The 143148-nt window shown below is 48.6% G+C and overlaps 4 protein-coding genes across 5 annotated transcripts; all 4 read right to left on the bottom strand.

The window, feature by feature from the left end:
• Positions 1–34199: 34199 nt before the first annotated feature.
• Positions 34200–58157, bottom strand: apex2 (APEX nuclease (apurinic/apyrimidinic endonuclease) 2). Of its 2 annotated transcripts, XM_080182933.1 has the most exons (7): positions 57967–58157; positions 54165–54248; positions 53219–53396; positions 49057–49203; positions 44078–44147; positions 42037–43144; positions 34200–34352 (listed from the first exon to the last, which is right to left on the bottom strand). In XM_080182933.1, exons 1-6 carry the CDS (start codon positions 58121–58123, stop codon positions 42062–42064), a joined length of 1719 nt encoding a protein of 572 aa, XP_080039059.1. In that variant the 5' UTR covers positions 58124–58157; the 3' UTR covers positions 34200–34352; positions 42037–42061. The 2 variants fall into 2 exon arrangements, with proteins under 2 accessions (XP_080039059.1, XP_080039058.1); XM_080182932.1 differs by lacking the exon at positions 34200–34352 and having other exon boundaries at positions 41801–43144.
• Positions 58158–60605: 2448 nt separating this feature from the next.
• ccdc22 (CCC complex scaffolding subunit CCDC22) lies at positions 60606–93879 on the bottom strand. Its single transcript, XM_080182938.1, has 17 exons — positions 93660–93879; positions 91425–91602; positions 89783–89915; positions 86175–86281; positions 84201–84282; positions 83382–83551; positions 81328–81534; positions 80008–80076; positions 77505–77624; positions 76849–76968; positions 74053–74169; positions 73249–73350; positions 71781–71888; positions 71048–71143; positions 67967–68026; positions 66266–66340; positions 60606–61065 (listed from the first exon to the last, which is right to left on the bottom strand). Exons 1-17 carry the CDS (start codon positions 93707–93709, stop codon positions 60952–60954), a joined length of 1908 nt encoding a protein of 635 aa, XP_080039064.1. The 5' UTR covers positions 93710–93879; the 3' UTR covers positions 60606–60951.
• A 4527-nt stretch (positions 93880–98406) lies between these two features.
• LOC145338582 (interleukin-17 receptor D-like) lies at positions 98407–117540 on the bottom strand. The gene is made up of 13 exons (XM_080182934.1): positions 117456–117540; positions 115321–115405; positions 114161–114319; positions 112985–113100; positions 111197–111314; positions 108107–108139; positions 106969–107013; positions 104621–104781; positions 103336–103407; positions 101922–101979; positions 101502–101624; positions 99552–99721; positions 98407–99038 (listed from the first exon to the last, which is right to left on the bottom strand). Exons 1-13 carry the CDS (start codon positions 117507–117509, stop codon positions 98454–98456), a joined length of 1779 nt encoding a protein of 592 aa, XP_080039060.1. The 5' UTR covers positions 117510–117540; the 3' UTR covers positions 98407–98453.
• Positions 117541–130087: 12547 nt separating this feature from the next.
• On the bottom strand, positions 130088–142968 carry LOC145338583 (forkhead box protein P1-like). The gene is made up of 11 exons (XM_080182935.1): positions 142954–142968; positions 142497–142632; positions 141758–141926; positions 140881–140973; positions 137596–137683; positions 136611–136685; positions 135405–135567; positions 134673–134749; positions 132884–132985; positions 132658–132779; positions 130088–130272 (listed from the first exon to the last, which is right to left on the bottom strand). The coding sequence occupies exons 1-11, from the start codon at positions 142966–142968 to the stop codon at positions 130218–130220; spliced, it is 1095 nt and encodes a 364-aa protein (XP_080039061.1). The 3' UTR covers positions 130088–130217.
• Positions 142969–143148: the final 180 nt, after the last annotated feature.

Raw genomic sequence — 143148 nt, forward strand, 5'->3', positions numbered from 1 at the left:
ATTAACTTAGGGACAAATTAAAAGAGGCCAGCCCCTCAAAAAGGAAGAGGCGGCGGGGGGAACAGCCCAAACAGAAACCAAAGTCCAAAGAAAACTTAAAACATTAAATCAAAGTGTGATTATCAGGGTCTATAACACACCCCAGCCCCTGCAGTATCCAGCGGGGCTAATAAAGGTAACTAGTACATATGCCTTCTTAACCATCTAATCATTAGAACATCACCACACGATTGGAAAGTAATAGACAATATCGTTATTCTTAAAGCAGAAAATGCAGCAATTCCAAACAACAATCGTCCTGTCACAATACCAACAGTACAAAAATGAATAAAGGAACTAAATCCAATGGTTAAAAAATAACATTAAGTCACGCAGATTATAATAAAGCAGAATTAGCACATATTCCAAAATTAAAATCATTCTTGACAAATTGTTTCGAAAATTGTAAAAAAAACTCTAGATGTTGTTATCATCAAACACTTTGATTTTCTAAGTGCCTTCACAATGTTAAGACTTAAACAAACACGTGAGTAATCTCAGAGCAAGTGCAGTTAAAGGATAAGCAGAAGCTTGGCTGCAAAGGGAGAAAACAGGAAGAAAGTCCAATGGGAATGAACAGGGTGGAGGAATGCAACTAAATACCGCAGCAAATTAATGGCAAGTTAATAAGTTGGAAATTGGGTATTCCAGTTGGAAATAAATAGCTCAGTGTCAGGTGTTGCATTTTGATCAGAAAAATGTTCCCCACTCACTCCTCACAAAACAAGTGTCTGATTGGTTTCGAGGAGGTTTGGAGTTCAGATTCACAAATCGTTGGAAGCTGAAACACTGTTTAAAGAGAACCCTAACATTCAGGATAAAAACATTGAAGTTCGTTTCGAGATTAAGAGAACTGTGGACGGATCACAACATTTTCGGGGGGGGGTAAAGATCACAGAATACAGTACACTGGTTATTGGGTTATTTAAAGGCTGATGCCTGTTTCTTTTCAACATACACAGAGTTTTAGAGAAATTTTACATCATACTCTGACAAACAAACATCCTTAAAACAAAGCAAAACTCCTGCTGATTGCAAGAAAAGATAGAGACAGCTATTTGGAATGGACATCTCACTCACAAATGTTATATAGAAACAACTTATTTCATTATTTGTTTTTCCCCCACGCACAATACAATTCTTCATGGACAGAAATAGAGGTATTCTCAGATTAGATACTCCATACTGGTGTAATAACCAAAATCAGTCCAATTCTCACTGATAAATGCATCGTGTAACACTTGCTCACTGGCAACAAGTATTCCACTCTGGTTAGCGATCCACACTCAAAGTTTTCTTATTCCAACTCAATATTACTTCACAGCGATCGCCTTCACTGGGGTCCAATCCAGTAATACAGGAGACTTGACCAACTGTAATGTCTTCATTACATTGAGCCCGTGAGATACTTACAGCAGGTTTAATGTCAGTCGCTGGAAATGATTAACACTGTAGAAATATTCCAAGAAATTTGATTGAAATGAAATGCACTGGTCACTTAGTATCAGTATTACAGTAATCAGTCTGGGACATTTTCAGTCAGAGTTTAAAATGAGAGGGACACTCACGCAGAGATTGACATAACTTCAGAGGATATAGTCACTTACCAGGAACACCAATAATGCCAATGATTGTGTAGAATATTTTCTCAGGCAGTTGAGTTGGAAGATGCATTTTCTCTGTGAGGTGAGGGCTCCCTTCGTGCCTCTTGCAGTCTCCCCGTCTTAAACTCTGTAGTAATATATTGCAACACCCTCCAATTTATACACTGCAGAATCGCCTCAGGGATTTTGGGGGTTGCAAAATCATTCGAAAGTTTTTAAAAAAAAATTTATAAAAAAACAGATTACGACATTGATTCCAGTGATGACAAATAATTATTTTTGGATTGAGTTACTTTTTCCCCAACACCGATCTCATTTATCAACTAATAAGAAAACAACAGACGCTGTCCACTCGAACACGATTAGCCCCATGTCCAGACGTCAGTTTGTTGCAGAGATATCAGTCACTGGGCTGTGACTATTCAGTAACTAAGTCCCCGTTGTGAGTGGGTTCCTCTCTGGATGGGTCTACTGCAATCTGAGATGTAGCTGACTCTTTAACTCTGGACATTCAACTTTAATGGATTATGAACATAGAACATAGAACACGACAGCGCAGTACAGGCCCTTCGGCCCTCGATGTTGTGCCGACCAGTTCCCACTTAAAATGATTCCACCCCTTAAACTAATGCAGCTCCTCAAAGTGAGGAAATATTTTGGAACACCTCAGAAAAATCAGACTCTGCAGTGGATACAAACCTGAGAGAGGAGAGAAATATATTCAACCGTGACAACTGAGTCACAAGCTCCGGCTGGTACTGGCACCCTTCTGATGTACACCCTCATATTGGTGGAGAAACGGGTTGAGTTGTGGAGTGAGTGAGAGGAAGGGCGAGAGAGAGAGAGAGACTCATAGACAGAGGCAAAGACAGAGAGAGCAAACTTGTGAGATGGACTGAAACTGGCTGGTGTGAGAGCTGAAGAATGACTATTGGGGGCAGAGAGAGAGGAAAAAAGAGTACAATTGAAAGAAGGATGGAGCGAGAGAGTGTGGGTTTGAGGATAAGGAAGCTGATGGTGTGTGATTAATGGCTTATCTTATTGAGATGTCAACTCAGCAATATATAACCTTGTCTGGGTGTACAGGTACACAGGTCACTGAAAGTGGCAATGCAGGTGGTGAAGGTAGTCAGGAAGGCATATGGCATGCTTGCCTTCATCGGCCGAGGCACTGAGTTTAAAAATTGGCAAGTCATGTTGCAGCTTTATAGAACCTTAGTGAGGCCGCACTTAGAATATAATGTTCAATTCTGGTCACAACACTACCAGAAGGATGTGGAGGCTTTGGAGAGGGGACAGAAAAGATTTACCAGGATGTTGCCCTGGTATGGAGGGCATTAGCTATGAGGAGAGGTTGGAGAAACTTGGTTTGTTCTCACTGGAGGTTGAGGGGAGACCTGATAGAAGTCTACAAGATTTTGGGGGACAGAGTGGATAGTCAGAAGCTTTTCCCCAGGGTGGAAGAGTCAATGACTGGGGGGGGCAGGGGTTTAAGGTGCGAGGGGCAAGGTTTAAAGGAGATGGACGAGGCAGATTTTTTACACAGAGGGTGGTGGGTGCCTGGAACTTGTTGCCAGGAGAAGTAGTGGAAGTGGATACAATAGTGAGTTTTAAGGGGCGTCTGGACAAATCCATGAATAGGATGGGAATAGAGGGATATGGTCCCCGGAAGGGGAGGGGGTTTTAGTTCAGTCGGGGGCAGCATGGTCGGTGCAGGCTTGGAGGGGCCGAAGGGCCTGTTCCTGTGCTGGAATTTTCTTTGTCCCCCTTTCTTTGTGTTACGGTCACAGTGAATACATCCACTGCCTCCCGTTCCGGCTTACCCATTTTTTGGGAAGATACGAAGAAGTTGGTGAGGAAGAGGGAGAAGAGGGTCCAACAGGAACGAGGCAACTGCTGTGAGAGAGGGACAAGTAGAATGAGAGCTTGACGTGTACAGTCGGGGGTCTGAGTTTGAGGAACACAAAAAGGGGGGAGCAAGTGTGAGATGCAAATGAAATGAGAGAGATACAGGGATGGGCTGAGAAACTGGAAGCGGGATTGTGTGAGTGAGTGAGAGAGAGAGAGAGACAAAGAGAAAGATGTATTGAGGGAGAAACTTTGATTGTATGAGAGAGAAACAGATGGGGTGAAATAGAGCGATGGGGTGAGATATGGAGAGAGCATGATGTCTACTGTAAGATAGCCTGAGAGAAGGTGGGCGGCGTGGGAGTGAGTCGGACAGCAGAAGGATGGAGGCACTGAATGTTTGAGAGGGATTGTGTGAAATAGCGCACAAAAGATTGAATGTGAGAGTGAGTGTGTGAGAGATATTGTGGGTGCGATGGAGTAGGAGAGCGTGTCATTGTGTTATTGTGTAAGGCAGAGTGAGTGAGAGAGAGCGAGGAGGAGAAAATATGAATTTCTTTGCCTGTGTGTGTCTTGGACACATATACACAAAAGTTATTTTGAAGTCAAAATAATTGTGATTGAAACTGAGTGAATGTCTCGGTGAATCTGTGTCCTTGTGAGAAAGAGGGAGAGAAAGAGAGAGAGCGAGAAAGAAAGAGAAAACAAAAGAAAGAGAGAAAGAAAGAAAGAGAGAGAGAGAGAAAGTAAAGGAAGAAAGGAAGGAAGAAAACAAGAAAAAAAGAGAGAAAGGAAAACATGATAGAAAGCAAAGCAGGACATAAAGAAAGCTACAATATGATAATAATGTTGGGAGGATGATAGAAAATGTCTCCAACAGATTCATAGAATCTCGACAGTACAGAAGGAGGCCATTCAGCCCATCGAGTCTGTATCGGCCCCAGTCCCACCTCGACCCTTTTCCCATGACTGCTCAAATTTACCCTGCTAATCCCCCCGGCACTCGGGTTAATTTAGGAAGCCCAATCAACCTAACCTGTGCATCAATGGACTGTGGGAGGAAACCGGAGCACCCGGAGGAAACCCACACGGACACGGGGAGAATGAACACATTCCACATGGACAGTGACCCGAGGCCAGAATTAAAACCCAGGTCACTTGCGATGTGATACAGCATTACCACCCACTGTGCCACCCAGTGCTGGATGAACACAGCTTGTTCCCACTTCAATAAGGGGAGCTCATCTCTTTCTGTGGCGTAGCGGATGTGTATGGAGACTCAGAGTACACATGGTGGTCGGGGTCTGAGGGGGAGGACTAAACCAAGCATGAGGCTGGAGAATGGAACGTCTCCAACTTGTCCTCTTGCAGATATGGCCACACTGCTGTGCATGGGATCCTGCTGTGCATCAGTGACCTGCATGCTTTCCTCACTAATAACCACACAATTTGAGAATCACCCCAGCTGAGGGATTGTGAAGCATTCAGGCGGGGGGAGGTGGGCTGGTGTTGGGGGTGGCAGTGGCTGAAACTAAAACTTGGCCTCGGTAAATGCTATTTTTGAATGCCAGACTCATGAGTGTGTTTTTGGATGGAGTGCTGCGACTTGGGGCGGTTGGTAAGCAGGGAGGTTGGGGTCCACACCTCTATCACTCCAGCTTCTTCTCTCTCTCTCTCCAACATTTGTTTATTTTATAATAAATGTAAAGAAATTCCCAATGTGTGTTTGTGAGGAGTGGGTGAGAGGGACAAGGAGTGGGGAATTATGGCTCTCTTTTGGGGTTGTGGGGTTAGGGAGGGTCATCCTCTAACAATACTGTGGAACGAAACATATTCTTAACCCCAGAGGATCAGTTCAGATTCTGTGACGAGGAGACAATTCAAAGCTGTTGTGTTTTAAAAGATATTTCCCCTCTTTGTCTGTCCATCAATTCACAATCCAACATATAGGCTTTAAATTTGGCTGCTACCAGATTGCAGTGTCCGTCTGTGAGTGAGTGGCGGGGGTGTCTTATCCTCATGGGGCAGTGTTTGGGGTGTTGCTGTGCACTGATATTACTACAACATGAATGTCTTCACATTCCTGAGGTCTCAACGTAAGTGCTTGATAAACGTGAACCACGGATCCACGTCACTTCATGACTTCAGATGGTCAGGCAGAATCTTATCAGAGAGAGCAGGTCAACCCAGATTCACACTAAGACAGGCAGAGAACACGGAACATCATAGATTACCAAGATTAGCAGAGAGTGAGAGAAACGGAGATGGAGGACAGACAGGGAGAGAGCTCGGAGCTCATTAGAGAGAAAGACAATAATGAGAAACAGAGAGAGCGGTGGGGGAAACAGGGAATAGGCGTAGGGCAAAGGAACTGATAAGAACATCAGAAATAGGAGCAGGAGTAGGCCATCTAGCCCTTCGAGCCTGCCCTGCCATTCAATAAGATCATGGCTGATCTAAAGTGGATCAGTTCCACTTTCCTGCTTTCTCCCCATAACCCTTAATTCCCCTGTCTATCAGAAACCTATCTACCCGTGACTTAAATATATTTAGCGAGGCAGCCTCCACCACTTCAACGGGCAGAGAATTCCAGAGATTCACCACCCTTTGAGTGAAGAAGTTCCTCCTCAACTCTGACCTAAACTGCACCCCCCCACCCCCTTATCTTGAGGCTGTGCCCTCTAGTCCTGCTGTCCTTTCTAAGCAGGAAGAATCTCTCTACCTCTACCCTATCCATCCCTTTCATTATCCTATATGTCTCTATAAGATCCCCCCTCATCCTTCTAAACTCCAACGAGTACAGACCCAGTCTATTTAGTCTCTCTTCATAGTCCAACCCCCTCATCTCCGGTATCAGCCTGGTGAACCTCCTCTGTACTCCCTCTCCAATAACAATCCTGTTCATCCACATTTACAAATCACATCACCTTTTCCAGAAACACAATCGGGACTCTGGGAGTGAAAACAAGCTTCCACCCAGGCTCAGGAATTCCAATTCTGGTTCCACCCTCCTGAGTACTTTACAATGCCACATAAACAGTACCATCACTGATTAACCCCCCCTCCAGCCCACTATCCCATTCAGTGCTTCCCTTGCCCATCCTACCCTCACCTCAGGATGCAGTGAAGCTAACAATCCCACAGTTCTAGAATATAAAAGTAGGGAGGTCTTGCTGCAACTGTACAGGGCACTGGTGAGGCCGCAGCTGGAGTAGTGTGCAGTTTTGGTCGCCGCACTTGCGCAAGGCTATTTTGGCCTTGGAGGGAGTGCAGAGGAGGTTCACTAGGCTGATACCAGAGATGAGGGGGTTGGACTATGAAGAGAGACTGAATAGACTGGGTCTGTACTCAGGTTTCTGATAGACAAGGGAATTAAGGGTTATGGGGAGAAAGCGGGAAAGTGGAACTGATCCACTTCAGATCAGCCATGATCTTATTGAATGGCGGGGCAGGCTCGAGGGGCTAGATGGCCTACTCCTGCTCCTATTTCTTATGTTCAACCTGAGGTGACCTTTTTCTTTGTCCCACTGAAGGACTAATCTCAGGGGGACTTTTACATCTGTTTAACTCCTGAACATTGTTGAGGCATTGATTGTACAAACAGCACCAATCCTTGTGGAGTGGGTGGACAGCGATAGATCTCAATGAATAAAAGCCAGTTACTGTGGATGCTGGAATCTGAAATCTCAGCAGATCAGGCAGTATCTGTAAGGACAGAAAAGAGCTGATGTTTTGAGTCCAGATGACTCTTTGGAATCAACAGATGGTCTCTGTTTAGAGGGAGCAGGAATTAGAGAGTTGTGAGGCGCGTTGGTTGTGTTTCGTTTATTGAATCATCAGAGATCAGAGCTGCAAGATGTCTAGACATTTACAGACATAACAATGCTGTGGGGAGGAAAAACTGAGTGTGCAGTTCAGATAAATGCAATGTATCTTTACCAAGTATAGAATCATAGAATGAGGCCCTTCGGCCCATCGAGTCTGCACTGAACACAATCTCACCCAGGCCCTACCCCCATATCATTACATATTATTACCAGCTTATCCCACTAACCTACAGACACTAAGGGGCAATTTCTTAGCATGGCCAATCAACCTAACCTGCACATCTTTGGACTGTGGGAGGAAACCGGAGCACCCGGAGGAAACCCACGCAGGCACGAGGAGAATGTGCAAACTCCACACAGACAGTGACCCGAGCCAGGAATCGAACCCAGGACCCTGGAGCTGTGAGGCAGCAGTGCTAACCCACTGTGCCACCGTACCACCCATCTCTGCAGACAGAAAGAGAGGTAATGAGAGTGCAGTTCAGATACAATGTACCTTTACAAAACATTTCTGCATCGAAAGTGAGAGAATTGGAGAGCAGTTCAGATAACTGCAATGTTCCTTATACACACATCTCTGCAGAGAGGGAAAGACAATCAGAGAGCAGTTCAGATCTGTGCAATGTTCCTTTACAAAACATTTCTGCAGAGATAGAGAGAACAGTTCAGGTAACTCAACCCACAATCGGAGCTCTCTGATTGGTTGAGATGACTGTCCTTCATTGATTGAAGTATTTCGATTGGTTGAGCTGGCTTTTTTCTGAATAGAAGCTGCTGCCTGATTGGCTCCAGCAACGGTTCATTTCAAAGATGAATTGGGTTGATTGGTTGAGGTGTTTGTCAGTCAGCCTACTGATTGGCCAAAGCAGCTTTCAGCCATTGAGCTGTGCTCTTGGATTGGTTCAGGAGGCTGTTGATGCCCTGATTGGCTGACCCGGATGTTGGTCAGAAGCAGCAGTCTCTGATTGGCTGACCCACTGTCAGTCAAAATGCCACTTGTTTGGGGGACCCGGCTGTCAGTCCTCGTGTGGCGTTTGTGATTGGCTGAGGGGGTCAGTTAGCAATTCCAGTCTCCGAAAGGCAGTCAGTCAGTTTTGTTTCTTCATTAATTTAATAATTGATGTAACGAGATAATTCACCATGATTTTGATCTGCTCCCTGAACTTGGATTGAGTTACCATGTAAATAAAAGCGTTTGTGCAGCAATTTAAATCCCGCAGTATAAACCCGACTTGTTGACATATATATTCAGGAATAGTGGCAGCAATCAATCCTCTCACTCTCGCATAGAAGAAAAAGATAAGAGACACTGACCAGAGGAGAATGAATGCTCCGGATATGCTGAAGAGTAAAATCATTGACTTCTTCCTGCTCTCCATCTCAGAGTCTCTGCGATTCTCTCCCCTACTCTGAGCCCTCAGTAACCTCCGGACTCGACTGGTCACTAAAATGTGACTGACTGTCAGAGCATTGAGCAACAGGATTAAACCAAATGGGAGCAACGGGTTTATCACCCGATGAAGCCAGGAAAATGCAACCCAGCTAGGATCACTGAAAATGCTTGCCTTTGTTTTCCAGCTCCACTGTACATTGCCGATTACCACACTAGGTTGCTTTGTAAAGTAGAAGGGGATGTTTTTCGCGCAGAGCAGCATGCCACTTGTTGCCAGAACCACAGCCGCAGTTTTCCCAGTGCAATATTTTGTTTTCAGTTCCTGAGAGCACCTGGCCACGAATCGATCGAAGGAGAAAATGACGGTGAACCAGACAGAACAGTCTGAGGCTGCAGGCAGCAGGACAGCGTGAACACGACACACAGGAGTGAGCCACAGGACATTCCGGGGAAAATAGTAAATGTTTATCCTGTTGAGAATGGGGGGCGATGAAAATGAACATTAGATCTGCCGCTGCCATGGCCACCAGATAGCGAGTGGTGCAGGTGGAGAGGTCACACTTTCCCCGACTCAGGATCACAATCGCCAGTAAATTAACTGCCAGAGAAGAAAGGGATAAGAATGGGGAAACTGGTGAGTAAACATTTTCCATGTCTGAACCGGCAGTAAGGAGAACATAGAACATAGAACATAGAACATTACAGCGCGGAACAGGCCCTTCGGCCCACAATGTTGCGCCGACCAGTCTTATTTTTAAAAAAAACATTGACCCACTAATCTAAACCAATCCCTTTTCGTCCATAAACCTATCCACCAATCTCTTAAACGCCCCCAAACTAGGCGCATTTACAACTGCAGCAGGCAGGGCATTCCAGTCCCTCACCACCCTCTGGGTAAAGAACCTGCCCCTGACATCCGTCCTGTAGCTACCCCCCCCTTAATTTAAAGCCATGCCCCCTCGTGCTAGATTTCTCCATCCGAGGAAACAGGCTATCACCATCCACCCTATCTAAACCTCTAATCATCTTATATGTTTCTATAAGATCCCCTCTTAGCCGCCTTCTTTCCAGTGAAAACAACCCCAAATCCCTCAGTCTCTCCTCATAGGACCTCCCCTGCATACCAGGCAACATCCTGGTAAACCTCCTCTGCACCCTCTCCAAAGCCTCCACATCCTTCCTGTAATGTGGGGACCAGAACTGCACGCAGTACTCCAAGTGCGGCCGCACCAGAGGATCGATCCAATGGACAGGGGTTCCCGGGGTGGCCGTGTTGTTGGAGGAGTTGGGTTACAGGTTAACGGTGCAGGTTGGAAAGCGGCCAATGTCACATCGCTAGTTAAGCAGGGACTGGGGGGACGGATCGCTGCAAATTACACATCGCTCACTTTAATGGGGAGGCACTCTTCAAATTCTGATCAAACAAATAATTCTGAGAGTTCGGAGTTCATCTAATGCGACAGGGACAGGTCAGGGGGAGGGGGCAAAAGGGAAAGAGGGGGTGACACAGAGACAGAATGAAGTGGAGGGTCAAAACTGAGGAAGGAAGCCGTTCTGGGTAAGAGTGATAGTGTAGTCACCGGCTGCAGATCCATTCACACCCTCTAAAGAGAGCCTGACCTGCGCAGAGATATCCTTGGAGAGTGACTTTAAAAAAATGTCCCAAATTAGTTGCCACTTTCCAAACTTAAAGTGGGGAGGGGGGGGAGTAGCATTTGGAGACTGAGAGGAGGACAGGAGGGGGCAGGCTGGAAGAAGGTGCAGTTATGCTGGTAAAGTGACCTTCAAGGAACATATTGGAATATGCACTTGGAGCATTGTGGCTGGCGTCCAGTTACTAATAGATACAGGGTGTTGAGTTAGCTGAAATGGGAGGGAGTGCCTAGATTCTATGGACTAATTAAATGCCATTATGCCAGAGGGTCAGGTGGGATTTTGTAAAGTATACGACAGGTATCATTACTGATTTACGTGCATTGAAGATGATCGATTTAAAGCTAATGAAAGGTGTGAGTAATTGATGAGAAATCTATAGTTGATCTGTTTTGAATTGTATACATCAAAATTCATTGGAGAGATCTCCATCTCAGGACTTTCCCTGACCATTTGATGATTTCTCCTGGTCAAAAACTGTCTTCAAACTGGCTTTGTGAGTCTAGCGTTGTGTGAAACTTCTGATGGCACCAACAGAGGGAGAGAGAAAGAGGGAAAAGGAGGGTGAGAGGGATAGGGAGAAAAGCCAGAGAGCAGGGAGAGGTGAGAAGAGACATTGGCATTGGGTGAGGGGGGGTTCAAGGGTTTGTCCGCTGTACAGTCACAACCCAGTTCCCCAGTCTCTGGAGAAAGAACCTCCCTGACATTCTTGCAGACGGTTGGATTTCATAGAATCATAGAACCCTACAGTGCAGAAAGAGGCCCTTCGGCCCATCGAGTCTGCACTGACCACAATCCCACCCAGGCCCAACCCCCATATTATACCCACTAATCCCTCTAATCTACGCATCCCTGGACACTAAGAGGCAATTTTCTTAGCCTGGCCAATCAACCTAACCTGCACATCTTTGGACTGTGGGAGGAAACCGGAGCACCCGGAGGAAACCCACGCAGACACGGGGAGAATGTGCAAACTCCACACAGACAGTGACCCGAGCCGGGAATCGAACCCGGGTCCCTGGAGCTGTGAAGCAGCCGTGCTAACCCACTGTGCTACCGTGCCGCCCATTTGTAAACAGTAACTGAGGGTGAATTCGTGTTATTGAGTTTTCATCAATTCATACCTACACTTTTGTCTTAAACCTGGCATTGCAGTGGGTGTGGGGGAGGGAGGGGGTGGAGAGGGGGGAGGAATCTTGCTGTGTAGGTGACTAGCAGGATTTCTGATATGAACCAAGAACTTTCTTCCTCAAAACGCCACTAAATCTGTTCCTTTACCTTCGATCTGTCCACCGTGGATATCGAACCCTCTGCTAAGGGGAAAAGGTTTCTTCTTAACCATCCTATCTCTGCCTCTCATCATTTGGTGAACCAGCACACTCAGTGTTCATTATTCTAAGGAAAACAACCCCAGTCTAACCAGACCCCCTACACAGCAGAAACACTCAAGCCGAGTCAACATCCTGATACACCTCCTTTGTTTCCCTCCCAGGGCAAACACATCCTCCTCAAAATGTGGCCACCAGAACTCCTCATAAGAACATAAGAAATAGGAGCAGGAGTAGGCCATCTAGCCCTTCGAGCCTGCCCCGCCATTCAATAAGATCATGGCTGATCTGAAGTGGATCAGTTCCACATTCCCGCTTTCTTCCCATAACCCTTAATTCCCTTGTCTGTCAAAAACCTATCAACCCGCGTCTTAAATATATTTAGCGAGGCAGCCTCTACCACTTCAACGGGCAGAGAATTCCAGAGATTCACCACCCTTTGAGTGAAGAAGTTCCCCCTCAACTCTGATCTAAACTGCCCCCCCCCCCTTATCTTGAGGCTGTGCCCTCTAGTCCTGCTATCCTTTCTGAGCGGGAAGAATCTCTCTATCACTACCCTATCCATCCCCTTCATTATCTTATACGTCTCTATAAGATCCCCCCTCATCCTTCTAAACTCTAACGAGTACAGACCCAGTCTATTTAGTCTCTCTTTATAAGCTAACCCCCTCATCTCCGGTATCAGCCTGGTGAACCTTCTCTGTACTCCCTCCAAGGCCAATATATCCTTTCGCAAACAAGGGGAACAAAACTGCTCACAGAACGGGGTTCCACTCCCTGAATGTTTAACAAGTGTGTGACTGTAATATGAACATTATGTACGTCTGCACAAGATTCCCAGGGAGTGTGCACGACAGCTTCATCCTCAGGAGCTCTGACATCCTGGAGGCACTTGGGGAGCAGCAGGGGGTGGGGGTGGGGGTTGCTCGTGAGTGATATTGGTTACTCAGTTTGGGCATGGCTGGTGACTGAGGCAGAGACCTGCTACAATGAGGTCCGTGTAGATATTGAACTGGGGCACTGGGATTCCGGTGCCGGGACCCCTCTGGTGGGACCCTACAAAACACCCCTCTGATCTCTACCCACATTGTGGTTGTGTGTTGAGCCTCGCACAGCCTGGCTCTGCAGAGAGGTGACCCCGTGGAGGAGGCGGTCGCTGTGGAGGAGGCTGGCTAGCAGAGGAGGAGGAAGGAGAGGAAAACCGCGCCTCGGAACATCACCCAGGCGCTGGAGGGTCGGCAACTCAAATGAGGCTTGGGAGGGTGGGTGGGGAGGCCCTGATCACCGGCCGGTTCAGTCAGAAGGGGCTCGTGTCTGGGGGTTCCATCCCCACTGCCAAAGTCCCTCTATCTCCTGTAACATTGTCACAGCAGAGTGGTCTGCCTGTGTCAGCAAGGTTTTTTGGCAGGCAGGAGGGTGATGGCGGCTGGCTAAGCACCATTGTGATGATGCCCTGGCACAAACTAGCCTGACTCCTACCTGAGCCCTGCACGCACGCTCGTCCCCGTGTCGGGGCTCACGTCTGTGTGGAGGGGAAGGGATCTGAAAGGTCCCGTACAGGGCCCTGGGGGGGAAGCCAGGGAATTGCTGGTGGGTTCCAGGGAACCCATGGCTTCCTTTTCTGAGTGACGCAGGGTTAAGGGGCCTCCCCAGCTCACACCAACATGAAGCATCACCCCCTCCCCCAGGCCACCATCAAGGGAAGGGGATTCACATTCGAGACAAATTAGTCACAGGCAGATGATGGAAAAACGTGTAACAATTGCAATGTATTTAAATAAGAATTTCTAACATAAAAACACGTGAACAGAAAGTGTTAACCTGCTTAAAGACCTTTCTAACTCGAGCAGCCCTTTACCCGCGCCATCTCAGTGCAAATATAACTTCCTAGCCTTACGCGGCCCACCGCCACACCTCAGTGACTGCCTGGGATGTGAGTCGGAAGCTGACGCCAAAATGGTGCCACCATCGGAGGTTCCCTCGGACCTATCCTCCAAGGAGCCGTCCGGAACAGGATAGGCCGGATCTGCGGTGGGGCCTGTAGTCCTGGGGAATCCGCTCCTGTCCCTGCAACACAGGACACAAGGTTAAAGTGCGAGGGGGGGAGGGGAATCCGGGGTGTAAAACATGTGATTCAGAGAACATGGATAAGGAACAAATCACAAGGGAAGTTACACCAAAGGAACAGGCCCTTTGGCCCTACAGCAACCAGGCTGCCCATCTGATTTGTAAACCCCTTACCCTTCCGGGGACCATATCCCTCTCGTCCCATCCCATTCACGTGCTGTACTTACTGTTGAGAACAGTATGGATGTTGAGAAATAAATAGTGATGTCTTGAGGATATTACAGAGGAGGAGGTGCTGGAAGTCTTAAAAGCGCATCAAGGTAGATAAATCCCCGGGACCTGACCAAGTGTATCCCAGGATGTTGTGGGAGGCTAGGGAGGAAAACGCAGGTCCCCCGGCAGAGATATTTGAATCACCGACAGCTGAGGTGCCTGAAGATCGGAGGGTGGTAAATGTTGTGCCTTTGTCTAAGAAGGGAAAAGCCTGGGAACGACAGGCCGGTGAGCCTCAGATCTGTAATGGGTAAGTTGCTGGAAGGTATTCCAAGGGACAGGATCTACAGGCATTTAGAGATACAAGGACTGATTAGCGACTTTGTGAGTGGAAAATTATGTTTCACGAATTTGACTGTTTTTTGAAGGGGTGACCAAGAAGGTAGATGAGGACAGTTCAGTCGATGTTGTCTACATGGAAATTAGCAAGGCCTTTGACAGGGTACCGCATGGTAGGTTGTTGCATGATGCTAAATCTCATGGGATCCCGGGTGAGGGAGCCAATTGGATACAAAATTGGCTGGACGACAGATAACAGAGGGAGTGTGTTTTTCAAACTGGAGGCCTGTGACCAGCGGTGTGCCTCAGGGATCAGTGCTGGGTCCACTGTTACTTGACATCTATATTACTGATTTGGATGAGAATTTGGGAGGCATTATTAGAAAGTTTGCAGATGACACCAAGGTAGGTGGCATAGTGGATAGTGAAGAAGGTCATCAAGGATTGCATCAGGATCTTGATCACTTAGACCAGTGGAGTGATGAATGGCTGATGGAGTATAATATGGATAAATGCAAGGTGATGCATTTTTGTAGATTGAACCAGGACAGGACTCACTCAGTTAATGGTAGGGCGCTGGGGAGAGCTATAGAACAAAGAGATCTCGGGGTACAGGTTCATAGCTCCTTGAAAGTGGAGTCACAGGTGGACAGAGTGGTGAAGAAGGCATTCGGCATGCTTGGTTTCATCGGTCAGAACATTGAATACAGGAGTTGGGACGTCTTGTTAAAGTTGTACAAGACATTGGTAAGACCACACTTGGAATACTGTGTACAGTTCTGGTCACCCTATTATAGAAAGGATATTATTAAACTAGAAAGAGTGCAGAAAAGATTTACTAGGATGGGACCAGGACCTATTTGTTTGAGTTATAAGGACTGGTTGGATAGACTGGGACTTTTATTCTCTGAAGCGTAGGGGTGTAGGAGCATTAGGGGTTATCTGCTATCTGTCCATAAAATATTGACAGCAAAGATAGGGTATATAGTTAACATCTTTTCCCAAAGTATAAGGAGTTGAAAAATATAGCTTTAAGGTGAAATGGGAGACATACGAAAGGATCCAGAGGGGCAAGATTTGCACACATATGGTAATAACTGTCTGGAACGAGCTGCCAGAGGTGGCAGTAGAGACAGGTACAATTTTATCTTTTGAAAAGCCTTTAGACAGTTACATGGCTAAGATGGGTATAGAGGGATGTGGGCCAAATGCGGGCAATTGGGAATCGCTTTGTGGTCACAACTGAACGGCATGGATATGTTGGGCTGAACCTCTACAACTCTATGACTTCTAACGTTTTGGGGCAGCAATGTAGCGCAGTGGTTAGCACGCTGCGTCACAGCTCCAGGGACCTGGGTTCGATTCCCAGCTTGGGTCACTGTGTAGAGTTTGCACATTCTCCCCGTGTCTGCGTGGGTTTCCTCGGGGTGCTCCAGTTTCCTCCCACAATCCAAAGCTGTGCGGGTTAGGTTGATTGGCACCGGGACCTATTTGGGTCACTGTGTAGAGTTTGCACATTCTCCCCACGTCTGCGTGGGTTTCCTCGGGGTGCTCCAGTTTCCTCCCACAATCCAAAGATGTGCAGGTTAGGTTGATTGGCACCGGGACCTATTTGTTTGAGTTATAAGGACTGGTTGGATAGACTTAGTGTCCTAAGATTCATAGATTAGTAGGATTAGTGGGTAAAATATGTGGGGATAGGGCTGGGTGGGATTGTGGTCAGTGCAGACTTGATGGGCCGAATGGCCTCTTTCTGTATTGTAGGAATTCTATGAATTTATCGTCCCCTCTCCAAATTTCTTCCCCATTCTGTCTCTTGCCCTGCCAGCTTTTCTGTGTTTTCTTTTCCCGATTCCTTCCTCTGCCCACCTCTCTTTCCATTCTGCTCTCGCTCACTACACACCTTCCCTCTTACTTCCCTTATCCATCTCCCGCCAGCCCCTTACTATCTCTTTGCAGCTTTCTTCCCCCACCTCCAGACTGGACTTTCATTCTGCCTCAATCGATACCTCTCTCTTTCAAACACACATACATTCTACACGTAGCTCTTCTGTATCACCTTCTCTGTACTCCCTCCAAGGCCAATATATCCTTTTGCAAAAACGGCAACCAAAACTGCACACAGTACTCCAATTGCGGCCTCACCAGTGCCCTGTACAGTTGCAGCAAGACCTCCCTACTTTTATATTTGTGGTATTACCCCGTGGTAGTATTACTAGACTATTAATCCAGTAACTAAGCTCACATTCTGGGGAGCCAGCTTCAAAACCCACCATAGCAACTGCTAGAATTGGAACTCAATAACAATATTGGGAGTTGAGAATCTGCTGAGGACCATGAAACCATTGTCGATTGCCAGAAAAACTCATCTGGGTCACTAATGTCCTTTAGGGGAAGGAAATCTGCCATCCTTACCCGGTCTGGCCTACCTGTGACTCCAGAGCCACAGCAATGTGGGTGACTCTCAACTGCCCTCTGAAGAGAACCAGGGGATGGGTAATAAATGCTGACCCAGCCAGTGGGCACCAAGCCACAAAGGAATAAAAAAAATCGTGGCCTGCCGAAGCTCGTTACTTGGTCAGACAGAAAATGATCCCAGAATGTATTTCAATCCAGATTCATCCTGACATAGAGAAACAGAAAGAAATCTCACTACACCAGTTTAAAGTCCACACAGGTTTATTTGTAGCAAAAGCCACAAGCTTTCGGGCCAGCCTGTCCCTTCGTCAGGTGGCTGGGAGTTGTGAATTCTCTAGCTCACTCTCTCCGTCACATACTTATCCCACAACTCCCAGCCACCTGACAACGGGACAAGGCTGGCCCGAAAGCTTGGGGCTTTTGCTACAAATAAACCTGTTTGGACTTTAAACTGGTGTTGCGAGATTTCTTTCTGTTTTACCCCAGTCCATCGCTGGCATCGCCACACCATAGAGAAATGGAGCAGAGATCAGGATTGGCTATCGAGAGCAGGAGAGGCACGAGCAGAGATGGGGTGTTGGATGGATATAAACCTGGGCAAAAAGCGAAAGAGTGTTGGGGAGGGGTGACTTGTAGAAATGTTCATTATCGTTGCTGATAATGAACGTAAAACAACACAAATGGTGGAGTAAGCAGGTAGAGCGGGTGGGCAGAGAGAGCAGTGAGTTGGAGGCTGGGAGACAGGGAGATTATCAGTGTTGGTGTTGTTTTTATAATGAGTCAGTAAAACGGGTGCAGTTCGTGAGGAATACACTGAGAGAAATACACAGGCTATGATAAAGGACAGGAGGTCTGTAATACTTATTCACTGGCCAACCTCTGGAGCATTACCTTATTCCCCATCTCCTCTTCTTCAACCTCATCAGATTACTTTGATGTGTTCAAGGTATTTAGCAGTGGGACAGCCAGGTTTTAACAATGGAGATGATGTGAAAATGGGTGTTTCTCCCACTCCAGTGAGATTGCGAATTTCAGTGAGTGAGAGGAACCTTGGGATCTTGCTGTGTATATTTTATTCCACAGTGTTTTGCATGTTTTATTCAATGTCCACCTTTTTTCCCTCTCTCTCTCCGAAGGAGAACTGATTTCGAAGCTTTGACAAGGCAAACAGAGAGATTCTTTTTGCAGCGAGAGGTTCTCAGACAAGAGTTACAACCTGAGTAAGAAATATTAATAAAACTCAATGTGTGTTTGTCATTCATTTTCCTCCACAGATAATACATTTGTGGGGGTTTTAAACAGAGGGCCTTTCAGAGCTCTGCTGTTTACAAGGAATGAAGAACATAAGAAATAGGAGCAGGAGTCGGCCATCTAGCCCTTCGAGCCTGCCCCGCCATTCAATAAGATCATGGCTGATCTGAAGTGGATCAGTTCCACTTTCCTGCTTTCTCCCCATAACCCTTAATTCCCCTGTCTGTCAGAAACCTATCTACCCGTGACTTAAATATATTTAGCGAGGCAGCCTCCACCACTTCAATGGGCAGAGAATTCCAGATTGACCACCCTTTGAGTGAAGAAGTACCTCCTCAACTCCGATCTAAACTGCCTCCCCCCTTATCTTGAGGCTGTGCCCTCTAGTCCTGCTGTCCTTTCTAAGCGGGAAGAATCTCTCTACCTCTACCCTATCCATCCCCTTCATTATCTTATACATCTCCTAGGCAGACCTAGGTACAGGGTGGAGTTGGGGATGAGGGACGATATTTGAAAGGAGGGGAAGTCCATAATGCAGGGGTCTGTTCAGAGCAGGTTTTGGATAGGGAGAGGGAATAATGGACCAGATCTGTAGCCTGTGATGTTCTGCAGGGATCAGTGCTGAGACCTCTGTTGTTTCAGTATTTCTAAACGATCTGGAGGAAAATATCTGGTTAATAAGTTTGCGAATGACACGAAGATGAATGGAGTTGCTGATAGTATTGTCAGGGTACAGATAGATTGGAGACTTGGGCACAGAAATGACAGATGGAGTTTAATCCAGGCAAATGCGAGGTGATGCATTTTGGAGATTCAAATTGAGTTATGAATTAGACTCTAAGTTACATGACCCTTAGGAAGATTAACATAGCGATCTGGGCGCGCAGGTCTACAGTTCCCCAAAATTGGCAATATAGATGGCCATGGTGATTAAGAAGCATATGGGGTGCCTGTCTTCCTCAATTGGGGTGCTGAGTGCAGGAATTTGGAACAGACTACGCGACCTGTTTACGATGTACGTAGATGATTTGGAGTTGGGGACCAAGTGTACTGTGTCTAAATTCATAGATGACACTAAGATGGGTGGAAGAGCAAAGTGTGCAGAGTACTTTGAAAGTATACAGAGGGATATAGATAATCTAAGTGAGTGGGCAAGGGTCTGGCAGATGGAGTACAATGTTGGTAAATGTGAGGTCATCCATTTTGGTTGGAATAACAGCAAAATGGACTATTATTAAGTGGTAAAAAATTGCAGCATGCTGCTGTGCAGAGGGACCTGGGTGTCCTTGTGCAGGAATCTCAAGGAGTTGGTTTGCAGCAGGTAATTAAGAAGGTAAATGGAATTTTGTCCTTCATTGCTAGAGGGATGGAGTTGAAAAACAGCGAGGTTATGTTGCAGCTGTATAAGGTGCTGGTGAGGCCACACCTGGAGTACTGTGTACAGTTTTGGTCTCTTTACTTGAGAAAGGATATACTGGCACTGGAGGGGGTGCAGGGGAGATTCACTAGGTTGAATCTGGAGTTGAGAGGGTTGGATTATGAGGAGAGACTGAGTAGACTGGGCCTATACTCACTGGAATTCAGAAGAATGAGCAAAGATCTTATAGAAACATATAAGATTATGAAGGGAATCGATAAGATAGAAGCAGGGAAGTTGTTTCCACTGGTGGGTGAAACTAGAATTAGGGGGCACAGCCTCAAAATAAGGAGAAGCAGATTTAGGACTAAGTTGGGGAGGAACCTCTTTACACAAAGGGTTGTGAATCTGTGGAATTCCCTGCCCAGTTGAGGTTACCTCATTGAATGTTTTTAAGGCAAGGATAGATAGATTTTTGAACAGTAAAGGAATTAAGGGTTATGGTGAGTGGGTGGATAGTGGAGCTGAGTCCACGAAAAGATCAGCCATGATCTTATTGAATGGCGGAGCAGGCTCGAGGGGCCAGATGGCCGAGTCCTGCTCCTAGTTCTTATGTGTCTATAAGGATGACAGTTATGTTGTGGGGGGTGCAGCGATATCTGCAGGGACCATCGCTGCCACTTTTCACTCCCGGGCCACTTTGTCCAGGGGGATATGACAAGGGCGCGTTTTTCCATTTATTTTCACTGCTCATGCGCTGTTGAAGGCTCCAATCAGAACAGCAGAGTTTGGGGTACGATAAGCACCCCCCGCCCCCCCACAGTGCGATTCAGACCCACGATTCTTTTTCAGGCAGTGCGTACGGGGGCGCCTGAGAACAGTTTTCCAAATCAGATCTGAATTGTGCCCAGATTCAACACTTAGAATCAAAATGGTAAAATTGGGCCCCGTGAGCTCTGTTCAGACAATCTGTGCTACCTGATTGGCTGGGCTGCCTGTCCTTCAGCGACTGGAGCATTCCGATTGGATGAGCTGACTGTTTCTCTGTGGAAGCTGTTCCCTGATTGGATCCGGCAGCGGGGTGTTCTGAAGGCCGAGTACGTCATTGGTTGAGGCGGCTGTCTGTCACCGATACCAGCCTCCTGATTGGCTGAAGCTTTTGCCAGTCAGCAAGCTGAGGTTCCGGATTGGTTTTTGGGGGGGGGGGGGGGGGGAAACAGCCCATTAGCTGCTGGTGTTCTGATTGGCTGACACGGCTGTCAGTCAGGAACCCCAGTCTCTGACTGGCTAATCTGCTGTCAGTCAAAGTAAGGAGACCATTGATTGGCAGTCACAGCTGTCAGTCAGCGTGAGTCGTTGCTGATTGGCTGAGGTGATTGTTTCGCAGTCCAATCCCTGATTGGCTGAGGTGGTCAGTTAGCAATCACAGTCTCTGATTGGTTGAGGCAGTCATTCAACAATTGTATGTCTGAGGCAGTCAGTTGGTGATCCTGGTCTCTGATTGGCTGAGTTGATCATTCAGCGATCTCAGTCGCTGATTGGTTAACGGTCAGTTTTGTTTCTTCATTAGCTGAATAAACGATATAACTGGATATTTCAGTGCGATTTTGATCTGCTCCCTGAATTTGGATTGAGTCACTGCGTAAATGAATGTGTTTATGCAGCAATTTAAATCCTGCAGCATAAATCCAACTCCTTGAAATGTATATTCTGAAGGGGTGACGTGAATTAGTCCTTTCACTTTCGAATAGAAAAAAAATACAACAAACACTGACCAGAGGAGAATGAAAGCTCCGGATATGCTGAAGAGTAAAATCATTGACTTCTTTCTGCCCTCCATCTCGGGGTCTCTGTTATTCTCTCCCATACTCTGAGCCCTCAGTCCCTTCCGGACTTGACTGGTCACTAAGATGTGCCTGACTGTCAGAGCGTTGATCAACAGGATTAAAGCAAATGGGAGCATTGGGGTTAAAATCTGGTCTAACCAGTTAAATCCAACCCACCTGGCATCAGTCCAAAAGCTTGTCTTTGTATAACAGCCCCACTGGACATTGTCGATTATCTCTCGAGGTTCCTTTGTAAAGTACCAGGGAATGTTCTTTAAATAGAACAGGATGCCCGTTGTTGTCAGAATCACAGTCGCGGTTTTCTCTGTGCAATACTTAGTTTTCAGTTTCTGGCAGCGAATGGCCACAAATCGATCAAAGGTGAAAGCGACGGTGAACCAGACAGAACAGTCTCTGGTTGCAGGCAGTAGAACAAAATTAGCACTACACACAGGGGTGAGGGAGAGGAAACTCTTAGGGAAGTAATAATAATTTACAATGTTTAGAATGGGGTTAATGATGATGAATAGGAGATCCGCCACCGCCATGGCCACCAGGTAGCGAGTGGTACAGCTGGAGAGGCCACACTTTCCCCGGCTCAGGATCACAATCCCCAGTAAATTAACTGTCAGAGAAAAAGGGATTAGTGCCAGGAAATTAGTAAGTAAAGACTGAATCAGCAGTGAGGAGAGAATTGTTTGTCATAATTGTTTGTATAAGATGATGAATGGGATGGATAGGATAGAGGTGGAAAGACTCTTCCCGCTCAAAAAAGACAATAGGACTAGGGGGCACAGCCTCAAGATAAAAGGGGGGCGGTTTAGAACGGAGTTGAGGAGGAACTTCTTCACTCAAAGGGTGGTGAATCTCTGGAATTCTCTGCCCGTTGAAGTTGTGGAGGCTGCCTCGCTAAATATTTTTAAGAAGAGGGTTGATGGGTTTTTGATAAGAGAGGGGATTAAGGGTTATGGGGAGAGGGCGGGAAAGTGGAACTGAGCCACGACAGATCAGCCATGATCTTATTGAATGGCGGGGCAGGCTCGAAGGGCTGGATGGCCTACTCCTGCTCCTATTTCTTATGTTCTTATGTTCTTATTTCTTATCTACATCAATGATCTGGATGATAATGTGGTAAATTGGATCAGCAAATTTGCCGATGATACAAAGATTGGAGGAGTAGTGGACAGTGAGGAAGGTTCTCAAAACTTGCAGAGGGATTTGGACCAGCTAGAAAAATGGGCTGAAAAATGGCAGATGGAGTTTAATGCAGACACGTGTGAGGTATTGCACTTTGGAAGGACAAACCAAGGTAGAACATACAGGGTAAATGGTAGGACACTGAAGAGTGCAGTAGAACAGAGGGAACTGGGAATACAGGTACAGAATTCCCTAAAAGTGGTGTCACAGGTAGATAGAGTCATAAAGAGTGCTTTTGGTCTTTATAAATAAAAGTATTGAGTATAAGAGTTGGAATGTTATGGTGAGGTTGTATAAGACATTGGTGAGGCTGAATTTAGAGTATTGTGTACAGTTTTGGTCACCTAATTACAGGAAGGATATTAATAAGATTGAAAGAGTGCAGAGAAGGTTCACAAGGATGTTGCTGGGACTTGAGAAGCTAAGTTACAGAGAGAGATTGAATAGGTTAGGACTTTATTCCCTGGAGTGTAGAAGAATGAGGGGAGATTTGATAGAGGTGTATAAGATTTTGATGGGTATAGATAGAGTGAATGCAAGCAGGCTTTTTCCACTGAGGCTAGGAGAGAAAAAAACCAGAGGGCATGGGTTAAGGGTGAAGGGGGAAAAGTTTAAAGGGAATATTAGGGGGGTGGTTTCACACAGAGAGTGGTGGGAGTGTGGAATGAGCTGCCGGATAAAGTGGTAAATGCGGGGTCACTTTTAAGAAAATCCTGGACAGTTACATGGATGAGAGGGGTGGGGAGGGATATGGTCCGGGTGCAGGTCAGTGGGATTAGGCAGAAAAATGGTTGGGCACAGACAAGAAGGGCCAAAAGGCCTCTTTCTGTGCTGTAATGTTCTATGGTTCAGCATCAATCCCATGGACAGGGGTTCCCGAGGTGAGAGTGTTGTTGCAGGAGGTTTGTTCATGGTGACCATTGCAGCCTGGAGAGTAGCCAGTGTAACACGGCTGGGACTTGGGGACAGAGTTCCACATCTCTCACTTTGATGGAGGCAGGATGATCATTCCGATATTACTGAGAGCTCACATTTCTAATCGGATCTGTTTTGCAGAATTAACTCAGACTGGACAGGTTTCTCAGTTAGACCCAAACTGGACAGAAATATACCGGAGATTAGCAGTAGAATCTGTCATCCCTCCCTCTACCCAATTACCAGAGCCCACCCCGGGTTGAACACTTGTCCCTGGACTTGACAGCTGATGGAATCATAGAGCCCTACAGTGCAGAAAGAGGCCCTTCGGCCCATCAACTCTGCACCAACCACAATCCCACCCAGGCCCTACCCCCATATCCCTACATATTACACCCACTAATCCCTCTAACCTACACATCCCTGGATACTAAGGGGCAATTTCTTAGTACGGCCAATCAACCCAACCCGCACATCTTTGGACTGTCGGAGGAAACCCACGCAGACATGAGGAGAATGTGCAAACTCCACACAGACAGTGACCCGAGCCGGGAATCGAACCCAGGACCCTGGAGCTGTGAACCCACTGTGCCACCCTGGAGTTGGATGTTCACCTCAGGATTATTCTATTTAGCTTTGTCTCTCCAATCGCCTCCCCAGTTTGTCTCTCCCCCTAGTTTTCTGTTTCTATATCCCAGATTCCTTGCTCAGCCTGTCTCTCTTTCCACTCTTCCTCTGCTCCCTGTATTTCCCCTTCTTCCCCCTTTCCAGCTTCCTTCCACTATCTCCAGATTTCTCTCCCATTCCGACCCATTCGATATCTCTCTGTCTCACATGAACACACTTCCTCCCAATATTTGTCTATCTCTCTCTCTAAATTTCTCTCAATTCCCCCCAAGCTTTCTTTTGGGTAGCTCTGTCCCTTTAATCAATAAATCTTTCCCAAAGCAGCAACGTTATTGTAAATGGGGAGAGATAAATATTCCATTGCTTCTTTCAACATAGAGCACATGAGACAGAGAGGGGGAAATAAACAGATACAAGGACAGAGAGTACACATTAGAGAGAGAGATAGAGAAAAGGGGCGCATGGACAAAGAGCTAGATAGGAAACATCCGCTTTACACTGGGCGAGAGGGGCAGGGGTAGAGGGAGATTGAAGGAACTGGAGGGTCAAAACAGAAGTGATCAGGGAGGGTGAGCTGAGCTGGAAAGAGATGGGACGTGGGAGTTTCCAGTGTATAGTCACTGGCTGCAGCCCCCCCTCACATCCTCTCAGAGAGTCTGACATGAGGAGAGAGTTCCTGATACGTTCAAAAATGCCCTAAAAGAATCAACAGCCCCTTCCCAAAATGAACAAGGGAACCAACTGAGGTGAACACCCAACTCCAGGGTGGCACAGTGGGTTAGCACCGCTGCTTCACAGCTCCAGGGTCCTGGGTTCGATTCCCGGCTCGGGTCACTGTCTGTGTGGAGTTTGCACATTCTTCCCGTGTCCGTGTGGGTTTCTTCTGACAGTCCAAAGATGTGCGGGTTGGGTTGATTGGCCAGGCTAAGAAATTGCCCCTTAGTGTCCAGGGATGCGTAGGTTAGAGGGATTAGTGGGTATAATATGTAGGGATATGGGGGTAGGGCCTGGGTGGGATTGTGGTCGGTACAGACTCGATGGGCCGAAGGGCCTCTTTCTGCACTGTAGGGCTCTATGATTTCCCTAACCAACTTCTGCAGAATGACAGGGGAACAAGGGGTGGCTGATAGTTTAGTTCAGATTTTGTAGATCGGTCTCTCTCTTTCTCCATCCAAATCTCTAGTGATTTGAGCGTGCAAGAGAACGAGGAAAACCAACGGCGGTGGCAGAGGGAGAGGGGGACGGGCGGGGAGCTGGCTTCTTCTGGGACCCTGCTGGATATGTCCACTGGGCCTGCAATGCAACAGTGACAACACTTGAATAAAATCCATAGACTGTAAAGCACCCCTGAGGTGTTTGATTTAAGAGTCTGTGATTTGGAACACAGTCAAAGTTAATTCACCCTCTCTGTGGAAAGTGAGGGTGGGAGGGGTAGCCCCCAACACTTTGCTGCTTGTGTGATCTTAGTCTGTTCGCAGTGTGTGACAGTAACATTGCACACTAAGATCGAGAGACAGGAAGAGTGTGGGAGCCAAATGGAGAAAGAAAGAGAGAGGGGGAGAGGTAGAAACAGCTGGGGGTGTTAGGATAGACGCAGAGGGACAGACAAAGGCTGTTAGTCTGGTGTGGGGAGGTGGCTTAAATGGGGGATTCTATATTTTAATTTTGTAAGTCCTGGAAGGGAGGATTTCACTATCTGATTCCCACCACCCTCTCTCTCTCTGTCTATATAAACATTATCCACATTAAAAATAAAACACCCCACAATGCTGAGAGCACCTTGTGGGATCTTCCTGTTGAATTTATTTTAGAAAAGGTTGCCTCATTGTGAAGGGGGGGGTTTTTCACCTTCCGGCAGGACCGAACGTAAGACTTGTGACAATGCACAGACGCTGTCTGGTAGGAGGGCAGGGCTGTTTGTTGGGTCCAGTGGGGAAGGGGTTCACAGCAGTTGGGAGGGCGGGAGTCAGTCTGCGTCCCATCTGACTAACTTCACAGAGCAACTGCTGTGGGATCTTGCCGTGCAGGCACTGACCTGGGTTCCTTTGCCTGTAACAGTATCCACACTGGGAGACGGAAATTAAGAATCGCCGGCCTTGGAAAACCAGGAGGATTTCTGGTGGTTGGGGCGGGGGGACCGGTTCTGTCTCTGTCACTCCAGATTGTTTTTCTCTCTCTCTCTCTCTCTCCATCCATAAATTGCATCATGCAATAGATATAAAATAAAATCCCAATGAGATTCGCTGTGAATTTGATGGGGTGTAGGTGAGAGGGGAGGGTAGTGGTGACGGAGGGTGGGGAACTCCCTTTTCCCTCTGGCTAAATGAGCATTTTATGCAGCTCCATACTCCTACCTTGTATACCTCGGCTAATACAGGCAACTACAAGATATGCCTTCTCAACCATCTGATCATCAGAAGTCAACCACAGGATTGGAAAGCAAGAGACATCTTTTGTTATTCTTATGTTTAAAACAGAAAATAAAACAATTCCAAAGAGCAATCATCTCGTTGCAACCTCAACAGTTAAAAAAAAATCTACAAGAGAAAAATAATCCAGTAACACATTCACTGATAAACAGCACATTACTCCAGAATTAAGACCATTCTTAACCGATTTCACTGAATTGTTTAGCAATTATCTGGAACGATAGATGGGATGAATATGATCGATGTCAGATGCTTTAAGTTTCGAGATGTCTTCAGGCAGTTAAGACTAAACAGACACACGAGCAACCTCAGAGTTAGAGGACAAGCAGCAGAATGGACGGCAAGCTGGCTACAAAGACAGAACGTAGAGATGCCGGCATTGGACTGGGGTAAACACAGTGAGAAGTTTCTCTGCTCAGAACCCTCCACACTCCTGATGAAGGAACGCCGTTTCCGAAAGCTTGTGGGATTACGATCAAATAAGCTGGTTGGACTCTAACCTGGTCTTGTGAGACTTCCTACTACAGAGACAGAACACAGGCAGTAGGATACAAAGGGATTTACTCCGATTGGTGGAAGGTGAGAAGATTTCTTTTCCACAAAGACTGGTACTGGGGTCACTTCACCACGTACAGCAGCAGCGTGGAATCGGCAAGCAAAATGATGATTTCAAAACTTACAGACAAATCCGAACAGAGAATGGGAATGAACACAGTGGAACAATTCCACTAAATACAATAACACATTAATGATAAACATTCAAATTGGGTATTCGAACTGGAAACTGATCTCACAACAGCCCACTGTCAGGTTCTGCATTTTGATCAGATCGATAGGGTTCCCAATCACAAGTATCTGATGGTTTCCGAGGAGTTTAGGGGGGTCACACTCACAAATCGCTTGAAGCAGCAGTGCAGCGTAAAAAGAACCATAACAGTTTGGGAAAAAAAATTGGAGTTCATTTCTAGATTAATAGAAATGTGAACAATTCACAAAATGCTTGAAAACAATCAGAGGATACTGCACGTTCGTTGTTAGGTTGCCAGGAATTAGCTGATGCCTTTTTTTTTCCTTTTCAACACGAAACAAGAGCTATTGAGAAATACACTGAAAAACATTGTTAAAACAAAACCAATCTATTTCTATTTCCAAACTATTCCAAGGTTAAAAGACAGAGACAGTTCCCTGAATAGATGGATACTTTGATCAGATATTCTGCTCTGGTGAAAATAAAAACACAATGAATGCAATTCTACACTGACAAATACATTGTGCAATATTTGTTGTCAGATATTCCACTCCGCTCACTGATCCACACTCAATGTTTGATTCCATTCTTACTAAAGACTTTCACTCAGGTCCAACCTGATAACACGAAAGATTTCATGAACTATAATAAATTCTTTGACAGAGGTTCGACAGTTAAGGGAAAGGATTAAAACAATAGAGATATTACAAGGCATTTAATTGAAATGAATTTCATTGTTCACCTGGTATCTGTATTACTGTGACAATGAGATCAGCATGGAACATTTGTGTCAGAGTTTAAAGTCAGATTTACACAACCTTAATTCTTAGAGTCACTTACCAGGAACACCAATAATGGAGATGATTGGGTAGAATATTTTCTCAGCTGTCTCAACTGGATAAGACATTTGTCCCTTTGTACTGCTGGCAGTCTCTCGGTCTTAAGATCTGAGGTTACGTATTCCCAAAGCCTTTAATTTATACACTGTAGAATTAACTCAGGGACAGGGAGCTGGCAACACGGTTCGAAGTTTTTGCTTTAAAAACATAAACAAACAGATTACGACATTGAATTCAGCGATGGAAAATATTTATTTTTATATTGAAGTACCACTTTCCAAACACTGGACAGTGTTGAAGACATTGATCAAGTAATAATGAGGAAAGGTGCTTTCACTCAAACACCATCTCTGGATCTCAGGCTTTTTTTCCCAGTGATATCTGTCACTGGACTGTGACATTTCAGTAAATAAGTTTCAGTCTCTCTCCATGTGGGTCTTTGTAAGACCCTTGTCAGACCCCACTTGGAGTACTGTGCGCAGTTCTGGTCGCCTCACTACAGGAAGGATGTGGAGGCTATTGAGAGGGTGCAGAGGAGATTTACAAGGATGTTGCCTGGATTGGGAGGCATGCCTTATGAAGACAGGTTGAGGGAGCTCGGTCTCTTCTCCCTGGAGAGACGAAGGTTGAGAGGTGACCTGATAGAGGTTTATAAAATATGACACAGGGAGAACATGCAAACTCCACATAGACAGTGACCCAAGCTGGGAATTGAACCCAGGTTCCCTGTGCTAACCACTGTGCCACCGCGCCGCTGATGAAGGGAGAGATGGGACAATGGAGGGAGGGGGAGAGACAAGCCCGTTCAAACAAGCTCAATATAGCAAAGTCGAATGCTCACGTGATACTGGAATTGAGTCCTTTAGATGAATTCTGTAGAACTCTTTGTAGACTCATAACAGCTTGAAATCATAACAGTGTCCCAGACCCCAGGCAGACCTTATTAAGCCGGTATCAGCAGATTCTCCCCTTCGGAAAGGCAAGACCTTGTTTTCAGATACTTAGGAGAATTTTCAAATAAAACAGGGAGAGAGAGAAATACTTCTTTTCAGCTTGCTGTCCCTTCTAAAACTCAAACCTGCAGCACAGAACTAAAAATGAAAGAAATCTTATCACCTGACCTGCCAACCAGTTTTTCTCCTAATACAGGGTCATAAAACTAATCTCAGAAAGCACCTGATGCCCCCTTAAGGGGCCATCAACGGACATCCTTCCTTAAAGGTACACTAACGTCACACAGCTATCTTCTTGAGAAGGTGAGAGGGCATGGGATCCAAGGGCCTTTGGCCTTGTGGATTCAGAACTGGCTTGCCTGCAGAAGGCAGAGAGTGGTTGTGGATGGGGCTTTTTCTGAATGGAGGTCAGTCACCAGCGGAGTGCCTCAAGGATCTGTTCTGGGACCCTTGTTGTTTGTCATTTTCATAAATGACCTGGATGAGGAAGTGGAGGGAATGGGTAAGTAAGTTCGCTGATGACACGAAGGTCGGTGGTGTTGTGGATGGTCTGGAAGGATGGCAAAAGTTGCAGCAGGACATAAATAGGATGCAGGACTGGGCGGAGAAGTGGCAGATGGACTTCAACGCGGATAAATGTGTAGTCATCCATTTTGGCAGAACCAACAGGATGAACGAGTACACTATCAAGGGCAGAAGTCTGAGTAGTGTTGAAGAGCAGAAGGATCTAGGGGTCCGGGTCCACAGGACTCTTAAATCGACCTCGCAGGTGGAGGAGGTGGTCAAGAAGGCGTATGGTGTACTGGCCTTCATTAATCGAGGGATTGAGTTTAGGAGTCGGGAGGTAATGCTGCAACTTTATAAGACCCTTGTCAGGCCTCATTTAGAGTATTGTGTGCAGTTCTGGTCGCCTCACTATAGGAAAGATGTAGAAGCTATTGAGAGGGTACAGAGGAGATTTACAAGGATGTTGCCTGGACTGGGAGGCATGCCTTATGAAGTTAGGTTGAGGGAGCTGGGACTCTTTTCCCTGGAGAGACGAAGGTTGAGAGGCGACCTGATAGAAGTTTACAAAATGTTGAGAGGAATAGATAGGGTGGACTCTCAGAGGCTATTTCCCCGGGTTGAAATGGTTGCTACGAGAGGACACAGATTTAAGGTGCAGGGAGGGAAGTTCAGAAGTGATGTTAGGGGTAAGTTTTTCACTCAGAGGGTGGTGAATGAATGGAATCGGCTGCCGTCAGTGGTGGTGGAGGCGAACTCGCTGGGGTCTTTTAAAAGACTTCTGGATGAGTATATGGGGTTTAATGAGATTGAGGGTTATAGATAGGTCTGTAGGTTGGTAGGTGTTGATGTGATCGGCGCAACTCGTGGGCCGAAGGGCCTGTTTGTGCTGTAGTGTTCTATGTTCTATGTTCTCTCTCTCACACACACATCTCCTCTCACCCATCATTCTCCTTTAATAGTGTGTGTGTGACAGAGAGAGAGTTTTCTGTTTTTTTAAAACCTGTTTGTGTAGGCTTGTCACTGACAGATTAAGATGAAAGTGAATGTGCTGGGATCTTGCTTTGCTATTTTGAGTTTTTTGTTAACTGTCCTTGAATTTATCATTTCTAACCAATTTTATCTTATTTTCTCCGGAGTGAGTTTGAATTTTGAAGAGTGGAAGTTGTCAAGGATACAAAGTGGGAAGTGTTTATGACCAGGCTGAGTGAGAGGAGCTTTTTTCCAGAGGGAAGCCTGATTGAGGCCTATTCAACAAGCTTTGCCAGGGTGAGTTGCCTCTCATTATTACCCTGGTCAAGGTTTAAGTTTAATCTCTAAGGGAGAGGGAGTTACAAACTCAAATACTTTTGTATTTGAAAAACAAAGTACAGAAACAGACCCACAGATCTCCAAGCCCAAGCTGATCATGAAACGCTAAATAAATTAAAAAACAAACTTTGGCCTTTACTCAGACTGTGTCCCTCTATTCCCTCCCTATCCCTGTTCCAATCCAGATCCCTCTTAAATGTTGCAAATGTGCCTGCTTCCACCCAATCCTCCGGTAGCGCGTTCCAGGTACCCCCAAATCTCTGAGTGATCCCCACACATGTCCCTTAAACTTTCCCCTCTTACCTTGAACCTGTGCCATCTTGCAATTGATACTTAAACATTGGGAAAAAAACCCTCTGACTATCCACCCTGTCCATGCCTCTCATAATTTTGTAGACCTCTAACAGCCTCCGTCTCTCCAGTGAACACAATCCCTAATTTATCCAACCTCTCCTCATCGCAACATCCTGGTGAACCTTCTTTACACTCTCTCCAAAGCTTCTATGTCCTTCTGGTAGTGTGGTGACCAGAACTGCACACGATACTCCAAGTGCAGCCTGACCAAGGTTTTATATTGCTGCAACATGATTTGCCAATTCTTGTACTCAGTGCCCCAGCTGATGAAGGCAAGCATGCCCTATGCCTTCTTAATCATCATGGCCACTTATAGGGAACTGTGGACCTGCACACCCAGATCCCTCTGTATGTTAATGCTCCTAAGAGTTCTGCCATTTACAGAATAATTCACACGAAAATTTAGTCCTCCAAAATGCACCACCTCGCAGGCGTCTGGATTAAACTCTATCTGCCATTTCTGCGGGGACAGTGTAGAGGGAGTCTCCAATCTATCTACAGCCTGTTGTATCCCCGGCAATATCAGCGACTCCATCCAATCTTCATGCCGTCCAAAAGCTTACTAAACACACCACCCACATTGTCCTCCAGACCATGTATATATCCCACAAACAACAGAGAACCCAGCACTGACCCCATGCAGAACACCATTAGATAGAGTTCTCCTGACAACACACCCTTCCACCACTACTCTCTGTCTTCTATAACCAAACCCGTTCCGTATCCATCAAGCCAACCCAACTCTATCCCACTTGACTTTGGTTTTTGTACCAGTCTGCCATGTGGGACCTTGTCAAACACCCTGTAAAGTCTCTAGAAATCCATCACCCTTCGCTCATCAATTATCTTAATCTTCAAAGAACTCAATCAAGTTGGTGAGACATGGCCTTTCCTGCTCGAGTTCATGCTGCATGTCATTTTCTTCCAAATGTACATACGTTCCACATCTCAGTATCTTCCCCAAGAGCTTCCACACCACTGACGTCAGGTTCCTATATTTTCCTGGATTATCCCGGCTTCATTTCTTAAACGAGGGACAAGATTGGCGATTCTCCGGTCCTCTGGAATAATTTGGACGTTACTGAGAGATTGTGTAACTCAGGGACCCGCCTGGTCTCTTGGTGTATGATTTAGTTTCAACACTTTCCTGTGTTTCGATCATTTTCTTTCCCTTTTCTCTAGAAATTTGAGATTTGAAGACTGCAATCTGACTCAGAATCCTGAGACAATGGGTTTTCCTCTAGGGGAGAAAGGGTGAATTGAGGGCTATTGCTACAGGAATCATCCAGGGGAGATGTCCTCTCATCCGAGTTAATTTAATTTTAATCCCAGTTCCTCAGGTGAATCAATTCCTGCTCAATTAAGGAGCTGTTCCTGGCATTTAAAGTAGCTTTACATTGAATTTTGTGAAAAATAAAAATCTGTCATGTGAAGCCGTCTAAAAGTTCGTTATAATTTCAAAATAACAGGAGTGAGAGACAGAGTTTCCCCTTCAAACACTCCCAGGACAGGTACAGCACGGGGTTAGATACAGAGTAAAGCTCCCTCTACACTGTCCCCCATCAAACACTCCCAGGACAGGTACAGCACAGGGTTAGATACAGAGTAAAGCTCCCTCTACACTGTGCCCATCAAACACTCCCAGGACAGGTATAGCACGGGGTTAGATACAGAGTAAAGCTCCCTCTACACTGTGCCCATCAAACACTCCCAGGACAGGTATAGCACGGGGTTAGATACAGAGTAAAGCTCCCTCTACACTGTCCCCCCATCAAACACTCCCAGGACAGGTACAGCACGGGGTTAGATACAGAGTAAAGCTCCCTCTACACTGTCCCCCATCAAACACTCCCAGGACAGGTACAGCACGGGGTTAGATACAGGGTAAAGCTCCCTCTACACTGTCCCCCATCAAACACTCCCAGGACAGGTACAGCACGGGGTTAGATACAGAGTAAAGCTCCCTCTACACTGTCCCCATCAAACACTCCCAGGACAGATACAGCACGGGGTTAGATACAGAGTAAAGCTCCCTCTACACTGTCCCCCATCAAACACTCCCAGGACAGGTTCAGCACAGGGTTAGATAGTCAGAGATTCTGATAATGGATCTCCCTCTCTCTATTTTAGTAATTCTTTTTGTAATGTTCAAATTGATGCAGGAATATTGGTCAATATCCCACAAGCAGCAACTTGGAACTGCTAAATGGGATTCACAAATGTCGTTACAATTCGGTTTTAGGAAGTTCAGCCACACCTTCGATCTACCCTCTCCGAATTTATTTCCCCAATTCTCTCTTGCTCCATTTTTTGTGCTTTTTCTTCCAAATTCCTTAAATCAGTTGGACTAAAACCTGGTGTTGTCAGACTTTTTACTGTGTCTCCAATTCAGGCACAGCAGGGTCAGGGGAGAGAGGGCAGGAGTGTGTCCCATCTGATTGGATGCTGCTGATGCTGTGGGATCTTCCTGTGCACATACTGGCCTGTGGCCTTTGCCTGCAGTGCAATAATGACTATTCACGTTTTTGAAAAAAACACAACGCGGGCTGTAACTTGGAGTCGAAGGTTTTAAATTAAAAGGTTTTAATTTTGAAAGATAGAAATGAGGGAGTTAATGGACCCTCTCTCATAGAATCCCTACAGTGCAGAAGGCGGCCATTCGGCCCATCGAGTCTGTACCAACCACAATCCCACCCAGGCCCTATTCCTGTCACCCTGCATATTTACCATGCTAATCTCCCTGCCACTAAGATCAATTTAGCACAGCCAATCTATCTAACCACCACATCTTTGGACTGTGGGAGGTCACCAGAGCACCCGGAGGAAACCCACGCAGACACGGGGAGAACATGCATACTTCACACCGATGGTGAACCATGCATGGACTGCAAGGGACTGAGGGGGCATCCAGTCATCCTGCCCTTCACTTTCATAGGAACATGCATGTCCTGAACTCCAATCAACTGGTCTTTTAAGGACTCCAACAAATCAGATATGGATTTACCTTCTAACAACAGCTCGCAATCCCAGGTTGGAGAATCCCAGCCACAGGCAAATTTGGAGAATTCCGGCTTTGGGCAAGGTTGGGGAATCCCAGATGTGGGAGAGGTCAGAGATTCCCAGCCACCGGTGAAGTTTGAGAAATCTGGGTGTGAGAGAGGATGGAGAATTTGGGCTGTGATTATTGTATTAGGATTCCAGCCCTCTGTATTTGAAGCTTTTCATCATGCCGATATATCTTTGTGTTTGCTTGACTTATAAACATTTCCTGAAGATATGAGAGATGATCTGATTGCTTAAATATTTTCAGATCTAACAAACGACGAAAAATAAATGGCATTTGTCACTTGGCTTTAATTAAAAACACACTGTTTAACACAGCCAGTTCTTGTTACAAAAATAAAGACTGTCAATGCTTTGTAAATGCAATCTCTCCACCTCTTCATTCTCATTCCGGCTATTGAGTTATCTTGGGTTCTGGATGTTCCCTGCACATTGGATCACAACTGGTTGACTCAACCCGGGACTTACTAGTCAAAATGCTTTTAATTATACACAATTTGTAAATCTGACTCAGTTTCTGAATCAAAGCTTCTGTTAAGACAAGAGTAAAAACATCGGATAAAAAAGTTCCTCAAATATCAGAACATTAGGTGACTTTTCAGAGACCTTACATTAAATTGTGAATCTTTGATTAAAGTTTGGCATTCCAAGCATCTTCCTTGCTCCCCCACCCATGGATCTATCCTACCCAACATTACTGAAACTCTCTGAGTGTGAGATATTGATTGGAGATCACAGCTTTTCATATTCTATGAATTCTCATTGTATAATTACAATGTTTTATTCCCCCTGAATTGAAACAGCACAGTAATTAGCACTGCTGCCTCGCAGCATCAGGGACTGATTCTGTTGACTGTGTGGCATTTGCATGTTATGCGCGCGTGTGTGTGTGTGTGTGTGTGTGTGTGTGCACGTGTGGGTTTCCTTGGAAATGTTAAAGAGGATTCACGACTAGGGATTTCCTTGTCTCACTCTCTTAATTAAAATCTAGTATGTTTTTCCCTGATCAGTCTCGATTGTAGTTGGGAGCTGATTATACAAATTGTTGCCTTCCAGGAAGACTATTCTCATTAGTTCAAAGTCAGTTCATTGAAAATTCATAGAACATAGAACACTACAGCACAAACAGGCCCTTCGGCCCACAAGTTGTGCCGATCACATCTATACCTACCAAGCCATAGAACTACCTGTAACTTCCAATACCATTAGATCCCATATACTCATCCAGAAGTCTTTTAAAAGACCCCAGCGAGTTCGCCTCCACCACCACCGACGGCAGCTGATTCCACTCACTCACCACCCTCTGAGTGAAAAACTTACCCCTAACACCTCCTCTGTACTTGCTCCCCATCACCTTAAACCTGTGTCCTCTCATAGCGACCATTTCAGCCCTGGGAAATAGCCTCTGAGAATCCACCCTATCTATTCCTCTCAACATTTTATAAACCTCTATCAGGTCGCCTCTCAACCTTCACCTCTCCAGGGAGAAGAGACCTAGCTCCCTATCTTCATAAGGTATGCCTCCCAATCCAGGCAACATCCTTGTAAATCTCCTCTGCACCCTCTCAATAGCTTCCACATCCTTCCTGTAGTGAGGCGACCAGAACTGCTCACAGTACTCCAAGTGGGGTCTGACAAGGGTCCTAATAAAGTACAGTTGAGTTCAGGTACAGTTGATATCCCACATTCAGGAAACTTGCTAGCTGAATTGAACAATGAACTCCAGTTGAAGCATATTTTAACTGTTTAATTTTTCCACCCTAGAATTAAACTAGTTTCTGTGGAGTTTTTTATTAATGCCAATGAACCGTTTTACCTAAACCATAACTCCCAGCGACTTCCGTCTTTCAGCTAAAATGATCAATTTTAAACTTAAAAAATGTATCAGAGAAATTTAGCATGTGCTAAACAACTTGCCCTGTTAGCTTCACAAGTTCATTTTGAAGTCATTAACCCTTACTAGTAATCTTGTTAATGCCTTAACATCTAAACCTTAAGCAGAATGTAAAATAATCACTTTCACTCCCTCTGGAGCAAGAACATCTTTCCTCAGATAAGGAGAATGGCACAAAATCCTCCAGCTGTGGCCTCACCGAGGCCCTGTATAACTGCAGCAACACAACACCAGGTTAAAGTCCAACAGGTTTATTTGGTAGTAAACGCCATTAGCTTTCGGGGTTTGTCCCTTCATCAGGTGAGTCAGTTTGTCCACAAACCCCGAAAGCTGGTGGCGTTTACTACCTGTTGGACTTTAACCTGGTGTTGTGAGACTTCTTACTGTCCAACACTGGCATCTCCACATCATAATTGCAGCAAGATATTCCTACTCCTGTACTCAAATCCTCGTGCTATGAAGGCCAACATATCATTGCCTTTTTTACTGATGCTGCACCTGTATGCTTGTGTACAAGGACACCCAGGTTTTACTGTATATTCCCCTCACCTAATTTACGACCCGTATCAAACCGAAATCTCCACTCACCTGATGAAGGAGCAGTACTCCTGATTCCAAATAACCCGTTGGACTTTAACCTGTTGTGGTGAGACGTCTTACTGTGCCCACTCCAGTCCAATGCCGGCATCTCCACATTATAACTTATGACCTTCCTGTTTGTGGTACCAAAGTGGGTGACCTCACATTTACCCAAATTATATCGCATCTGCCATTCAGTTAGCCACTCACTCACTTGTTTGAAACACACTGACAGATCTCTGCGCCCTCCTCACAGCTCACCCTCTCTCCCAGCTTTGTGTCACCGAGGTGGTGCAAAAGTGGTGGGGGGGGGGGTGGAATAGAGAGCAATAGTGATAGGGGATTTTATTGTAAGGGGAATAACTAGATGTTTTTGTGCTTGTGGAAGTGATAATTTGATGGTTATGTTGCCACACTGGTTGCAGGGAGATAGGATGTCACTTCAGGACATTCTGAAGAAAAAGGGTGAACAAGCAAAGGCTGTCATCCATATTGGTACCAACAACATAGGTCAGAAGAGAGATGAGCAGAATTAAGGGAGCTCGGAAATAAATTGATAGACAGGACCTCAGAAGCTTATAATCTCAGGATTACCCCCAGTGCCACATGTTAGAGCATAGAATCACAGGACCACACCATGAAGAAGAGGACCTTTGATCCATCAAGTCTGCACTGACACACAAGAAACATCTCACCTCCCATCTAGTCCGATTTACCAGCACTTGGCCATAGGTTTGAATGTTATGATATGCCAGGTGTTCATCCAGGATCAATGTGGCACAGTGGTTAGCACTGCTGCCTCACAGTGCCGGGGTCCCAGGTTCGATTCCGGCCTTCAGTCACTGTCTGTGTGGAGTTTGCACATTCTCCCCGTGTCTGCGTGAGTTTCCTCCAGGTGATCCAGTTTCCTCTCACAGTCCAAAGATGTGTCGGTGAGGTGGATTGGCCATGCTAAATTAACCCTAACATCAGGGAGGTTAACAATGTAAATATGAGAACTTACAGGACTAGGGCATGGATGGGATTGTGGTCAGTGCAGACTCAGTGGGCTGAATGGCCTTCTTCTGCACTGTAGGGATTCTGTGAGTGCATGGCTGGAGAGAGGGATAGAGTCTAGGAGTTGGATTTCTGAGGCATTAAGACAGAGTCCAGGGAAAATGGGACCTGTATAAGCTATACTGGTTGCACCTCAGAGGACTGGGGCCAATATCTTAGAATCCCTATGGTGTAAAAGGAGGCCATTTGGCCCATTGAGCTTGCATCAACCACAATCCCACCAAGGGTTATCCCCATAACTCCACTATTTACCCTGCTTGTTCCGACATTAAGGGCTAATTTACCATGACCAATACCTAACCTGCACATCTTTGGACTGTGGGAAGAAACCGGAACACCTGGAGGAAACCCACACAGACATGGGAAGAACATGCAGACTCCACAAGAGAGTGACCCGAGCCAGGAATTGAACCCAGGCACCTGGCACAGAGAGGCAGCAGGGCTAACCACTGTGCCACCCATATCCTTGCAGGGGTATTTTCCAGTGCTACTGGGGAGGGTTTAAACGAGAGTGACAAGGGGAGACACAAGAGAGGGAAACAAAGATAGAAATGAAGGATATCAAAGTTGAAAGCAGAGTTGGAAGGCAGAGGAAGCAAGAGCTCAAAGCGAATAGGGTCAAATAGCGTACAAAAAACACGTGTAAAAACATTAACAAGTTCAAAGGCACTGTAACTGAACGCACAATATTGATTATAAGGTAGATGAATTAACAGGTGTATGATTTTAATTAGAGAGACATGGCGAAATCTGGGAACTAAGTAAAAACATAAGAAATAGGAGCAGGAGTAGGCCATCTAGCCCTTCGAACCTGCCCCGCCATTCAACAAGATCATGGCTGATCTGAAGTGGATCAGTTCCACTTTCCCGCCTTCTCCCTATAACCCTTAATTCCCCTGTCTTGGATATTAAATAATTGGATATTAAATATCCAATTATTTAATATTAAGGATTCTTCAGACAGAAATGAAATTGGGGTGGAGTGGCGTTGTTAGTTAAGGGCAATGAGAGAGGGTATTGACACAGAAAAGGCAGACATACAATCAATCTGGGAGCAGCCAAGAAGCAACAAGGGGTGCAAAGCATTCGTGTTCTAGAGGGGGTACAGACGGGATTCATCAGGATGTTAGCTGGGATGGAGCATCTCAGCTGTAAGGAGAGACTGGATAGGCTTGGATTGTTTTCTCTAGAGCAGAGAAGGCTGAGGGGGGACATGATTGAGGTGTCTGTGAATCTTAAGGGCATAGACAAGGTGGAGTAGGAAGCAGCTTGGTTGAGGGATCAGTGATGGGGCGCACAGGTTGAGTGTGAGGGGTTGGAAAGTGACAGGGGATTTGAGAAAAAGTACTTACTCAAAGTGGTGGGAATCTGGGATGCACTGCCTGGGAAGATAGTGGAAACTGAAAACCTGACAACCTTTAACAAATATTTGAATGACCACCTGAAAAATCATAACATTCAAGGATATGGGACAGGTGTCGGAAAGTGGGATTTAGTGTCGCCATTGCAGACTCAATGGGCCAAAGGATCTTTTCTGCGCTGTGTGGCTCTATTACTATATAAATTGTCTAACAGCAGTGCCAAGGTAGGCAATGGCATTAAACAGGAAATTCGAGATGCATGTAACCTGTGCGTGACAGTAAAAAAAAGTGACATGAATCTGAATATGGACTGGGCAAACCACATTAGCAACAATATTGTGGCGGTGAATTCCTGAAATGAGAGAGAGATGACCAGTATTCGAAGAACCTGCTCGGGTACATGTTATCCCAGATTTTGTACTGTGCCGTAAAAAGGAGATTAGGGAACAGTGATCATAACATGACAGAACTATCATGCAGATGGAAATATCATTAAAGGTGTGACAATGAGGGTAAGAAGCATGAGTTGGCTAAAATAAATTGGGGAACTTCATTTAAAAAACATGTCAATGGATAGGCAATGGTTAATATTTAAGGAACCAATGTGAGCATTGCAACAGTTATACTTTCTGGCACAGAACGTAAGGGATAAAGCCGCCCAATTATGGGGATAAAATAAACTATGGAAAATACTACATCCAAAAAACAATGAATTGAAATTGCTTGAAAAAATTGGCAAGTCTAAGAGTTGGGAGCAGTTTGGGAATCAGCAAAGCAGCAGCAAGCAACTGATCAATAGGAGAAAATATTGCCAGCAAACTTGAAAGAACATAAAACTGGCCTATAAAAGCTTCCATAAGTACATAAAAAGATTAGTGAAGACAAATGTAGGTCTCTTATAGTCTGGAACAGGACAATTTATTATAAAGAACAAGGAAATGGCAGAGCAATTAAACAACTATTGTCGTTCTGTCTTCACAGAGGAAGACACAACTTCCCAATGAATCAAAGGTCTGTTGAAAAGGAATTGAGGAAATTAATATTGATAATTTTTCAAAAAGTTCCAGGACTGAAAGCTGATAAATCCCCAGGACCTGATAATCTACATAAGATTATGTTATGGGAGTGAATTAGGCCATTCAGCCCATCAAATCTGCTCCACCATTCAATCATGGCTGATAAGTTTCCCAACCCCATTCTCCCACTTTTTTCCCATAACCTCTGATCCCCTTATCAATCAAGGACCTGTCTCTCTCTTTAATCATGACACTGGTTAGCACTGCTGCCTCACAGTGCCAGGGACCTGGGTTCAATTCAGCCTTGGGTCACTGTCTGTGTGCAGTTTGCACATTCTGCCCGTGTCTGCGTGGGTTTCCTGCGGGCGCTCCGGTTTCCTCCCACAGTGCGGGTTAGATCGACTGGCCATGCTAAATTGTCCATTACTGTCGGGGAGATTAGCAATTATGTGGCATTACGGGGAGAGGGACTGGGTGGGATCGTGGTCAGTGCAGACTCAACAGCCAAATGGCCTCCTCCTGCACAGTAGGGATTCAATGACCTGGCCTCCACAGCCTTCTGTGCCAATGAATTCCACAGATTCACCACCCTCTGGCTGAGGAAGTTCCTCAATTCAGCTCTAAAGGGCTGTCCCTTTACTCCGAGGCTGTGCCCTCGGATCCTAGTCCCTCCTACTAATGGAAACATCTTCCCCACGTCCACTCTATCCAGGCCTTTCAGTATTCAGTAAGTTTCAAAGGGATATTCTCAGGGTTCTAAAGAAGGTGGCCATGGAAATCATGGATACATTAGTTGTCATCTTCCCAATTTGAGTAGGTTCTGGAGTATTCCCAGCTTTGACCCAAGTAATAAGAACAGAAGATCTTATGGCCAATTCATACAGCTCTGCCTTCAATTACAATCACCTTAGGGTCCATTTTCCCCAAAATACTCTCAGTATGCGGTAACTGCTGCAAAGATTCTATATATTTCCATTCCTGCTTAAAAATATTCAACAATGAAGCTTTGTTAACTTTCTGACTGCAACACTGCCAGTTGTAATGTTTGCCTGATTCAGGGTTCACTGCTGCAATGCTGCCCATTGCACTGCTCCCATACACACCGATGCCTAACTGGATGTGCTCACAATGCAGTGTGTCTCACTGCAGCTTTCTCTGTTGCAATGCTGACACACACGCCTCATGTTCCATTTAAACGGCCGTACCTGCTACTGAACTTCACTTTTATTATTTTCTTATGAAAAATTAATATAAAAATACAAACACAGATTGAAAATGTTTCAACATGAGGATAAAGGATAGTGAGCACCTCACCTCATCAGCAACACCCCCTCCCCCTCCTAATGTAGGGGGGGATTTCCCCTCCATCCTCTCTACTAACTCCCTCTCCATTGTGCCAAACTCTCTCTCCACCACTCCCTCCCTCTGCCAGCCCTCCTTCCCTCCACCACTCCCTCCCTCTGCCAGCCCTCCTTCCCTCCAACACTCCCTCCCTCTGCCAGACCTCCTTCCCTCCACCACTCCCTCCCTCTGCCAGCCCTCCTTCCCTCCACCACTCCCTCCCTCTGCCAGCCCTCCTTCCCTCCACCACTCCCTCCCTCTGCCAGCCCTCCTTCCCTCCACCACTCCCTCCCTCTGCCAGCCCTCCTTTCCTCCACCACTCCCTCCCTCTGCCAGCCCTCCTTTCCTCCACCACTCCCTCCCTCTGCCAGCCCTCCTTCCCTCCACCACTCCCTCCCTCCGCCAGTCCGCCCTACCTACACCACTCCCTCCCTCCGCCAGTCCGCCCTACCTACACCACTCCCTCTGTCATTTGTCCCTACTGCTCCCAACACCCTGCCCCTTACTTCCCAGACTCAATCCCTCCATCTGCCATCCCTCCTCCACTCCACATTGCCTCCCTCTATTCCCCACTCCCTCCCTGCACTGTGCCAGATCCCGTACCTCCCTACTCCTGCCCTCACACTCAGTTCCAGACCCTCTAGTCTGCCAGACTCCCTCCCTCCCTCCTGGAGATTGGCACTGACTTTGGATGGCTGCTGTTGATTTCAGTTAGGTTGCTTTGGCCCAGCGGAAGAAGTTGCAGCGTGACGCTGGGTTGGACTGGGGTCCTTCAGGGCGTGGGCAGATGTAGAACTGCCTGCCCTGGTTAGAGCCAGCCTTCCTGACTGTACGCAGAAGGCACAGCTCCTGGTGTCCCGAGCAGCGCGGAGGAGGGGGCAAGCCTTTCAACAGTGACTTCCAAAACACAGCTTGTGATTCACTTTTCTGTTCCTTGGCCCCAGTGTCCTGTTTAACCTCCTTGGCCCCAGTGTCCTGTTTAACCTCCTTGGCCCCAGTGTCCTGTTTAACCTCCTTGGCCCCAGTGTCCTGTTTAACCTCCTTGTCCTGGGCTGGCTGGAAACTATCAGCCATCAAATTCACTTGGTTTGAGAGCCTCTGGTCATCGTGCGTCTCCAATGCTGGGCTTGTGTTCGCGGGGGCTGGTTTGAAAAAGCGCAGGAGACTCCCCGACAGGCGAGGGTCCCCCTTCCCTCTCGTCCCCCTTCCTCTCATTAAACATCTCCCGGTCCGCCTGCCAGCCACCTTCCCCTCCTTTGTGCGAGGATCTGCCTGCGGCTGCGAACTCCGCTCAGTTTCTGGATTATTCCGGGGCTCTGGGACCATTTGGCTGTCCTGAACATTTACCAGGAATTGGGAAAGTTTTTGCTGGAGGCCAGCAAATTCTGGCATGTACTTGGTACAAAGCGGGGGGCATTTGTCAGCAGGAACGCAGTGGGCTTTTAGGACTGCTCTGACTGGACAATGGTCTGACCCTTCAATCTCTGGCATCAGGACACAGTCCTGCAGTGTGGATTCTGCCAAGGATTTGTTCGCGAAGATGTAATCAATCCTTGTGCCGTAGTTGGTCTTGCGAGCCCCGGTGTTGGTCCGCCAGCAGGTGTACGCCTCTCTCTCCGACGGATGGAAGAGTCGGAATGCATCCACAAAGAGTCCATTGCCGCTTCCCTCCTTCACTCCCAGTCCTGGCGCAGGATCGGAAACCTCATTCGCCTGATCCAATCGCGAGAGCTCAGGGGGGCAGGAAAGGAACCCATTCAGCCACACACGATCGGGATGCTTGTCAAAACAGTCCTGGGGGTAACAAGCATCATGTTATGGGGAGAGTTACAGAACAAAGAGACCTCGGGGTACGGGTTCATAGCTCCTTGAAAGTGGAGTCACAGGTGGACAGAGTGGTGAAGAAGGCAGTCGGCATGCTTGGTTTCATTGGTCAGAACATTGAATACAGGAGTTGGGACGTCTTATTGAAATTGTACAAGACATTGGTAAGGCCACGCTTGGAATATTGTATACAGTTCTGGTCACCCTGTTATAGAAAGGATATTATTAAACTAGAACGAGTGCAGAAAAGATTTACTAGGATGCTACCGGGACTTAATGGATTGAGTTATAAGGAGAGGCTGGATAGACTGGGACTTTTTTCTCTGGAGCGTAGGAGTCTGAGGGGTGACCTTATAGAGCTCTATAAAATAATGAGGGGCAGAGATCAGCTAGATAGTCAAATCTTTTCCCAAAGGTAGGGGAGTCTAAAACTAGAGGGCATAGGTTTAAGGTGAGAGGGGAGAGATACAAAAGGGTCCAGAGGGGCAAATTTTTTCACACACAGGGTGGTGAGTGTCTGGAACAAGCTGCCAGAGTATTAGTAGAGGCAGGTACAATTTTGTCTTTTAAAAAGCGTTTAGACAGTTGCATGGGTACGCTGGGTAACAGAGGGATATGGGCCAAATGCGGGCAATTGGGACTAGCTTAGGGGTTTAAAACAAACTGTGCAGCATGGACAAGTTGGGCCGAAGGGCCTGTTTCCACGCTGTAAACCTCTATGACTCTAACCAACAGACCCTGGGAGCAAGAGAAGACGAGGGGACAGGCCCCAAGGACAGGGGGTGGGGAGACAGGAATGCAGGCGCTGGAAAGTCGAGCATGCACCCAGCAGGGATCAGGGAACCACCGACAGCAGAAAGTTCTAGAAGTTGGAGGGTTATCTGATTGTTAAAGGTCATTTACCAGTTCTCCAGGTTGACAGTGATCGATGGGTCTGTGAGCGGTGTTCATGTCTCCCAGTACAATCACATTCCTGATGCAGAAAGAACCAGTTAGCTCACTGTTCAGTGCTGCAGTGTACAAAACCCAAACCCAGAACCAGCAACAATAATTAATCCACAATGAACAATGCTCAGGAACAGGAGAAGGCCATTCAGCCCCCCTCTCTAGCCTGTTAGACAGGAACAGGAGGAGGCCCATTCACACCCCCTCTCTCAAGCCTGTTAGACAGGAACAGGAGGCCCATTCAGCCTCTCTTGAGCCTATTACTCAGGAACAGGAGGAGGCCATTCAGTCCCTCTCTCTCCAGCCTGTTACACAGGAACAGGAGGAAGACCTTCAGCCCCTCTCGAGCCTGTTAGACAGGAACAGGAGGAGGCCATTCACACGCCCTCCCCAGGCCTGTTAGACAGGAACAGGAGGCCATTCAGTCTCTCAGATCTGTACCATCATTGAAAAGGATATGGCTGACCTTTGATTTAACCAGACAGTTTCCTCTAACTTTAACTGTTCATAACCTTTAGCTGAAAAAAATCGATTAGTGACAGGTTGAGAAGGAACAGTGGATTTCACATCATTTGCTATTTGCAGTAATGAGTTCCAAACACCTCCCACCCCTTTGTGTAACAATAACTTTCCTCATCTCACTGCCGAAAGCTCTACCTCTCATTTTTAAACTCTGTTCCATAGATCTACGATATGTGGAGATACAGGCGTTGGACAGGGGTAGGCACAGTAAGAAGTCTCACCTGTCTATACCTGTAAAAACTCACATTCCAAACATTATCCTGCAATTCTGTCTTCACCTATATACGCTGTGGTTGTGAAACCTACCCCACCATTCACCTGAGAAAGGAGCAGTGCTCCGAAAGATCGTGATTCCAAATTAACCTGTTGGACTTCACCCTGGTGTTGTGAGACTTCTTACTGTGCCCACAGATTTACATTCACCCTCTCTCTATCCACCCAATCGGCTTCCCATTAAGCTTTGGAAAATGTCACTCAAATCACCACATACCCTTTCAATTACACAGGAAATAACATGCACTTGTACTCACAATCTAACCCACAGAGTCCAAACGTGATCTCAGTTAATCCCCACTGTACCCTGCCTACACTGCATCCCACCAAGGCCACACAGCTATCCTCCACACTGCTCCCTCCCCAAGGCCACACAGTTATCCTCCACACTGCCCCTTCCCCAAGGCCACACAGCTATCCTCCACACTGCCGCTTCCCCAAGGCCACACAGCTATCCTCCACACTGCCCCTTCCCCAAGACCACACAGCTATCCTCCACACTGCCGCTTCCCCAAGGCCACACAGCTATCCTCCACACTGCCCCTTCCCCAAGACCACACAGCTATCCTCCACACTGCCCCTTCCCCAAGGCCACACAGCTATCCTCCACACTGCCCCTTCCCCAAGGCCACACAGCTATCCTCCACACTGCCCCTTCCCCAAGGCCACACAGCTATCCTCCACACTGCCCCTTCCCCAAGGCCACACAGCTATCCTCCACACTGCCCCTTCCCCAAGGCCACACAGCTATCCTCCACACTGCCCCTTCTCCAAGGCCACACAGCTATCCTCCACACTGCCCCTTCCCCAAGACCACACAGCTATCCTCCACACTGCCCCTTCCCCAAGGCCACACAGCTATCCTCCACACTGCTCCCTCCCCAAGACCACACAGCTATCCTCCACACTGCCCCTTCCCCAAGGCCACACAGCTATCCTCCACACTGCCCCTTCCCCAAGACCACACAGCTATCCTCCACACCGCCCCTTCCCCAAGGCCACACAGCTATCCTCCACACTGCCGCTTCCCCAAGGCCACACAGCTATCCTCCACACTGCCCCTTCCCCAAGACCACACAGCTATCCTCCACACTGCCCCTTCCCCAAGGCCACACAGCTATCCTCCACACTGCCCCTTCCCCAAGGCCACACAGCTATCCTCCACACTGCCCCTTCCCCAAGGCCACACAGCTATCCTCCACACTGCCCCTTCTCCAAGGCCACACAGCTATCCTCCACACTGCCCCTTCCCCAAGACCACACAGCTATCCTCCACACTGCCCCTTCCCCAAGGCCACACAGCTATCCTCCACACTGCTCCCTCCCCAAGACCACACAGCTATCCTCCACACTGCCCCTTCCCCAAGGCCACACAGCTATCCTCCACACTGCCCCTTCCCCAAGGCCACACAGCTATCCTCCACACTGCCCCTTCCCCAAGACCACACAGCTATCCTCCACACTGCTCCCTCCCCAAGGCCACACAGCTATCCTCCGCACTGCTCCCTCCCCAAGGCCACACAGCTATCCTCCACACTGCCCCTTCCCCAAGGCCACACAGCTATCCTCCACACTGCTCCCTCCCCAAGACCACACAGCTATCCTCCACACTGCCCCTTCCCCAAGGCCACACAGCTATCCTCCACACTGCCCCTTCCCCAAGGCCACACAGCTATCCTCCACACTGCCCCTTCCCCAAGACCACACAGCTATCCTCCACACTGCCCCTTCCCCAAGGCCACACAGCTATCCTCCACACTGCCCCTTCCCCAAGACCACACAGCTATCCTCCACACTGCCCCTTCCCCAAGGCCACACAGCTATCCTCCGCACTGCCCCTTCCCCAAGGCCACACAGCTATCCTCCAAACTGCCCCTTCCCCAAGGCCACACAGCTACCCTCAGGATGCCCAGAACCTGCTCACGGTTACTCCAGCGGTCACCCACAGAATCAAAGTACTGTCAAAGCACAGAGGGTGGCTGTTCAGCCCATCATTGTCTGCACCAACCCTCCATGCTAGCTCATGACTTCATGCCATTCCCTTGCACCCCTGCACACTGTTTCTGTTCAAATAATCATTCAATGTCCTCTTGGCCTCGACTGAATCTTACCAGACCAAATCCTGGGAAGACAGGACTGACGTATCAGATCACAGATTCCTAAAATCCCGACAGTGCAGAAGGCCATTTGGCCCATCAAGCCTGCAATGGCAACAACCCCACCCATGCCCTATCCCCAAAACCCCACATATTTACCCTAATAGTCCCTCTAATATATGCATCCATTAAAGGGCAATTTAGTATGACCAATCAACTTAACCCACACATCTTTGGAGTGTGAAAGGAAACTGGAGCACCCGGAGGAAACCCACGCAGACACAGGGAGAACTTGTAAATTCCATACAGACAGTGACCCAAGCCGAGAATTGAACTCAGGTCCCTGGCGCTTTGAGGTAGCAGTACTAACCACTGTGCCATGGTGCCACCCCAGGCTGAGCAGAGATTGAGTCAGTTAAGATTGTATTTGCTGGAGTTTAGAGGAATAACAGGGGGAATCTCATAGAAATCTATTAAATTCAAACAGAGAGTAGATGCAGGAAGAATGTTCCTGATGGTGGGGGAGGCCAGAATCAGGGACCACAGTCTGGGGATACAGGATAGGCCATTTAGGGCAGAGATGAGGAGACATTTCTTCACCCAGAGGGTGGTAACTGTGTGGAATTCACTCCCACAGAAAGCAGTTGAGGCCAAAATGTTGTGTGATTTCAAGAGGTCATAGAACTCCCACTGTATACAATCCCTGCCGCGCCGTGGTTAGCACTACTGTCTCACAGCGCCAGGGACACGTGTTTGATTCCCGGCTTGGGTCACTGTCTGTGCGGTGTCTGCACTTTCTCCCCATGTCCGCGTGGGTTTCCTCCCACAGTCCGAAAGACGTGCTGGTTAGTATCATGAAATCCTTACAGTGCAGAAGGTTGCCATCTGGCCCATTGAGTCTGCACTGACAACAATCCCGCCCAGGCCCTATCCCCTAACCCCACATATTAACCCAGCTAATCCCACATCCCAGAACACTAAGGGGCAATTTAGCACGGCCAATCCCCCTAATCAGCAGGTCTTTCCGACTGTGGAGGAAACAGGAGCACCCGGAGGAAACCCGCAAAGAGAATGTGCAAACTCCACACAGACAGTGACCCGAGCCGGGAATCGAACACGAGTCCCTGGAACTGTGAGGCAGCAGTGCTAACCACTGAGCCACCGTGCTGTCTTAGATGGACTGACTGTACTAAATTCTCCCTCAGTGTACCCGAACAGATGCTGGAGTGTGGTGGCTAGGGGACTTTCACAGTAACTTCATTGCAGTGGTAATGTAAGCTTTACTTGTGACACTAATAAACAATAAACGAGACCCAGGATAATGTGCTGGTGACCCGGGTGTGAATCCCACCACAGCAGATGGTGAAGTCTGAAATAAAAACCTGGAATCAAAAGTCAAGCAACACCATGACACCCACTGTCAATTATTGTAAAAGCCCCCCTGGTTCACAAATCACAGAGGTTTTTTTACAGCACAGAGAGAGGCCTTTCAGCCCATTGTGTCTGTGCCGGCCCTCAAGCCCCTATCTATTCTGACCCCATTCTCCAGCACACACTCGGTTGCAATGTACACTGCGGCATTTCAAGCTCATCTAAATATTGTGAGGGTTCCTGCCTCTCCCACCCTTTCGGACAGCGAGTCTCAGACTCCCAACCCCCGGCTCTGGGTCAAAAACCTTCTCTTCAAATCCCCTCTGAATCTCCTGCTCCTTCCCTTAAATCTCTGCCCCCTGGTTACTGACTCCTCAACCAAGGGGAGAAGTTCCTTCCTATCCACCCTATCAATGCCTGTCGTAATTCTGTACACCTGGATCAGGTTCCCCCCCTCAGCCTTCTCTCTGCTCTCAGGGAAACAGCCCCAGTCTAACCAGCCTCTCTCCATCGCTGAGACGCTCCATCCCAGGCAGCATCCTGGTGAATCTCCTCCGCACCCTCTCCACTGCAATCACATCCTTCCTATAGTGTGGAGACCAGAACCGCACACAGAGCTCTAGGCGTAACCCTAGCCAGCATGTTACACTATCACTGACTCTCGGTCAATCTTACCCTCCTTCCTGCAGCAAAGCCTCCGTCCTGGCCTGCAGCAGCTGGTAGAAGCGAAGTTTGAAATGACTGCGGTCCTCTCTCTCAGGATCTGCACGGGGACAGTACACATTAATCACCGTCAGCGTCTCCTCTTCCTCCTCACACGTTCTAAAATGGAAAAATAAAGCTTGATTTGCTTCAATTTATTATTGTCACATGTATTAGTATCCAGTGAAAAGTGTTGTTTCTTGCACACTATACAAAGCATACCATCCATAGAGAAGGAAAGAAGAGGGTGCAGAATGTAGTGTTACAGTCATAGCTAGGGGTTAGAGAAAGATCAGCTTAGTGTGAGATAGATCCATTCAAAAGTCTGACAGCAGCAGGGAAGAAGCTGTTCTTGAGTCGGTTGGTACGTGACCTCAGACTTTTGTATCTTTTTACCGACGGAAGAAGGTGGAAGAGAGAATGTCCGGGTGCGTGGGATCCTTGATTATGCCGGCTGCTTTGCTGAGGCAGCGGGAAGTGTAGACAGAGTCAATGGATGGGAGGCTGGTTTGAGTGATGGACTGGGTTTTGTTCAAGACCTTTTGTAGCTAATTGTCTTGGGCAGAGCAGGAGCCCAGACCAAGCTGTGATACGACCAAAAAGAATGCTTTCTATGGGGCATCTGTAAAAGTTGGTGAGAGTCGTAGCTGACATGCCAAATTTCCTTAGTCTTCTGAGAAAGTAGAGGCATTGGTGGGGCTTTCTTAACAATAGTGTCGGCGTGGGGGGGACCAGGACAGCACTTCCTCTTATCCCCCCACCAAGTGAAAAACATTATTGGTGGTGGACACAGAATGAGCGGGTAACCATCCAAACATTTTTAACACTCTTCACCATTTAGCGTCATAGAGGTTGACAGCATGGAAACAGGCCCTTTGGCCCAACTTGTCCATGCCACCTTTTTTTAAAACCCCTAAGCCAGTCCCAATTGCCACATTTGGCCCACATCCTCTAAACCCATCTCACCAATACGAAATACTTTTTAGAAGACAAAATTGTACCAGCCTCTACTACTGCCTCTGGCAGCTTGTTCCAGACACTCACCACCCTGTGTGTGAACACAATTGCCCCTCTGGACCCTTTTCATATCGCTCCCCTCTCACCTTAAACCTATGCCCTCTAGTTTTAGACTCCCCAACCTTTGGGAAAAGATACTGAGTATCTAGCTGATCTGCACCCCTCATTATTTTATAGACCTCTATAAGATCACCCCTCAGCCTTCTACACCCCAGAGAAAAAAGTCCCAGTCTATTCAGCCTCTCCTTATAACTCAATCCATCAAGTTCCAGTAGCATCTTAGTAAATTTTTTCTGCACTCTTTCTAGTTTAATAATCCTTTTTATAATAGGGTGACCAGAATGGCACACAGTATTCCAAGTGTGACCTTACCAATGTCTTGTACAACTTCAACAAGACGTCCCAACTCCTGTATTCAATGTTCTGACAGATGAAACCAAGCATGCCAAATGCCTTCTTCACCACTCTGTCCACTTGTGACTCCACTTTCAAGGAGCTATGAACCTGTACCCCTAGATCTTTACGCAGAGAGTTGTGGGGGTATGGAATGCGCTACCAAGTAGGGTGGTGGAGGCGGGAACGTTGGACTCGTTTAAGGTTCAGTTAGATAGGCACATGAGTGAAACGAGGATGGAGGGTTATGGTAGGGGTTATTAAATAAGGGTTAGAACCTCGGGAGACACCGGAAAGGCAGGCTTGTGATTAACGTTTTTGTCTTTTATTCCGCAGGTGGAGGTCCACCTCGTTGTCAAACGAGGGGCATGCACACGGTGGGTCGTGCGTGGGCTACTCTTGGAGGTTCCAGGAGTGGCCTAGTACTTCGTGTCGGTGTGTGTGCTTGATCCTGGACCGGTAGACGGGCGCCGCAACAGCTCGGTGACTAGCACTGCTAGCTGTGCAGATACATGGGTTTGGGCCTGTGTCTGTGGGAGTTTGCGCATTCTCCCTGTGTCTGCGTGGGTTTCCTCCGGGCGCTCCGGTTTCCTCCCACACCCCAAAGATGTGCTCTTAGGCTGATTGGTTTTACCAAATTGACACTATTCTCCCCTGAATCTGGCTAAGTCAGGGGTTCTATTCGTAGACACGCAGGGTAGAATAGGTGTAGGGTGATGCGGCGGCGCGGGCTTGTTGGGCCGAAGGGCCTGTTTCCCGTGCTGGGTTGTTCTTTGTTCTTTGTATCTCTTTGTTCTGTAACACTGCCAAGCACCCTACCATTAACTGAGTAAGTCCTGCCCTAGTTCAATTTACCAAAACGTATCACCTCGCATTTATCTAAATTAAACTCCAGTTGCCATTCATCAGCCCACTGGCCCAGCTGATCAAGATCCTGTTGTAATCCATTTCTGTTGTTAAGAATGAAAACAGAAAATAGTAGATAGTGTTGCAAAGTTGAGTTTGTGAAGTGTGGTCACTTTAGAAGCTGGTTTTGTGTTCAGTGCTTAGAGGTTCAAAATTCAGGTGCATATAGAGTACACAGACTGCAATAATTGTTACAAAATGTAAGCATCAGAGTTATCTTGACTTTTGCAGGCTTTTGAATTCAGCCAGTTTAAAGAAGGCACTCAGCTTACAGGACCCTATCAAATTTGAATGTTGTTGTTGTTGATGATATCAGACCAATCCTGTTGTAGGAGTTGATTAGGTCATCACAGTTATGAAGAGGGGATCAACTGCCTGCCTGCAGTTCAACTGAAGAGCTGTCACCTCTTAACACCGAGAGAGGGAAGGGCAGCTTCCTGCCAGCTTAAAATATCTCTTCAGAGAACTCTCCATCTATCCAATGAAGGGTAAGAAAATCAGAAAGAGCTTACAGTTTACAGAATCAACCAAAATATTCCAAAATTTTTCCAAAGCCACAAAACCTGGTTGTATATTTTTGAGTGACTAAATTCTATTTTTTTTTGTTAATGAATGAACCTTGTATTTATTTGAACAGCATTCCAGAAGTATGTTACTTTAATCGGAACGTTACTTGTTTAAAGTTCCCAGTTAGTTAAAAATAACTTGTTCATTAATCACTTAAAGTGAGTGTCAGGTATTTCTGCTAATGACCTTCTAAAGATTACTGAAGGACAGTTCACGCCTTCCCACACAATTTTACCAGATTATGAAGCGAGGGATTCCTCTTTGGGGGAAATTTGACGTGGCTTCTCAAAAGGCGTTAACCTCTGCATCGTAACAATCGACTCAGCAGGTCTGTGGACAGAAACAGAGTTCACATTTCTGGGCTAAGCGATCCTTTAATTCTGTTTCTCCCTCCACAGATGCTGCCAGACCAGCTAAATTTCTGCAACATTTTTTGTTCGTATTTAAGATCTCCAGCACCTGCAGTATTTTGCTTTTCTCTGTTGCTAAGAATCTTGCTAGATCTCATTAGATCCCAAAACATTGTATTTCTAGCATCTGTAATTCTATACTCTTTTGTTCCTCACTTCATTTCGGTCAATATTGGTTTGCCTGCTAAGCTCAAAGGTTTTCCAGACAGCTGTGTTCTTATCAATCCTACTTTTATCCAATTCCTTAAACTTTACTTGCTCCAAAACTACTTTAATCTTCATCTCAATCGATTCTTAAATCTTCATTTTATTCAGAGATCTTGACATTGTGTTGACCGAAAATTCCTGAATAAATGAGAACAATCAGTAGAAACACAGAATTCCTACAGTGCTGAAGAAGGCTATTCAGCCCATTGAGTCTGCACTGACTCCTCCACCCTATCTCCGTAACCCTGTTCATTTCCCATGTCAATCCACCTAACCTTTACATCTTTGGACACTAAGGGGCAATTTATCATGGCCAATCCACCTAACCTGCACATCTTTGGACACTAACAGACAATTTAGCATGGTCAATCCACCTAACCTGCACATCTTTGGCGTGTGGGAGGAAACCAGAGCACCCAGAGGAAACCCACACAGACACAGGGAGAACATGCAGACTCTGCACAGACAGTCACCCGAGACTGGAATTGAACCTGGGTCCCTGGCACTGTGAGGCAGCAGTGCTAACTGCTGTAATAAAGGTTTCCAACTTCAGGCTTATTCTGGAGTCATGGTAGTTTTCATCCACAATGGCATCATTAGTGATTTGGAAAGTGTGCACACTTACTAACCATTACCTGATGCGATGCTTTGTGATCATAGCTCGACCTTCACCGTCCAAGGCCCTCAACTCCTCATCCAAAAACCCTTCCAGGACACACGAAGCAGGAGCTGCACCCTGATTGGCCAGGATCCCGGATAGACCTTCTTCTGCCTCGAATGGAATAACGCTGTCTTTACAGAAAGTAGCCACACCTGCAGAACACAAACCAATAATGATGCCGGGATTCATTCACAGGGATGTGGACAAGACCCCACATTTATTGCCCATCCCTCATTGCCCTTGGAGGGCAGTCGAGAGTCAACCACATTGCTGTGGCTCTGGAGTCACATGTAGGCCAGACTGGGTAAGGATGGCAGATTTCCTTCCCCAGAGGGAATCTGATGGGTTTTTCCAACAATGGGTCATCAGTAGATTCTAAATTCCAGATTTTTTTTATATTGAATCCAAATTCCACCACCTGCCATGGCGGGATTCGAAACTGAGGCCCCAGAACATTACCCTGGAGGGGGCAGACGAGGGGATGGGACGGAGGGGGGTGACGAGGGGGGTGATGAGGGGATGGGACGGAGGGGTGGGGGTTGGGGGGTGGGAGATGGGGGGATGGGACGGTGGGGTGGGGGAGATGAGGGGATGGGACGGGGGGGTGGGGGAAAGAGGGGGACATGGAGGAGAAGGAGCGAGGTGGGGGAGGGATGGGAGAAGCGGGCGAGGGGAGGTGGGCAGGGGGCTGGGACAGAGGGGGAGGTGGGCAGGGGGCTGGGACAGAGGGGGAGGTGGGCAGGGGGCTGGGACAGAGGGGGAGGTGGGGGGGTGCTGGGACAGAGGGAGAGGTGGGGGGAGCTGGCACAGAGGGAGAGGTGGGGACGGGGGCTGGGACAGAGGGAGAGGTGGGGGGTGGAACATGCTTGGGGGGATTCAATGACTCAACATGGGAGAGCGTACAGCTCAGATGAACTCACCAGAATATCCACTACGTCCCCGGCTGTAGCTGAAATATGAATTGAAACCCTCAACAATTGCAGTCGGTTCATCCAGGAGATCACCTGCTGGGCAGAGAAATAGTCACAGACAGCTGGGAGAGAGCGCGCGAGACAGGGAGCGAGGCCGGGACGGACGGGGAGCGAGACTCAGCCATCGCTCACTCAGTGGTCACTCTCAGTGATCACTCACTCTGGTCAGACAGGTCTCTCAGTCAGGTCTGTCTCACTCTGGTCCATCTCTGTGGTCACTCACTCAGGTCTCTCACTCAGTGGTCATACTGGTCACTTACTCTGGCCAGTCTGGGGTCAGTCAGGTCTCACTCAGTGGTCACTCTCAGTGATCACTCACTCTGGTCAGACAGGTGTCTCAGTCAGGTCTGTCTCATTCTGGTCCATCTCTGTAGTCACTCACTTTGGTCACTCAGGTCTCTCACTCAGTGGTCATACTGGTCACTTACTCTGGCCAGTCTGGGGTCAGTCAGGTCTCTCTCAGTGGTCACTCTCTGGTCAGTCAGGTCTCAGTCAGATCTGTCTCACTCTGGTCCCTTTCTCTCAGTAGTCATTCCTTCTGGACACTCACTTGGTCTCTGTGGTCAGATGTGGGTGGAGATAAGGAATAGTAAGGGAAGAAAGTCACTGGTGGGCATAGTCTATAGGCCCCCAAATAATAACTTTGAGGTGGGGAGGGCTATTAACAAGCAAATAGTGAGTGTGTGCAAAAACGGAACGGCAATAATCATGGGGGGTTTTAACCTGCACATTGGTTGACACAAATCGGACGCGGTGGGCTTGAGGAAGAGTTCGTAGAATGCTGTTGGGGTAGTTTCCTTGAACAGTACGTTACAACACCTACGAGGGAACAAGTTATCTTAGATTTGGTACTGTGTAATGAGACAGGTAGAATTAGGGATCTTCTTGCGAGGGATCCTCTTGGGACGAGTGATCACAATATGGTTGAATTTCTAATACGGATGGAGGGTGAGAAAGTAGGGTCCCAAACCAGTGTCCTCTGCTTGAACAGAGGGGAGCACAATAGGATGAGGGCAGAACTGGCTAATGTGGACTGGGGGCGCAGACTGGTTGGTAGGGCAGCTGAGGAACAGTGGAGGATTTTTTAAGGAGATTTTTTTCAGTACTCAGCAAAAATATATTCCGGTGATAAGGAAGGAATGTAAGAAAAGGGATAACCAGCCGTGGATAACGAAGGAAATAAAGGAAAGTATTAAATTAAAAACCGATGCGTACAGAGTGGCCAAAAATAGTGGGGAATTAGAAGATTGGGAAAGCTTTAAAAAACAACAAAGAACTACGAAGAAAGCGACAAAGAAAGGAACGATAGAATGAAACTAAACTAGCTCAAAATATAAAAAATGATAGTAAAAGTTTTTAACAAATATATAAAAAGAGAGTGGCTAGAGTGAATGTTGGACCCTTGGAGGACGAGAGGGGGGATTTAATAGTGGGAAACGAAGAAATGGCTGAGATTTTAAATAAGTTTTTTGTGTCGGTCTTCACAGTGGAGGACACAAATAGCTTACTGGATATTAACGATCGAGGGTTGATAGGAGGTGAGGTCCTTACTACAATTACTGTTACTAAAGAGGTAGTGCTTGGTAGACTAATGGGACTGAAGGTAGACAAGTCCCCAGGCCCGGATGGAGTGCATCCCAGGGTACTGAAGGAAATGGCAGAAGGAATAGCAGATGCATTAGTTATTTATCAAAATTCGCTGGACTCTGGGGAAGTGCCGGCTGATTGGAAAACAGCTACTGTTACACTGCTGTTTAAAAAAGGAAGTAGAGAAAAGGCAGGTAACTACAGGCCGGTTAGCTTAACATCCATAGTTGGGAAAAATGTTGGAATCTATCATTGAAGGAGAAATAGCAGGACACCTGGAAAAGAGTGGTTCAATCAAGCAGACGCAGCATGGATTCGTGAAGGGAAAGTCGTGTTTGACGAATTTGCTGGATTTTTATGAAGATGTAACTAGTGCGGCAGACAGAGGGGAACCAGTGGATGTGGTGTTTCTAAATTTCTAGAAGGCGTTCAATAAGGTGCCTCACAAAAGGTTGCTGCAGGAGATTAGGGTACGTGGAGTTGGGGTAAAGTGTTGGCGTGGATTGAGGATTGGCTATCTAACAGGAAGCAGAGAGTTGGAATAAATGGGTGCTTTTCTGGTTGGCAGTTGGTGACTAGTGGGGTGCCACAGGGATCGGTGCTGGGGCCTCAACTGTTTTCCATATATATAGACGATCTGGAGGAGGGTACTGAGTGTAGGGTAACAAAGTTTGCTGATGACGCGAAGATGAGTGGGAAAGCGAATTGCGTGGAGGACGTGGAAAGTCTGCAGAGAGATTTGGATAGGCTGAGTGAGTGGGCGTGGACCTGGCAGATGGAGTATAACGTTGGCAAATGTAAGGTTATCCACTTTGGTAGAAATAATAGTAAAATGGAATATTATTTAAATGGTGAAAAATTACAACATGCTACTATGCAGAGGGACCTGGGGATCCTTGTGCATGAATCGCAAAAACCCAGTCTGCAGGTGCAGCAGGTGATCAAGAAGGTGAATGGAATGTTGGCCTTTATAGTGAGGGGGATAAAATATAAAAGCAGGGAGGTCTTGCTGCAACTGTACAGGGCACTGGTGAGGCCACAACTGGAGTACTGTGTGCAATTTTGGCCCCCTTATTTGCGTAAGGATATATCGGCCTTGGAGGGAGTACATAGAAGGTTCACCAGGCTGATACCGGAGATGAGGGGGTTAGCTTATGAGGAGAGATTGAAAAGACTGGAGCTTTACTCATTGGAGTTTGGAAGGCTGAGAAGAGATCTTATAGGGACTTACAAGATAATGAAGGGGATGGATAGGGTAGAGGTAGAGAGATTCTTTACACTTAGAAAGGAAACCAGAACCAGAGGGCACAGCCTCAAAATAAGAGGGGGGGGGGGCAGTTTAGATCAGAGTTGAGGAGGAACTTCTTCTCTGAGGGTGGTGAATCTTTAGAATACTCTGCCCGTTGAAGTGGTGGAGGATACCTCGTTGAATACGTTTAAGTCACGGGTGGATAGATTTCTGATCGATAAGGGAATTAAGGGTTATGGGGAGAAAGCGGGAAAGTGGAACTGATCCACTATCAGATCAGCCATGATCTTATTGAATGGCGGGGCAGGCTCGAAGGGCTAGATGGCCTACTCCTGCTCCTATTTCTTACGTTCTTATTCAGTGCTCACATTCTGGTCTCTCTCAATGGTCGCTCTCTCTCTCTCAGTGGTCGCTCATTCTGGTCACTCAGTGGTCACTCTTTCTGTGGTCATGCTGGTCACTCACTGAGTGGTCACCCACTCTGGTCAGTCAGGGGTCAGTCCAGTCTCTCTCTCTGTGGTCACTCTGCCCTCTCTCAGTGGTCACTCACTCTGGTCAGACAGGTCTCTCAGTCAGGTCTATCTCACTCTGGTCACTCAGGTCTCTTTGTGATCATATGGTGACTCAAGTGGTCACTTATTCTGGTCAGTCAGCGGTCAATCAGGTCTCTCTCAGTGGTCATTCACTCTGGTCACTCTCAGTGGTCACTCTTTCTCAGTGGTCATTCTCTGGTCAGTCAGGTCTGTCTCACTTTGGTCTCTCTCAGTAGTCATTCACTCTGGTCACTCAGTCTGTGGTCACTCTCTGGTCAGTCAGGTCTGTCTCTCTCTGGTCTCAGTGGTCACTCTCTGCCGTCACTCTCCTTCAATGGTCATTCACTCACTCAGTGGCTGGTCACTCTCAGTGGTCACTCACGGGTCACTTTGGTCTCCTGCAGACAGATGATGTCGGCCTGCAGCCGCTGCAGGAGAGGGAGCAGCCGCTTCCCCCGGGCCCGGATCCCATTCACATTCCATGAAACCAGGCACAGGCCGAAGCCGGACCCACTCCCGGAACTCAGCCGGGTCGCCATCACCACCGGGGGAGGGAACCGGGAGAGCGCGCCACCCGCGGCTGGGAGGAGTCAGGAAACAGCGCCACCCGCGGCTTGGAGGAGTCGGGACACCGCGCCACCCGCGGCTGGGAGGAGTCAGGAAACAGCGCCACCCGCGGCTGGGAGGAGTCAGGACACCGCGCCACCCGCGGCTGGGAGGAGTCAGGACACCGCGCCACCCGCGGCTGGGAGGAGGCGGGACGCAGGAAACAGCGCCACATGCGGCTGGGAGGAGTCAGGACACAGCGCCACTCGCGGCTAGGAGGAGTCAGGACACAGCGCCACCCGCGTCTGGGAGGAGTCAGGACACCGCGCCACCCGCGGCTGGGAGGAGTCAGGAAACAGCGCTATGCGCGGCTGGGAGGAGTGGGTCGCTGGTCTCAGTGATTTTATCGAATTGGATTGTTTTATTTTTCAAATAATCTCCACCTGACCCCTACTGTTTGTGGGATCTTTCTGTGCCTTCTGCAAGAGTAAGAAGTCTGATAACACCAGGTTAAAGGCCAACAGGGTTATCTGGTAGCTTAAGCCTCAAGCTTTCCCAGTATCAGGTGATTTACCCCAGTCCAACACAGGCATCTCCACCTCCTTCTGCAATATCAGTGAGGCCCTTCAGCCCATCATGTTTATGTTACCCAACAAACACCTATCCTGATCCCATTCTCCAGCACACTCGTGTACAGCGCCTCTAGGTCAAAAATCTTCTCAAATCCCTCTGAATCTCCTGCTCCTTCCTTCAGCTCTCTGCCAGCGGTGACTGACCCCTCGACTCAGTAGGAAAGTTCCTTCCTATCCACCCTATCAACGTTCCTCATTATTTTAGAGCATAGGAAAACTACAGCACAAACAGACCCTTCAGCCCACAAGTTGTGCCGATGATATCCATACCCACTAGGCTTACCTATAACCCTCAATCCTATTAAATCCCATGTACTCATCCAGAAGTTTCTTGAAAGACCCTATCGAATCTGCCTCCACCATCACCGACAGCAGCCGATTCCACTCACCCACCACCCTTTTGAGTGAAAAACTTACCCCTGACATCTCCTCCCCAGCACCTTAAACCTTTTATACACCTGGATCAGGTCCCCCCTGCTCTGAGGAAAACAACTCCAGTCTAACCAGCCTCTCTCCGTCGCTGAGACGCTCCATCCCAGGCAGCATCCTGGTGAATCTCCTCCGCACCCTCTCCACTGCAATCACATCCTTCCTATAGCGTGGAGACCAGAACTGCACACAGTCCCCCAGCTGTAATCCTAACCAGTGTTTTATACAGCTCCATCACAACCTCCCTGTTCTTCTATCCCTCGATTAACAAAGTATCCCTTATGCCTTCTTAACCACCTTACCCCCTCCGTGCTGCTGCCTTCAGGATCTGAACACACACACACACACACCCCGCCAAGGTCCCTCTGTGCTTCCTGGCGTCCAGTCATTCATTGTTCTGCCTCCCAAAACACTTCCAGGTTAAATTCCATTTGCCACCATTAAAATCATAGAATCCTGCACTGCAGGAGGCGACTGCCATTCGGCCCATTGACACTGCGGCGGGTCTTTTGGGCACTCTCACCTTATCCTCGTAACCCCATACATTTAGAGCTAATCCGACCATAAGACACAGGAGCAGAATTAGACCACTCGGCCCATCAAGTCTGCTCTGCCATTCAATCATGGCTGATATTTTTCTCATCCCCATAACCCCTGATCCCCTTATTCATCAACAACCTCTGTCTTGAAGACACTCAATGACAGCCTTCTGCAGCAAAGAGTTCCACAGATTCCCCACTCTCTGGCTGAAGAAATTCCTTCTCATCTGTTTTAAAGGATCATCCCTTTAGCCTGAGGTTCTGCCCTCTGGTTCTAGTTTTTCCTACTAGTGGAAACATCCTCTCCACATCCACTCTATCCAGGCCTCAAGCTTCAATAAGATCCCTGCCCTGCCCCCCTCATCCTTCTGAACTCCAATGAGTACAGACCCAGAGTTCTCAACCGTTCCAAACTCTTCATTCCAGGGATCATTCTTGTGAACCCCCCCTGGATCCTTTCCACAGCCAGCACATCCTTCCTTAGAAACGGGGCCCACAACTGCTGCAACTACACATCTTTGGACAGTGGGAGGAAACTGGAGGGCTCGGAGGAAACCCACGCAGACACCTCTGTCCCTCTAACCATCACTGTTTGTAATCTAAGGATTTCCTCCCCACTATTTGCCCCACCACCAATTTTCACTCCACCTGTCAACTTACTGATCGTTCCTTCTCTACATTTCAAAAGGATTTCACTCTAGTGAGTGTTTTGAAAGTACTCCACCAGTTGCTACACACGTTGGAAGCTCTTGGGCGAGTGAAAAGTATTGCCAAATAACTCTTCCATTTCAAAATCTCCCTCCCCACTGCAGAGTGGAAAACCTATTTGAAGGACAATTCTCAACCAGCAACACATCGCCAATCACTGACACAGATTGCTGCAATTCATCAAGTTTTATTGTGTGAAATTACAGAAAGTATCATTACAGGAGATTTGCCGTACATAAGAGTACCTGCAGTGTTCGGAGGGTATAGACTCCCGCTGCAATCAGCTCGAGACAGAGTTCCAGCTACACAGCCAATGTGGCTTAAGTGAGATGAGGCCCCCTGGAAGTCTGGGACGGTTTGTAGGGATGGGGGGATTCTACAGGTCCTTGGGTCAAGGGTCAGGAAGATAACCCGTTGGTTTCTCTTGTGCTTATCTAAGCATTTTCCAGCTTCAATTCTCCATCCATTATCCGGTCAATGGGCACCTCCATCTTCTCACATCGCATTCCAGGATTAAGGCTCCTTCAGTTTCGCCCTCAGCACCTCATTGTCCTGTCGAATAGCCTGACTATCGGCCAGGATTTTCTCCAAGTTGGCCAATGTCTTCTTTCCCATCTCAGACTCAATCTGCCAAAACAACACAGGCGTTTGCTCAGGTCACGGGATAGAGTAAGAGTTCACTGGAGTTCACTAGAAAGGAGTTATAAGGAGATAGTCACTCCTAGGAATAAGTCTTGGGTCACTGCCAGGAAGAGGGGCAAAAAGCAGTTGGGGGGACAATCCCCTGGGGCTGTTCCCCTCCAAAATAGGTTCTCGGTCCTGGAGGCTACAGTTGAGGAGAAATCAACTGGGGATAGCCAAAGGGAGCAGGTCTCTGGGGGTGAGCCTATTGGCAAGCCTCAGGTGGTTAGGGGTAAGAGATTGGGCCTTGTGATTGGGGACTCCACGGTTATGGGGACGGATAGGAGAGTTGGAGGTAAGGGTAGGGACTCTGGGCTGGTGTGTTGCCTACCAGGGGCTGGGGTCCAGGATGTATCGGACAGAGTATTCAGGACTCTTAGGGGAGAGGGAGATCAACCCCAAGTTATAGTTCATGTGGGGACACATGACATAGGGAGATTAAGGGAAGGGGATATTAAGCAAAGATTTATGGAGTTGGGGTGGAAACTCAAGGCGAAGTCAGAAAGAGTAGTTATATCTGGACTCTTGCCTGTACCACGGGATAGATTAGAGAGGAATAGGGAGAGGGAAAGTTTGAACTCGTGGCTGAGGGGATGGTGCAGGAGGGAGGGGTTCAGGTACTTGAGCAATTGGGGCTCATTCTGGGGAAGGTGGGACCTCTATAAGAGGGATGGTCTACACCTGAACCAGAGGGGAATCAATATCCTGGGGGGTAAATTTGCAAAAGCGATGCAGGAAGGTTTAAACTGATTCGGAGGGGGGGAGGGATAGTGAGGAAAGGGGGTGAAAGTGAGGGGGGCATAGTTGGGGAATGCAAGGCACGGCATAGTGGGGGTGGGGCGGAGCAGGGTTTGAAATGCGTGTACTTTAATGCGAGGAGTATTCGCAATAAAGTGGATGAACTTGCAGCGTGGATCAGTACCTGGGACTTTGATGTTGTGGCCATTTCTGAGACTTGGATAGAGCAGGGTCAGGAATGGATGTTGCAGGTTCCGGGGTACAAATGCTTTAGTCGGAGTAGAGAAGAAGGTAGAAGGGGGGGTGGGGTAGCATTGCTAGTCAAGGACTGTATCACAGTGTCGGAGAGAAAGTTTGATGAGGACTTGTCAGTTGAGGTAGTATGGGCGGAGATTAGAAATAGGAGAGGAGAGGTCACCCTGTTGGGAGTCTTTTATAGACCTCCTAAAAGTTCTAGAGAGGTTGAGGAAAGGATTGCGGAGACAATCCTGGTTAGGAGTGAAAGTAATAGGGTAATTGTTATGGGGGACTTTAACTTTACGAATATTGATTGGAGTTGCTATAGTTCTAGCTCGCTAGAGGGGTCAGTGTTTGTACAAAGCGTGCAGGAAGGTTTTTTGTCTCAGTATGTAGACAGGCCAACTAGAGGTGAGGCTATATTGGATTTGGTGCTGGGAAATGAGCCAGACCAGGTGCTAGACTTGGAAGTTGGTGTGCATTTTGGTGATAGTGACCACAATTCGGTTACGTTCACCTTAGTGATGGGAAGAGATAGGCGTGAACCTCGGGTCAGCAATTTTAGCTGGGGTAAGGGCGATTATGAGGCTATCAGGAGTGAATTAGGAAGCATGGATTGGATTAGGGGATTGCAGGGACTGGGAACATCTGAAATGTGGAATTTTTTCAAGGAGCAGCTACTGCGAGTCCTTGATAGGTATGTCCCTGTCAGGCATGGTGGATTTGGTAGGGCTAGGGAACCGTGGTGCACTAAAAGAGTTGAGTCGATGGTTAAAAAGAAAAAGGAGGCTTATGTTCGGATGAGATTGGAGGGCTCAGATAGTGCACTAGAAAGCTTTAGATTGGCTAGGAGGGAGTTGAAGAGTGAGTTGAGAAGGGCTAAAAGAGGACATGAGAAGACTTTGGCCGATAGGATTAAGGAGAATCCTAAGGCGTTCTATAAGTATGTCAAGAACAGAAGGTTGGTCAGGGCAAGATTAGGGCCAGTTACAGACAGCAGGGGGAAGTTGTGTGTGGAACCGGAGGAGATTGGAGAAGTATTGAACCAATATTTCTCTTCGGTGTTCACGCAGGGGGACATGAATATAGCTGAGGAGGACATTGGGTCGCAGGGGTGTAAAATAGAAAGTATTACGGTTGATAAAGAGGATGTGCTGGAAATTCTTGAGGGGCTGAAAATAGATAAGTCCCCTGGTCCGGATGGGATCTACCCTAGGATTCTCTGGGAGGCTAGAGAGGTGATTGCAGAGCCTCTGGCTCAGATCTTCAGGTCGTCATTGGTCTCTGGTGTAGTCCCGGAGGATTGGAGGATAGCGAATGTTGTCCCATTGTTTAAGAAGGGGAACAGAGACTTTGCCGGGAATTATAGACCGGTGAGTCTTACTTCTGTTGTGGGCAAGGTTTTAGAAAAAATTATTAGGGATAGGATTTATAGTTATTTGGAGTGTAATGAATTGATTAGAAATAGTCAGCATGGTTTTGTAGCAGGTAGGTCGTGCCTTACTAACCTTATTGAGTTTTTTGAGAAGGTGACCAAAGAGGTGGATGGGGGTAAGGCAGTTGACGTGGTATACATGGATTTTAGTAAGGCGTTCGATAAGGTTCACCATGGTAGGCTTCTGCAGAAAATGCAGATGTATGGGATTGTGGGTAATCTAGGAAGTTGGATCAGGAATTGGCTATCAGATAGGAGACAGAGGGTGGTGGTGGATGGTAAATATTCATCATGGAGTGCAGTTACGAGTGGTGTGCCTCAGGGATCTGTTTTGGGGCCACTGTTGTTTGTAATTTTTATTAATGATCTGGATGAGGGTATAGTTGGGTGGATTAGTAAATTTGCTGATGACACCAAAGTTGGAGGTGTGGTAGATTGTGAGGAAGGGTGTCATAGTCTGCAGGGAGACTTAGATAGGTTGCAGAGCTGGGCCGAGAGGTGGCGGATGGAATTTAATGCGGAGAAGTGTGAGGTAATTCATTTTGGTAGGAGCAACAGATGTGTCGAGTATAGGGCTAACGGGAGGACTTTGAATAGTGTGGATGAACAGAGGGATCTAGGTGTGTGTGTACATAGATCCCTGAAAGTTGGGAATCAAGTAGATAAGGTTGTCAAGAAGGCGTACGGTGTCTTGGCGTTTATTGGTAGGGGGATTGAATTTAGGAGTCGCAGTGTAATGTTGCAACTGTACACTACTCTAGTGCGGCCGCACTTGGAGTACTGTGTGCAGTTCTGGTCCCCGCATTACAAGAAGGATGTGGAGGCGTTGGAGAGGGTGCAGAGGAGGTTTACTAGGATGTTGCCTGGTATGGTGGGGAGGTCCTATGAGGAGAGACTGAGGGATCTAGGGTTGTTTTCGTTGGGAAGAAGGCGGCTAAGAGGGGATCTTATTGAAACATATAAGATGATTAGGGGTTTAGATAGGGTGGATAGTGATAGCCTTTTTCCTCGGATGGAGAAAGCTAGCACGAGGGGGCATGACTTTAAATTAAGGGGGGGTAGCTACAGGACGGATGTCAGGGGTAGGTTCTTTACCCAGCGGGTGGTGAGGGATTGGAATGCCCTGCCTGCTGCAGTTGTAGATGCGTCTAGTTTGGGGGCGTTTAAGAGATCTCTGGATAGGTTTATGGACGAAAAGGGATTGGTATAGGCTAGTGGGTCATTGTTTTTGTAACTGGTCGGCGCAACTTCGTGGGCCGAAGGGCCTGTTCTGCGCTGTAATGTTCTATGTTCTATGTTCTATGTTCTATACCAGACACTAATTTACTCAGAGAACCCATTGTACGTGCACAAGAAATAGGAGTGGCCATTCAGCCCTTCAAGCCTGCCCCACCATTCAGTACAATTATGGCTGATCTACGCCAGCCTCAGCTCCCTGTGTCAATTCCACATCGCCCTCTATTCCTCCATCTGTCAACTATTTATCCATCTTCATTTTAAATACTTGTAATGATCCAGCCCCCAGCACCCTTTGGGGCAGAGGATTCCAGAGATTCACCACCCTTTGCGAGAAGAAATTTCTACACGCCTCAGTTTTAAATGAGCGGTCCTTTATCTTGTAGCCATGTCCCCTTGTTCAAGACCCTCCCATTAATGAGAACGTCTCAACCGGTCAAACTCCCTCAGGATCTTATATGCCTGAATAAGGTCACTGTCATTCCCTTTACAACCAGTGTATCCTTCCTGTGACAAGGACTCAATATAATGCACAATACTCCAGGTGTGGTCTCACTAAGGCTTCTATTCAACTGCAGCAGCCATATATCCCAGAGGGATATGGGCCAAACACAGGCAACTGGGACTAGCTTAGTGCGATGGAGGTTCATCTTGAGATGGCAGAATTAAACAGAAAATAGGAGCAGGAGGCGGCCATTTGGCCCTTCGAGACTGCTCTGCCATTTATTTTGATCATCCAACTCATTAGCTTGATTTCCCACACGCCCTGGCCTCCCTCCCTCTCCCAGTCCCCCATATCCTTTGATTCCCTTTGCTCCAAGAACTATATCCAACTGTTTCTCGCAGGTGTTGACTAGCTTAGGTGGTAAGAACAGAAGGCAGCATGGACAATTTGGGCTGAAGGACCTGTATCCATGTCGTAAACTTCTGACTCTATTCATATCCTCTTCACAATAACTGCCAACATCTCATGCACCTTCAAATGCAGTGGCGTTAGTGGTACTGTCACTGGGCTAGTGATCCAAAGAACCAGGGTAATGCTCTGGGGACCCGAGTTCCAATCCCATCATGGTAAACGGTGAAATTTAAAATCAATAAAAATCTGGAATTAAAACTCTACGATGACCCTGAAACCATTGTCAGAAGGACCCATCTGGTTCACTAACGTCCTTTAGGGAAATCTGCCGTCCTTACCCAGTCTGGCCTACACGTGACTCCGGAGCCACAGCAACGTGGTTGACTCAACTGCCCTCTGAAATGGCCAAGCAAGACACAGTTCAAGGGGCAACTAGGGATGGGGAATAAATGGTGGCCTTCCCCACAACCCATGAACGAATAATGAATGCGCTCATTTCCGTTACTAACCTTGTGTGCAGAACTTGATCTAAATACTTGGTCTGAAGGCCCAAATACATGGCATCCCTTGTCTAATCTGCTAATTACATCCACAAAATACTCCAAGATCAAAGCGAAAACCTACCACAAACACAAGATTCCCACCTGCTCTTCCAAGTCTCGCACTTCCCTCATGATAGTACCAGTATCCTCGATAGTCTGGATCAACTGGCTGCAATTCTATAAATAAACACAATGAAAATCACTCAGTTCGGCAATCCTGCAGAAACTGCAAAATACAACTACAGTAATATTAAAACTGGTTCTACACTCACTGAACGCATGCTCAGTCTCTCTGCAGTCATTCTAAAATCTCATGAAAGAACAATCGGCCACTCCAGACATACACTGATCCATCCCCCATTACAGGGCAGACACCCCGCTTAACCCCAAACACACTGTCATAGAATCCCAACAATGCAAAAGGAGGCCATTCAGCCCATCGGGTCTGCACACAATCCCACCCAGGCCCTATTGCAGTAATACCAGATATTTACCCCACTAAACCCGCTAACCTATGCGTCCCGGGACACTAAGAGACAATTTAAGAACATAAGAAATAGGAGCAGGAGTAAGCCATCTAGCCCTTCGAGCCTGCCCCGCCATTCAATAAGATCATGGCTGATCTGTCGCTGCTCAGTTCCACTTTCCCGCCCTCTCCCCATAACCCTTAATCCCCTCTCTTATCAAAAACCCATCAACCCGCGTCTTAAAAATATCTAGCGAGGCAGCCTCCACTCCAATTTAGCATGGCCAATCAACTATCCTGCACATCACTGGGAGTGTGGGAGGAAACCAGAGCACCCAGAAGAAACCATGCAGACACAGGGAGAACGTGCAGACTCCACACAGACAGTGACCCAAGCCGGGAACGGGACCTGGGTCCCTGGCACTGAACAGCAATGCTAACCACTTGCCACCATTCCATGTCCTGCCCCAAAATACACACCCCAATTACAGAACAGCTTCCCCCTCACCTCATACTGTCCCACCCCCATTACAGGACAGATCCCATCCCTGAAACAGTCACATCCCCCATTACAGGGCAGACCATCCCCCCTCACTCCAAATGCACACTGTCACATTACAAACCAAATGCATCCATTACACGCTGGGCACACATATGCGCCCACGTACTCAAATCCATGCCCGCAGTCCCCAATCCTGCCAAGACAGTGAGATCATTGGAGCGGCACAGCGGTTAGCACTACTGTCTCAACGCCAGGGACCCGGGTTCAATCCCTGGCTTGGGTCACTGTCCAAGCGGAGTCTGCATGTTCTCCCGTGTCTGTGTGGGTTTCCTCAGTGCTCCAGCTTCCTCCCACAGTCCAAAGATGTTCAGGTTAGGTGGATTGGCCATGATAAATTGCCCCTTAGTGTTAGGGGGACTAGCTAGGGTAAATGCATGGGGTTACAGGGATAGAGCCTGGGTGGGATTGTGGTTGATGCAGACTCGATGGGCTGAGTGGCCTCCTTTCTGCATTGTAGAGATTCTATGAGAGCGGAAATTAGACCTATTACAGGTACTGGAAATCTGAAATTGAAACAGCAATTTCTGGAAATACCTGGCAGTATCTGTGAAGAGAGAAACAGAGGTCATGTTTCAGTCCAATGGTCTTTCAGCAGAACGCCTATTAGCCCGAAACAGTAGCTCTATTTCTCTCCGCATACACACGCACACACACGACCTGAGCTGAGGATCACAGTGTCACTCCATAGCTATGCTGGAATTTATCTGTGATTTGGATTATTCTGCCTATTTCCTGCAGAGAGACTGCTTAAGATGTGTACACTTTCCAACCGTACCTCATGGAGGGCCGCCAAGTACTTGTACGCTTTGCGAACTGCCTCATCGCGCTTAGCATCCTGCAAAGAAAGAGCAGCAAAGTCAGTGACACCAGAGGGGCTCCGTTAATCACACAGGAGACTGAGATGGTGAGTCAGAGAGGCATGAAAGGAGGCAGAGTGTCAAGGGGAGCAGAACCAGAGAGAGGAGGAGGAAATGGGGATAATCACAATGTTTTATTAAAGGGGAAATGGAGTGTAAAAGTCAGAAAGTCTTGCTCCAAGTGTACAGAACGTTGATGAGAAGACACGAGGAGAGCACAGTAAAAAATTGCAGCATGCTGCTGCGCAGAGGGACCTGGGTGTCCTTGTGCAGGAATCTCAAGGAGTTGGTTTGCAGGTACAGTAGGTAATGAAGGCAGCAAATGGAACTTTGTCCTTCATTGCTAGAGGGATGGAGTTTACAAACAGCGAGGTTATGTTCCAGCTGTATAAGGTGCTGGTGAGGCCACACCTGGAGTACTGTGTACAGTTTTGGTCTCCTTACTTGAGAAAGGATATACTGGCACTGAAGGGGGTGCAGAGGAGATTCACTAGGTTAATTCCGGAGTTGAGAGGGTTGGCTTATGAGTAGACAGGGGCTATACTCATTGGAATTCAGAAGAATGAGGAGAGATCTAATAGAAACATATAAGATTGTGAAGGGAATAGATAAGATAGAAGCAGGGAAGTTGTTTCCACTGGCAGGTGAAACTAAAACTAGGGGGCAGAGCCTCAAAGTGAGGGGGAGCAGATTTAGGACTGTGTTGAGGAGGAACCTCTTCACACAAAGAGTTGTGAATCTGTGGAATTCCCTGCCCAGTTGAGGTTACTTCATTGAATGTTTTTAAGGCAAGGATAGAAAGATTTTTGAACAATAAAGGAATTAAGGGTTATGGTGAGCGGGTGGATAGTGGAGCTGAGTCCATGAAAAGATCAGCCATGATCTTATTGAATGGCGGAGCAGGCTTGAGGGGACAGATGGCCGAGTCCTGCTCCTAGTTCTTATTTTCTAATGTTATTAGTCACCTCAGCCTACCCTTCATCAAAACAAAATTCTGCTGCAAAACGTGAAGACAAGCTCCGCTAACTGACTGACTCCAGAACTAGGGGTCAGAGTTTGAGGATAAGGGGTAAACCTTTTAGAACTGAGGTGAGGAGAAATTTCTTCACCCACAGGGTGGGGAATGTGTGGAATTCACTCCCACAGAAAGTAGTTGAGGCCAAAATTTTGTGCGATTTCAAGAAAGAATTAGATGTTGCTCTTGGGGCTAAAGGAATCGAGGCAATATTGGAGAGGGAAGGGGGAAATCTGGATATCAAGTTGGCTGATCAGCCATGATAATGAATGGTGGAGCAGGATCAAAGGGCCGAATGGCCTCCTCCTGCTTCTAGTTTCTATGGGTTCAGTGTATTGACATCAGGAGCAGTTCAGAGAGGGTTCCCTGGCCTGATGAAAGACTAGTTTGATAAGGAAAGGGCTGAGCAGTTTGGGTTTATTCCCACTGGGGTTCAGGAGGATGACAGCTTCCTGAAGGTGGGAGGATTCTGAGGGCGATTGAGAGGGTGTTTCCACCTGCTGGGGGCGCGGAGGTGGAGAGCGGGTTCACAGTTTCCGAATCAGAGATCTCCCAATTCAGACAGCGACGTGGAGGAATTTATTTACTCGGAGGGTTGCTTAGTTTGTGCAATCCTCGTCCCAGACAGCAGTGGAAAACGGCTCAGTGCATATCGTCAGGACTGCTTTTTGATCAACAAGGGGATCGAGGGTTATGCAGGGGTGGGGGGTGATCAGGTGGGAAAGTGGAGTTAAAACCACAATCTTATTATTGGGGCAGCAGGCTCGAAGGGCCAATGGTCACCTTTTGCTCCTATTTATTGATCAAGAATTGTTAAACTTCCGCTCATCAGCAGTCAAGGGACTACCAGAGAAATTCCCTTTAAAAAGACAACAAAATGACGTGGAAGGTACAGAATAAAAAGGCCCCAGCTCCCAACACGTTAACTGTGCTTCAGTCTCCATGGGTGAGACACGCTGATGCTGCAAAGTTGAGTTTGTGAAGTTGAAGATGATGTAAAAAATTGTAAAAACGCTGGAGGGAAAAGCATGGCGTGGTCCCTTTAAAAGCCGGTGTTTTGATTCAGTGCCAGAAGATTTAAAACACAAAGTACACACAGAGTCCCGGATGAAACATTTATATCAAAATGTCAAGCTGTCATCCCAAGAAGGCAACATGTTTGTGTTTGAGTCCATTTAAAACAGGCACTCGGCGACCAAGAACCTATAAGATTTAAATTTGATGTTGAAAAAAATCAGACCAATCCTATTGTAGGAAAATTGATAATCATCACAGGTATAAAAGAGAATGCAAGAGGGGAAAAACAAACAGGAAATAGCAACTGCCATCTCTTAAGCTCAGAGAGACAGCAAATGCTTCCAAGGACTGGGTTAACAGCTCTCAACCCTGTCAGCATATATCTTAAGAAAACGCAACATGTAACCAGGGAAAGGTACCAAAAAGAATTTACAGACCGAGAAATCATCCAAGAAATTCCAGAAGGTTTCGAAAAACACAAAACCTGGTTTTATATTTTTTTGGGAATGACTGAATTCTGTTATTACTTTTTTGGTTAACGAATGGATACTGTGTTTATTTGAACAACATTCCAGTAGAATCTTATTTTATTCAGGGTGTTAGTCGTTTAGTTAAAGCTCCTGGTTAGTTAAATAAATGACTTAAGTGTTCATTTTAAAGTGAGTGCGGGGTATTTCTGTTAGTTACCCACTAAACATTACTGAAGAACAGTTGACACCTTCCCACACACTTTTAACAGTTTACGAGGCGAGGGATTCCTATTTGGGGGATCCGTCATCATGTCTCAAAAGTGGGACAACCTCTGCGTTGGAACCCTGAGCATTCCCAGCCTTGCCTGTCGCTGACCAAACAGACATGCAGACGGGTTGAGTGGCACAGCCGAGCTGCCAGACCTGCTCCTCACCATGGGGACAATGTGACCGAATCCAGTCCTTGCTCCACATTTCACTGCTGCTTGCAGTCATACCTTAAACACCAGCTCATCCGTGACTGCGAACGTTCGCTCCAGCTTCCCTATCAAGCTGTTAATTTCTTTCTGAAGCTCCTTAGTGTCCAAGAGGATCTGAGGAAACAAGAATGCACAGGATTGAACAGGACCTCCATGACGATCGCACGTTCGAGCGAGGAAGCTGTTCCGAGTCCCACCAATACCCCCTGGACTCCAACATTTTCACACAGGGTCACTTCGCCCAGAGAAGGCGGTTTCAGCAGTCAATAAAAACTACGAACTTCCCAATCACAAACTGAGAAACAGGCCAGACAGAACGAGAGAAGGGAAAAGGGAGGAAAAAGGAAGCATGGAGCATGTGGCCTTGGGGCAGGGAGGGATTTTGCAGGGGTCCGAGGGGCAGTGGGTAAGGGAGGGGGAGTTGGTAGTCAGTGGGGCAGTGGGTGAGGGCAGGGCAGGGCAGTTGGTAGTCCAAGGGGCAGTGGGTGAGGGAAGGAGTTGGTGGGTCCGAGGGGCAGTGGGTGCAGGGCAGTAGCTGAGGGGGAGGGTGAGTTGGTGGGTCTGAGGGGCCTGGTGTTTCAGTAAATTAACTGGTTTGGATATCAGTTGCTGTGATTTTCTTCAAGAACGTTCCGATTTTATCACCAGCAACATTTCCACAATTGAAAAACAAAGTGATGGAAACACGTGGCAGGCCTGACAGAGACAGGGTTCAGCCTCCATTGGAATCGCGCCCTCCTTCAGAACCAACCTTTGTAATCTCCTCTTTCTGCTTCTTGATATTTTCTACAATCTCCATTATCCTCTGGGTGTACGCCGATCGAGCCACATCCTTCGACAGATTCTCATATTCCACCAACTGCAATTTAAAAACATGTTTCACTCCCAGTTCATGGAAAATTCACCCCCTGCCCCCAAAGGTCAACGCAACAGGGTCAGCATCATGACAGGAACTTCAGAAATTAAATCCAGGCTGACGGCCAGAACAGGACGGGAACATTCCAGTTCCCATCTCGTGGGGTTTACCCACTGGCCACTCTGTCCACCGTCCCACCAACACTCCCACACCTCCCATCAGGAAGGGTGGGATATATACCATCATGAACGGTCGGTCCCTACAGGGAGTTCTGACTAACAACGGGACCTCAGCGTACAAGCCCACAGATCCCTGAAGGTGGCAGCACAGTGATGAAGAAGGCATACAGAGTGCTTGCCCTCATTAGCCCGAGCACAGAATATAGGGGCAGTGAGGTCTTGGTTCATAAAGTACGGGTTAGGCAGCAGACGGAGTACTGCATACAGCCCTGGTCGCCACACTATCGGAAGGATAGGATTGCACTAGAGGGGAAGTGGAGGAGATTCACCAGGATGTTGCCTGGGACGGAGTGTTTCAGCTATGAAGAGACTGAATAGACTGGGGTTATTTTCCCTGAAGCAGAGGGGACTGAGAGCGGGTATCTAATAGAGATGTATAAGATTATGAGAGGTACAGACAGGACAGATGGTAAGAGTCGTTTCACTACGGCAGAGGGGTCTAAGACTACAGTCAAGGTTAAAGGGTTCAGAAGGGATTGGAGGAGAGATTTTTCACTCAGAGGGTGGTGGAACTACGGAATGCGCTGCCTGAGAGGGTGGTGGAGGCAGCGGGTATTCTCACAACATTTAATCATCTGGATGAGAACTCAAATTGCCAAGACATAGCAGGCTGTGGACCACACACTGGTCAATGAGATTGATATTTGATGGTTGGCATAGATATTGTGGGCCAAAGGGCGTATGTTTGAGCTATATAACTCTACCCCTGCCCACGGTCTCCCGGCGCTCCCTCAGCACCGACCCTGCCCACGGTCTCCCGGCGCTCCCTCAGCACCGACCCTGCCCACGGTCTCCCGGCGCTCCCTCAGCACCGACCCTGCCCACGGTCTCCCGGCGCTCCCTCAGCACCGACCCTGCCCACGGTCTCCCGGCGCTCCCTCAGCACCGACCCTGCCCACGGTCTCCCGGCGCTCCCTCAGCACCGACCCTGCCCACGGTCTCTTGGCGCTCCCTCAGCACCGACCCTGCCACAGTTCTCCCCACTCCCTGTTCCTCCAACATTCCCGCCAGCCTATGGTTACCTTTGCTGAAACAGAGGCAGTTCCAGTGGATTTTCAGCTGACGTGAAACTACAAACCAACCTTCAAAAAAGTCACACGTTGGATGGACAGGAATGAACTCACCAGCTGTTTGTACGTAATCTCTTTCCTCTTCATCTCTTCAGCCGACTGTTTGATCTTCTCATGTACATCTTTAATCTCCGCCAGTTTCCGTGACGATTCCAGCTGTCAGGTAAGAGGATGATTAGGAAGGTGAACACTGAACAGCAGGAAGGTAAGCAGCACAAACTGAACACACTGCACTGGCTGAGTGGAAATCCCGATATGAACACAGAACTTCCCCACTGCACTGTGACAGAGGGGTCAATCTGACACGGGGCTGGGGTCACCGCACAAACTTCAACATACGTGACAAAGCCCCGTTAAAACCAGGCATTCCCAGGACAAAAAGGTGAAAGATCAAGTTGCCACAATCCCAGATGACCATAGGTTGTTCAGCCCTTTGAGGGGGAGAGCTGAAAGGAGGTGATTTAACCCGAGGATCACCACACCTCGCGCCAGGGGCAAGGCTGAGAACATAAGAAATAGGAGCAGGAGTCAGCCATCTAGCCCTTCGAGCCTGCCCCGCCATTCAATAAGATCATGGCTGACCTGAAGTGGATCAGTTCCACTTTCTCCTCATAACCCTTAATCCCCCTATCTACCTGCGTCTTAAATATGTTTAGCAAGGAGGTTATTATTGAAGGCTCAGTACAGAAAGTGAACCCACACTGCTGATGTCAGTATGCATCGCTGACCATCTGATGGGAGTCAGGGGCAGGGAGGGGGGAAGAGAGAGAGAGAGAGAGAGAGAGAGAGAGAGAGGGGGGAATCGGGGGAGGGGATGCTGTCGGGGCTCGAGGAGCAGTTTGTTGAGTGTTCGGTTACCTCGCGGTTATCGATCCGCTCCCTCAGCCGGCGGTGTTCCTCAATGAGGGGCACTCGACGTTTCTCCCACTGATTGGCCAGGTTGACTATCCTCTGGGCGCTGCTTTCTATCACACCCTGGTAAAGACACAACACAGGCAACGCTTACCCAGTTACAGCATGCTCACAACAAAGAGGGAGGCCATTCAGCCCATGGCCCCTGTGCTAGCCCGCTGCTGGAGCGCATCACCTGGTGCCATTATTGTGCGGTGATGCAAAAAAAAAGGACCTTGTTTTAAAAAGGAAAATTCAGTTTAATCAAACATACGAGAGAATATCACAAGACGGAATAATTCCCTGTGGCATCAGGTTGTTTCAGAGAAGATGCGATTCCCACTGGCCCAGGAAATCATGGGCTCAACAACTCACAGCCGGATACAGGATCTGTGATCCAAGCTGATACTGGAGGGTTGGTGCTGCCCAAGGTCAGCATCGAACGAGCGCCACACTGAGTGCATGCAGACATTCAAATTAGGGATAGGACGAGGCCACTCGGGGAACCCCCCTCCTCCCCACAACACCATGTTTTCCTTATCTTCTGGGAATCTAAAATACATCCACATGCCATTTTATCATAAATGCAGCCCAATCCGTTACGCAAACCAGCCTCCCATCCATTGACTCTGTCTACACTTCCTGCTGCCTCGGGAAAAGCAGCCAGCATAATTAGGGACCCCACACATTCTCTCCACAACCTTCTTCCATCAGGAAAAAGATACAAAAGTCTGAGGTCACGTACCAACCAACTCGAGAACAGCTTCTTCCCTGCTGCTGTCAGACTTCTGAATACACCTACCTTATGTTAAGCTGATCTTTATCTACATCCTAGCTATCAGTGTAACACTACATTCTGCACTCTCTCCTTTCCTTCTCTATGAACAGTATGCTTTGTCTGTATAGCACTTAAGAAACAATGCTTTTCACTGTATACTAAGTGTGACATTAATAAATCAAATCCGTCACTCCTTTGAAGAACTCCAATGAATTGACCAAACATGATTTCTCTTTCACAAAACCATGCTGACTTTGTCCAAATACCTTGAGCTTTATCAAGTGCCCTATTTTAATAATAGTGGCAAGTTACTCACCACCTGACTCTCCAAAGCCTGTCCACCATCTAGGAGTGTCAAAAGTGTGATGGAATACTCCCCACTTGCCTGGATGGGTGTGGCTCCAACATCACTCGAGAAGCTCAACACCATCAAGGACAAAGCAGCCCCACTTGATTGGGACCACATCTACAAACATCCATTCCCTCCACCACCGATGCTCAGTACACACTGCTGCTGCTATCTACAAGATGCACTGCAGCAATTCACTAAAGATCCTTAGACAGCACCTTCCAAACCCACGACCACTTCCACCTAGAAGGACAAGGGTAGCAGATACCTGGGAACACCGCAATCTGCAAATTCCCCTCCAGATCATTCACCATCCTGACTGGGAAATATATCACCGTTCCTTCGCAGTCACTGGGTCAAAAACCTGGAATTCCCTCCATAACAGCATTGTGGGTCAACCCACAGAACGTGGACTGCAGTGATTCAACAAGACAGCTCATCACCACCTTCAAGGGGCAACTAGGGATGAGCAATAAATACTGGACAGCCAGTGGCACCCAAGAATAAATTATCAAATGACTAACACTACATTCTGCACTCTCTCCTTTCCTTCTCTATGAACGGTACGCTTTGTCTGCATAGCAGGCATGAAACAAAATCAAATTAACTTTCTCCCCATGACAGATGTTAAGCTAACAACTGGCCTGTTTCTTGCTTTGTATCTCCTCCTCTTTTTGAATATAGAGGTTACATTTGTTATTTGCCAATCTACTGCAGTCTTTAACAAATCTAGAAATTTCTGGTCATCTAAAACCAAAGCATCAACTATCGCACTCAGCAGCCACAAGCCCCTCGGATGGAGACTCCGGGACATATCAGCTGACAGACCCAACAATTACAGAGAGGCTTTTTCCCCTCGTGGGAGAGCCTGGGACTAGAGGGAATAGTGTCAGAGTGAGGGGGTCGCCCACTGGGGACAAAGATGGGGAGGAATTTCTTCTCTCAGAGGGGAGTGAGTGTGTGGAATTCTTTCCCACAGAGGCCTGTAGAGGCTGGATTGTTCAGCATGTTCAAGACAGAGGCAGATAAATCTTTTATCAGGAAGGGAATGGATGGTTATGGGGATAAGGTGGGAAACTGGGAGTTGAGGATTATCATATCAAATAAATCAATCTAATTGCATGGTGAAGTAGACTTGGACAGAATGGCCTCCTTCGGCACCTGCAGACTTATGTGCTAAGCAAGTGCAGGACCAAGGGGGAGAGCACTGAACTGTCCGGGGTAGGGGCAGAGAACAGGGCCAAAGGAGTGCCGCACTATGGGGGAAGGAGGGAGCACCGCACTGTCAGAACAATCACAACGCAGGGTCATACCCCAACTCCAGCAACACTGATTATTTAACACACAGATTTCAATCCATCCGGGTGCAGAGATGCTGCATCAGATGCACTCAGGCTAACCCCCTGCCCGCACCACCTGCACCCCCCCACCCTGCATCACACACGCCACCCCCCCCCCCAGCCCCGTGACACGCTCCGTTCCTGTGAGGTGCTGAAGGTACAGAGATGAGTTAGTTCAGCGAGAGTGCATTTGATCTAATTTTCTTCTCTTGACCCTGGACAGAACTCATTCACTAAAACCACCAGAAGAAAAGTGGATTCCTGAGGATACAGTTCCTGGTTTCTGGAAAACCTACCTGTAATTTCACCAGGTTATTCCCTGCATCTGGAAGGAGCTCCAACGTCCTCCGCTTCACTTTAATCAGCTCCTCCTTCTCGGAATTCGTCTGTTCGACTACCCGTGTTTCCTCTTCAACCTTCAGTCAAGAGAACACCTCATAACACAATCCACAGTGTGCCCCCTCCCAGAAACTGCAGCTCCCCACCCCTGCCCCAACACCTAATCTGTCCCCCAGACCTCGACTCCTCATCCCCCAATCTCTCCCACGACCTGTAGCCCCCAATCAGTCCCCCAAAACCCCAGCCCCCGACCTGTCCCCCAACCCGCGGCTCCCAACCCCATCCCTGACACCCAGCATCTCAGGACTGCAGCCCCCCACCGCCTGTTCCAGACCCTGCCACCTGTCTCTCCCACCGCCTGTCTCTCCCGTCTGTTACAGACTCCCTCCGCCTGTCTCTCCTGCCCTCTATCACAGACCCCCTCCGCCTGTCTCTCCCACCGTCTGTTGCAGACCTTCTCCGCGTGTCTCTCCCATGTGTTACAGACCTCCTCCACTTGTCCCTCCCGCTGTGTGTTACAGATCCCCTCCGCCTGTCCCTCCTGCCCCACTGCCAGCTACCTCCCTGCTGTTTGCTGGTGCAGAATGATCAGTGGCCAATTCCAATTCAATACCTGAGTAATGTTGACCATCAGATGCTTCATGTCCTGTGCCACCTCTTCACAGCTTCCCGTTAACTGATCCAAGTGTTGTTGGAAAGATCTCAATTCCTTCTCCTGGTGAGCTTTAATATCCTGCGAACAACACACGAAATGGGATAGCAATCAACCATTTCTCCATTCAATGTCCCTGCTTATAGAATGAGGCCATTCAGCCTCTCCCAAGCCTGTTGCACAGAAACAGGATGACACCCAGGCCCATTCAACCCTTCCAGCCTGTTACACAGGAACATCAGGATATTCAGCCCCTCCCATTACACAGGAACAGCAGGGCATTCAATCCCCCTCCCAATGAAGGAGGCCATTCACCCTTCCAGCCTGCTACACAGGAACAACAGGCCAATCAGCCCCTGTCTCAAGTCTCACAGAAACAGGAGGCAGCCCATTCAGCCCTTCTCAAGCCTGTTATATAGAAACAGGAGGCCATTTAGCCCCTCTCGAGTCTGTTACACAGAAATGGAGGAGCCCCACTCTATTTAATATAAATAAGAACAGTAAATGCTGGAAAAGCTCAGCAGGTCTGACAGCATGGGTGGACAGAGAAAGAGAACTAATATTAAAGTCCCTTATCATAAGTTATAAGACATAGAAGCAGTATTACACCATTCAGCCCATCAAATCTGCTCTGCCATTTGATCGTGGCTGATACGTCCCTCATCCCCATAACCCTTCAACCCATTACCAATTAAAAATCTAACTTCTCCTGAAATTTACTCACTGTCCCAGCATTCACCGCACTTTGGAGTGGCGAATTCCAGATTCACAACCCTTTGGGAGAAGTAGTTTCTCTTCAACACCGTTTTAAATTTGCTACCCCTTATCCTAAGACTAGGGCCTCTCGTCCTCGAATGTCCCACAAGAGGAAGCATCCTCTCCATGTCTACTTTAACCTTTTATCATCTTGTAAACCTCAATTTGATCTCCCCTCATTCTTCTAAATTCCAGAGAGTATAAGCCTAAACTGTTCAATCTCTCTTCAAAAGACAAACCCTTTATCTCCGGAATCAATCTAGTGAACCTCCTCTGAAATGCCTCCAATGCCACTTCATCTTTCCTCAAATAAAGGGGGCCAAAACTGTGCTGAAGGGAGAGAAAGAAGGTGATGAATTATATATTAGCAGGGATCGGAGCAGCGTGGAAGGTCAGAGATAGATGGGAACTGGGAAGATATTTCAGGTAGGGTATATTAAAGACAGTGTTAATGGCAGTGTAAGGACTAGCAAAGGTGCCAACATAGCAGAAAGGCAAGATAGCATTTTCTATTTTGTTCAGTATTCTGCTTTCAATTAAATTTTATTTCCCTGGACATTATAGTTTTATAGTGGCAATGTCACTGGACTCAATCTAGAGGCTCAGGTTAATGTCCTGGAGATATGGATTCAAGATCTGGAATTTGAAAGCTAGTCTCAGTAACCGTGAAATTATCATTGATTGTTGCAAAATAAAACCCATTCACTAATGTCGCCTTAAGGGAAAGAAATCTGCCACCCTTACCCGGTCTGGCCTACACGTGACTCCAGAGCCACAGCAATGTGGCTGATTCTTAACTGCCCCTCAAATGGCAGAGCAAGTCACTCCACTCGAGGGCAATTAGGGATGGGCAACAAGTGCTGGCCTATCCAGTGACACCCACACCCCAAAACTGGGAAACAATTGAGATTCTTCATTCCACATCAAAATGGAGTAGTTCTGTTAACTTTAATCTGATGTGGAGCTGCTGGCGTTGGACTGGGATAAACACGGTAAGAAGTCTGACAACACCAGGTTTAAGTCCAACCGATTTATTTGCTAGTAAACTCACAAGCTTTCGGGGTTTCTCCCTTCGTCAGGTGAATGGGGAGTTCTGGCCTCAGACAGAGCATATAAAGCACAGACAGTTTACAGATTACTGATTAGAATGTGAGTCTTTACACCTAACCTGCTGTTCAGGTCTTAAAGATGCCGACAATGTGAGTGGAAACAGCATTAAGCACAGGTTAAAGAGATGTGTATTGTCTCCTATAGCCAAGTTCTGCACACGAGGACGCTCTCAACAGGGATCATGTCGCACTATCTGTAACCCCCATAACTTGTCTGGGTTTGCAAAACCTCATTTACTGTACTGTCAAGAGGCAATACACATCTCTAACTTAAACCTGGTGTTGTCAGACTTCTTACCAACTTTAATCTGCCCACTGTACCAATCAGCACATTATCAGATCGTATCAGAACTGTTATATACTCAAATGGCTGCTTTAAGAACTGATCACATGATTTGATAGCACTGTCATTGGGGTGTTGCACAGGCTGCTGTTTTACTTTGTTTGTCCTCTATACAGGAAAAAAACTCAATAAACCCATTGTTGTTAGTTTGAATCTACACGTGCAAACTATACTTTTTTCTTCTTGTTTAAGACCCACAATCCCCAAGATCTTTAGGACATTTACAGGCACAAGTAGCAGACGACTGAGTTCTCACCTCCTCAGATTCCCGCGATGATAAAGTGCTTCCAGCTGCCTCCAGCTGACAAACCATCTGCTCTGTCTCCTGGTAAAAACAAGCAGAGGGAGACAGTATGGGACACAAGAGGCACAAACCAGTAGAGGTTTACAGGTGACCGTGGGATCAAAAACACTAGAAATAGAAGCAGGGGTAGGCCATTCAGCCCCTCAAACCTGCCCCGCCATTCAATATCATCTTGGCTAAGCTATGTCGGCCTCAGCTCCTTTTCTGTGCCAATTCCCCAGGGCCCTCTATTCCTCCATCTATCAAATATTTATCCACCTCCAATTTAAATATTTCTAACGATTCAGCCTCCACTACCCTTTGAGTTAGAGAATCCCAGAGATTCACCACCCTTTGCGAGAAGACATTCGCACCTCAGTTGGGTGGCACAGTGGTTAGCAGCGCTGCCTCACAGCGCCAGGGTTAGATTCCTGGCTTGGATCACTGCCTGTGCAGAGCTTGCACGTTCTCCCTGTGTCTGTGTGGGTTTCCTCCCACAGTCCAAAGATTGGTCATGCTGAATTGCCCCTTAGTGTGAGGGGGACTAGGTAGGGTAAATATGTGAAGTTACAGGGATAGGGCCTGGGTGGGATTGCAGTCGGTACTAACTCGATCAGCCGAATGGGCTGCTTCTGCACTGTAGGGATGCGATAAATGTAACATGTCCCCTTGTCCAAGATTCTCCCACTCGCGAAAACATCTCACCATCTATCCTCTCAAGCCCCCTCAGGATCTTGTATGTTCAAATAAGGTCATACCTCACTCTTCTAAACTCCAAGGACCTATTCAGTCTCTCTCGATAGGACAACCCTCTCATCCCAGGAATTAGCCTGATGAACCTCCTTTGGACCACCTCCATTGTTACTTATAGAATCCCTATAGTGCAGAAGGGGCCATTCAGCCCATCGAGTTTGCACTGACCACAATCCCACCCAGGCCCCATCCCCATACATTTACTCTAACTAGTTCCCCCTGACACTCGGGCAATTTAGCATGGCCAATCCACCTAACCCGCATATCTTTGGACTGTGGGAGGAAGCTGGAGCACCCAGAGGAAACCCACGCAAACACGGAGACTCCAGACAGTAACCCAAGCCGGGAATCGAACCCTGGCACCGTGAGGCAGCAGCGCTAACCACTGTGATAAGAGGACCAACACTGTATGCAGTATTGTAGGTGAGGAACCCATAAATGCCCTGTACAATTGCAACAAAACCTCCTGCTTATTTTCTACTTTCTGTGCCCCGTTTTGCAGAGGTCTCCCAAGTAGCTGGAAATAAATCCCATTCTTACCTCTGTGAAGGTGAACTTCTCGGCGTGTGTGAAGCGGGAACCTTTGGTGCTGGGGGCTGCCTTTCCGGAGCTGTAGGACTGGAGTAGGTGCGTCAGGTCAGGGTCGGAAGGCAGTGAATTCTGCGTCCCGTAGCCGTGAGGAATGTTCTGCTGCATGTGTTCCTGAATCCGTTTCTGCAGCCTCTGGCTTTTCCTTGTTCTGTATTCCTGAAAAAAAGGAAAAGCGAGGGGGGGGAAGAAAAAAGCTTTTTGACGCACGGGAGTGTGTACAATAACCAGAAACAACCCAAACTGGCTACATAATACCAGACGGAGCAGGGAAATTATAAACCCAAGTTACGGAGAAAAGAAATCAATACTGGGAGGTAAACTGAGCAGGAGGAGGAGGCTGTTAGCAGTGAAAAATGCCCAGATGCTGTTTGTCAACACAAAGGTTCAAAACTTTAAAAGAGAACAATCCCTTTAAAATTCTACTAAATACAGCAGGAAGCCTCACGAGATCTCAGACCAATATTGGAGGTGGGGGCCTATGAGACTGGGGATGTTCCAGTGCAGATGCCACAGAATCTATGCAACACAGACCATCATGTCTGCATTGGCTCCCCTAAGGAACATCGTGATTTATCATTCCCCTGCACATCTGATTAGTTCAATAGAAACATCGACTCAAGAACAGCTTCTTCCCAGCTGCCACCAAACATGTGAATGGACCTACCTCGTATTAAACTGATCTTTCTCTACACCCTAGCTATGACTGTAACACTACATTCTGCACCGTCTCCTTTCCTTCTCTATGAACGGTATGCTTTGTCTGTGCAGCGCGCCCATTCCACCAACTTGTCTATGTCCTTTTGAAGTTCTACACTGCTCTCTTCACACTTCCAAGCTTGAAATCAAACACAAACTTTGGAATTGCCCCCTCTACGTCAATATCTAGATCATTAATATATCAGGTAAAGCAAGGGTCCCAACACCGACCCCTGGGGAACACCACAACAAATCTTCCTCCAGCCCGAAAAATATCCATTGACCAGTATTCTCTGCTGTCCACCATTCAGCCACTTCTGCATTAGTCTGAGGGTAAGTGAGCAATGTTGCAATGGAATAGGATAACGTGGGTGCTCCAAGGCCAAGGCACAGCCTTGAACAAAGTTGTGGCCAGGTTTGGCCTCTTCTGTGTGGGTGCTGTTGGGGTTCAGGAAGGGGTACAGGGGAGAGTCACCAGGACTAATCCCCAGTGTTCAGACAAATAATGAAGGGCATGGGTCAGCTAGCTAATCAACATCTTATCCCAAAGGCAGGGAACTCTGAAACGAGAGAGCATAGGTTTAAGGTGAGAGGGGAGGGATACAAAAGGGTCCATGGGGCAAGAGGGTGGTGAGTGTCTGGAACAAGCTGCCAGAGGTAGTGGTGGAGGAGGTACAATTTTGTCTTTTAAAAAGCATTTAGATAGTTACGTGGGTAAGATGGGTGTAGAGGGGTATGGGCCAAACGTGGGCAATTGGGATTAGTGGTTGAAAAGGACATCATGAACAAGTTGGGCCAAAGGGCCTGTTTCCATGCTGTAAACCTTTTATGACTCTATTCATAATTCCCAGTATCCAGCATTCCTTTCTCAAGGCAGGCTGAAACAGTTTGCATTGTATAAAACCGGGTTCCTGGTCAGGCTTGTTAGGGCAGGAAGCGGCATTCCTCCCACAAGAGTGTGAATCTAAAACAGAGTCCCTGAAAGGGAGAGCTTAGGCCAGTCTGGAGGGGAACATCACCTCCGACAGATCATGGCCAAACCATCTAACCAGCACATCTTTCAGACAGCGGGAGGAAACCAGAGCACCCGAAGGAAACCCATGCAGACACAGGGAGAACGTACAGTCAGTAACCCAAGCTGGGAATCGAACCCGGGTCCCTGGTGCTGTGAGGCAGCAGTGCTGTGCCACCGTGTCACTCCAAGTTTTCTTGATATAAAGCTCGACAGCCTCTCCCACCCACTGGCTGCTGAAACCACAGGGCAGAATGTTACTGAGAGAGGGTGGGACATTGACACTGACACGTACCCCTGGGGAAAGGCGGGACATTAGGCCCTGAGTGTTCCATTCTGCCTCCCACTCCTGAACAGCGCTCAGATCAGTGACGGCTCGCTCCAGCAGCGAGGCAGCGGTGAGGCGATGGTTGCAGAGCTGGGCCGTGACGGGAGGGAGGTAGTGATCGTAATACTCCTTGGCTTCTACAGAACAAAATACAATGCAGTCAGCACATTTCAACTCAGAATCTGATGGCAAGATGAAATAACTTTTTGTACATGTCTGGGTGTGGCTGAGAGGGGGAATGCACTCACCTCAGAATCTGAAGCCTCCTCTCAGTCCCCAGCTCCAGGGTGCGGGCACAGAAATCGAGGTCAACACCGGGGGTGGGGGAGGCAGTTGCTGAGGGAGTCAAATTTGCGGGTCTTCCACTGACTGTCAAACCGAGGCAACGTCGCCCGGTTCCAGGGGTTCATAAGTTAAAACGTAAGAGCAGAATTAAGCCATTCGGCCCATCATGTCTGCTCCGCCATGCGATCATGGCTGACATGCTCCTCTTCCCCATTTTCCTGCCTTCTCCCCATAACCCTTCGACCCATTACCAGTTACGTTGTACCTACAGCAGAGCGCCTGTGCGCCTCATGGTGTTAACCAGTGAGGTACAGTTAGGCTGCATCTCCCCAGCAAACTGGCCCCCCCCCCGGCCTTGCTGCCTGTGCCCCCAGCTCCCTGTCATCATCGACAGAAGTGCAAGAGATCATGTATTTTCAGCCTGAAAGCTCTCTAAACCTCAGTGAATGCAGTGGCGCGCTCATGGAGGAACTTCACCCTGCTACAGTGATCATACTTCACCTTTCGGAATTCTCTTCCCAATGTAATCATGTTCGGCTAAACTGAGAGGCTGAGATCGGAACTTCTGCATCAGACGAGAACTCTGCAACAAAACCAAAAGCAGTTTTATAACCGCCTGCACCGCAGATTGTGGCTTCTGTTACTCTTGGAGACTTTATTATTCATTTGAGGGACATGTGGGCATCGCTGACTAGACCAGCATTTAATACTCATCCCTAGTTGCCTTTGAGAAGGTGGTGATGAGCTGCCTTAAAGTTTTTCTTAGTGTTTATTTATTAGTGTCACAAGCAACGCTTATGTTAACACCGAAATGAAGTTACTGTGCAAATCCTCTGGTCCCCACACTCCGGCTCCTGTTCGGGTACACTGAGGGAGAATTTATCATGGTCAATGCACCCTAGCCAGCACGTCTTTTGGACTGTGGGAGGAAACCCACGCAGACACGGAGGGAGAATGTGCAGACTCCACAGAGACAGTGACCTGAGCCAGGAATCGAACCGGGAATGTTCTATGGGTTGACCCACAATGCAGTCTGGGAGGGAATTCCAGGATTTTGACCCAGTAACTGCGAAGGAACAGCCAGCACATTTCCAAGTCAGGGTGGTGAGTGGCTCAGAGAGAAACTTGCAGGTGGAGATATGGTTTCTGTGATTGATGTCTAATTAGACAGCTTTACAATCAGTTCAGGGAAGGAAGGAAGTGGTGGGAATGTGGGGGGTTCACAGGACACGATGCAGCTGGACAAACTCTGCCCTCCATACATCTGAACGTGCAGGGCAGAGTGCGGCACAGTGCCACCCCCTCCATAGGGGGAGCACCACGATACCCACCTCCCCCATCACAAGGGCAGGGCACACCGCTACCTCCCCTTCCCTATCTCCTCCACGGGCACACTGTGACAAGCCCTCCCCAGCCCCCCTCCTCACCATGCCCCTCCCACCCCCACACATTCCATGGGGCAGCGCACATTGTTGCCCTCCTTCTCCCACCCCCCTCCCTGGGTGCATTAGAACTTTTGCAAACTCCATGGGAAAGTGTAAAATGAGATTACACGGAGTTTCTGAAACTGTATTAGCAAACACTAGAGTCATCAATGGAATATTTGCCACTGAGAGAAAGGGAAAGAAAGATTTACTTCCAGAGAGTTTGTGGGGTCTGGAAGTGGGTTAGCGCTGAAGGAGGTGGAATTACGAAGGGCATTTGGGAGTCATTGGGCTGGCATGAATCAGATGGGCCAAATGGCTGCCTTCTATGCTGTAACTGAGTTATAAGGGGAGGCTGAATAGACTGGGACATTTTTCCTCCAGAGTGTAGGAGGCTGAGGGGTGATCTTATAGAGGTCTATAAAATAATGAGGGGCACAGATCAGCTAGGTAGTCAATATCTTTTCCCAAAGATAGGGGAGTATAAAACTAGAGGGCATAGGTTTAAGGCGAGAGGGAAGAGATACAAAAGGGTCCAGAGGGGCAATTTTTTCCACACAGAGGGTGGTGAGTATATGGGACGAGCTGCCAGAGGCAGTAGCAGAGATGGTACAATTTTGTCTTTTAAAAAGTATTTAGATAGTTACATGGGTACGATGGGTATAGAGGGATATGGGCCAAACACAAGCAAGTGGGATTAGCTTAGGGGTTTAAAATAAGGCGACATGGACAAGTTGGGCTGAAGGGCCTGTTTACATGCTGTAAACCTCTCTGACTGTGTGACTTCTCCACAGTGTCAGGGCAGAAGAGCACAGAGCAGCCAGAGGCAGGGCAGGCAGAGGAGCGCAGAGCGGGCCAAAGAGTGGAGGGTAATGCAAATTGTCTAGTATAGAGATGGTGCCAACATGGGCCGAATGGTATCCTGTGAATACAATAAACTCCAGCAGGAGTGGGAGCAAAAAAAGTCAAACGTCTTCAGAGATGCCACAAAACCGTGCTGAAGACCGCACCGTTCTGCTCGGAGACGGGAAGAGCAAAGACCCACACTCACCTGAATCCGCAGCAGGGAGGGGGTCCGGAGTGAAGGTGGAACCCACGGTGCAGAGAGTTGCTGCTTGATTTGGGACGAAATGGAACGTTGTAGCACCACAGATTTCCCTGGCACAGGAGCAGGACCAGGTTAGAAACAGAGAGCACCAAACTGCCACACGCTCACAGCCACTTCCCTATCACCGTCAGCTCCAATACCCAAACTTTAAATACGCCACGCTCCTTTCTCCATTCATCATTTCCAAACCTGCCCCATTTCTCCATCCGAAGTCCCTTCTCTCACAAAATAAGCGCGCAGCTACAGCAGGCAGTGAAGGCAGCAAATGGTACGTTGTCTTTCATTGCGAAAGGATTTGAGTATAGGGATAGGGATGGGGATGTTTTACTGCAATTGTACAGGGCATTGGTGAGGCCACACCTGGAGTATTGTGAGCAGTTTCGGTCTCCTTATCTGAGGAAGGATGTCCTTGTTATAGGGGGAGTATGGTGAAGATTTACCAGGCTGGTTCCTGGGAATGGCAGGTCTGTCATACGAGGAGAGACTGAGTCGGTTAGGATTATATTCACTGGAGTTTGGAAGAGTGAGAGGGGATCTGATAGAAACTTATAAAATTCTAACAGGGTTAGACCGGGTAGATTCAGAAAGAATGTTCCTGATGGTGGGGGGGGTCCAGAACTAGGGGTCAGAGTTTGAGGATAAGGGGGAAACCTTTTAGAACTGAGGTGAGGAGAAATTTCTTCCCCCAGAGGGTGGGGAATGTGTGGAATTCACTCCCACAGAAAGTAGTTGAAGCCAAAACGTTGTGTGATTTCAAAAAGAAATTAGATATCACTCTTGGGGTTAAAGGGATCAAGGAATATGGGCGGGGGGAGATCAGGATATTGAATTTGATGATCAGCCATGATCAAAATGAATGGGGGAGCAGGCTCGAAGGGCCAAATGGCCTCCTCCTGCTTCTAGTTTCGATGCTTACATTTCTAAGTTAAAGTACCCCGAGCACACTCAATACGGAAAGCTGTCAATATCGTTTTAACTTGCAAGGACCTGTTACTTAAAATATTCATTTATAAAGTTATTTACTAGAAAACACAGACTCATTGAACTGTTTCCAAATTCCTAAACAAAGCTCACTATTCTACTGCAGCTACTATATTGTATCTGTGCAGGACTCTCAGAATCCCTGCAGTGCAGAAGGAGGCCATTCAGCCCATCGAGTCTGCACCAACCACAATCTCACACAGGCCCTATCCCCATGCATTTTATCCTAGCTAGCCTCCTCCACTACACTAAGGGGCAATTTTAATATGGTCAATCCACCTAATCTGCACATGTTTGGAGTGTGAGGGAGGCAGCGGAGGAAACCCATGCAGACGCAGGGAGAATACGCAGACTCCACAGAGTGACCCAAGCTGGGAATCGAACCCGGGTCCCTGACTCTGTGAGGCAGCAGTGCTAACCACTGTGCCACCACAACTCGAGCTGCATCACAGAGACCCAAAGTCTGCAGAGCACAGAGACGGCCACATCACCCAGCTCGGGTGCAAGATTTTGAATTTTCAATAGTCATGGCTGCCACAGAGCCAATGGCATCACTCCATCTCGTTCTCAGAAATCTCTCTCATCAAAGCTGTGAGATTTGAAAAACCCACCTGAAGACATCATTGCTGCAAACTAATAGTTCCTGAAGGGAAACAACTAACCACGATTACAGACAGCGGCCCCACTGAGAGAAGAGGCCACTCAGCATTGAATATACATTCCATTGTATTTACTTTTCCCCTTTATCCTTCCTCTGGGTGTGGGCAGACGGGTCAGTATTTCTTGCCCAATCCTAGTTGCCGTTGTACTGACTGTCTCACTCGGGTCATTTCAGAAGGACAATTAAGGGTCAACCACATTGCTGTGGCTCTGGGGTCACAGGTCAGCCAGACCAGGTCAGGACAGCAGATTTCCTTCCCTAAAGGACACTAGTGAACCAAATGGGAGTCTTTTGTTAACTGACAAGCGGTGATAGTTGTCGTGGACACCATTACTGAGACTCACTTTCAAGTCCAGAATTATTAATGGAGTTTAAATTCCCCCAGCTGTTGTGGTGGGATTCGCACCCAAGTCGTCCCAGATCACTGGCCTGGAGCTCTGGATTAACCATCCAATGATATGCACACTAAGCACTATCTCCCTGTTACTTGGCTAAGCTTTTACATCTGATACAACAGTGTTTTATTTCTTTTGGCATGTTTATAGACATTGTATGTGTTCTTTTCACATTTTTGAGAGTTGCTGGGTGGCACAGTGGTTAGCGCTGCTGTCTCATAGCGTCAGGCACCCAGGTTCAATTCCACCCTTGGGTCACTGTCTGCGTGGAGTCTGCACATTCTCCCAGTGTCTGCATGGGTTTCCTCCCACAGTCCAAAGACATGCAGGTTAGGTTGATTAGCCATGCTAAATTGACCCTAACGTCAGGGGGATTGGCAGGGTAAATGTGTGGGGTTATGGGCACAGAGCCTGGGTAGGATTGTGGTCGGTGCAGATGCGATTAGCCAAATGGCCTCCTCCTGTGCTGTCGGGATTCTGTGATTTCTACATTTCAAATCTTTCACTGAGTGTCAGTACCTGTGAGTTTTAGCAGTAAACTAACTCTTTACTTGAGAAATTAAGAAAGCTGGCTTATTTATGTCCTGCACCAAGTTACACAGTCAAATGTATATGAAATTAGCAACATCACCTGCCTTTTAAATTTAAACTTGGTTATATCCAATTCAGGAAGCTAATGTTACCACGTGACTCCAGACCCCCACGCTGCAATGAGGTTCACACAACTCCCTACTCCCCCCTTCAAAATGGCGAAGCAAGCCACTCAGTTCAAGGGCAATTAGGGACGGGCACAGTGCTGGTTCATCCAATGACACTCACACCCCATTAAAAAATTTTTTTAAAGTGTCATCTAGACCTTAAGCGCTCGCTGTCTCCTTTTTCCAGTCACCTTAAATCTGAGCCTTTCGCACTCTCGATTCTTTCGCAGGCAGGCACGGTGCGGGAGAGAACTGAGCTGAGCGAGTGGCCAGGAAAATTAGCAGCATCCTCACTGCAGACTGGCTGTCTCTGCACGTACCTGAAATAGTCAGCGCAGACAAAGGGGATGTGGCACTATATCGATCAACAGGACACAGCTGAATGTCCTTGCAAACAGTGCCAAAACTGTAATGATGAGGTGATTAAGTGACCATTGACTGAATGAACATTCCATCCGTCTACCACTAAAAATTATGACATTACTGATGGGAAGTGATTAAGCAGCTATTGTCTTGGGCCTACCTCTTTATATTGCAAGCATATGATTTACTGGTGTGCATGACTAGAAACAAGTATCTTTACTACAAGTTGTGCCCTATAATAAGCCGACCGTACACAAATGTGCAGAGCAGTCTGAGGAATTCTTCAGTTCTCCCCTCCTAATCGATAAGGCGGCAATAAAGGATCTATCACTCACAAATGCTGTATCCAAATATCCTTATAGCTCTGATAACAGGCCCTTTACCCAGTCCAGACCTCCCGTAATTTTGAACGCCTCCATAAACATTGGAGCGGAGTTCCACTCTGGATCTAACCTGCTGGCTGGTGTACGGAATCCACACTGTCCCGAGGCAACTTCTCCACCAGGAACATGAGGAGACGGCGGATCTCGGGTTCGTTACTGTACAGGAAAGTCTGGTAGCCGATGTCCCCCTGATATCCCAGATCCTAAAGCCGGACAAACAGAACTGGAATTTATTCAGCCTCGACAGCAACCCCGCCGATCCACAGTGTCGGAGAACAGTAACCGGACAAACGTTCAACCGGAATCATAGCTTCAGTTATGAAGGTGGATTGGAGAGGCGTGGGACTGCTCCCCCTTGGAAGAGCTCAGAGGAAACAGCGGATCTTGCGGTAATTATTCACGGATCCCTGAAGTCGGCAGAGCAGGTGAATAGGGCAGTTAAGAAGGCATTTAGGATACTTGTTTTAATCAATTGCAGCACAGAGTATAAGAGCAAGGAGGTAATGTTGGAGCTGTACAGAGCGTTGGCTAGGCCACAGCTGGAGTACTGTGTGCAGTTCTGTTCACCTTACTGTAGGAAGGATGTGACAGCACTAGAAGGGATACAGAGGAGGTTCATCAGGATGGAGCCTTTGAGCTACAAGGAGATTGGATAGGCTTGGACTGCTTTCTTTAGAAAGATAGTATCAGACAGCGCAGAAGGCTGCCATTTGGCCATCGAACCTGCACTGACCACAATCCCAATCCCCGTAACTGCACATATAGCCCCCTAACACTAAGGAGCAATTTAGTACAGCCAATCAACCTAACCCACACATTTCTGGACTGTGGGAGGAAACTGGAGCACCTGGAGGAAACCCACGCAGATACAGGGAGAATGTGCAAACTCCACACAGACAGTGACCCAAGCTGGGAATCGAACCCAGATATCTGGAGTTGTTGGACAGTGATACTATCCACTACAACACCGTGCTTTAGAGCAGAGGAAGTTGAGGGGGGAACTTAATTGAAGCGTATAAGATTATGAGGGGTATGGGCACTGTTCCCATTGTTGAGGGGGTCAATCACAAGGGGGCAGAGTTTTAGGGTGAGGGGCAGGAGATTCAGAGAAGATTTGAGGGAAAAAAAACTTTTCACTCAGAGGGTGGTGAGAATCTGGAATACTCGATGGGCCAAAGGGCCTTTTCTGCGGTGCATGACTACGAGAAGGCAGCTGAGAGGAGATTAAACAAGAAATATTCAAAATCATGAGGGGGCTGGACAGAGGAGATAGGGAGAAACTGTTCCCGCTTAGAAAAGGATTGAGAATGAGAGAGGATACTAATTTGCAAATGTGATGCAAGTAGTGAGTGTTGGGGTCTGGAACGTGTTGCAGGCAGATTTACTCAAGGTATTCCACAGGCCATTAGATGATTATTTGAATAGAAACAATGTACAGGGTACGGGAGAAAAGACACACAAACAGCACTAAGTCACAATGCTCGTTTGGAGAACCAGTGCAACCACGATGGGCTGAATGAATCACAGAGACCCTTCAGCCCATCGAGTCCGCACCGACATGTTAGGAACACACCTAATCCCACTTACCAGCACTTGGCCCATAGCCCTGGGGGGCAGGGTGGTGTGGAGGCTGTTCTGTGCCTCCTAACTAACCACGAACCTTCGCGCGAGGGGCAGAAAGGAGCTCTGCAGAGACTCTGTGCAGCACTGACCTGACAAGCCTGTGCCAGGCTCATGCCAATCCTGAACCTGGCCGACATTCCCGGCGGAAGCAAGTGGCTGATGCCATTTCCCAGAGGGGGGTCGATGATTCGCAAGCATCGGACGACTGACTCCACGATCAACTCCGTGGAAAACTGTTTGATGCTTTCCACATCCTCCGGGATAGCACTGCGGAAGGAGAGGTGGTTTAATGTAAATCAAATATTGGTTTGCCCCCCGTCCCCACATCAGGAAACCAGACACACGGGAACATTCAGTATGGGAACCGTGTTTGAGATGGGGGTGGGGGGTGGGGTGGAGGGAATGGTTTGAAATCAGCGAAGACTGAATGACTTTTTATTTTCCATCTGTTCTAGGAACGTGGCCATCTTTCGTCATTTATCCCCCATCCCTAATTGCCCCTTGAGAAGGTGGGGGATGAGCTGCCATCTTGAACCTGGTGCAGTCCATTGTGGTGTAGGTACACCCACGGTGCTGTTAGGGAGGGAATTCCAGAATTTCGACCCCAGACACAGTAAAAGAACAGCCAATACATTTCCAAGTCGGGATAGTGGGTGTCCCGGAGGGGAACCTCCAGGTGGGGGGTGTTCCCCAGGTATCTGCTGCCTTGTCCTTCTAGATGGTAGAGGTAGTGGGTTTGGAAGGTGCTGCCGAAGGAGCCTCGGAGAGTCGCTGCAGCGCATCTTGTAGACGGTGCACACGGCTGTCACTAAGCATCGGTGGTGGAGGGAGGGAGTGTTTGTAGTTAGTGTGTCAATCGAGCGGGGGCTACTTTGTCCTGGATGTTGAGCTTCTGGAGTGTTGTTGGAGCCATCCAGGCAAGTGGGGAGTATTCCATCACGCTCCTGACTTGTGCCTTGTAGGTGATGGACAGGCTTTGGGGAATCATAGAAACCCTACAGTACAGAAAGAGGCCATTCGGCCCATCAAGTCTGCACCGACCACAATTCCATCCCTCTATCCCCACACGTTACCCACTAATCCCTCTAACCTAAGCATCCCAGGACAGTAAGGGGCAATTTAACACAGCCAACCTAACCCGCACGTCTTTGGACCGTGGGAGGAAACCGGAGCACCTGGAGGAAACCCACACAGACACAAGGAGAACGTGCAAACTCCACACAGACAGTGACCCAAGCCAGGAATCGAACGCAACTCCCTGGAGCTGTGAAGCAGCAGTGCTAACCAGTGTGCTACCGTGCCCCCCCATGGGGAGTGATAAGGAGTTACTTGCTGCAGGATTCCCAGACTCTGACCTGCTCTGGTACCCACAGTATTTATATGGCCGAGTCCCAGTTCAGTTTCTGGTCAATGATAATCCCCAGGATGTTGATAGTGGGGGATTCAGCAATGCCAATGATTACATTCTCTCTGATTGAAGGCAATACCTGGCACTCATGGAATGAGCATAGAAAGGAATCGGAGTAGGCCATTCAGCCCATCAAGCCTGATCCACCATTCATTACATTCATGTCTGATCAAAAACGTCAACCGCTTTGACGCCAACTGTCCCCATACAGCTTAAGAGTTCCTGTCGATCAGAGAATCATACGGTGCAGAAGAGGCCCTTCGGCCCATTAAGTCCACACTATCATATTAAAATGACGTGAACTCCCACCAGAAAGGGTCAGTTAGGTGGGAGGACGGTGTCTGGTGGGGGGGGCGGGGAGGGGGTAGCAGGTGGTGAGGTCCCTGATGGTTCAGGATGGGGGCAGTGAAGATTGGAAAAGAGTAAGTGGGGGTAAGAGACTGCCTGGTCCGGGGGAGAGGGGGGGGTGGTCCGGGGGAGGGGAGAGAGGGGGGGTGTTCTCTGGGGGAGATGGGGGGGGGAGGGGATGTCTGGGGGAGATGGGGGGAGGGGAGGGGGGAGATGGGGGGTGGGGGGGATGGGGGAGGGGGGTGTCTGGGGGGGAGGGGGTGGGGGTGTCTGGGGGGGAGGGGGTGGGGGAGGGGGGATGGGCGGATGGGGGGAGCGGAGGGGGGGATGGGGGAGGGGGGTGTCTGGGGGAGATGGGGGGTGGGGGAGGGGGGATGGGCGGATGGGGGAGGGGGGTGTCTGGGGGGGAGGGGGTGGGGGAGGGGGGATGGGCGGATGGGGGGAGCGGAGGGGGGGATGGGGGAGGGGGGTGTCTGGGGGAGATGGGGGGTGGGGGAGGGGGGATGGGCGGATGGGGGAGGGGGGTGTCTGGGGGAGATGGGGGGGTGGGGGAGGGGGTGTCACTGACCTGCCGGTTTGCGCCAGGGCGCGGATCAGGATGCGGTCCACCTCCTCCATGGCCCCGAGTCGCCTCCCCCTCACTGAGCCGGTGTCTACCTGTCTCCCCTCTCTCTGTACATTCCCCTATCCCTGTCTCTCACACTCCGGGCTGGTTATGTTTATAACTGGATATTATAACGTTTCTCTATTTTTCGGTCGCCGCCTTTTCACCGGAAGTCCCGAGACCGGAAGTGAGGCTCTGCCTCCGGGTGCTGCCGGGAGCTGTAGTTTTTACCGCATCCGAGACAACTTCCGGTGATCCCCTCCCCCGGTAGTCTTCTCCTCTCCTCACATCCCCTCACCTCCGAACCACCAGGCGCCCCGCCGCCCACCGCCCACCCCACCCCACTCCACTCCACCCCACTCCACTCCACCCCACTCCACTCCACCCCACCCCACCCCACTCCACTCCACTGAAGTGTCCCTGTGTTCAGTCTTAAAGGGACCCCATTCCTGTGGTCAGTCTTAAAGGGGCCCCACCCCTGGTAATCAGTCTAAAAGGGACCCTGTACCAGTGATCAGTCTTAAAGTCACCCATCCCTGTCACCAGTCTTAAAGGGGCCCCAACCCTGTGTTCAGTCTTAAAGTGACCCCATCCCTGTGATCAGTCTTAAAGGGAGCCCTGTCCTTGTAATCAGTGTCAAAGTGACCCCGTCCCTGTGATCAGTCTTAAAGGGGCCCCTTCCCTATGATCAAGCTCAAAGGGACCCCACCCCTGTGATCAGTCTTAAAGGGGCCACGTGTCTGTCATCAGTCTGAAAGGGACCCAAGCTCTGTGATCCTGGAATCCTTGCAGTGCAGATGGAGGCCATTCAGCCCATGGAGCTTGCACCAGCAGCAATCCCACCCAGGTCCTATCCCCATGACTCCATGTATTTATTGTTCTAATCCTCCTGACACTGAGGGGCAATTTAGCATGGAAATTCCACCTAACCCAAACATCTTTGGATTGTGGGGGAAACCCATGCAGGCACAGGGAGAACGTGCAGACTCTGCACAGACAATGACCCGAGGCAGGAATCGAACATTGACCTTTGGCGCCGTGAGGCAGCAGTGCTAACCACCGTGCCATGGTGCCACCCCTAAATCAGTCTTAAAGAAACTCTGTCCTCATGATCAGTCTGAAAGGGTCCCTGTCCCTGTGATCAATCTGAAAGAGACCTTGTCCCTTTAATTAGTCTTAAAGAGAGACTGGCCCTGTAATCACACCTTCCAATGTTGACCTCTCTGAACAGCATCAAGGTGGCTCGACTGATGGTGACATCGCCTCCAATCCTCAGTGTGCCTCCCAGGGAGGTAAGTTTACAGATTCTCGCTGTGAACTGTAATTATTCAAGTTCCTCACCATGGTTCCATCAATGGCAGCAAATCAATGTTAGATTGGTGTCAACACCACTGCTACCAGCTTAGTCCTCGACTGGGAAGGTTTCCCTCTATACATGAGTAAGTCTGGTAGTGAAGATAGTGTTTGTGAAATGACTTTAAAAAATTGTAAAATGCTAAGAGATATAAAGTTGCATGGTCTGTTAAAAACAGATGCGAAATGCAAACACGTGGAGAGACCCAGAGTGAAACATGGTGTTCCGTGATTAGGCAGTAGTGTTGCTAAGACGACAGGTTGTTTGTGTATTTTAACCAATCAATTTAAACTATGCATTTGAATAACAGGAGCCTATTAGATTTAAATTTGATGTTTTGGTAACTTGTAAACCCATCCTGCTGTGGGGGATGTTGCTATGTGTTCAGGGGTGTAATAGCCAGCTCCCAGCTCCAGAGAGCCTGACAGTAATTGCTTCTTCCACAGTGCACAGTAAGAAGTCTCACAGCACCAGGTTAAAGTCCAACAGGTTTATTTGATAGCAAAAGCCACTAGCTTTTGGAACGCTGCCCCTTCAGGTGAGTGGGAGTTCTATTCACAAACAGGGCATATAAAGACACAAACTCAATGTACAAAATAATGGTTGACCCCTACGACTGGGCTTGCAAAATCTCACTAACTGTCCTGCCTGGAGACAATACACATCTCTTTAACCTGTGCTTAACCCTCTCTCCATTCGCATTGTCTGTACCTTTAAGACTTGAATTCCTGTAAAGACTCACATTCCAACCATTATTTTGTAAATTGAGTTTGTGTTTTTATATGCCCTGTTTGTGAATAAAACTCCCGCTCACTCCGAAAGCTGGTGGCGTTTGCTACCAAATAAACCTGTTGGACTTTAACCTGGTGTTGTCAGACTTCTTCCTTTATAGCAAGGGGGATAGAATATAAAAGTAGGGAGGTCTTGTTGCAACTGTAGAGGGTACTGGTGAAGCCGCAGCTGGAGTACTGTGTGCAGTTTTGGTCGCCGAACTTGCGCAAGGATATTTTGGCCTTGGAGGGAGTGCAAAGGAGGTTCACTAGGCTGATACTGGAGATGAGGGGGTTGGACTATGAAGAGAGACTAAATAGACTGGGTCTGTACTCATTGGAGTTTAGAAGGATGAGGGGGGATCTTATAGAGACGTATAAGATAATGAAGGGGATGGATAGGGTAGAGGTAGAGAGATTCTTCCCGCTTAGAAAGGATAGCAGGACTAGAGGGCACAGCCTCAAGATAAGGGGGGGGCAGTTTAGATCAGAGTTGAGGAAGAACTTCTTTACTCAAAGGGTGGTGAATCTCTGGAATTCTCTGCCCGTTGAAGTGGTGGAGGCTGCCTCGCTAAATATATTTAAGTCATGGGTAGATAGGTTTCTGATAGACAGGGGAATTAAGGGTTATGGGGAGAAAGCGGGAAAGTGGAACTGATCCACTTCAGATCAGCCATGATCTTATTGAATGGCGGGGCAGGCTCGAAGGGCTAGATGGCCTACTCCTGCTCCTATTTCTTATGTTATGTTCTTTACCCCAGTCCAACGCCAGCATCTCCACATCACAGTGCACAGAGCACAGAGGCACACTCACATTCAGCCAACAGCTGCACTCTCTTTGCCCAAGCACATAGCATTAGAGAGAGAGAGAGAAAGAGGGAGAGAGAGCCAGCAACTATCTCTGCCACAGCTAATAGATTTTACCTCAGAGCCTTATCTGAATAGAAAGGGTACTCGAAAAAAGCCTCACCTCAACAGTGAAGACAGAATAAATCAGCAAAGAACACAGAATATTCCTGGAAGATAAAACCTGGTTGTAATTTGGAGAGTGACTAAAACTTCTATTCTTTTTGTGAGTGGGAATCGGATTTATCTAAACATTCCATTGGAATGGTGTTTTATTTGGTTTGTTAACAGTGTAGTTAACCTCTTCAATGTTAGTTACTTGAAATATACTTTATTAACACTATGTACAAATTGGACTACGAGGGTAAATACACCTTCCTCCTGCCCAGACTGTTCCATATATTGAGTCTTTAGCACATGACTGCTCCAGTCACTGTTACAACACGGTACACATCACTATCTCATTGCAAGAACTCTTAACCATCCGCATGTGTTCCAGGTATCACAGGGAAATGGGATAAATAGATTCTCCTTTGTTTGGGGAGTTTGGACTGGGAGGCAGAATTTAAAATGTAAAGCAGGAGAGGAATGAGTAAAGGTTTGTAAACGCGGAGGGTAACAGAAGTTCAGAACTCTCATTCACAAATGCCAATCCATGTTAGATAAAGTGTCAGTTTTAAATCTTAAGATGTATACACTTTTGTCATCCAGAGTATGTAAGGGGGTGGTGGGAGTGGGGGGGTGGAAAAACAAAGGAGGGCAGTTGGAGTTAGACTACACGCCAGCTGTGATCTCACTGAACCGTGCAACACATCAAGAGGGGTTAAATGACATCCTCCAGCTCCTATGTAACAGGCTCGAGAGGGGATGAATGGCCTCCTCCTGTTCCTGTAACAGGCTGGAGAGAGAGAGGGGCAGAGTGGGTGTCATCCTGTCCCAGTGTAACAGGCTCGAGGGGGTGGGGGTAGGGAACGGGTGGGGGGAAGAATGGGCCTTCGTTTGTTTCTGTATAACAGGCTGGAGAAGGCGGCTGAATGGCCTCCTCCTGTTCCTGTGTAACAGGCTCGAGAGAGAGGGGCTGAATGGCCTCCTCCTGTTCCTGTGTAACAGGCTTGAGAGGGGCTGAATGGCCTCCTCCTGTTCCTGTGTAACAGGCTTGAGAGGGGCTGAATGGCCTCCTCCTGTTCCTGTATAACAGGCTGGAGAGAGAGGGGCTGAATGGCCTCCTTCTGTTCCTGTGTAACAGACTGGAGAGAGAGGGGCTGAATGGCCTCCTTTTCCTGTGTAACAGGCTGGAGAGAGAGGGGCTGAATGGCCTCCTTCTGTTCCTGTGTAACAGGCTGGAGAGAGAGGGGCTGAATGGCCTCCTTCTGTTCCTGTGTAACAGACTGGAGAGAGAGGGGCTGAATGGCCTCCTCCTGTTCCTGTGTAACAGGCTGGAGAGAGAGGGGCTGAATGGCCTCCTCCTGTTCCTGTGTAACAGGCTGGAGAGAGAGGGGCTGAATGGCCTCCTTCTGTTCCTGTGTAACAGGCTGGAGAGAGAGGGGCTGAATAGCCTCCTCCTGTTCCTGTGTAACAGGCTGGAGAGAGAGGGGCTGAATGGCCTCCTTCTGTTCCTGTGTAACAGGCTGGAGAGAGAGGGGCTGAATAGCCTCCTCCTGTTCCTGTGTAACAGGCTGGAGAGAGAGGGGCTGAATAGCCTCCTTCTGTTCCTGTGTAACAGGCTGGAGAGAGAGGGGCTGAATAGCCTCCTTCTGTTCCTGTGTATGCCTGTTACAGAGTATGTGTTTACAGAGATTTGGAGGGAGAAAGATTAATGTCTGTGGTAATTATTCCTTCTCTGCCTGCAGCATCTGAGCTCGTGAATGTCTGAGGGATATTGTCACTACACAAGGCAGCAATAGCGTGATACAGATTGAGGCCTGTGGGTGTTTGCCAGTAAGTGTCCTGGGAGATCTTGTCCACGTGGACGGTATACCCTGGTCTGCACAGCTCCATGGAGTGAAGGTGGGCAAAGAGCTGGGGGAATTCAGTCATCAGCTGGTACTTGGAGGCTAGCTGAAGGGTGTCAGGAATCTCCCCGTGTCCAGTGTGGCTGAAAGATGCCACTATGAATTTGGAGAGGTCTTGGCGATGAGCGACGGCCTGGCACAGCCTCTGTGCGATCATGGAGACAGCTACGCTGAAGCTAACTCCCTGGCCGAGGTCCTCTTGGCTCACTCTGCCAGGGTCCGCGGCTCTCGTCTCCATCCCGGCCTCAGGCCCCTTGGAGGCGATAACAATGACATAGTCCGACTCCCAGATCTGACAGCTCAACCATTCCAGCTGACCCTCACAGCTGATGGCCAGCCTCTCCCACAGATCCAGAACAACCTGTACAGAGAGAGAGAGCACACTGAGATCAAAGAAATCCTACAGTGCAGAAGGAGGCCATTCGGCCCATCGAGTCCCACCCAGACCCTACCCCCATATCCCTACATATTTACCCACTAATCCCTCTAACCTACGCATCTCAGGACACTGAGGGGCAATTTTTAAGCATGGCCAATCAACCTAACCCTGCACATCTGTGGATTGTGGGAGGAAACCCACGCAGACACGGGGAGAATGTACAAACTCCACACAGACAGTGACCCGAGCCGGGAATCGAACCCAGGACCCTGGAGCTGTGAAGCAGCAGTGCTGACCACTGTGGTACTGTGCCACCCGGTAGATGTAGCAGCAATGTACACACTACCCTGACGTAAGTATAACACCCGTCTGTCTGTCTGACACCTGTCTGTCTGACATGTGGGCTGTGCAGATAATGCCGTTCCCCCCACACCCACCCCTTCCCCCTCCCCCAGCACCCATCCCAGTCTCATTCCCACACTGCATCTCCCTTACCCGACATCCGCAATGTTCCTGCAGGAACGCAGCAAAGTGCAGGATCATGTTGATGGTTTTCTCGCCATCCCTGTTACAATAACAGAGAAAAACCTTGGGAATATTCCGGAATCCGTTCGGCTCCTGCGACTCCTTTCCCTTATTCCCAAACTCCATGTCGTTGTTGAGTTCTGGAGTGAGAGCATAAAGCCAAGATCACAGGGTCCACATCCTGGTGAGATCAGACACCCTCCCTCAACCTGAAACTCTCCCACCCGCACCCGACCACCCACATACATGTTCCTCCTGCCCCGACATGTGTTTCTCCTGCCCCGATGTGTGTTCCTCCTGCCCCGATGTGTGTTCCTCCTGCCCCGATGTGTGTTCCTCCTGCCCCGATGTGTGTTCCTCCTGCCCCGATGTGTGTTCCTCCTGCCCCGATGTGTGTTCCTCCTGCCCCGACGTGTGTTCCTCCTGCCCCGACGTGTGTTCCTCCTGCCCCGACGTGTGTTTCTCCTGCCCCGACGTGTGTTTCTCCTGCCCCGACGTGTGTTTCTCCTGCCCCGACGTGTGTTTCTCCTGCCCCGACGTGTGTTCCTCCTGCCCCGACGTGTGTTCCTCCTGCCCCGACGTGTGTTCCTCCTGCCCCGACGTGTGTTTCTCCTGCCCCGACGTGTGTTTCTCCTGCCCCGACGTGTGTTTCTCCTGCCCCGACGTGTGTTCCTCCTGCCCCGACGTGTGTTCCTCCTGCCCCGACGTGTGTTTCTCCTGCCCCAATATGTGTTTCTCCTGCCCCGATATGTGTTCCTTCCTCTGACACGTGTCCATCAATCCCTCACGCAAACACGCGTTCCTCCTATCCTAGACACATGTCCCTCTTTTACTCACCCACACAGATACACACACAGAAAGACCCATACACAGACAGGCACATACACCCACACAGATATACACACACAGACCTGCACACAGACAGGCACATATACCCACACAGATACACACACACAGACCTGCACACAGACAGGCACATACACCCACACAGATACACACACACAGACCCACACACAGACAGGCACAATCACACATACAGATGCGCGCACAGATAAACTGTTACAACGCAGATATTGATCCCCTTTTGAGAAGCCTTGCCAAATCCCCCAAGAGAATTTTTGGCTTTGTAATCTGTTAAAACTGTTTGGAAAGGTGTGAACTGTCCTTCAGTAATGTTTAGAGGTTTGTTAGCAGAAAGAGCCGATACTCACTTTAAGTGAACGGTTAACAAGTTGTTTAGTTACCCAATCGGGAACTATAATTAAATAAGTAACATATCAATTAAAGTAAGGTTCTACTGGAATGCTGTTGAAATAAATACAAGGATCATTCATTCCCAAAGAAAAACTTAGTCACTCACAAAAGAAATATACAAACAGGTGTCTTGGCTTTGGAAAATCTTTGGAGTTTCTCTGTTGATTCCGCTGTCTGTAAGCTGTTTCTGATTTTGGTACCCTTCGTTAGATAGATGGAGAGTTCTCTTAAGAGATATTTTAAGCTGGCAGGGAGTCGTTCTTTCCCTCGCTAAGTATTGAGAGGTAGCAGCTCTTCAGTTGAGCTGCAGGCAGGCAGTTGAGTTTCTCTCTTTACAACGAGGATGATCTGATCACCTTTCCTACATCAGGATTGTCAACAACAGCAAATTCAAATTGGATAGGTTCCTGGTGGCTGAGTGCCTTCTTTAAACTGACAGGATGTCAAAATTCAAAAGCCTGCAGAGCCTGTTACCAAGGCAAGCCTGATACTTGCGCCTTGTTAAAATGTTGCATTCAGTGTACCCTATATGCACCTGCATTCTAAATGTCCAAGCATTGAACACAACACCAGCTTTTAAAAGGACCACACTTCGCAAACTCAACTTCACAACACTGCACACGCATTCTCCTCTGAATGCACACTCAATGTTTGTGTAATAATTACCCTCTGGATTCCCACTTTTCTTCTTCACGCGGGTTGCAATGAAAGTCCCAGAGACAATGCTAATGATGGCGATTGCTCCCAGGCCGATAACTAGCCATATCACAGGGAAGGTCACATCATCATCTGTGGAATAAAAGCCAAGCCTGGAATCAAGTCAATCTGGAAAGGATAGAGACATCGCGGGGAGACATTGCCTTCTGATCGGGGGTGCCACTCCCGCAGCATCTGAAAATGGCCTTCCCCGAAGCATAGGCAACACTCGGAGAGCCACAGAAACAGGGACCGACAACATTCCCTGCGACAGTGCTCAGCACCTGCCTCCCAATGGCAACCAGTACAGGCGAACATTGTTAATCTCAGAATCGTACCTCACACCCTGTATAATCACTGTCAGGACAGTGTTGGAAAAGAAACACTGACCTGTGCTGACAAAATGAGTAACACGCCTCCTCCTGGCATTCAGAAAGTCAGAATAAATCTGCAAAAAATAACAGGGGAAATTGTGAATAATTCTTAGTGGACAGAATACACAGACCCTGATACGCAGATATCAGAATACACAGATCCTAACACACAGATACCAGAATACACAGATCCTAACACATAGATACCAGAACACACAGACCCTAACACACAGATATCAGAATACACAGACCCTGATACACAGATATCAGAATACACGGATCCTAACACACAGATATCAGAATACACAGACCCTAACACACAGAAATCAGAATACACAGATCCTAACACACAGATATCAGAATACACAGACCCTAACACACAGATATCAGAATACACAGACCCTGATACACAGATATCGGAATACACGGATCCTAACACACAGATATCAGAATACACAGACCCTAACACACAGAAATCAGAATACACAGATCCTAACACACAGATATCAGAATACACAGGCCCTGATACACAGATATCAGAATTCACGGATCTTAACTCACAGATATCAGAATACACAGATCCTGATACACAGATATCAGAATACACGGATCTTAACACACAGATATCAGAATACACGGATCCTAACACACAGATATCAGAATACACGGATCCTAACACACAGATGTCAGAACACACAGACCCTGATACACAGATATCAGAATTCACGGATCTTAACACACAGATATCAGAATACACAGACCCTGATACACAGATATCAGAATACACGGATCTCAACACACAGATATCAGAACACACAGACCCTAACACACAGATATTAGATTATACAGATCCTGATATGCAGATATCAGAATACACGGATCTTAACGCACAGATATCAGAATACACAGATCTTAACACACAGATATCAGAACACATAGATCCTAACACACAGATATCAGAATACATGGATCTTAACACACAGATATCAGAATACACGGATCTTAACACACAGATATCAGAATACACAGATCTTAACACACAGATATCAGAACACATAGATCCTAACACATAGATATCAAAATACACAGATTCTAACACACAGATATCAGAATACACGGATCCTAACACACAGATACCAGAATACATGGATCCTAACACACAGGTACTAGAATACACGGATCCTAACACACAGTTATCAGAATACACGGATCCTGACACACAGATATCAGAATACACGGATCCTAATACACAGATATCAGAATACATGGATCCTAATACACAGATATCAGAATGCACGGATCTTAACGCACAAATATCAGAATACACAGACCCTGATACACAGATATCAGAATACACAGTATACAATATACAAATCACCAGGGTCAATTCTGATTGTCTGTATTGTCAGGGGTGGGGTGCAGGAACTCACCATCACACTGTAATTGTAACCTGGCTGTAGATTTCCCAGTGACGCAGTCACTGTGTGCTCATCCTCATGGGGCTGTGAAAATGAAAAAAAACTCCAAATATTTATCAAAAGAATAGAAAACACAGCCCCCGATATCAGTTATCAGAATACACAGACCCTGATATACAGATATCAGAAAACACAGACCCCACACACAAATATCAGAATATACAGACCGTACACACAGGTATCAGAATACACAGACTCTGATATACAGATATCAGAATACACAGACCCCACACACAAATATCAGAATACACAGACCCTACACACAAATATCAGAATATACAGACCGTACACACAGGTATCAGAATACACAGACTCTGATATACAGATATCAGAATACACAGACCCTGATACACAGTTATCAGAATGCACAGACCCTACATGCAGAAAGCAGAATACAGACACTCCGATACACAGTTATCAGAATACACAGGCCCTGACATACAGCGTTCTTACTATAGAGGGAGCGCAGTGAAGGTTTACCAGGCTGATTCCTGGGATGGCAGGTCTGTCATATGAGGAGAGACTGAGTCGGTTAGGATTATATTCACTGGAGTTTAGAAGAGTGAGAGGGAATCTGATAGAAACTTATAAAATTCTAACAGGGTTAGACAGGGTAGATTCAGAAAGAATGTCCCCGATGGTGGGGGGAGTCCAGAACTAGGGGTCAGAGTTTGAGGATAAGGGGGAAACCTTTTAGAACTGAGGTGAGGAGAAATTTCTTCACCCAGAGGGTGGGGAATGTGTGGAATTCACTCCCACAGAAAGTAGTTGAGGCCAAAACGTTGTGTGATTTCAGGAAGAAATTAGATATCGTTCTTGAGGCTAAAGCGATTGAGGGATGGGGGGGGAAGGAGGGGATCAGGATATTGAATTCGATGATCAAAATGAATGGGGAGCAGGCTCGAAGGGCTGAATGGCCACAGCACATTTGAAAAGTTTAATTGCAGCACATTCCACAACGACCATACCCCCCACTCCTCCTTCTCCACCCCCCCCCTCCACCCAACACACCCAAGTAACAGGGAACATTCGTCCAATGGGCAAGTGTAGCTGGGAACGTTGCCGCTGTGTGGGAGAGTAACTGTGACTATTACTGTCCACTCACTTGACATTCTAACATCTCCTCCTCCCACCGCCTCCACCCCGCACCTCCACCGGTCCCCCGCTCCCCTGTAGTTTCCGCACGGGGAGCAGTGTATCTGGGAGAGAGTAGCAGGTTAATCTGGTGCCTGCCTACCACAGAAATGTGCTGCCATCTTTCCGGCCTGGGTCTTCCCCTTGCTATTTGGCCGTAGCTGATATGGTAGCAATGGAAGCCATAATTTTCTGGAGCTGGTTCGAAGGTCAGGATTACACTGGTCCACTCCTGTTTAAAGATGATATTCTCTGGTACCCAGCCTGAGAGGAGAGATGGAATAATGGACAGAACTGATTACAATCTCAATAAGCTCAAATTCATTGGAGTATAAAAATAGAGAAGTCTTCATTAAACTATACAAAGCAGCAGTTAGACCACACCTGGAATACTGGGAACATTTAGCAGGAGTTAGATACAGAGTAAAGCTCCCTCTACACTGTCCCCCATCAAACACTCCCAGGACAGGTACAGCACGGGGTTAGATACAGAGTAAAGCTCCCTCTACACCATCCCCCCATCAAACACTCCCAGGACAGGTACAGCACGGGGTTAGATACAGAGTAAAGCTCCCTCTACACTGTCCCCCATCAAACACTCCCAGGACAGGTACAGCACGGGGTTAGATACAGAGTAAAGCTCCCTCTACACTGTCCCCCATCAAACACTCCCAGGACAGGTACAGCACGGGGTTAGATACAGAGTAAAGCTCCCTCTACACTGTCCCCATCAAACACTCCCAGGACAGGTACAGCACAGGGCTAGATACAGAGTAAAGCTCCCTCTACACTGTCCCCCATCAAACACTCCCAGGACAGGTACAGCACGGGGTTAGATACAGAGTAAATCGCCCTCTACACTGTCCCCATCAAACACTCCCAGGACAGGTACAGCACGGGGTTAGATACAGAGTAAATCTCCCTCTACACTGTCCCCATCAAACACTCCCAGGACAGGTACAGCACGGGGTTAGATACAGAGTAAAGCTCCCTCTACACTGTCCCCCCATCAAACACTCCCAGGACAGGTACAGCACAGGGTTAGATACAGAGTAAAGCTCCCTCTACACTGTCCCCCATCAAACACTCCCAGGACAGGTCCAGCATGGGGTTAGATACAGAGTAAAGCTCCCTCTACATTGTCCCCATCAAACACTCCCAGGACAGGTACAGCACGGGGTTAGATACAGGGTAAAGCTCCCTCTACACTGTCCCCAAAGTGTCTGGACCCTATTTTACCATTTTCACTCTAAGTAAATTGTGGACTTGAAACTGGGACTGTTTCAGATCTGACTTTTAGACCCGTTCTCAGGCACCTCCATACGTGCTCTGCCTGAAAAAATATCAGCGATTCTGAATCGCGTTGCACAAGCCTGTGGATGGGGCTTAATGCGCCCGAAACCCTCCAGCTGCGGTCGGCACCTCCAACTGCGCATGCGCAGACAAAAAGTGATTATGCACCGCCCCCCCCCCCCCCCCCCCCCCCCAGCCATATGAGTCCCGGCTGGAAAATGCCTCCCCCTGGCTCACAGGCATTGCCCCATCCCCCAGGACATTACTGACCCCCTTGTCCCCCACCCTCTCCGCCACTCATAGGCGCCTTCCCCTCACTGATCTCAGGCAGAGTGACAGCAGACACCCCCCCCCGCCCCCCCCAATCTCAAGCAGAGAGCCGTCGGATGCTCCCCCCTAGGTGGAGCGCCCAGATCGGACTTTTGTGGAGCGTGTCTGTTTTGCGTCGATTCTGGATGGACGAACACGGTGGGAAAGGGGGAAGTGCCAGTGAGTTTGGGCGTGCGGCCCTTTAAGTCAATTTAAATGTATGCAAATGTATTTAAATGACCGTCTTCGGTCATGGTCCCGATGGCGGCCATTTTGGGGCCTTGGTAACGGGGGAACCGGTGCGGAGCCGGGCACGGACCGCTCTAATTGCCTCACGCCCGACTTTACCAAGTTTTTGTGACCAAAAACGGACACAGCTTGATAGTAAAATCAGACCTCCTGTCGTCACAGTTTTTATTCTCAGAGGTGACGGCCTCGTGGTATTACCACTGGACTATTAATCCAGAAACTCAGCTAACGTTCCGGGGACCCGGGTTCGAATCCCGCCCCAGCAGATGGTGGAATTTGAATTCAACAAATATTATCTGGAATTAAGAATCTACTGATGCCCCATTGTCGGAAAAACCCATCTGGTCCCCTTTAGGGAAGGAAATCTTACCCCGGTCTGGCCTACATGTGACTCCAGAGCCACAGCAATGTGGGTGACTCTCAACTGCCCTCCAAGGGGCAACTAGGGATGGGTAATAAATACTGACCCAGCCAGTGACACCCATGGGCCATTAATGAATAAACAAACAGACCCCAGTATCAGTAGAGACCACATTTACAGAGAATTTGTGAAAACTCATTGGGAAACTGTGACCTTTAACAGGATCAGAGGTTACTCACATCTCAGACATTCTGTCTTCCTGCTCCCGAACAGGCGATTGCAATCTGAAAGAGAAGGTTAGAACATAGAACATAGAACATTACAGCGCAGAACAGGCCCTTCGGCCCACGATGTTGCGCCGACCAGTTACAAAAACAATGACCCACTAGCCTATACCAATCCCTTTTCGTCCATAAACCTATCCAGAGATCTCTTAAACGCCCCCAAACTAGACGCATTTACAACTGCAGCAGGCAGGGCATTCCAATCCCTCACCACCCGCTGGGTAAAGAACCTACCCCTGACATCCGTCCTGTAGCTACCCCCCCCCTTAATTTAAAGCCATGCCCCCTCGTGCTAGCTTTCTCCATCCGAGGAAAAAAGCTATCACTATCCACCCTATCTCAACCTCTAATCATCTTATATGTTTCAATAAGATCCCCTCTTAGCCGCCTTCTTTCCAACGAAAACAACCCTAAATCCCTCAGTCTCTCCTCATAGGACCTCCCCACCATACCAGGCAACATCCTAGTAAACCTCCTCTGCACCCTCTCCAACGCCTCCACATCCTTCTTGTAATGCGGGGACCAGAACTGCACACAGTACTCCAAGTGCGGCCGCACTAGAGTAGTGTACAGTTGCAACATGACGCTGCGACTCCTAAATTCAATCCCCCTACCAATAAATGCCAAGACACCGTACGCCTTCTTAACAACCTTATCTACTTGATTCCCAACTTTCAGGGATCTATGTACACATACACCTAGATCCCTTATTTTCTTATTTTCTTATTTCATTCTGGTGTCGGCTGGGAGTGTGTGAGTGTGTGTGTGAGTGAATGTGTGTGAGTGTGTGCCCACTCAAACACAAACACACTGGCACACACACTGACACAGACTCACACACTCACACATTCTCCTTTATAATCCAGTGGGACCCCAGGCCCATTTCCCAGCACCGACCCCCACCCACACCTTTCCCCACAGCCCCACTCTGTCAGCCCAGCACTGACACAACACAAGGGGGGAGTCCAGAGAGACAGGACCAAACTGTCCAACAGCAGCCCACTGGTGTCAAATCTCAAATTCACCTAATTTATCAGGATGGAAAAAGAGCAAAACTGGTTAGAAACAGGATTAAAAAGCAGAAAGCAGTTACCGGGGGAGAATCCAGCAGGAGATTCAGACGGTCCTGTGAAGAGAAAGAGGAAAAAAATTGAATCACGATTTGTCACAACTCCCAGAGTGAGGATAATCCCAACTCCCAGCCTGAGAATAATCCCAACTCCCAGCCTGAGAATAATCCCAACTCCCAGCCTGAGAATAATCCCAACTCCCAGAGTGAGGATAATCCCAACTCCCAGAGTGAGAATAATCCCAACTCCCAGCCTGAGAATAATCCCAACTCCCAGAGTGAGAATAATCCCAACTCCCAGCCTGAGAATAATCCCAACTCCCAGCCTGAGAATAATCCCAACTCCCAGCCTGAGAATAATCCCAACTCCCAGAGTGAGGATAATCCCAACTCCCAGAGTGAGAATAATCCCGACTCCCAGAGTGAGAATAATCCCAACTCCCAGAGTGAGAATAATCCCAACTCCCAGCCTGAGAATAATCCCAACTCCCAGCCTGAGAATAATCCCAACTCCCAGCCTGAGAATAATCCCAACTCCCAGCCTGAGAATAATCCCAACTCCCAGAGTGAGGATAATCCCAACTCCCAGAGTGAGAATAATCCCAACTCCCAGCCTGAGAATAATCCCAACTCCCAGAGTGAGAATAATCCCAACTCCCAGCCTGAGAATAATCCCAACTCCCAGCCTGAGAATAATCCCAACTCCCAGAGTGAGAATAATCTCAACTCCCAGAGTGAGAATAATCCCAATTCCCAGAGTGAGGATAATCCCAACTCCCAGAGTGAGGATAATCCCAATTCCCAGAGTGAGAATAATCCCAATTCCCAGAGTGAGAATAATCCCAATTCCCAGAGTGAGAATAATCCCGACTCCCAGAGTGAGAATAATCCCAATTCCCAGAGTGAGGATAATCCCAATTCCCAGAGTGAGAATAATCCCAATTCCCAGAGTGAGGATAATCCCAATTCCCAGAGTGAGAATAATCCCGATTCCCAGAGTGAGAATAATCCCGATTCCCAGAGTGAGGATAATCCCAACTCCCAGAGTGAGAATAATCCCAATTCCCAGAGTGAGAATAATCCCAATTCCCAGAGTGAGGATAATCCCAACTCCCAGAGTGAGGATAATCCCAATTCCCAGAGTGAGGATAATCCCAATTCCCAGAGTGAGAATAATCCCGATTCCCAGAGTGAGAATAATCCCAATTCCCAGAGTGAGAATAATCCCAATTCCCAGAGTGAGAATAATCCCAATTCCCAGAGTGAGAATAATCCCAATTCCCAGAGTGAGGATAATCCCAATTCCTAGAGTGAGAATAATCCCGATTCCCAGAGTGAGAATAATCCCAACTCCCAGAGTGAGAATAATCCCAATCCCCAGAGTGAGAATAATCCCAACTCCCAGAGTGAGAATAATCCCAATTCCCAGAGTGAGAATAATCCCAACTCCCAGAGTGAGAATAATCCCAATTCCCAGAGTGAGAATAATCCCAATCCCCAGAGTGAGGATAATCCCAATTCCTAGAGTGAGAATAATCCCGATTCCCAGAGTGAGAATAATCCCAATTCCCAGAGTGAGAATAATCCCAATTCCCAGAGTGAGAATAATCCCAATTCCCAGAGTGAGAATAATCCCAACTCCCAGAGTGAGAATAATCCCAATTCCCAGAGTGAGAATAATCCCAATTCCCAGAGTGAGAATAATCCCAATTCCCAGAGTGAGAATAATCCCAATCCCCAGAGTGAGGATAATCCCAATTCCTAGAGTGAGAATAATCCCGATTCCCAGAGTGAGAATAATCCCAATTCCCAGAGTGAGAATAATCCCAACTCCCAGAGTGAGAATAATCCCAACTCCCAGAGTGAGGATAATCCCAATTCCCAGAGTGAAGATAATCCCAATTCCCAGAGTGAGAATAATCCCAATTCCCAGAGTGAGGATAATCCCAATTCCTAGAGTGAGAATAATCCCAACTCCCAGAGTGAGAATAATCCCAACTCCCAGAGTGAGGATAATCCCAATTCCCAGAGTGAGGATAATCCCAATTCCCAGAGTGAGAATAATCCCAATTCCCAGAGTGAGAATAATCCCAATTCCCAGAGTGAAGATAATCCCAATTCCTAGAGTGAGAATAATCCCAACTCCCAGAGTGAGGATAATCCCAATTCCCAGAGTGAAGATAATCCCAATTCCCAGAGTGAGAATAATCCCAATTCCCAGAGTGAAGATAATCCCAATTCCTAGAGTGAGAATAATCCCAATTCCCAGAGTGAAGATAATCCCAATTCCCAGAGTGAGGATAATCCCAATTCCCAGAGTGAGAATAATCCCGACTCCCAGAGTGAGAATAATCCCAATTCCCAGAGTGAAGATAATCCCAATTCCCAGAGTGAGAATAATCCCAATTCCCAGAGTGAGAATAATCCCAATTCCCAGAGTGAAGATAATCCCAATTCCCAGAGTGAGAATAATCCCAATTCCCAGAGTGAGAATAATCCCAATTCCCAGAGTGAAGATAATCCCAATTCCTAGAGTGAGCCACGGGCCTCCTGAGTGGTTTGAGACTGGAGACTACGCTGGGAGTATTGTGTGCAGTTTGGGTCTCCTTTTCTGAGGAAGGATGTTCTTGCTCTCGAGGGAGTTCAGCGAAGGTTTACCAGGCTGATTCCGGGGATGGTGGGACTGATGAGGGGGGAGATCAGAGAAACTTCTAAAATTCTAGACCAGGGTAGATGCAGGGAGGATGTTCCCAATGGTGGAGGGAATCCAGAACCAGGGGGTCACAGTCTGAGGATTGGGGGTAGACCATTTAGGACGGAGGTGAGGAGACATTTCTTCACCCGGGGAGCCTGTGGAATTCATGCCCACAGGAAGTAGTTGATGCCAAAACGTTGAATGTATTCAAGAGGAGGCTGGAAATAGCACTTGGGGCGAATGGGATCAAAGGTTATGGGGAGAAAGCAGGACTAGGGAATTGAGTTGGGTGATCAGCCATGATGGTGATGGATGGTGGAGCAGGCTTGAAGGGCCGAATGGCCTCCACCTGCTTCTATCTCCTATGTTTCCATTGAGTTGCAAAACCTGATTTGAAATCTGAGCTAAATTGCACTCACGTTCTCTCTGGAACACAATGATTCTCGCCTCTCGTTCTCGCCCCCGTGGAATGGGGTAGGCGTTAACCGCTATCAAATACTGGGACTCTGCTGGTACACAAAATGTCGTCTCAACCAACTGGAGAATAAGACAGGAAGCAGAATAAACACAACAGGGTGAGGGATTGGGTGCCAGTATATCATCCCGATAAATATAACACACTAAATCTCCCTCTACACTGTCCCCCCATCAAACACTCCCAGGACAGGTACAGCACGGGGTTAGATACAGAGTAAAACTCCCTCTACACTGTCCCCCATCAAACACTCCCAGGACAGGTACAGCACGGGGTTAGATACAGAGTAAAGCTCCCTCTACACGGTCCCCATCAAACACTCCCAGGACAGGTACAGCACAGGGTTAGATACAGCGTAAAGCTCCCTCTACACTGTCCCCCATCAAACACTCCCAGGACAGGTACAGCACGGGGTTAGATACAGAGTAAAGCTCCCTCTACACTGTCCCCATCAAACACTCCCAGGACAGGTACAGCACGGGGTTAGATACAGAGTAAAGCTTCCTCTACACTGTCCCCATCAAACACTCCCAGGACAGGTACAGCATGGGGTTAGATACAGACTAAAGCTCCCGCTACACTGTCCCCCATCAAACACTCCCAGGACAGGTACAACACGGGGTTAGATACAGAGTAAAGCTCCCTCTACACTGTCCCCCCATCAACACTCCCAGGACAGGTACAACACGGGGTTAGATACAGAGTAAAGCTCCCTCTACATTGTCCCCCCATCAAACATTCCCAGGACAGGTACAGCACGGGGTTAGATACAGAGTAAAGCTCCCTCTACACTGTCCCCCCATCAAACACCCCCAGGACAGGTATAGCACGGGGTTAGATACAGAGTAAAGCTCCCTCTACACTGTCCCCCCATCAATCACTCCCAGGACAGGGACAGCACGGGGTCAGATACAGAGTAAAGGTCCGTCTACACTGTCCCCCCATCAAACACTCCCAGGACAGGGACAGCACGGGGTTAGATACAGAGTAAAGGTCCCTCTACACTGTCCCCCCATCAAACACTCCCAGGACAGGTACAGTACAGGGTTAGATACAGAGTAAAGGTCCCTCTACACTGTCCCCCATCAAACACTCCCAGGACAGGTACAGCACGGGGTTAGATACAGAGTAAAGGTCCCTCTACACTGTTCCCCCATCAAACACTCCCAGGACAGGGACAGCACGGGGTTAGATACAGAGTAAAGGTCCCTCTACACTGTCCCCCCATCAAACACTCCCAGGACAGGTACAGCACGGGGTTAGATACAGAGTAAAGCTCCCTCTACACTGTCCCCCATCAAACACTCCCAGGACAGGTACAGCATGGGGTTAGATACAGAGTAAAGCTCCCTCTACACTGTTCCCCCATCAAACTCTCCCACGACAGGTACAGCATGGGGTTAGATACAGAGTAAAGCTCCCTCTACACTGTCCCCCCATCAAACACTCCCAGGACAGGTACAGCACAGGGTTAGATACAGAGTAAAGCTCCCTCTACACTGTCCCCCCATCAAACACTCCCAGGACAGGTACAGCACAGGGTTAGATACAGAGTAAAGCTCCCTCTACACTGTCCCCCATCAAACACTCCCAGGACAGATACAGCACGGGGTTAGATACAGAGTAAAGCTCCCTCTACAATGAGCAAGAATAAAACTGATCACCAGGACCTGATATCAGTGTTTCTCCTGGTTACTGATCAGCAGAAGGAGACAGCGAGAGTCCCACTTACCATCTCGGAGCTCAGTTTGCCTCTCTCTCTGATCGCGAGCTGCCTGCAGTCAGTGTAATCGTTGGAACTGTCAATGCTCCTGACTCTCACCTGGAATCCTTGCAAGAATGTAATTCCTTCAATCAAAGAGACCAAACAATAAAATCAGCCCCGACAGAAGTCTTCAATCTACAGCACAGTAAGAGTTAGAGCATTGAACAGAAAGCTTCAACTGATCAGATGTGAGGTAAGTAAATCAGAGACATGGGCAGTTAACCTTCCCCATGGAACTTAATTTCAATTCTTTCACTCAATCTGGATGTAAAAGCTAGTCTCAGGTATAGTGACAATGGGGAGGCGATGGCCTAGTGGTATTATCGCTAGACTGTTAATCCAGGAACTCGGCTAATGTTCTGGGGACCCGAGTTCGAATCCTGCCCCAGCAGATGGTGGGATTTTTATTCAATAAGAAATAACACAACTGGAATTAAGATTCTCCTGATGACCATTTAGCGCGGCCAGTGCACCCTAACCAGCACATCTTTCGGACTGTGGGAGAAGACCGCGGCATTCGGAGGAAACCCACGCAGACACGGGGAGAATGTGCAGACTCCATACTGACAGTGACCCAAGCCAGGAATTGAACCCAGGTCCCTGCTGCTGTGAGGCAGACTTGCTAATTACTGTGCTGCCATATGGTCTTATCACTCGGCTATTAATCCAGAAACTCAGCAAATGTTCTGGGGACCCGGGTTTGAATCTCGCCACGGCAGATGGTGGAATTTGAATTCAGTAAAAAAAAAATCTGGAATTAAGAATCTACTGATGACCCACTATCGGAAAACCCCATCCGGTCCACTAATGTGTGTGAGTGTGTGTGTGTGTGCGTGCGAGTGTGTGTGTGTGCGTGACAGTGTGTGTGTGTGTGTGTGTGAGCGTGAGAGTGTGTGCGTGAGAGTGAGGGTGTGTGCGTGTGAGAGTGTGTGTGAGAATGAGAGTGTGTGCGTGTGAGAGTGTGTGTGTGTGTGTATGTGAGAATGAGAGTGTGTGTGTGTGTGTGTGTGTGTGTGTGAGAGAGTGTGTGAGTTTGAGTGAGTTCTGGATGAAGTCACTCCAGTTTTAGCTGCAGGCTCTGTTCGGGTGTGTCATTGTGAAGGTGTTTCAGGAACTCTCTGAGAGATTTGAATATTTATATACCAAACTTGCTGGGATTCCAACCAATTATCAATGTCTCCAAAATTCCACATTTTCCAGAAAGCTCTATTCGCGCTCCCAGATTTTCAGGAATTCCAATAGCATGGTCACAGTCTTCAGTATCAGACGCTGTCGCAAAGCAGGGGAAACTCGAAACACACTCTAAAAGGAAATGATAACGTGAATTGTACCCTGGAATTAAATCATCATTGACCAAGGATCATGGCAACATGGGAACACAGCAACATGGGGACACAGCAACATGGGGACGCAGCAACATGGGGACACAGCAACATGGGAACACAGCAACATGGGGACACAGCAACATGGGGACACAGCAACATGGGGACACAGCAACATGGGAACATGGAAACTTGGGAACATGGGAAAGTAGAAATATGAGAACCTGGCAACATAGCAATATGGGAACATGTTAATCTGGAAATATGACAACATAGGAACATGGGAGTATAAGAACATGAGAACATAAGGAGGTGGTGACATAGGAACGTAGCTGTATAGAAATGTGAGTAAAAAGTCTGACAACACCAGGTTTTAGTCCAACCTATTTATTTGATAATATACTCACAAGCTTTCGAGGGACACCCTCTTCGTCAGGTGAATGGAGAGTTCTGGCCTAAACTGTCTGTGCTTTATATGCTCTGTCTGAGGCCAGAACTCTCCATTCACCTGACGAAGAGGGTGTCCCTCGAAAGCTTGTGAGTATATTATCAAATAAATAGGTTGGACTAAAACCTGGTGTTGTCAGACTTTTGGCTGGTGCCTGTACCGGGACAGGGTTACAGACTGTCTGCTGGTGCCTGTACAGGGTTACAGACTGTCTGCTGGTGCCTGTAAAGGGACAGGGTTACAGACTGTCTGCTGGTGCCTGTACAGGGACAGGTTTACAGACTGTCTGCTGGTGCCTGTACAGGGACAGGTTTACAGACTGTCTGCTGGTGCCTGTACAGGGTTACAGACTGTCTGCTGGTGCCTGTACAGGGTTACAGACTGTCTGCTGGTGCCTGTACAGGGACAGGGTTACAGACTATCTGCTGGTGCGTGTACAGGGACAGGTTTACAGACTGTCGGCTGGTGCCTATACAGAGACAGATTACAGACGCAAACTTACTCAAGTATAAATCTTCTCCAGAAACACTTACCTTGAGAAATGAAGGAATAGTTTGCAGTTTGCTGTCTCTCTTCATTTGATGCACTCAATCCTCCGCGACTATTGACAGAATCTACCTGTTAACGAAACCAAACTTTGCGAAAAGCTAAAAACATTAAAGCTTGTTAAATGGGTGTGTTTGTCTCCCGCGGGTAAACCTCCTCCAACTCTCATTCAACAGAACTTTAGTAAGAAGGTAGAGGCTTCGGGGAGCTGGGGGGGGTCGGGTGGGGGGAGATTTACCCCAAAGGGTCCCAGGGGAGAGGCAACATCAGTTCATGTTGAAGAGAGAGACTGGGATAGAGAGAGAGAGAGACTGGGATAGAGAGAGAGAGAGAGACTGGGATAGAGAGAGAGAGAGAGACTGGGATAGAGAGAGAGAGAGAGAGACTGGGATAGAGAGAGAGAGAGACTGGGATAGAGAGAGAGAGAGAGAGAGACTGGGATAGAGAGAGAGAGAGAGAGACTGGGATAGAGAGAGAGAGAGACTGGGATAGAGAGAGAGTGAGAGAGACTGGGATAGAGAGAGAGAGAGACTGGGATAGAGAGAGAGAGAGAGACTGAGATAGAGAGAGAGAAAGAGAGACTGGGATAGAGAGAGAGAGACTGGGATAGAGAGAGAGAGAGACTGGGATAGAGAGAGAGAGAGAGTCTGAGAGAGAGGGAGAGAAAGACAGGGATAGGGAGAGAGAGTAGGATAGAGAAAGAGAGAGAGAGACTGGGATAGAGAGAGAGAGAGACTGGGATAGAGAGAGAGTGAGAGATACTGGGATAGAGAGAGAGTGAGAGAGACTGGGATAGAGAGAGAGAGAGACTGGGATAGAGAGAGAGAGATAGACTGGGATAGAGAGAGAGAGAGAGACTGGGATAGACAGAGGGAGAGAGAGTCTGAGAGAGAGGGAGAGAAAGACAGGGATAGAGAGAGAGAGAGAGTAGGATAGAGAAAGAGAGAGACTGGGATAGAGAGAGAGAGAGAGACTGGGATAGAGAGAGAGAGACTGGGATAGAGAGAGAGAGAGAGACTGGGATAGAGAGAGAGAGAGACTGGGATAGAGAGAGAGAGAGACTGGGATAGAGAGAGAGAGAGACTGGGATAGACAGAGAGACGGGGATAGAGGGAGAGATTGGGAGAAGCTGGGATTCAACTCCTTGAAGCAGAAATGTTTGAAGATTTCCAGCTGGCGTCCTATGCTTTCTCCCTGTCTCTAGCACTCCACCTCTTTCTCTTTGTCCCGTCTACTGTTCCCTCTCCCTCTCCCCCTCTTGCTCTCTCTCTCTACATCTCTGTCGCTCTCTCTGTCTCATTCTCTGTCTTTTTCCCTCTCTCTATTGCTCCCTCTCTTTCTTTCTGTCTCTCTCTCTGTCTCTGTCTTTCTGTCTCTCTGTGCCTCACTCCTTCTCTATCTCTCTTTCTCTGTCTTTTTGTCTCACCCTCTCACAGTCTCTCTCTCTCCCTCCGTGTATCTCTCTTTATCTCTATCTCTCTCTCTTTGTCTTTGTCTCACTCTTTAACAGTTTCTCTCTCCTCCTCTCTCTCTCTGCCTCACTCCCTCTCTATCTCTCTCTTTCTGCCTCTCCCTCTCTCCCTCTCTATCTCTTTGTCTCACTCTCTCACAGTCTCTCCCTCACTGCCCCTCTGCCTCTCCCTCTCTCTGCCCCTCTCTCTGCCTCATTTCCTCTCTATTTTGCACTCTGTGTCTCTCTCTTGCTCTGTCTCTGTCTCTCACTCTCTGTCTCTCTCTCTGTCTCTCTCTCTCTCTCTCTCCCTCTCTCTCGCTGTCTCTCTCTCTCTGTCTCTTTGTTTCTCTCCCTCTCTTTCTCTGTCGTTCTCACTCTGTCTGGCTCTCTCTCTGTCTCTCTGTCTTTCTCTGTCTCTTTGTCGCCTCTCTCTCTGTCTTTCTCTCTCTCTCTGTCTCACTGTCTCTCCCTCTGTCTCGCTGTCTCTCTCTCTCTGTCTTTCTCACTCTGTCTCTCTCTATCACTCTGTCCCTCTCTCGTACAAACACAGACCGTTCCCCTTCTGTCTGCTGAGGATCGCTGTATTTCTAACTGGGATATGCAGTGAATCGCGTGGACCCCCCCAGTGAGGGGTAGGGATCAGTCTGGAGCAGAGATCTTTTTTCTGACCTGGGATCTGGGGATTGCGGTGAACAGGAGCAGGATCAGTGCAGTCATTTCCATTGGGATCCGGGCGGGGACCTGCTCCAGAGAATCGCAGAGAGTCAGGAGGAAAACTTCCCTGCATGAGAGCAAGTTTCAGTCCTGGGGCGATTAACCCCAAACCATCCGCAATAGTCGGGGACAAAACATTATACAAATCAAAACCTCAAATTAAATACACACACTGCGGAAATATCCTCAATCCCAAATAATATCCATCTACATCCCACCTCCAGTGTCCAGTGATCAGATACTGACCCCTCCCCCAGTGTCCAGTGATCAGATACTGACCCATCCCCCAGTGACCAGATACTGACCCTCCCCCAGTATCCAGTGATCAGATACTGACCCTCCCCCAGTGTCCAGTGATCAGATACTGACCCTCCCCCAGTGTCCAGTGATCAGATACTGACCCTCCCCCAGTGTCCAGTGACCAGATACTAAGAAATAAGAACATAAGAACATAAGAAATAGGAGCAGGAGTAGGCCATCTAGCCCTTCGAGCCTGCCCCGCCATTCAATAAGATCATGGCTGATCTGTTGTGGCTCAGTTCCACTTTCCCGCCCTCTCCCCATAACCCTTAATCCCCTCTCTTATCAAGAACCCATCAACCCGCTTCTTAAAAATATTTAGCGAGGCAGCCTCCACCACTTCAACGGGCAGAGAATTCCAGAGATTCACCACCCTTTGAGTGAAGAAGTTCCTCCTCAACTCCGTTCTAAACCGCCTCCCCTTTATCTTGAGGCTGACCCTTCCCAGTGTCCAGTGATCAGATACTGACCCTCCCCCAGTGTCCAGTGACCAGATACTGACCCTCCCCCAGTGTCCAGTGATCAGATACTGACCCTCCCCAGTGTCCAGTGATCAGATACTGACCCTCCCCCAGTGTCCAGTGATCAGATACTGACCCTCCCCCAGTGTCCAGTGATCAGATACTGACCCTCCCCCAGTGTCCAGTGATCAGATACTGACCCTTCCCCAGTGCCCAGTGACCAGATACTGACCCTCCCCCAGTGTCCAGTGATCAGATACTGACCCTCCCCAGTGTCCAGTGATCAGATACTGACCCTCCCCCAGTGTCCAGTGACCAGATACTGACCCTCCCCCAGTGTCCAGTGATCAGATACTGACCCTCCCCCAGTGTCCAGTGATCAGATACTGACCCTCCCCCAGTGTCCAGTGACCAGATACTGGCCCTCCCCCAGTGTCCAGTGATCAGATACTGACCCTCCCCCAGTGTCCAGTGATCAGATACTGACCCTCCCCCAGTGTCCAGTGACCAGATACTGACCCTTCCCCAGTGCCCAGTGACCAGATACTGACCCTCCCCCAGTGTCCAGTGATCAGATACTGACCCTCCCCAGTGTCCAGTGATCAGATACTGACCCTCCCCCAGTGTCCAGTGATCAGATACTGACCCTCCCCCAGTGTCCAGTGATCAGATACTGACCCTCCCCCAGTGTCCAGTGATCAGATACTGACCCTTCCCCAGTGCCCAGTGACCAGATACTGACCCTCCCCCAGTGTCCAGTGATCAGATACTGACCCTCCCCAGTGTCCAGTGATCAGATACTGACCCTCCCCCAGTGTCCAGTGACCAGATACTGACCCTCCCCCAGTGTCCAGTGATCAGATACTGACCCTCCCCCAGTGTCCAGTGATCAGATACTGACCCTCCCCCAGTGTCCAGTGACCAGATACTGACCCTCCCCCAGTGTCCAGTGATCAGATACTGACCCCTCCCCCAGTGTCCAGTGATCAGATACTGACCCCTCCCCCTGTGTCCAGTGATCAGATACTGACCCTCCCCCAGTGTCCAGTGACCAGATACTGACCCTCCCCCAGTGTCCAGTGATTAGATACTGACCCTCCCCCAGTGTCCAGTGATCAGATACTGACCCTCCTCCAGTGTCCAGTGATCAGATACTGACCCATCCCCCAGTGTCCAGTGATCAGATACTGACCCTCCTCCAGTGTCCAGTGATCAGATACTGACCCATCCCCCAGTGTCCAGTGATCAGATACTGACCCTTCTCCACTGTCCAGTGATCAGATACTGACCGTCCTCCAGTGTCCAGTGATCAGATACTGACCCTCCCCCAGTGTCCAGTGATCAGATACTGACCCCTCCCCCAGTGTCCAGTGATCAGATACTGACCCCTCCCCCAGTGTCCAGTGATCAGATACTGACCCCTCCCCCAGTGTCCAGTGATCAGATACTGACCCTTCTCCACTGTCCAGTGATCAGATACTGACCCTCCTACACTGTCCAGTGATCAGATACTGACCCATCCCCCAGTGTCCAGTGATCGGATACTGACCCATCCCCCAGTGTCCAGTGATCAGATACTGACCCCTCCCCCAGTGTCCAGTGATCAGATACTGACCCTCCCCCAGTGTCCAGTGATCAGATACTGACCCTCTCCCAGTGTCCAGTGACCAGATACTGACCCTCCCCCAGTGTCCAGTGACCAGATACTGACCCTTCTCCACTGTCCAGTGACCAGATACTGACTCTCCCCCCGTGTCCAGTGACCAGATACTGACCCTCCCCCAGTGTCCAGTGATCAGATACTGACCCTCCCCCAGTGTCCAGTGATCAGATACTGACCCTCTCCCAGTGTCCAGTGATCAGATACTGACCCTTCCCCAGTGTCCAGTGATCAGATACTGACCCTCTCCCAGTGTCCAGTGATCAGATACTGACCCTCCCCCAGTGTCCAGTGATCAGATACTGGCCCCATTCCTATGATTTCACACAGGTCAAAGGGACATACACAGATACACAGGAGGGCAGATACACGGGCGGGCAGATACACAAGTACATGGGAGGGTAGATACATAGATACACGGGATGGCTGATGCACAGATATATGGGATGGCAGATACACAGATACACAGGAGGGCAGGTACACAGATATATGGTAAAGCAGATACACAGGTACATGGGAAAGCAGATACATAGATACACGAGAGGGCAGATACACGGGAGGGCAGATACACAGATGTACAGGAGGGCAGATACACGGGAGGGCAGATACACAGATAATGGGAAGCAGATATACATACACGGGAGGGCAGATACGAAGATAAATGGGAAAGCAGGTATACAGATACATGGGAGGGTAGATACAGAGATACATGGGAGGGCAGACAGACAGATACATAGGAGGACAGATATAAAGATACATGGGAAAACAGATACATAGATACATGAGAGGGTAGATACACAGATATATAGGAGGGTAGATACACAGATACTCATTGGGGTGGGTAAATACACGTACTTGGGGGATAGATATACAGATACTTGGCAGGTTAGATAGCAGGAGGAAATACACAGATACACGGGTAAGGGGAAATACACAGATACACGGACAGGGGAGGTGGATACATAGATACACGGGAGGAGATGCACCGATATATGGGGGAGTGGAGGTAGATACATAGATACGTGGCGGGGCGGGGAGATACATAGGTACATGGGGGGGAGGGGAGATACACAGATTTATGGGAAGGTAGATACACAGATACACAGCAGGGTAGATACACGACAGGGTAGATACACAGATACACAGCAGGGTAGTTACACAGATACACAGCAGGGTAGATACACAGATACACAGCAGGGTAGATACACAGCAGGGTAGATACACAGATACACAGCAGGGTAGATACACAGATACATTGCAGGGAAGATGCACAGCAGGGTAGATACACAGATACACAGCAGGGTAGATACACAGATACACAGCAGGGTAGATATACAGCAGGGTAGATACACAGATACACAGCAGGGTAGATACACAGCAGGGTAGATACATAGATACACAGCAGGGTAGATACACAGATACATAGCAGGGTAGATACACATACACAGCAGGGTAGATACACAGCAGGGTAGATACATAGATACACAGCAGGGTAGATACACAGATACATAGCAGGGTAGATACACAGACACACAGCAGGGTAGATATACAGATACACAGCAGGTTAGATACACAGATACACAGCAGGGTAGATACACAGATACACAGCAGGGTAGATACACAGCAGGGTAGATACACAGCAGGGTAGATACACAGATACACAGCAGGGTAGATACACAGATACACAGCAGGGTAGATACACAGATACATTGCAGGGAAGATGCACAGCAGGGTAGATACACAGATACACAGCAGGGTAGATACACAGATACACAGCAGGGTAGATATACAGCAGGGTAGATACACAGATACACAGCAGGGTAGATACACAGCAGGGTAGATACATAGATACACAGCAGGGTAGATACACAGATACATAGCAGGGTAGATACACATACACAGCAGGGTAGATACACAGCAGGGTAGATACATAGATACACAGCAGGGTAGATACACAGATACATAGCAGGGTAGATACACAGACACACAGCAGGGTAGATATACAGATACACAGCAGGTTAGATACACAGATACACAGCAGGGTAGATACACAGATACACAGCAGGGTAGATACACAGCAGGGTAGATACACAGATACACAGCAGGGTAGATACACAGATACACAGCAGGGTAGATACACAGCAGGGTAGATACACAGATACATAGCAGGGTAGATACACAGCAGGGTAGATACACAGATACACAGCAGGGTAGATACACAGCAGGGTAGATATACAGATACACAGCAGGGTAGATACACAGCAGGGTAGATATACAGATACACAGCAGGGTAGATACACAGCAGGGTAGATATACAGATACACAGCAGGGTAGATACACAGATACACAGCAGGGTAGATACACAGCAGGGTAGATACACAGATACACAGCAGGGTAGATACACAGCAGGGTAGATACACAGATACACAGCAGGGTAGATACACAGCAGGGTAGATATACAGATACATAGCAGGGTAGATACACAGATACACAGCAGGGTAGATACACAGCAGGGTAGATACACAGATACACAGCAGGGTAGATATACAGATACACAGCAGGGTAGATACACAGCAGGGTAGATACACAGCAGGGTGGATACACAGCTACTTGTGGGAGGAGGGATACACAGATATATGGAGGGGGAGATACACAGATATACAGTAGGGTAGATACACATAGTTCCCACAATACACACAGTCTAAAACTTTTTACCTGCTATTGTAACTGGGCAGTGCCATTTTTTTAGACTCCCTGCATGCTTTTCACAATTCACTTTCCTGTCTATTTTTGTGTGATTAGTAAATTCAGCCACCAGATATTCGGACTGTCATCCAAAGCCTGGACATGAATGATAAATCACTCAGGCCCTGACCCCTGTGTGTGGCACACCACTCATCACACCAGCCTAAAAATGACCCAGTGTTGCCTGTTCTGTGTATCCATTAACTAACCAATCCTCCATCCACGCTAATATCTCATCCACGCCCACCCCCTAACCGTTGAGCACTGCCTAGGGAGGTAGCTGGAAACCTCACAACCCTTTAAAAAATATTTGGATGAGCACTTAAAACGTCGGAACGTGGGACAAGTGCAGGAAATCGGGATTAGCGCCACTTTAGTCATAGTTATTGTCAGTGTAGACTCGAATGGTCCCTTCTGTGATGTATGAGTCAATGGCTATGATATTTAATCAGCATTAGATGCTGGGGAATGTTCAAAGGCTCCAAAACGTTGGTTACATGCCTGGATGATTCTCATATCCCCATTCTCAGCCTGAAGCACACCACAATTGAACATTCAGAAGGACACAGTGGTTACACCACCGCCTCACAGCGCCAGGGACCCGGGTTCGATTCCCAGCTCGGGTCACCGTCTGCGTGGAGTCTGCACATTCTCCCCATGTCTGCGTGGGTTTCCTCCGGGTGCTCCGGTTTCCACCCACAGCCCAAAGATGTGCGGGTTGCGTGGTTTGGCCGTGCTAAATTGCCCCCTAGCACGGACGGGGTTAATGCTGAAGGCTTGTTGTGAAGTGCGCAAAATAAATCTGTTGTGCTGTCAGCTGGAGGGGAAAGGTTTGGGCTTGCAACAACACTGAACAAGTTAAATGCAAAGTTACATCTATTGTTACTTAAGAACCAGATTCCAGCTGCCTCTCGTGATCATGTACACACTTGCGCCCCATTCCACGCTCCACTTTATCCCTTATTGTTGGGTTGGCACAGTGTGCTGCCTCACAGCGCCGGGGAACTGGGTTCGATTCCCGGCTCGGGACACCCTCTGCGTGGAGATTGCACATTGTCCCCGTCTCTGCATGGGTTTCCTCCGGGTGCTCCTGTTTCCTCTGAAAGACGTGCTGATGAGTTGCATTGACCCAAACCAGTGCCGCAGGGGAATTTCACACAGTGGCTGCATTGCAGTGTTAATGTAACTGACAAATAAAGAAACTTTTTGCCTTAACTTTTGATATTAAACTGTGGTTTTACACAGAGAGACATCGACATTTCCCTTTACACCCTCCCTAACCTCCAAACAGCCCGAATGCGGAGTCCAACAGCTGCTTTTTGTGCTAGAATAACATAAGGAGAGTTCCCAAAGTTGGTGTCAATAGATTGTTGGCAGCTGCGGGCATCATAGCAGTGGGAGGCCATTCGGCCCATTGCGTCTCACTGTTGGATGGAGCAGTGCTCTAAGATCGACCATCCCCACACTTTCCATTGGACCACCAGTCACTGACACGCACCAGCCACTGACACGCACCAGAGACTGACACGCACCAGACACTGACACGCACCAGACACTGACACGGACCAGAGACTGACACGCACCAGACACTGACACGCACCAGACACTGACACGGACCAGAGACTGACACGCACCAGTCACTGACACGCACCAGAGACTGACACGCACCAGACACTGACACGCACCAGACACTGACACGGACCAGAGACTGACACGCACCAGACACTGACACGCACCAGAGACTGACACGCACCAGTCACTGACACGCACCAGCCACTGACACGCACCAGAGACTGACACGCACCAGACACTGACACGCACCAGAGACTGACACGCACCAGACACTGACACGGACCAGAGACTGACACGCACCAGAGACTGACACGCACCAGAGACTGACACGCACCAGACACTGACACGCACCAGACACTGACACGGACCAGAGACTGACACGCACCAGAGACTGACACGCACCAGACACTGACACGCACCAGACACTGACACGGACCAGCCACTGACACGCACCAGAGACTGACACGCACCAGTCACTGACACGCACCAGTCACTGACACGCACCAGAGACTGACACGCACCAGACACTGACACGCACCAGACACTGACACGGACCAGAGACTGACACGCACCAGACACTGACACGGACCAGACACTGACATGCACCAGCCACTGACACGCACCAGACACTGACACGCTCCAGAGACTGACACGCACCAGACACTGACACGCTCCAGAGACTGACACGCACCAGACACTGACACGCACCAGTCACTGACACGCACCAGACACTGACACGCACCAGTCACTGACACGCACCAGACACTGACACGCACCAGACACTGACACGCACCAGTCACTGACACGCACCAGACACTGACACGCTCCAGACACTGACACGCACCAGACACTGACACACTCCAGACACTGACACGCTCCAGACACTGACACGCTCCAGACACTGACACGCTCCAGAGACTGACACGCTCCAGCCACTGACACGGACCAGACACTGACACGCACCAGACACTGACACGCTCCAGACACTGACACGCTCCAGACACTGACATGGACCAGGCACTGACACGCTCCAGACACTGACACGCTCCAGAGACTGACACGCACCAGACACTGACACGCACCAGACACTGACACGCACCAGACACTGACACGCACCAGTCACTGACACGCACCAGACACTGACACGCACCAGACACTGACACGCTCCAGCCACTGACACGGACCAGACACTGACACGCACCAGACACTGACACGCACCAGACACTGACACGCTCCAGACACTGACACGGACCAGACACTGACACACACCAGACACTGACACGCTCCAGACACTGACACGCACCAGAGACTGACACGCACCAGACACTGACACGCACCAGTCACTGACACGCACCAGTCACTGACACGCACCAGACACTGACACGCACCAGTCACTGACACGCACCAGTCACTGACACGCACCAGACACTGACACGCACCAGACACTGACACGCACCAGACACTGACACGCACCAGTCACTGACACGCACCAGTCACTGACACGCACCAGACACTGACACGCACCAGACACTGACACGCACCAGTCACTGACACGCACCAGACACTGACACGCACCAGAGACTGACACTCCAGCCCTTCCCAATATGCCTCCTGTGTTCCCTCTCTCTAACCAAAGTGTGGATCCCTGAGTTGTGATTGGATGTTTGGTAGATCCCCCTCCTGTTCTCTGAGTGGCTGTTCTGGAATCGATCTCCAATCCCGGGGCTAATTCCAGGGATCAGTTGTCAGCCTGGATTTTATCCTTGTCCCTGTGAGCCCACCATCGCTCTCGCCCCCCCCCCCCCCCCCCCACCCCACATTCACCTCCCCCACTCCCGGCCTCTCCGCCATCTCCTGTCCACCGCTGCTCCCTCCACCCCTACTCGCCTCCCCCCTCCCCCGCCCCCACTACCACCACCTCCCTCCCCCCCCCCCCCCCCGCCAGCCCTCCCCCCACCACTCCCAGCCTCTCCGCCATCTCCTGTCCACCACTGCTGCCCCCACCCCCACTTGCCTCTCCCCCACCCCTGGCCTCCCCGCCATCCCTGCGCCCCGCCCCCCGGCCTCTCCCACCACTGCCCCCCCACCCCGCCCTCCCGAGCCCTCCCTCCATCCCCCCCCCCCCAGCTTCTCCCCACCCCCACACCCCCCCCCCCCCAGCCTCGTCCCCACCCCTCCCCGCCACCCTGGCCTCTCTCCCCTCCCCCCCCCCACCCCGGGCCCCCCATCCCCTCCTGCCCCCCATCCCCTTCACCCCCACTTCTCCCCGCTGCCTCACCACCACCCCCCCCCCCCCACTGCCCCTGCTGTGAGATGCTGGGGAAAGTTTCAGAGGATTGAACAAGTGACCTGGAACAGATCTCCAGTGTGCAGCAAATCCGGCTCCTCTCGAACTCAGATACCACGCAGGGAATGCTGCCATTCCCTCCCTGTTGTGTGAGTCGAGAGCGACCAGACCCAGCTTGTTTTCAGGGAGTGCGTCAGGCGAACCTGCAGCAATCTGTCCCAGGCTGACTGACAGAACTATCTCAAGCACTAACTCGCCTGTATCCTCGGGCTGTTATTAAATCTGACAGCAATTCCTATCCGGGACTGAGGCAGTCTGCACAGACAGCTGAGTCGTGAGTGACCCACCCCATGATTCACTGTACACACGCCCAACACACTGTACACACACCCAATACACTGCACACAGACCCCAATACACTGTAGACAGACCTCAATTCACTGCACACATCTCCAATTCACTGTGCACAGACCCCAATACACTGTACGCACACCCAATACACCATACATACGCCCAATACACTGCACACAGGCCCCAATTCACTGTACACATCCCCAATTCACTGCACACAGACCTCAATTCACTGTACACAGACCCCAATTCACTGTACACAGACCCCAATACACTGTACACAGACCCCAATACACTGTACACAGACCCCATTACACTGCACACAGACCTCAATTCACTGCACACATCCCCAATACACTGCACACAGACCCCAATACACTGTACACAGACCCCAATTCACTGTACACACACCCCAATTCACTGTACACAGACCCCAATACACTGTACACAGACCCCATTACACTGCACACAGACCTCAATTCACTGCACACAGACCTCAATTCACTGCACACATCTCCAATTCACTGTACACAGACCCCAATTCACTGTACACACACCCAATACACTGTACATACGCCCAATACACTGCACACAGGCCCCAATTCACTGTACACCGACCCCAGTACACTGCATACAGACCCCAATTCACTGCACACACACCTCAATTCACTGTGCACAGACCCCAATTCACTGTACAGACCCCAATACACTGTACACATCCCCAATTCACTGCACATAGACCCCAATTCACTGTACACAGACCCCAATTCACTGTACACAGATCCCAATACACTGTACACATCCCCAATTCACTGCACACAGACCTCGATTCACTGTACACAGACCCCAATACAGTGCACACCGACCCCAGTACACTGCACACAGACCCCAATTCACTGCACACAGACCCCAATTCACTGCACACAGACCCCATTACACTGCACACAGACCCCAGTACACTGCACACAGACCCCATTACACTGCACACAGACCCCAATTCACTGTCCACAGTCCTGGTTCACTGTCCACAGACCCCAATTCACTGTACCCTGTCCCTGATTCACTGTACACAGTCCTGGTTCATATAAACAGACACCAATTCACTGCGCACAGACCCCGATTCACTGCACATAGACCTGATTCATTGTAGACTGTCCTGATTCACTGTCCACAGCCCCGATTCAGTGTACACAGACCACAGTTCACTGTACACAGTCCTCAATTCATTGTTCGCAGGTCCCATACACTGTGCACAGACTCCAATTCACTGTACGCAGACACCAGTTCACTGTACACAGCCCCGATTCACTGTACACTGCCCTGATTCACTGTACGCAGTCCTAGCTCACTGTACACAGACCCCAATTCAGTGTACAAAGTCCTGATTATCTGTACACAGTCCCTGACTCATTGTATACACTCCACGATTCACTGTATGCAGTTCCTAGGTCTGTTACACACTCTCTGAATCTGTTACACGAGGCCCCTGTTGTACCATTTTGATTGTAAGTTTTTGGCAGACTTGAAACGGGAGTGTTTCAGATCTGACTTTTAAAGCTGTTCTCAGGCGCCCCCATACACACTCTGCCTGGAAAAAAAATAACAGCGATTCCAGATCGCGCTGTAGAAGCCTGTGAGCGCCGCTTAACGTGCCTGAAATCCTGCAGCCCCAACTGCGCACGCGCAGAAAAAAAACGATCGAATGCCGATCCCCTCCACGTCGCACCCCCACCCCCCCCCCAGGCCGGATAATGCCTCCCCCCTGGCCCTCAAAGACATTGCCCCCACCCTCCCCCAACATTACTCACCCCCCCCCCCTTATCCCCTCCACCCCACCGCCACCTAGACTGATTGAGGCCCCCTCCCCCTCACTGATGTCAGACAGAGTGGCAGCGGCCTCCCCCCAACCCCGCTCCCCCCCGCCCGCCTGCACACGCCCCCCCCCCCTCCCCCCACCCCCCCCCCCCTCCCCCCACCCCCCCACCCCCCCCCCCCCCCCCCCCCCGATCTCAAGCAGAGAGCCATCGCACTCCCGGCACTTACCCCCTCACTAACTGGAGTGCCCGAATCGGAGTTTTGTGGGGGATGCCTGTTGCTGGACGGGTGAACACGGCGGTAGAGGGGGGAGTTCTGGTAAGGTTAGCCGTGCAGCCCAGTAAGTCGATTTAAATACGTGCATTTGGTAAAGGGAAAGCCAGCACAGAGGCGGGGCGGATTGTGCTACTCACCTCACGCCCAACTTTACCACATTTTCATGCCTGAAAACAGGCCCACATTCTCTGAATCTATTACATCCTCTCTGAATCCATTACACACTCCCTGAATCCGTTATACACTCCCTGAATCTGTTACACATTCTCTGAATCTATTACAGACACCCTGAATCCATTACACACTCTCTGAATCTGTTAGACACTCTCTGAATCCATTACACATTCCTTGAATCCGTTACATACTCTTTGAATCCACTACATGCACTCGGAATCTTTTACACACTCTTTGAATCTGTTACATGATCTCTGAATCCATTACACACTCTCTGAATCTGTTACACACTCCCTGAATCTGTTATACACTCCCTGAATCCATTACACACTTTCTAAATCTGTTACACACTCCCTGAGTCCATTACACTTTCCCTGAATCTGTTACACACTCCCTGAATCTGTTACATACTCTCTGAATCCATTACACACTCCCTGAATCTGTTACATACTCTCTGAATCCATTACACACTCCCTGAATCTGTTACATACTCTCTGAATCTGTTACACACTCCCTGAATCTGTTACACACTCCCTGAACCTCTTACATGCTCCCTGTGCCCTGACAAGAGTTAACACATGACGGAATGTGAACCTAATGTGTGGGAATGAAGCTCCGGAGCTGATGCCTGTGTTTCTGAGCTGATATAGGATTTTTAAGACACGGGTTGATGGGTTTTTGATAAGAGAGGGGATTAAGGGTTATGGGGAGAGGGCGGGAATGTGGAACTGAGCCACGACAGATCAGCCATGATCTTATTGAATGGCGGGGCAGGCTCGAAGGGCTAGTTGGCCTACTCCTGCTCCTATTTCTTATGTTCTTATGTTCTTATGTAAGTTCTCTTGAGAAATGCCATGGAGGTGAATATTTGCTTTGCCCACACATTAACAGACAATGAATAGACTTCAGCTGTCATCTTTACTGAGGTTTTATTTCAGTTCTGCTCATTGACCAATCGATCCTGGAATGATCCCATCTGATAAATAAGAGGCTGATCTGGACGAATGGGGCGTTTTTCAATTCCTTTCCTTTCTCTCACACAACCCCCTCGGGGAATGAAGAGTCCGACAGCTCGATCACCTCAGGCTCTTGGCTGGTGCTTTAGTGGAGCTGCCATCTTCTTCAGCATGCCTGTTTAAACAGGAGCAAATAACAGGGAAATACAGGCAGAATTGATCAGACACAGTCAGGATTGTGTACAGTAATGTACAGGGTCTGTGTACAGTAACATATAGGGTGTGTGCACAGTAACGTATAGTGTGTGTGCACAGTAATGTATGGGGTATGTGTAGAGTAATGTACAGGGTTTGTGCACAATAATATACGGGATGTGTGTACAGTAATGTACAGGATGTGTGTACAGTAATGTACAGGATGTGTGTACAGTAACATACAGGGTGTTGCACAGTAATGTACAGGGTGTGTGCACAGTATGTACAGGGTGTGTGTACAGTAATGCTTTGGGGTCTGTGCACAGTGGTGTTTAGGGTGTGTGCACAATAATGTACAGGATGTGTGCACAATAACGTGCAATGTCTGTGCACAGTAATGCATCATAGTCTGTGCACAGTAATATACAGGGTGTGCGTAGGTAATGTACAGAGTCTGTGCACAATAACGTAAGGATGTGTGTACAGTAATGCATCAGGGTCTGTGCACAGTAATGTACAGGTTGTGTACAGTAACATGTCAGAGTCTGTGTGCAGTAGTGTACGGGGCTTGTGTACAGTAACACGTTGGGGTCTGTGTACAATAACATATGGTGTGTGTATATAGTAATGCATCAGGGTCTGTGCAGTGTGGTGTACAGGGTGTGTGTAGTAACACATCAGGGTCTGTGAACAGTAGTTTACAGAGTGTGTGTACAGTAGTGTACAGGGCATGTGTACAGTAGTGTATGGGGTGTGTACAGTAATGCATCAGGTACTGTGTACAGTAATGTATGGGATCTGTGTACAGTAATGTATCGGGGTCTGTGCACAGGAGTGTACAGGGTGAGTGTACAGTAATGCACCAGGATCTGTGTAACGTATGGGGTCTGTGTACAGTGACATATTAGGGTCTGTGCATGGTTATGTACCATTATAAAGAAAGGCTGGATAGACTGGGACTTTATTTCTTGGAGCGTAGAAGGCGTAGGGGAGGTCTATAAAATAATGCGGGGCACAGATCAGCTAGATAGTCAATATCTTTTCCCAAAGGTAGGGGAGTCTAAAACTAGAGGGCATAGGTTTAAGGTGAGAGGGGAGAAATACAGAAGGGTCCAGAGGGGCAATTTTTTTCACACAGAGGGCGGTGAGTGTCTGGAACAAGCTGCCAGAGGTAGTAGTAGAGACAGGTACAATTTTATCATTTAAAAAGCATTTATATAGTTACGTGGGTACGATGGGTATAGAGGGATATGGGCCAAATGTGGGCAATTGGGATTAGCTTAGGGGTTTTAAAAAAAGGGTGGCATGGACAAGTTGGGCTGAAGGGCCTGTTTCCCTGCTGTAAACCTCTCTGACTCTAATCACATCAGAAAAAGAAAGAGTCATAAAATTGCAGAACAAAAAGCAAGAGAAAGAGAGAGGAGTGAGCTTTGGAGCTTCAGAAACTGGAGCTGAAGAGAGAACATCGACTTAAACTGACGGAGGAAAAGGGAAAAGTTGGGAGGAGCGATGAGGACAATGCAGAATAATGAACCCATCCTAGTGGAAATCGGTTTAAATATGTCCAAGTGCTGCCAACGTTTGATGAGAAGGATGTAGAAGCCTTTTCATTTCATTTGAGAAAGCAGCTAAAACGAGTAAAATGGCCACGGACCACGCGGGTATTATCGACTCAAATAAAATTGGTCGATAGAGATAGTGATGTATTTACATTCCCGTCAGAGGAGGGATCTATAGATATTAATGAGGTGAAAAAAGCCATCTTGGGTGCATATGAACTGGGGCCAGAAGCCTACACACAACGGTTTAGAAAGATCCTGGAAAAGCATACATAGAATTTGAACGGACAAAGAGTTAAAAAAAGATGTATGACACTCTAAGGGAAATGGTTATTTTGGAGGAATTTAAAAATTCACTTCCTGACATAGTGAGAACTCATATGGAAGAGCAGAGGGTCAAAACTGTTAGATTAGCGGCAGAAATGGCAGATGATCATGAATGAGTTCATGAATCAAAGTTTGGTCTCCGACATCATTTTCAGCCTGTGAGGGATAGAAACTGGAGAAAAGAGAAATACTCAGGTGTTAAAGGTAAAGGAACTGTCAAGGGAGACAATAAAGTCAGTATACCCCAGGCTAAGAAAGGAAACATGCTCCACAGATAGGTTAGATGACTTGGCCATGCTAAATTGCCCCTTAGTGTCCGAAGATGTGCAGGTTAGGGGGATTGGCCATGCTAAATTATAAAGTTACAGGGCAGGGGAGAGGGCTTGGGAAAAATATTTGGACAGAAGATTGGGACAGAGTCACTGCTGTAAGTGACCTCTTATGCAGAATCGATGGTAAAATGAGAAGGTGTGTTTTACCTTGCTGCTTTCTGCCCTCGCCGCCGTTGGAATTCCATTTCATCGACCGTCCAGACAGACCCTTTCACATTCTCCACGCGGACGAAACACTTGTGCAGACTGAGGTTGTGGCGGACGGCATTCTGCGGCAAAGAGAAGGGCAATGTGAGGAGGCAGGGAGAGACACGCGCGTGGGAGACAGCCGCGGGGGATCGAACCCGGCAGCGGGTTCAGCTGCTGCTCCTACCTTCCAGGTAGCCGTGTTGTAACGGAAGAAGGCGAAAGTGCGAGTGAACCAGTGATAGATTTCATTCAGAGTCAGCTGCCTTTCCGCAGCTTCCAGGATGGCCTGTGGGTAAAGAACCAAAATTATCCACTCAAAACACATCACCCAAAACATTACAGACACATACAACAGACAGTGTTAGAGTGAGGGGTGTGGGATATATCAGAGTGTTACAGTGAGGGGTGTGGGGTATATCAGAGTGTTACAGTGAGTGGTGTGGGATATATCAGAGTGTTACAGTGAGTGGTGTGGGGTATATCAGAGTGTTACAGTGAGGGGTGTGGGGTATATCAGAGTGTTACAGTGAGGGGTGTGGGATATATCAGAGTGTTACAGTGAGGGGTGTGGGATATATCAGAATGTTACAGTGAGGAGTGTGGGGTATATCAGAGTGTTACAGTGAGGGGTGTGGGATATATCAGAGTGTTACAGTGAGGGGTGTGGGGTATATCAGAGTGTTACAGTGAGGGGTGTGGGGTATATCAGAGTGTTACAGTGAGGGGTGTGGGATATATCAGAGTGTTACAGTGAGGGGTGTGGGGTATATCAGAGTGTTACAGTGAGGGGTGTGGGATATATCAGAGTGTTACAGTGAGGGGTGTGGGGTGTATCAGAGTGTTACAGTGAGGGGTGTGGGATATATCAGCATGTTACAGTGAGGGGTGTGGGGTATATCAGAGTGTTACAGTGAGGGGTGTGGGATATATCAAAGTGTTACAGTGAGGGGTGTGGGATATATCAGAGTGTTACAGTGAGGGGTGTGGGGTATATCAGAGTGTTACAGTGAGGGGTGTGGGATATATCAGAGTGTTACAGTGAGGGGTGTGGGATATATCAGAGTGTTACAGTGAGGGGTGTGGGGTATATCAGAGTGTTACAGTGAGGGGTGTGGGGTATATCAGAGTGTTACAGTGAGGGGTGTGGGGTATATCAGAATGTTACAGTGAGGGGTGTGGGATATATCAAAGTGTTACAGTAAGGGGTGTGGGATATATCAGAGTGTTACAGTGAGGGGTGTGGGGTATATTAGAGTGTTACAGTGAGGGGTGTGGGATATATCAAAGTGTTACAGTAAGGGGTGTGGGATATATCAGAGTGTTACAGTGAGGGGTGTGGGATATATCAGAGTGTTACAGAGAGGGTGTGAGATATATCAGAGTGTTACAGTGAGGGGTGTGGGATATATCAGAGTGTTACAGTGAGGGGTGTGGGATATATCAGAGTGTTACAGTGAGGGGTGTGGGATATATCAGAGTGTTACAGTGAGGGGTGTGGGATATATCAGAGTGTTACAGTAAGGGGTGTGGGATATATCAGAGTGTTACAGTGAGGGGTGTGGGGTATATCAGAGTGTTACAGTAAGGGGTGTGGGATATATCAGAGTGTTACAGTGAGGGGTGTGGGGTATATCAGAGTGTTACAGTGAGGGGTGTGGGATATATCAGAGTGTTACAGTAAGTGGTGTGGGATATATCAGAGTGTTACAGTGAGGGGTGTGGGATATATCAGAGTGTTACAGTGAGGGGTGTGGGATATATCAGATTGTTACAGTAAGTGGTGTGGGATATATCAGAGTGTTACAGTGAGGGGTGTGGGGTATATCAGAGTGTTACAGTGAGGGATGTGTGGGGTATATCAGAGTGTTACAGTGAGGGATGTGTGGGTATATTTTTGGCATACATCTTGTCGTTGATATCAGTATTTGAGCAGAGATGTTACAGTTTGTAATGAATGTTTGTGAGATTCTTACCCATCTGATTAGTGCAGCATAAGTTAATGGTGGGCGCACATTATAAATTCGATAATATTCCAATGTTGGATTGATATCTGCAGGTTAAAAAGGAACATTGTCTCTGAATATATTATATTTCAAACAAACTCCATCTGAACTTATAGATCTTCCCTGGAGTAAGCAGTATAGCATGGTGGCACAGTGATTAGCACAGCTGCCTCACCAGCGACCCTGGTTCACTTCCCGGCTTGGATCACTGTCTGTGTAGAGTCCGCAACTTCTCCCCATGTCTGCGTGGGTTTCCTCCGGGTGCTCTGGTTTCCTCCCACAGTCCAAAGATGTGCGGGTTAGGGTGCATTGGCCGTGCTAAATTCTCCCTCAGTGCACCCAAACAGGCGCCGGAGTGTGGGGACTAGAGGATTTTCACAGTAACTTCAATGCAGAGTTAAGGTGAGCCTACTTGTGACACTAAGAAATAAACTTTAAAGCTTAGTGTCCAAAGATGTGTAGGTTAGGTGGATTGGCCATGCTAAATTGCCTGTTGGTGTCCAACGATGTGCAGGTTAGGGGGATGAGCAGGACAATTAGCTTGGGATTAAGAACATAGGACACGGCTGAGATATTCTGTCAGAGAGTCAGCGCAGACCCGATGGGCCTAATGGCCTCTGGCACTGTAGGGATTTTATGGTTCCATGGTTCTGTGTTAGAGTTACGGTTCGGGTTCGGGTCAACGTTAACCTGATGTTTTACCTGAGAAGGGAATGTTATATTTTTCCTGGAGTTGATTTCGGCTGAGGGACAGACTCTGACTGTTCCCAGCGACAGAGCTAGCTCCAATCCCGGGCAAATCCACGAGGAAGGATGCAGCAGGGTGGGATGTAGGAAGGTCCTTTCTTGAGATATCGAAGACTTTCTTCGGGGCAATGAAGAGAGAGAGAGAGTTAGAGTGAACGAGACATCTCAGCCCCACACCTCAGCAATCCGTATCCAGATTTAATAACAGGATCTGGATGTGTGAAGCTCCAGGCTGTCGATCAGCCACACGTCAGCTCCCCTAACAACCCTTCCCCCACCTTGCACCGAGAGTGGCACTGAGGACAACAACAGCATCATCAGTACTCTGACTGGAATCTGCTCTAAACCCCCCATCCTGAACATCTGTAATTCTGCCCCATCATTAACATCTGTCACCTCCACCCTGAACATCTGTAACTCATAGAATCATAGAGCCCTACAGTGCAGAAAGAGGCCCTTCGGCCCATCAACTCTGCACCGAACACAATCCCACCCAGGCCCTACCCGCATATCCCTACGTATTATACCCACTAACCCCTCTAACCTACACATCCCTGGACACTAAAGGGCAATTTCTTAGCATGGCCAATCAACGTAACCCGCACATCTTTGGACTGTGGGAGGAAACCAGAGGAAACCCACGCAGACACGAGGAGAATGTGCAAACTCCACACAGACAGTGACCCGAGCCGGGAATCGAACCCAGGACCCTGGAGCTGTGAAGCAGCAGTGCTGACCCACTGTGCTACCGTGCCACCCATGGTTGCCCGGACATCTGTAGCCCACCCCACCATAAACATCTGTAGCATCCCCTTACCTTGAACATCTGTAAACTCCCCAAACATCTGTAACCTCCCCCCCACACTAACATCTGTGGTCCCCACCCCGAGCATCTGTAACTCCCCCAAACATCTGTAACCCCCCCACCTCAAACCTCTGTAGTCCACCTGAACATGTCACTCCCCCAAACATCTGGAACCCCTCAAACCTCTGTAGCCCCCGAACATCTGTCACTCCCCCAAACATCTGTACACTTCCCCCATCATTAACATCTGTAGTTCCCCACCCTGATCATCTGTAGCCCCCCCCAAATATCTGTGACCCTCCCACTGCCTGCTCTGCCCACTCACCCAGCCGCTCCCCCCTCAGTCAGATACTCACTGCAGGATAGGGTTCTGATACTTTCATCTCCAGTTGTGTTTGCATAGCCTGCAGTCGCTCCTTCTCAAATCGCAGCTGTACAGAGAAAGATCCCAAATCAGGAAGTGGATAACTGGAATGTGGCAGCAATCCAGAACCTTCTCCCCCCTGGCCTGAGGGACAGATCTTTCCGTCTCCCTGTGGGCACCAGAATCCCGTCTTACACAGCAGTGAAACCCTCTATGTATCACTTAGACACCAACACCCCCCAACCCCAAAAATATACCCCCTCACCAACACCCCCACCCCATACACCCTCATAAATATACCCCAGCCCCCCCTCACCAACACCCCCACCCCATACACCCTCATAAATATACCCCAGCCCCCCTCACCAACACCCCCACCCCATACACCCTCATAAATATACCCCAGCCCCCCTCACCAACACCCCCACCCCATACACCCTCATAAATATACCCCAGCCCCCCCCTCACCAACACCCCCACCCCATACACCCTCATAAATATACCCCAGCCCCCCCTCACCAACACCCCCACCCCATACACCCTCATAAATATACCCCAGCCCCCCCTCACCAACACCCCCACCCCATACACCCTCATAAATATACCCCAGCCCCCCCTCACCAACACCCCCACCCCATACACCCTCATAAATATACCCCAGCCCCCCTCACCAACACCACCCTCAAGCTCCCCCCACATCAAGACCCCCACATCACCTCAGAATTCCCCCTCCAGCATCTCCCACACCAACACCCCACATGCCCCCAGCACTCACAACTCAGAAACAACACCCCCAGAAATCTCCCCTCTTTCTCACCCCCCACATTCCCTCCGACACTCCTCACTGACCATTTCTCCCACCCTGTTGCCCTCCCTGAGTTCAGAGATAGCAGTGTGTCTGTCTCTGGGGGGGGGAAGCTCGCACGGGCTGTGCCCATCTGTATTGACAGTAGGGTCAAAGTTCAGAGTGTCCGAACCTTTGACTGCAGCTGATGAACCTTCTCCGTTTGGATCAGGCACTGGGCAGTGCTGGTATCATTGAGGCAATGAATCTCATCCAGGTGCCTGAAACCAATGGAAGAGGAAAGAGTCAGCAATTCACGTACATTGTCTGCCTGACAACCACACAATCACAGCCAGTGCCGTCTGACTGACACCCAGCGCCACCCAACTGACACCCAGAGTCGCCGGGTTGATACCCAACTCTGACAGACTGACGCCCAGCGCTGCCAGGCTGACAACCAGCCCTGTCAGACTGACACCCAGTGTGATCTGACTGACACCCAGCTATCTCTGACTGACACCCAGCGCTCTCTGACTAACATCCAGCGCTCTCTGAGTAACACCCAGCACTGTCAGACTGACACCCAGCGCTCTCTGACTAACACCCAGCGCTCTCAGACTGACACCCAGCGCTCTCTGACTAACACCCAGCGCTCTCAGACTGACACCCAGCGCTCTCTGACTAACACCCAGCGCTCTCTGACTAACACCCAGCACTGTCAGACTGACACCCAGCGCTCTCAGACTGACACCCAGCGCTCTCTGACTAACACCCAGCGCTCTCTGACTAACACCCAGCACTGTCAGACTGACACCCAGCGCTCTCAGACTGATACCCAGCGCTCTCTGACTGACACCCAGTGCTCTGACTGACACCCAACGCTCTCTGACTGACACCCAGCGCTCTCTGACTAACACCCAGCGCTCTCTGACTGACACCCAGCGCTCTCTGACTAACACCCAGCGCTCTCTGACTAACACCCAGCACTGTCAGACTGACACCCAGCGCTCTCAGACTGACACCCAGCGCTCTCTGACTAACACCCAGCGCTCTCTGACTAACACCCAGCACTGTCAGACTGACACCCAGCGCTCTCAGACTGACACCCAGCGCTCTCTGACTAACACCCAGCGCTCTCTGACTGACACCCAGTGCTCTGACTGACACCCAACGCTCTCTGACTGACACCCAGCGCTCTCTGACTAACACCCAGCGCTCTCTGACTAACACCCAGCACTGTCAGACTGACACCCAGCGCTCTCAGACTGACACCCAGCGCTCTCTGACTAACACCCAGCGCTCTCTGACTGACACCCAGTGCTCTGACTGACACCCAACGCTCTCTGACTGACACCCAGCGCTCTCTGACTAACACCCAGCGCTCTCAGACTGACACCCAGCGCTCTCTGACTAACACCCAGCGCTCTCTGACTAACACCCAGCACTGTCAGACTGACACCCAGCGCTCTCAGACTGACACCCAGCGCTCTCTGACTAACACCCAGCGCTCTCTGACTGACACCCAGTGCTCTGACTGACACCCAACGCTCTCTGACTGACACCCAGCGCTCTCTGACTAACACCCAGCGCTCTCAGACTGACACCCAGCGCTCTCTGACTAACACCCAGCGCTCTCTGACTAACACCCAGCACTGTCAGACTGACACCCAGCGCTCTCAGACTGACACCCAGCGCTCTCTGACTAACACCCAGCGCTCTCTGACTGACACCCAGTGCTCTGACTGACACCCAACGCTCTCTGACTGACACCCAGCGCTCTCTGACTAACACCCAGCGCTCTCAGACTGACACCCAGCGCTCTCAGACTAACACCCAGCACTGTCAGACTGACACCCAGCGCTCTCAGACTGACACCCAGCGCTCTCTGACTAACACCCAGCGCTCTCTGACTAACACCCAGCGCTCTCTGACTAACACCCAGCGCTCTCTGACTGACACCCAGTGCTCTGACTGACACCCAACGCTCTCTGACTGACACCCAGCGCTCTCTGACTAACACCCAGCGCTCTCAGACTGACACCCAGCGCTCTCTGACTGACACCCAGTGCTCTGACTGACACCCAACGCTCTCTGACTGACACCCAGCGCTCTCTGACTAACACCCAGCGCTCTCTGACTAACACCCAGCACTGTCAGACTGACACCCAGCGCTCTCAGACTGACACCCAGCGCTCTCTGACTAACACCCAGCGCTCTCTGACTGACACCCAGTGCTCTGACTGACACCCAACGCTCTCTGACTGACACCCAGCGCTCTCTGACTAACACCCAGCGCTCTCTGACTGACACCCAGCGCTCTCTGACTAACACCCAGCGCTCTCTGACTAACACCCAGCGCTCTCTGACTGACACCCAGCGCTCTCTGACTAACACCCAGCGCTCTCTGACTAACACCCAGCACTGTCAGACTGACACCCAGCGCTCTCAGACTGACACCCAGTGCTCTGACTGACACCCAACGCTCTCTGACTAACACCCAGCGCTCTCTGACTGACACCCAGCGCTCTCTGACTAACACCCAGCGCTCTCTGACTAACACCCAGCACTGTCAGACTGACACCCAGCGCTCTCAGACTGACACCCAGCGCTCTCTGACTAACACCCAGCGCTCTCTGACTAACACCCAGCACTGTCAGACTGACACCCGGCACTCTCTGACTGACACCCAGCGCTCTCTGACTGACACCCAACGCTCTCTGACTGACACCCAGTGCTCTGACTGACACCCAACGCTCTCTGACTGACACCCAGTGCTCTGACTGACACCCAACGCTATCTGACTGATGCCCAGCGCTCTGACTGACACCCAACACTCTCTGACTGACACCCAGCCATCTCTGACTGACACCCAGTGCTCCCTGACTGACACCCAGCGCTCTCTGACACACAGCACTCTCTGACTGATGCCCAGCACTCTGACTGACACCCAACACTCTCTGACTGACGCCCAGCACTCTGACTGACACCCAGCGCTCTGACTGACACCCAACCATCTCTGACTGACACCCAATGCTCTCTGACTGACACCCAGCGCTGTCAGACTGACACCCAGCGCTCTCTGACACACAGCACTCTCTGACTGATGCCCAGCGCTCTCTGACTGACACCAAGCACTCTCTGACTGATACCAAGCACTCTGACTGACACCAAGCACTCTTTGACTGACACCCAGCGCTCTCTGACTGACGCCCAGCGCTCTCTGACTGACGCCCAGCGCTCTCTGACTGATGCCCAGCGCTCTCTGACTGACACCCAGTGCTCTCTGACTGACGCCCAGCGCTCTCTGACTGATGCCCAGCGCTCTGTGACTGACACCCAGTGCTCTGTGACTGACGCCCAGCGCTCTGTGACTGACGCCCAGCGCTCTGTGACTGACACCCAGCACTCTCTGACTGACACCCTCTCAAGCACACTTGGCGCTGACTGACTTTCACACGCAAAATATAACTAAACCTACTTTAGAAAGGTCTCGTAATCCTTGAACACCTGATCGCACCCTGGCCATTTACAGGAACCATGGAAGAAGAGTGGGTTGGATGAAACTGGATCGCTGTGGGAAGAACACAGGGATAATCACTGACAGTGACAGGCAACAGGAACACTCTCCCCACATATATATATGACACTACAACATGCTGTCCGCCTGTAGCACAGAAACATTGGGCCTGATTTGACCGCTTTGATTCTAAGTGCTGAATCTAGGTAGAATTCAGATCCAATTTGGAAATCTGTTCTCGGGCGCCCCCGTACGCACTGAGCCCTGAAAAAAAAAATTGCGGGTCCGAATCGCACCCGAAACGCTGCTGCTCCAATCGGAACCTTCAACTGTGACAAAAAATGGAAAAACACGTCCCTGTCACATGGGTCCTGGGCCAAAAAAAAGCAGCCCCGGGGAGTGATGGCCCCCACAGACATCGCACCACCCCCCAAAACATAATTGTCCCCCTTATCCACCCACCAACCCGTCCCCAACCAGACCGATCACAACACTCCTCCCCTCTTTCCTCCCACCAATCTGCCTGTAACACAGAACACAGACATTCTGCCTGTAACACAGAAACACAAATATTCTGCCTGTAACACAGAAACACAAACATTCTGCCTGTAACATAGAAACACAAACATTCTGCCTGTAATATAGAAACACAGATGTTCTGCCTATAACACAGAAACACAGACATTCTGCCTGGAACAAGAAACACACATCCTCTCTGTCTGTGACACAGCTTTCCATACCTGTGATCTGCCTCCCCTCACTGTCACCCTGTACAGATTCCTACAGGACACTGCATTAACAGCTCCATTTGGAGGAGGGGGTTGTGTGTAAGACTCACCGTCCTCTGACTGGAGGGGGAATGGAAGTTTCCCCATTTGCAGAGTTGTAACAAACAATGACAGGAGTTGCTCTGGATGGAGGGCAGCCCAATGCTGAGGCACAGATGTCTGTGGACTGGAGAGACTCCGTCTCCTGTCTAGACCAGCTTGTGAAGGTCTGGTTAAGCCCTGAAATCAGAATTCACTGGTCACTGAGAGAGGGAGATATAGTGACAGAGAGAGACAGAGAGGGAGACAGAGAGAGATAGAGAGAGAGACAGACAGAGAGAGGGAGAGATAGAGACAGAGAAAGAGAGGCAGACAGACAGAGAGAGAGAGAGATAGAGGGAGAAAGAGGCAGAGAGAGAGAGAGATAGAGACAGACAGACAGAGAGAGAGAAAGAGAGAGAAAGAGACAGAGAGGTAGAGAGAGAGAGATAGAGAGACAGAGAGAGAGAAAGAGACAGAGAGAGAGAGACAGAGGGAGAGAAAGGGAGATGGGGAGAGAGAGACAGAGAGAAAGACAGGGAGAGAGAGAGACGGAGATAGAGAGAGACAGGGAGAGAGAGGTGGTGAGAGAGATGGAGAGAGAGACGGTGAGAGAGAGAGAGATGGAGAGAGAGAGAGACACACACACACACACACACACACACACAGAGTCAGAGAGAGAGAGAGTGAGTGAGAGAGACAGTGTGAGAGAGATAGACAGAGAGAGAAACAGAGAGACAGAGACAGAGAGAGCTGTTAACTGAGTCTTACCTGGGGAGTTATCTGGGTTCACTCGGATATTAGCTGCTTTTAGGGTGAGCAGTCCCTGCTGATGGAGGTGGAAGATGTGTCGGTAATGGAGAGGGTTCAGGTGGATCAGCTGCTGGGAGCCAGTGTTGAGCAGTAGCTGTCAAGAAAGAACCATAGAATCACAGAGTGCCGACACTGCATGAGGCCATTCGGCCCATCGAGCCTGCACTGACTACAATCCCACCCAGGCCCTACTCCCGTAACTACATGTATTTACCCTGCTAATCCTGTGACACTAAGGGGCAATTTAGCATGGCCAATCCACCCTAACCCGCACATCTTTGGAGTGTGGGAGGAAACCGGAGCACCCGGAGGAAACCCATGCAGACACAGGGAGAACGTGCAGACCCCACACAGACAGTGACCCAAGCCGGGAATCGAACCCGTGTCCCTGGCACTGTGAGACAGCAGGGCTAACCACTGTGCCACGCATTCAGCCACTTTGTGCCACTATTAAGAGGCAAGTAAAGGATTAAGAGCCCAATGTCACAGACTCTGTAACCTCCTCAGCCCTTTCCCTCAGAAACCTGGACTACGTGGGACTGGGGGAGGAGGAGGACGAGGAGGATGGTTACAGCGAGGTAGATGGGGAGGGGATAAGGAGAGGCGAAGG

Source organism: Carcharhinus amblyrhynchos, unplaced genomic scaffold, assembly GCF_965287045.1.
Source record: "Carcharhinus amblyrhynchos unplaced genomic scaffold, sCarAmb.v2.hapA chromosome_102, whole genome shotgun sequence".
NCBI classification, from domain to species: Eukaryota; Metazoa; Chordata; class Chondrichthyes; order Carcharhiniformes; family Carcharhinidae; genus Carcharhinus; species Carcharhinus amblyrhynchos.

Bases quoted from the DNA above. Each gene is read 5' to 3' on its own strand.
- apex2 (XM_080182933.1), bottom strand. From the start codon at position 58,123: ATGGCGACCCGGCTGAGTTCCGGGAGTGGGTCCGGCTTCGGCCTGTGC. The intron at 53,397-54,164 runs GTGAGTTCATCT...TGTGTTCTGCAG, and splicing joins GGGACGTAGTGGATATTCTG to GTGTGGCTACTTTCTGTAAA. The intron at 43,145-44,077 runs GTAAATGACCTT...TGTTACCCCCAG, and splicing joins ACTGTCAACCTGGAGAACTG to GACTGTTTTGACAAGCATCC.
- LOC145338582 (XM_080182934.1), bottom strand. From the start codon at position 117,509: ATGGAAATGACTGCACTGATCCTGCTCCTGTTCACCGCAATCCCCAGA. The intron at 111,315-112,984 runs GTAAGTGGGACT...CTTATTCTCCAG, and splicing joins GCAAACTGAGCTCCGAGATG to TTGGTTGAGACGACATTTTG. The intron at 101,980-103,335 runs GTGAGTTCCTGC...TATTTTTTGCAG, and splicing joins GTTACAATTACAGTGTGATG to ATTTATTCTGACTTTCTGAA.
- LOC145338583 (XM_080182935.1), bottom strand. The intron at 140,974-141,757 runs GTGAGTCTTACA...TTCTTCCCACAG, and splicing joins CCCCCTCCAGTCAGAGGACG to CGATCCAGTTTCATCCAACC. The intron at 135,568-136,610 runs GTGAGTATCTGA...ATTGCCCCGAAG, and splicing joins TATCAGAACCCTATCCTGCA to AAAGTCTTCGATATCTCAAG.
- ccdc22 (XM_080182938.1), bottom strand. From the start codon at position 93,709: ATGGAGGAGGTGGACCGCATCCTGATCCGCGCCCTGGCGCAAACCGGC. The intron at 80,077-81,327 runs GTAAGAATGGGA...TGTTTTTACCAG, and splicing joins AGAAGTTCACCTTCACAGAG to GAGACAGAGCAGATGGTTTG. The intron at 73,351-74,052 runs GTAACCGAACAC...CTTACCTGACAG, and splicing joins AGCGGATCGATAACCGCGAG to CTGGAATCGTCACGGAAACT.